Source organism: Diadema antillarum, unplaced genomic scaffold (genome assembly GCF_040938485.1).
Source record: "Diadema antillarum isolate AM-2024a unplaced genomic scaffold, OU_Dant_1.0 scf00000186, whole genome shotgun sequence".
Taxonomy (NCBI): domain Eukaryota; kingdom Metazoa; phylum Echinodermata; class Echinoidea; order Diadematoida; family Diadematidae; genus Diadema; species Diadema antillarum.
In genome coordinates, this window is record NW_027271075.1 from 476,701 (window position 1) to 620,879 (window position 144,179).

Here is a 144,179-nt window from a genome sequence, read left to right on the forward strand (position 1 = left end):
GACAACACATATGCAATTACTATTCATAATTAGGTGATCCGAGTATCCTCTCGGATCACCTTCTGTATCTGTACGGATTCTTTGTTTTTCTTCTTCTTTATTTCTCCTCAAAAGTTGTGCAGAGGTTAGCTCACAAAGTGCATTGCCTCTCAATGTCAGACTTATACAATATATGTATCATGTCGCAAAGACGACAGCGCAAGTAAAATCATAGTGATCAGTCGACCGTGACGTCACTATGACGTCATTATATGAAAACACATTTTCATGAATATCGCATTAATGGAATGGAATATTTCAATGAAATTTACGTCACATATATTTCAAGTCAAGTGGATTCTACTCATATTCTCAAAATTCATTTTTATCTCAAAACGCGCGCGTACGCGCGCGTTGAAATATTTGTATGCTCAAATCGAGCTCAAATTTTTTTTGCACACGTTTCAGACCATTTAGAGCATTTTTTGAAAAATTGAAAAAAATGGACGGACGCGTACGCGCGCGCACATATTCGCACGCACAGCTAATATAAAATAGAAATTTTCCATTTTTTCACACGGATCGGATGTCCAAAATCTCAAGGAATATTTCTACCAAGTTTCAAGTCGATCCGACTCAATATGACGTCATACGGGCCCGTCAAATTCAAAATTCCGCGCGTGCGTCAATGGGGATACACAGTGCAACTATGCTAAAAAACCGCCAATTTTAAATCGGATTTTACTCGTCAGGATGGACGGTGACCCCCCATTTTCTTTACATATTCTGAAAGCTGATGAGTTGTACATGTCATTTCATGGGCTGGCTTTGCTAACAAAATGATTAAAAGATATCAAATTTCTTAATAAAGTTAAAAAAGTATATTTTCAAAATGACGTCATCAAATTTCAAGTTTACTCGAGCCTATCTCACTTATCCTTTCCCAATTTTCTTCCAAATTTCAATATGTTGTAGGTTATGGAATGCTCTTTCATTTATGTAATTACACAATTTTGATTAGATGACGACATTACCTCGAAAAAATGGATTGAAAGTAACCTTGTCAAATTTGACCAGTTTACGTGTAATCTCTATGGGAGTGCAATTTTTATGGAAATGAAAATTGACATGACTATCTTTATCGAGCACTAGCTCACTTATGCTTCGGTGAATTTCTCTAAGATTTTAATATGTTGTAGCTGAGACGTAGAGCTATCGTAAGTGTGCCCTTTGTTTTTTCATACATTGTCGGGATCACGTGAAATTGAGGTTGAAATTAAAGTTTATCTTCAATGTATTGAAATATTTCTTTTTTTTTGCAACTTTATATGCAATAAATCAAGAAAAACATACCCTTTCACCACCATATTTTGCACATCTTTAGTTCATGTCACGAACATTATTTCATAAAATAACAAGTACTTGATCAGACGCCATCTTGGGTATGTAAATTAGGGTCAAAGGTCATAGATGTTTTATCCTGTATCTTGGTGAATACAGGTCCTATCTTTCCCATATTTTGCACTCGTAAAGACCATGTTACAGGGATCATTTCATAAAATAACCACTTTTTGCTCAGATGCATCTTGTCTGTGCAAAGTGGGGTCAAAGGTCATATGTACTTCTTTTTCTATGTTCGCTATGACGTGTAATCTCTATGGGACGGAATTTTTTAGATGTGAAAATTGACATGACTCTCTTTATCGAGCACAATCTTACTAATGCTTCGGTGAATTTCTCTCGGATTTAAATATGTTGTAGCTGAGACTTTGCAGTATCAGGACTCGAATCATTGATTAAAAAAAAAATCGGATCACCTTAATTTGTCAGTGATGACAAATTACAATCTCTAGTTATGTATTGATATGCATGTTAATTAATGTGTTATATAAGACCATACACTAAACGTTTTGTTGTCGTTGTTGTTGGCGGCGGCGGCCGTCCATTTGGGCCACCAAACTCATCACATTTTAGTATCTGGTGGCCAGAAAAAAAGTAAAGAAACGCGAAAATATCAACTAAAACATTGAAATAAAACAATGAACCTTGATGATTATGTGCAAATTGGCAGGTATGATTATTAGGTACTTTTGATACCATGTGCTACGACTAAGCACTAAGAAGGAAAATATTGAGAATGAAATAACTGACATAAATGCTGAAAAAAAAATGACCTTAAACCTTGATATTTATGCAAAACTTGGCTTATAAAAGGTTCCGAATATCAGGTGCTGTAACAAAGTTCCCAACGCCTAACATTATTATTAAATATTTTTGTTTGTTGAATTTTAAACATGATTTTTTCCATGAAAGTACACTTCCATGAAATGATCATATCTAACATAGGGGTGTACCTACTACATGTATTTATTTTATCAAGCACCGAGGCGCAAGTTAGTCTCCATTTTTCTAGAAGAGAAAAATGCATAAAACCCTGTACAAACTCACAAACTTTGGATGGCCCCGATCAGACCACAACTAATTCAATTCAATTTCATTCAAGAGCTTGCTTCCAAAAGGCGCTAAATCCACAATTTTTCAATGGATTTAGCGCCTTTTGGAAATAAGCTCTTCAATTCAATTCAATAGTTTATTTATTTCCATCATCAAAAACGAAAAAGAGGACATGATTCAAAGCGGTATAACTTATATTATCAATTTATGTATACCTACAGATGGATGTATTTTTGTATGTAAAATCTCTGTGCTTGTGTTTAGTTGAAGAGTGTTTACGCATATTAAAATCGAAATCTACAAAGAACACCAATGACCTGTAATATGACATGAAACTGAATTTGACGTACATGTGTCTTTTTCGAAATGAAGTAGGCCTACACTCTTTTATTCTATTTGCTGGCAAGAAAACTGACATTATGCTGCTGTAAAATCTTAACATTTTAAGGAAATCCTTGAGTTGCTTGATGCATGCACGAATCTATCGTATTAAACAGCCTGTCTCCTCTGATTTTCTGGGAATGGAATTCCCATATCTTTTTTTTTTTTATTTTGTCATCCTTTCTAGCTTGAATGCCCTGTATTTTCATATAATTTCAACTTGATGAGTTGCATGCTTAAAACAAACTTAACATTTTTACACACAAGACACAGCCAAACGGGAATGACTTTGCGGAATTTCAAGTTAAACATACAAACTAACGACAATTCCTTGTACGCTTTTCTTTCTCTCTTTTTTTCTTCTTGAAAAGGGGAAAAGGTTTATACCATTGTTTAAAAAATAATGAAAGAAATACTTTGTGTCATTATTTCCACTTACTTTAATGAGAGTGTTGTCGCACGATTTTCGCAGCTTCAAAGTCCGTCTAAAATCTTCTTCAGATTTTTCCCCGGGCTGTCCGGATGGTAAGAAAGAACGGTACCCAATGTTCTGTCCTCCTCCAATCGCAAGCAGCTCTTACTTTGAGCAATGATAACCGCAAAAAAAAAAATGTGCATCGCACGAAAGGCAGCGGCTGACGTATTGGCGATTAATTAGAGAGAGCAAACTCCCAAATTGACTCAGCATTGTTGATGCTCATACATTTGATCGACAGGTTGACAACACGAGTAATGAAATCGATCAAGATCGTCTGTATCGCTCGTCAACGAGCCAATTGTAGTACTACAGTCGGACCGTTGTCTTTGACATAGCCTAACGACAATGACGTCTCTTTTTGACAAGGACATCAAACTTCTCACCAAAAGCAGCTAGGTCTTAAAAAAGAATAGGTCAAATAGAACCCTAGCTTCAACCGAGAAGAAGTAAGAAAAAGAGAGGAGGAGGAGGTCTGGAAAGAAAAACCGTGTAGATCAAGCAGGATAACTACAATTGAGGCAGAGGATGAATTTGAAAGGGTTGGTGTATTTGTCCTCTTTTTAAAGTGTTTTCTTTTTTGCGACGAAATTATTCTTGAATTCCTGTCATTCACAGATTATGGAATTCTGCCCCCCCCCCCCTTTTTGTCGCTTGTGAGAAAATCTGAAGTTACAATGTAAGTTCGAAAATTGTAAGTGAATACGAAAATCAAGTGAATGCAAAAATAACACAACGAAAGAGAGAAACAAACTTTGGCGCAAAGTTATGATGGTCCTCAAAAATAAATAATGCGAATATGCAGATCTAAAAATGAACGAAAAATAAGATATATTTACTGATAGAATACAGCAAGAATAGAATGAAGCTAAGCATTGCTTTTGTTCATTGTCAAGTTTCCCTGTCTCAAATCTTTGCGAAGGACATTGCGAACAACAATCTCTTCTGATTATGTGTAGCTTGTTGGATATCAAAGCGATAGAATTACATGTATCCGGATTTTTTCCCAACCGCCCCTCCAGCACACATACGAACACACAGATATATACACACACAGACATACTCTGCCGCATTTTGACAAGTCCCTATTAATGGTACACACACGGACAGAGATTTCTAACCACTACTACATGTAATTTTTTGTTCTGGTGGTAGTGCACATGAACCCAATTTTTTTTTTGTCTCTTTTCAACTATATCATATCCCATTCAATCGCATGCTGATGTTTGCTGCCGACATTGTATAGCTACAAAATGTCTCCGTAAAACTGGGCCCAGAGTTTATATATATATATATATATATAGGCCTACATGGCATTATTTGGAAAAGGAGCATGAATTGAAAAATTGATCTCCGCCGGGAATCGAACCCTGGTCTTTGGCATGGCTTATAATAAAGCCAGAGATCGATCCTGTCCGAAACGTACGCGGTGTCTCATTGTAAAGCGTATTCTATAATTGTGGAAGAAATCAAGTACATGAGGCGGAAGTTGCTCTCTGCTTTTCTCTTAAACCCGTTGTGTGCTATATCTATTCATTGTCCATATGATAGGTTTGTGTGTAAAATTTATGCACATATTTTGACTCATCGGCATATAAAAGGTTAATCAAGCTTTTGGCCTGTCATGGCCTTCACCAGGATCTACCAATAAAACACACTACAATTATTATTACATTAATTGTCTAGATAGCATAATGTGCTTTGATGTAAAAGTGCAGTATCATACATTGCAATGATGTAGATATGAATCTTCTAAAATCAATCAATCTTCTCAAATCAATCATTTCATATTATGTTTCATGTTTTACTGTGTTTAGAATAGTAGCAAAGTATGATTAGTGGGGCAGAAGTATGGCAATAATTGGTCGAGATGCTCACATCGAACGGAAAGTCTAACATTTTTGGATATAGGGGTATTTTGGGGCGCCGATTTCAAAAATTGCCGGATCCAAGATGTCTAACTACCACCGGGTCGGCCGCCATCTTATATTCAAAATCTCTCTATCATCTATATTCAAAATTCATACTCTCCGCTGGATGTGAGCATCTTTTCACATATCTGCCCCACTAGATTTTGATATTTCGGAAGTATGATACAGGAATTGAACCTATGGTTGTTGCTTTTTTTATTTATACAAAATACATTTCTGCTGACATGGTTGTTGAGATGATTTTAGACAGTTAGATTCATTGCATTTTTTTTTTTTTTTTGCTGTTGCAGTAAATGATTGATTTGTGCAAAGGTAATAATTATTTCAAAAGATTCATATCTTCATTATTGCATTGTATAATACCGCACTTATCACATCAATGCACATTGTGCCATCTAGACAATCATTGTAATGTGTTTTTCTCTTGGTAGATCCTGATGAAGGCCATGACAGGCTGAAAGTTTGATTAAAGGGATATATATATATATATATATATATATATATATATATATATATATCCACCGTGAAGTTGTAAACAACTGAAGAGAGGAACTACAAATGAGAATGTGTGGTTGCCAAAACACAATTATTTTCCCCCAACACTTGCATTATATTTGGAAAGAATGAATTGAATCAGTATACAATATTTGTGCCAGCAAAGATACTAAGATAATATCTAATAATCTACAACCGGATGAGAGGACGGCTCTGCGACAACTTCGCACCAATGGGTATGCCTAATCATCAGACCTGCCGACAGAGGTTCTAATTACCCAATCTAGAAGACAATACCTTTTTGAATGAAGGCAATATATAGGCAGCTGTGCGTACCAGCGAACAAGAGATTACTGTTTATCATGAACAGATAATGGCAAACATGTGTCAATTATTCTGTACTCTTTAACGAACAATTATTCGTTTGAACCGCACTACATTTTGACACACTCACATGAACAAATAATCTATCTATCCCTGTAAACCGCCATCGGACCCCTTTACCCCATGACATCGCACAAATTTCACTAAATAATACATCCAATTTCCCAGTTCATAACTTTATCCCTCCTCATCGCCTCACTGCAGACAGCCACGCCGAAACGACACAAACAGTCATGTCTGTCTAGCATGTAATTACACATACCATAACTGTTGTGTATCTCTGCTTGTTATTACTTCTTCCACTGTATACTGTGAATTAGTATGCTGCGTTCTGTATTACTAAGTAGTAACAAAAGTAGTAGTGCAGTCATATATTAGTAGTAGTAGTAGTAGGAGTATTAGTAGTAGTAGTAGTAGTAATGATGATGATGATGATCATAATGATAATTAATAATTATCAATAACAATAATAGTAATAATAGTAACAATATAATAATAATAATAATAATAATAATAATAATAATAATAATAATAACAATAATAATAACAAAAATGATAACAATGATAACAATACTTACCTATATACATACATACATAAATACATACGTACATACATACATACATAGACCTATTGTATAGGAACATGCAAACGATTTATCGCACCATTTTCCATTCTGATTAAATGCTCAAGGCGCTTTACACCAAAATGAAATCCAGTATGCCAACCATATGAATGTCTACTGACTTGTCCTCCATCCGTTTATATTTCAATAATGTTATGTTCAAATCACGTCCATTCCATGCATTCCATAGCTTATCATTTGAATATAATCATTACGTTCCATTTTTCAATCCCAGACACCTCTGCTTATTTCTATCTCTTTAGTACTCCATCTGTTTGTTAGACAATTAAAGGACAAGTTTTATGACCTTCATAGACATGTGGGTTGAGTGAATGCAGCAATATTAATAGAAAACATCAGTGAGAGATTGAGGAAAGTTTGACAATCCGTTCAAAATTATGAATTTTTGAAATTTCTGCTGACTGAAGGCTGGATGAGACGACTACTAAAGCTTGTGATGTCACATGTGTACAACGATATAAAGAAAATATAAGGAAAATTCAACATATTTTCACTCTTCTCGCTTAACAAAAGGTCCCTTGACTTTCCTCTTGCAGAAGGGGGAATAGTATTACCCATAACATACGTCCGTGACAAGTCGAGGAAATGTACACTTTTCAAAAAGTAAAATTTTGTAAATTTTCTTTTTCTTTTATTTTTATCGTTGTAAGCATATGATATCATAATGTAGTAGTCTTCTCATCCAGCAGTGACTGCGCAGACACTTTAAAAATTCATAACTTTTGAACGGATTATTCCATTTTTCCCAAAAAACATTCATTGATGTGTTCCACTAATATTGCTGCATTATCTCAATCCACATGTCTATGAGGGTGAACTTGTCCTTTAAGCTTGAGGGAGATATAGATGTCGAAAGCTTCGAGGACGTAAGATTCAAAACAGATTGCAAATGTTTCCGTTTATTTCGGGCCACCACATTATATATATATATATATATATATATATATATATATATATATATACATATATATATATATATATATATACATATATATATATATATATATATATATATATATACATATATATATATAGGGACAGCCAAAAATATTATTACAAAGACATTACTAGCCTGAATGGGCAACCGGAGAAAAAAAAAAGTTCAATACAATGTAGTTGCGAACCCTGTAATATATCACTAATATTATCATCGTTGTTAATGTTGTTGTTGTTGTTTCTATTGCTGTTGTTGTTATACATATTACATGTTATATGTTGTTTAAGTAATTACACTGTGTTTCCTGATAACCCGTCTTTGTGACTGAATGGGAGCATTAGCTTGGGATAGTCAAGGATAATGACAGCTTGTCCTGGATATTTTGAGCACGTCCAGACACAGGGCGTTATCAAACGATCAGCTGCATGGACGTAATGAGCCAATTCAGAGTTCCACTTTGCGCATGAGCAGAAAATAGTCATTCGTGCCATCAGGCATGTTGGTTTTTGTATTCACTGAGATAGGCAACTGTCATGCAATTATTATCCACGCAACCCTTATAATTGTTGCTTGCCGACCCATCCACCTGACAGCAAGCCTGATATTTGGCAATATCCATAATATTAATAATAATAATAATAATAATAATAATAATAATAATAATAATAATAATAACAATAATGATAATGATAATAATAATAATAATAATAACAATAATAATAATGATAATAATAATAATAATAATAATAATAATAATGATAATGATAATAATAATGATAATAATAATAATAATAATAATAATAATAATAATAATAATAATAATGATAATAATAATAATAATGATAATAATAATAATAATGATAATAATAATAATAATTAGTAATAATAATAATGTTTTTATCCATTCAGGTACAAATCAATGAAATGGATGAATGCCGAAGTACTGACTGACGAACGATTCTGGTCACATGGTCTATGTGCATGTTCACTCTTTGTTTGAACATGAATTCCAAAACTGTTACCGTCGAGCAAGCTTATGCGTTATGCCGCTTTGAAAGCGGGTGGAGAGCCTAACCAACTGACGGAATGAGAACAAAAAAAAAAAAGGAATGTCATTTTCCGAAATGTGCACGTGAGCTAATCACGAAATGGCTTATTTTTAGCTCTGTCACACAGAAGGTATGATGGATAGATCAACGGGAAGAATAAGAATAGGAGTGTGTACACTCCGATAAGGATTTGGACAGTGAAAAAAAACAAAACAACTTTGGATTGACTCGTCAGTATGATATATCCAGCACTAATACTTATGAAGAGCTTGAGCGCAAACAACTAGATAAGTCCATTAGTGTTACTTTGAGATAATTGCAAGTGAAGCTGCTATTTAAAAAAGCAACAACAAAGAAATGTTTTATAATGAAATATTGGATACTTCTAATCAAGATGACTTCAAGAATATCCACTGTGATGTGACAAATGAGCTATCAGTGGAAAGTCCTTGCTTTGGTCTATACTGATGATGAACTTACATTACAATTTGAAAAAAAAATGGGGCTTATAACCCATTCCAGTGGCGGATCCAGAGCGGGCGCATCGGGCGCGCGCCCCCTCTTTATTTGTTGTTAAAACAAAGAAATAAAAGGAAAAAATAGATGAAACCCGGAGTAGCACCAGAAATATTGTTTGTGCCTCCTCAATGGAATTCTTGGATCCGCCCCTGCATTCTGCGATTAAACTCTTCATGACGTGTTCTTGGGTATGGAGATTTTAATCATAACCTCTTATGAAATGTGAGAGAGCATAATAGAACTCTAAGAGAAATTCAAAGTTTGATGAAAATTTGTTTTGAAATGGTGGACATAATTATCAAACACACTGGTCTTACATATAATGAAAGGTGGGACCCACCTTTTGGTAGGACCATTTCGTTTTACTCTGTTTTTTCGATAAGAATCTCAACCATTCAAAAACCGATTGTCATTAAAAAAAAGACCTTTGGATTCCTCTTAGAATTGTATGCTCTTTCATACTTCATGAGAGGTTTCTCGTTATCTCATGAAAGGTAGAATCCCCATCTCACAACCAAATCTATACATCCCTTTAAAGGACACCGAATCACTTTACAAGAGAGTGTGACAGACGCGTTGTATTTCCTTTTTTGTCTCGTTGGTTTCTGTAGATTGATCACTCCTGTACTTTCTATTGGAAAAAAAATCCTGACCGACTCGCTCGCCGAGAGAGGCACGCAATTGTCTGCACGTATCTGGGACGCGCCAAAGTCACGACCTGCCAGCAGCCACGTACCCCTACAAACCACTCATCCGCGTAGCCATGGAAACGCGTTTTTTTCATTATTGTTTTTTATATCACTGGCCAGCAATCTCTCCCTTTTATCTCTTTCTCTCTTTCTCTCTGCAATGGAAAATATGCCCAGACCTTGGCACAGTTAAAAAATAGAAACTATAGTCGGTTATAAGCAGTAAAATCTCAAAATTTAATAGTATACACTAATCAAAGAGTGTGTGCGCGCGTGCGTGCGTGTGTGTGTGTGTGTGGTGTGTGTGTGTGTGTGGTGGGGGTGGAGGGGGGAGTATGAGTTTGTTATAAATCTGACAAATGATATTCAAGGTGCTTGTATTATCAACTTACAATTTCTACTGCTGTGAAGAAAAAAAAGGTGTATACAGGAAGAATAGAATTACTTTCCTACTTGTGTCCAAATAAAGTTACTTTGTACAGACATACCAGTTTACATATTGCTTGAAATTTGTATTATTTGGATGGGAATGAATAAGTACATGTACATATACCATAAATATTGTGTGTGTGTGTGTGTGTGTGTGTGTGCGTGTGTGTGTGCGCGTGTGTGTGTATGCATGAACCAGCGTGAGTACAAACTAGTCATTCCCACACACACACACACACAAACAAAAGCTATATTGTTTTGTCAGTTTTCGACAATAATCTTATTTTACAGAATTTTATTGCGTTTTACATCCAAACTTTTCCGATCGCAAATGAGATCTAAGACAATATCGCCCCCTGGACAATTACCCCTGACCCTACCCCCTGATCCTAACCCTAACCCTAATCCTGAATGTTAACCTCATAAACTTAACCCTTATCCTGAACGTAACCCTAAACCTAAATCTAAAATTAACCCTAATCCTTACTCTAACCTCACACTACCAGTAATTTTAGCCCAGGGGGTAATTGTTACGATACACACAAATGTTTCTTTGACGAGTGAATCTCAGATACATGCATCCTTCACAATAACTTTCTTTCATTCACCTACTGCTGTTACAGTAATGCCATCAACATTACCACAACTACCCCTACAAGATAGAATGTCCCTAAAGTCACAAGTACAGGCATAGAAATGTGTTCCTTGCTTGCTTATTTCGTGATGGAGGTCTCTCCTATCTTGCTCCTTATTTAATGTTGGTTTTTTTTTTCCAATCACTACTGAATAATAGTACCAGCAGTAGCTTTTGTTTCCAAATCATTGAATAAAATGAGTTCTAGAAATGTATTGATCCGTTTTGTTATAAATATGCTGCCCTATGATTAGTATCATTTTTTTTCAAACAATATGTAGCAGAGTATGTTGGTTAAGTTTGCTTGAACAAACATAATAAAGTATTCAAAATAGTATTTTTTATTTTCACCCACAACCTCAATGTGTGATCTACGCAGGTTGTATTAGGTGAATTGTATGCATAAAACAGACAAACAAACCAACAGCAAGATAACAAACATACACAAAGAAAAAATAAATCAAATCATCTCTTTACACTCACCACCTCCATGAATTACGAATGACAGAGAGATTATACTGCGTTCCATGTGTTTCACTTTATTTTACATTTCAGCCACAAATAGTGATGGGGCATTCGTTTCAAAGAAAAAGAGAAAATAAAGAAACTCATTTGTTTTGTGGTGTTCCTACAACATCAATCCCCACGCACACTCGACTCTCTCTCATACATCCACGTCACTCGCTCGCGCCTCAAATACGTCACTGGGGACAACAAATGAATCGGGGGGTAAAAAGGAGGTGCTTCATCTTCGGTGAGACTGAAGCACAGGAGATGGGACAGAGCGACACACTGACCTAGCTCAATATTCCAGCTACGTAGACTTCACACCCAGCAGCTTACACAGTCGTGCTGATGAAAACACCCCAAGAAGGCGGTGCACATGCTCTACGCAACGGCTTTGGGTGAGGCTATGCCCACAATAGATTACAGTGAAATATACATGATTTCCACAAAATGCTGAACAACACAAAAAGCTGATAAACATAGAAATATAACAATAAAACTCTACAATACAACAATATATCACTTCCACATGACAAGAACTATTTTGAGATTATTTTTTAAAGTCAAGGCCATTCCAATAGATTTTGTTTTTTTCTGTTTTGTTGTTTTAAATCTCTCTTATACAAGTCAATAAACTTCTTCTGGTTTTTCATCAAAAATGCTGTTTCATTTCAACATCATACAAGCCAATAATGTACACAAGTGGCTGCTACATTTAGCAGCCACATTTACACTACAAGTACTATAACACCAACCAAATAGTTCCAGTTTTGTCAATTTTTTTTTCTCTCAAATAAAAATTTCCTTACCACATCATCATAATCACTATTTTTTGTAGCAATCTGTACAAATATACATATATTTACATAACATATGGACACTCAAATCCTACAACTTACTTTGAGATACTTCTTCACATATTTCCACACATTTAGCACTGACAAAGGGCTTCTCGATACGGACAGGTGAAGATTACTCACGTCTTTGCTCAGAAATGGCCCTGGTGAATCAATGAGTCTAGATAACACATAATTACCAGAGTACTTTAAAAAAAAGAAGAAGAATAAGTCATATCTATAAATAGCTCGATCACAATGTCGACTGTGAAGACTCTCAAGCGACAAAGGCGTCTTCGAAACCGCATCATACCACAGCTGTTTTGCAAAACGCCGAGAAGTCTTACTTCTACACAGTAATCATTGACCAGCTGATAACTTCTTGTGTGATTCTCAACCATTGTGTGAAATCAGAAAACAACACAAAATAAACACATGTACATGCAAAATGTCTCCAGTGCAGGTTTTCTAGAATCTGCAAATCAGAAATACTTTTCTCCATGTTCATTAATAACTAGCACCAAACATTTTTTTTTTCTCTCTTACAAGATTCTAAAACATCTAGCCCATGTCAATTAAAACACTTGAATTTCTTTCTTCCTCCCCCTCCATACCTTCTTTTCCTTTTATCTTTTTTGCTCTTGTTTGTTTTTTTCCTCTTTGCTGATGTGGAAACTAAATTCCACGGGACTACAAATGCTGGGTGTTCCTGCTCTATATTAGGCAATTGTCGCAGTGTCGGCTTTCAGAAAATGGGGCTAACGCAACCGACAGCTTTTACACCCCTAATCTTCTATCGGCCTGGATGGTGAGCATCTTACTCTCGTGGTGAAATTCACATGCAACGCTGCCCCCGTAAGACTCTGTTGAGATCTGCCTGCAGGGTACGCGAACGACGTTCTGGAATCAAGTGCCAAACAAGATGGCAAGTCATTCGTTTCCATGTCTAACGAATAAATATTACCAAAACAGCGGGAAGCTTCTCCTTGATTCCCCCGTTCTCGTGCATCAAAGTGCACACCGCATACCCCCCGCCCCCTAACAAATTCAAATGTGAATAGACTGATCACAAATGACTACATCTTACGGGAATTTCTTCTCCCATCGCCCCATCGCCCACCCCCCCCTTCCATATTACACATTCACATGAACTAGTAATGCATGCCATTCAAGTAGACAACTTCATTCCAAACAAGTTTAGAGACATTCTGTAAATTCACATGGCACTCCTTTTATCAGTTTAAAAAAAAAAGGCAAAGAAAATAAACACACCAGGTTTGATTCATACAATGGGGCTTACTCAGTAACACATGTACCCTCACAAACTGTCCATTAAAAAGAGAAGAAACCTTGAGATGTAAAAAAACAACAAACAAACAAACAAACAAACGTGTAGCAATACTGTCCAGAGGTCAACATAAATATATTCACTGTACACCGATGTGGTCAATGAAATCACTGTACATGATCTAGCACAGGAAATTGAACACTTGAGAAAACTACAGTGCCTAAAACCACAAGCATCAAATGCATTTCTCGGATTCTAATTTAGCTACGTTTTCTACACTATTTAAATTGTATCATGTCTTATGTTCAAACTAAAGAGAGATTCATTGTTTCAAGAGAGTCTGACACATGATTATTTTCCAACAAATTTCCCTTACTCCTCTCCACTTTCCTTGTCTGGTACACTAGCCCAACTACAAATGTACGTGTTGACATATATTAATATATATTCATATCCATAATATGTATCTGTACAACATAACAGAAACTACTGTGCTTACGTTACAACATACTGGTCAACATTCAAATATGCAGTGATGAAGTTCAATGAACAAGCACACTCCCTCACATACACAAACACACACACACACACACACACACACACACATCAGCATCTATTGAGTGTATTTCCATAGTCACTTTGTAGCGTGTTCTATTGTTGTGTGTTTGTTTTTTAATGACATGGCTGTCCAGTATGACATATTCTATCTACAGAGACAAAACAGACACGTTATGTGTATCTAGCACTGCAACCTGACTATGCTGTGGTCTGGTCTCTTTCTTCAGTGCTTTCCACTATCTTATCTTCAAGATCAGAATACTTTTCTTGCTTTTTAAGCGGCAGCACCGACATGCCATGCCTCATGACTTCACAAATATGTGCACCCTTCTCTCCCTGAAACAGCTCAAAACATGCCCACAAACAACAACAAAATATTAACGAAAAAAAGATATGAAAAAAACGGGCAAACTCAAGTAGTAAAAGTCGACCAAACCTACTGGCAGTGCGAGCTTCACTACTTGCAAAGGAATATTCTGGATTGTGTCGAAATCTGTCCGAGTTAAACAGTACAAATAGATTGATGCCGATGACATTCAATCTATCAAAGCCTAGCAGAGGTTATTTCTAATTATTGACATAACTTTATGCTCGATGGGACTTTACATTGAATGTGTTCAAGGAGGCTGACGATGTCACTTTGAGCCAGCCACAATCACTGGGTACAGCATTCAACTTTGACAAACAGTAACTCAGTGAGCGCATCACACTCATGCCAATCAAACAAACAAGCACTGTGCTTCGGGTCGCTACAATACGCGTAGCAGGTGAAGCGAAAACACAGCTGCATTGAAGTTTTTGATGTAAAGGTCATCTCACCATTCCCAACTGACTGTGAAAAATTGTGATAATAATTTGATTCTAACATCTGGGGTTTTAACAGACACGATACATAAAGATTGAGAGGTTGATCGCGTGGGTATCTACCTTTCTGGTGGCACAGACAAATACCTCGAGATATTTCTTTTTCTGATAGATATCTGCAGTTTCTATGACATTTGACTTGCTTAAAAAAAAAAAAATGACTGTATGGACACAGCACTGATTGAACAGTTTAAACTTTTGTTTGACAAAAATAACATTTCCATGACTTTGTGTGGTCTTGCCTTGCATTTGGCTACATTTTGAACTTTGCACTCAAGACTTCCTCTATTTTCATCTTGAGGACTGTTGAGACATTCTACTGTTTCAGTTTGAACACAACACAGATAATCAGTCAAATGCCACTAAATTGTCAAAATCAAAACATGCGTCTGAGAGCTGTGGATTGAAAACTCTGGTGAAAACATTTGCCGTGGGGTTCGATACATCTGTTGGCCTGCTCTAAGAGCCTACACGATCTTAATCTGTTTACGAAAGTGTTTCTTGGGCGTCCCAAAACAATGATGACTACAAATTTTGATTGCCACCGCGAACGGTGCGACTGCAGACTATGTAACTGCGAAGAACTTTGAGGAGTTCAACACGAACACGCACATCGGGAGGACAACAATCACGCAACGTCAAACCGACTCATAATTAAAAAATTGGAGGGTACTTTCGCAGTGGATTTCATGTTTGCTTGGCATAAAACTGGACGGCTGGCTAACACCGACAGATCAAACAGGAAATCAACAGAGGAAAGTCATAAATGGTCTCAGTGGTGCATACAAACTTCGAAATTCTTCACATCTCAATATTTACGGGCGTTCTTTTCGACGAGAAGCTGCCGCACAGAGATTGGACGCTTTTTATAAAGCACTCTACGCGAACTTTTATCTCTTCATCTAACAATCTTTATCTCTCTCTATCTCTCCCTCTGTCTCTCTAATTCTCTCTCTCTCTCTCTTTCTCTTATAAAAGTAGACACAATAATGCCTCCGGCACCAATTCGTGGCGGAGGCATAAAAAACGACCGAGTGTCTAATTCGTGGAATGCCATATAACAGTCTCCTCCTAGTCCTACACTGCACTCATCAACCACTTTGCAGTCATTTCAACAGCAGCGACAAAAATACTTCACAAATATCACAATCAATATTTTTTTTTTCCATCTTAGAAAAAAATCTACAAATTCATTGATTCAGCTGTATAAATTAGAAATCCACTTACAGTATCGGACAAAGACGAGAAATTCTCTGTGAATTCAAACATCGACTTGTTACTTTATCACGACAGCACATGCACCGAGTGGAGAGCCCCATGCCAACAATGCGGACAATGTTCAGTTCATACTCTACATTAATGCGGCGATACAAAATGTATACAGATTCTCTTTAAAGCTCATTGTGTTTCACAAACTGCAATCGTTTTGCCTACCTACTAAGAAACAAAAAAAATAAGAGAAGCTTGAAGAAAGTTTCAGTGTCTTTGTAAAACACAGTGAACATCAACTACTTGTATTTCTGTAATAAATAGAAACTGTATGTAACATCAATCAAAACATTTCTTTGTCTGTTTTTTCAAGAAAAGAAATGAAGAAGGCAGATTTAGCAAAATCAGAATTGCTCCAGTTGTTATCTACTTACTTAACCTTAAAAGATTCCAAAATAAAACATCTACAAAATAAAAAAAGGAAAAACAAGCTCTGGAATGAAGTTCATTGCTTCCTAAAGGGAAAAAAAGACAAACAAACAAACATAAAAATCCATAAGAGAAGGAAAAGTATTACACCAAGGTCTAACAATCCATTCCTAAGGAGCATAGCTCCTCCCCACACCCAAGGGAATTGGGGAGGGGGGGGGGGGGGTATGGAGAAATATCTTGTCTCCATCTGTGCATGAGTAGCAGAAAGGTCTACCAATATTGGCTAATAAACAGCAAAGTCAATTCATTTATTTTTTAAGGCGAGTAGTATGTCCTGTCTCAGCTGGAGGACGGGGCCAGTTGGAAACATCAGATGGCTGGAGCTCGCTCTCTCTCTCTCTCCCCACCATGCCGGCTGGGTCGGCATAGCGACGACCCTCTAGATCTGCTGCTCACGGGGGGTCTCTCCATCCATCCCACACCGCTCCGCTTCCAGCTCCCATCCTTTCCCTTCCCCCTGAATTTCGAGATCCGGTGGTACCACTCCCACTGCCAGGGAGACGGCCAAATGCAAGGCACGACTCTGTTCTTGCATCGCCCGGAGACGTTGGCAGCGGGGGAGCAGAGGGGGAAACCCAGAACACCCCCCCAGGACTTCGGGGACTGCGGGATATCTCTGGACGGGTCATCGCCAAGGAAACAAGTGAGGGGCACGGAGGGATCCATCTCTCTATTACCCAATGGTCAAATGGTCTCCAAATTTAAAAGGAACAGAAAAGAAAAAAACTCATACGGAGATATGACACACAGATGTCTTGACCATCTACTGCTCCGGCCATCCTGGCTTCAGCTCCTTTTAAGATGGTGATGCTTCCTCAGCTTCCATTGCACTCTCTTCGATGATATTTGAACTGTTGGGGGAGGAGAACACACCAGGGAAGGATTTTAAAAATCATAAAAATACTACAGAAACCGACTCCTCTTCAATGAAAAGAGCATCTAGTCAGAACACACTTTACATCAGGAATTGTTCTTTGTGCTACTCACTGTTCTTCCAATAATAAAATTCTCTCCTTTTTTTTTCCAGTATAGACCTTTAACTCTACACATGCTCTACTTGTACATGCTTATATTTACATTTATGTCAGATAGATAGAAAGGCAGATAGATTGTGCTTCTGTTACTCTGTTTATTTGCAGCATTTGCTTGTGGAAATCTTGCGAAACACGACTGATCAAAATCACGAGTTAGATAGTATCGACGCAATCCCCAGTCAGTGACTACAGCGGAGAGAATAAATTGGGGCAATGTGACTTGAGGAAGCTTGGGGACGGTCATGGGTGGAGAACTAATGTCTGAACGAATGGATCCATGAACAGGTGGATGGAAGGAGAGATAAAATAATGATTGAATGTACGGAGGAAAAAAAATGAATGAGGTAAATGTAGCGATTGACTAGATTTAAAAATGTACAGCAAAAACACTTGACAACAGAATCAAGAGATTCTGTTGCAAAAGAAAACACCTCCAGCTATCAGCAGTAATCCATTGTAGGGATAATGAAGAAATAATGATTCTAAAATGAGGAAGGGGAAGGGTTAAAGAGTAAGGGGTATGGGGGGTGGGAGAGAGGGTTAGTAACTCACCTTGTGCCCTCCTGCTGCTGTACTGAAAGTGATGCCATCTCGTTCACAGGCACTTCGGACTCGCCCTCCCTCTTGAGGGCCTCCCGCAGCGAGATGCCCACCGCGTCGCCGCGGTTCCGCACCGACGACCAGTACTCCGCTGCATCAAAACACAGAACAGCACATATCGTTACTGAGATTCTAGAATCAACTCTCAAAGTGAGCATCTGCCGTTTCTCTTCTCCCCCCCCCCCCATTAAAATAAATAATAATAATGCTTCAAGAATCAGATCCAACAGACAATGAAATTTATCAGCACATTATGTGTACCCTCATTGCAAATGTTGTCTCCAACTACAAGAAAAGCCTTCACTAGGATTGTCAAAACGTAGCAACATTGGTACAGTTAATCTTCAACAGTGGCAGATGAATACACTTTCTTTATATGAACAGTTCATGTTTATAGACGAGGGGACTACCAATGAAAACATTAAAAGTATTTTTACATCACATTTCAATCACATAATTAACACCTTTTGAATTGTTTATATAAATTTTGCTTGATTTGATTTTCATGATGTTATGCTGTGCCTTCCATTCCTTTCATTCATTGGATATTTCTCTGTGATACCAATGTAATTCTACCATTGACTCACCACTTCAGGTGTCTTACATTTTGTACTCCGAAAAAGTGTGTCTCGTACATAACATCAAATTGTTTCATTAATTTGTAAACACTTGCATTCTAGTGGACAAGCTAAAAAACAGGTGAAAGCTGAGAGCAAGTGCTCTAACTTCCATGAACCAATAAATGAAATAAACCAAAACCTAACCAAACCATACATTCCCTGGTTAAAAAAAGACAGACCGAGAGACATAACTTACATTGGATGCCAATCGTCCTCTGCAAGCATTCGACTGCGTTGGCGTTGGGCACCCCGTCGATGGTCTCCTCCGACAGGGGGGCGGGGTCGTCTCCCAGGAGAGTCTGGGCGCACACCTCGGAGGCGTCGCAGATGGCGGTGAGGTCGTAACCCCCCTCCAGGGCTAGCACCACTCGCCCATTGGCCAGACCCATCAGCTTCCGGGTCATGTAGGCAAAACCTGCAGGACAGGGACGGGCAGAAGGAAAACATGAATAAATTGCTTTTTGTCTTGATTACTTTCCCCCTGCCAAATTCAGCATTTACATAACATTACATGCATTACTACACATTAAAAAAAATACAATAACAGTACCTCTACAAGAACACTAATCACTGGTAAAAAAGATATCATTGTAATTTACTGATGCACAGTTATTTGCCATGGTGCATACAGACACAAATCTAATAAAAGTGGTAATAACAAGGTATGTATTCTCGTAAGGATTGACATCAAAGTGGAAAAAAAACCCCACCCAAAAACATATTTGTTCTGATTTCTCATCATAAGCTCAGAAAGGAGTTTGATTACACAAAAGATACATTCAGGACTACTTCATTCCATCTTCCTCTGTCCACTGTCCACTGTCTTCAAAGTTACCATCATCACTATCATTATCATCATCATCATCATTATCTTTGCTATCATTCTTACACCAAGACCCCCATTTTGTCACACCCCTCTACTCACATGCTGGGGTAACCTTGTATCCGCCGAGAGGGTTGGGATGGCCGTTTGCTGCGTCGAAGCCAGCCGACACTAAGACCACATCAGGGGAGAACTCCTGGGCGATCGGTAGCACCACAGATCTGGACAGACGTGAGGGCAAGTTTGATTATACAAATTTATAAACTATGCCCATCTTTTCAATGTAACAACTAAGAGCATTGTACATGTATGTTGTATGTATGACTGTTAGATACGGAACAGCTTGATTGAAACAAAATTTGGAACACACACTCACATGAGCCGTTACTATGTACTAGTAAATGGAAAATACACAAAAGACACAGAAGAATGTGTATATACATCATCATAATGTTTATAAAACAAAATCATTGCAGTGTCAAACAACTCTTCATCTCTACCCAAAAATAAATGAAAAGATATTATGTGCAACAATGCATAAGGTAGAGAAATCTTTGCCTATGTACTAAAAAAAAAAAAAAAAAAAGAAATTCTACATATTCTGCAGGGACAAGTCAAAAAAAAAAAATGCACATTCAGGCCTCATTCAAACACATACAGATGTACAAAGAAGAAGAAAAAAAAGTTACGCAAACATTACCAACTCTGACAAGCCAATCAAATTGCAGTATAATCAAGATTTCCATTAAAAACTATACCATATATGAAGGCGCTTTTCCAAGAAAAAAAAAAGAGAAAAATCTGAGATTTCGTTAAGTGTTGTAGCAAGGGCCAAGGCCATTGCATATCATGTCGATTTGTAAGGCAACGTGAGGGCGCTCTCACCTGAATGCCGCAATGTACTCCACGTCCCCCATGGGTGGATTCAGTCCGCCGTGGAAGGCGATGTTCACGTTGCTACCAAGGCCAGCTCCACACCCGCACTGTCGTCAAACGTGGGAAGAAAACAGTGAGGTAATAGAGATAAGGCAAGTGGTGGGTGGCTGCCATAATGATCTTAATGCGCTGCTGCGATGAAGAATAGCATTAACTTGCTAACTACATCACATCTTCTATCAGCTAGTACACTGTTATGGACGTATACAGATACAAGTAAAATGTTACAGGCATTAATTTCTCTCTCTGTTTAAGTGGAAACTTGCCTCACGGAAATCCTCCAATGAAGGAACCATTATCTCTCTTGTTTGATTGGAAATCACGTTGCCCAAAATCATGATAAAGTCTGGTGATGAAGGAACAATTTCATCTCTCTCTCTTTTTGTAACAGGAAACTTCCTTCGCCAAAGTCAAATGACAATGCACACTAAAAGTACTACATTCTCTGATATTAATCGATCTCTCGATTTTTTTTTTGGTTTAATTTTACTTTTTATACTTCAACTCTTGAATACGACATCACATTATCAGAGCTATTAACATACGTTCTTGCATAGAGCAAATTCTTTCTGTCTACGAGAATTATGTTAACACAATTTGGTAAGACATATCCTCTTTCCAATGAAAAAAGAAAGAAATAATGATGTCTTTTTTTTAACCCCCCCCCCCCTAAAAAAACACCCCACAAAACAAAACAAAAACCTGTGGCAGCAAAATGTGCTCCTACCTCATCTGGGGCTCCCGTTCCTGGAAAGAAGTTGCCATTGTCATGACGATGCAATGAGATGTACAGTACATGGGGGTCCTCATAGAAAATCTTCTGCGTTGAGTTACCGTGGTGAACATCCTGGTTAGAGACAGAGACAAAGATATATTATTAAAGTGTGATTTGAGATCAGCTTATCTATCAAACACCAATCTGATATCTTTTTTTTTTAAGGTAAGTGATGAGAACAACAGTCAAAACCTTGAATTTTGATGAAACTCTCCATTTTCTATTTGGCCACTGATTTGGAAAAATTGCATACATCCGTTCAAGAGAGCACCATGATCACAAAAAAGTCTTACCCAGTCCACGATGAGGATCTTGTTGAGTTTGAGCTTGAGCCGGAGCTGCTTGGCGGCGATGGCCACTGAGTTGAAGAAGCAGAAGCCCATGGCCTGGGCCACCTCGGCGTGGTGGCCCGGGGGCCGCACGATGGCGAAGCCATTCTTGAGCTCGCCCGTCGCCACGAGGAAAGCCAGCTGTATGACGGCTCCGGCCGCCTGGAGATGGTGACGCGGGCAAGGGGAGAAAAAAGAGGGAGAGTGTCACATTTGCATCGTACTCAATTTCTTTCCATACCAGAGTAGATTTAGGGCACAGAGTATAGCGTACCTCATGTGTTTCCCTGTCTGGCTACAGTTATTTGAATCCCCACTATCATTTCTTTGCCCGTTGCCACACACACTGGAGTCAATTGTTTATAGATACACATAGGCATGATACGAATTAGTCTTCAAAACAAAGAAACGTCTTTGAGTATCACAAGCTACAGCATCAAACACTCATAGAGCAATTGATTATTTATACATAGAGTTCACAATAATGGGCTGCTTTTGATCATGGGAAGATGAATGGGGAGAGGGTCGATATGCAATTGGGCGGGGATATTCCCCAACTAGTGCAGTATGAACAAATCCTATGAAAGTGCAAGCAAAGACTGGAATCCCTTCTCACCATTCTGACTGCTCCCGGTGACTGGATGTCATGCCAAACTGTGTCTGTATCCACTCCGAGGCCTCCACACTGCAGCCAGGTGAAATTCAACTTTGGTATGCACGCTGGAAGACAGAGAACATGCCAAAGATATCAGAAAAGTCATGGGTCTTCTTTACAGACCTGTTTTGGTTTGGTTGCTATGTTAGTGTATATTTCAGCAATAACAGGGGGGGGGGGGGGGGGGGGGGCTTCAGTACCTATAAACAATCATTGATTTATGCACCGATACATAACATTGTACCTGACTCATTTAATAACCCACTGAATCATATTTTTTTCTTTTTTATTGGAACCCCTCCACGTATGGCTGGCATCAATTACAGTGTTTTAAAACCTCATAAGTCTCTAGGGAACAGCTGAGGCATTCACATCCTGTTAATCCACAAGCTTCGTATCCAACATGTGCGGGATAAACTTCAAAACTGCCTGTTTGCCTAATAGGGAGAACAGAAACTAGTGAATATGGACAAACTGCCTCTGACTGGTAAATACACTGACCTAAACAAAAGATACATCCAGCCTCAGAAATCTCACAAAACTCTTATACTCATGTAATACTCGTGTATGGCAAGTCTCAAATAGGTCCAATCCCGCTGTAAGTTGAGAATTAAGTGCAACAAAGTAAATGAAAATGAAACTGGCAGTGAAGGCAGAATGGACCATAACCTTTTGCCATCCTTACTTTAAGTTTTGCTATCAGAAGAGGATGCAGAATGATTTGAAAGTGTCCCAGACATCCATGGATGCATCACAGCATGTACAACGTGAAAACGGTAAAAATGGGCACAGCGGACTCACCCAGTTTGCGACTGTCTAACTTGGACTTGTGAGTGTGGCTCGTACCAAAGAACAACGAGTAACCTTCACTGTTTGGGGAGGATGAGGGTCAAAATGGAAAGAATACATATGATTATTCAAGTGTGTATTATGTACAACAAAAATGTAAATGCTGTGATTCAGACAGGGCTTACTTGAACTCGAAATGACTATATTTAGTCACTTAGCGACTGTAGCAACATCATTCTGGTACAGACACGATTCTATGAAATGTCCTTTGAAAATAAGTCTTGGTCAATCATTCTACTTTTTTGGGGTGACATTTTTCTTAATTGTTGGCAGTTCATACATTTACCTTTGCATGCACAATATCTTTAAAGCAACGCACTTTTAATTTGATATAAAAACACCACTTTCTGTTTCTAATCCTATATACGTCATAGGAACACCAATCCATACATTTGCTAAATAGTACATACGACCATTCTCAAGTGTAATGATATTGTCCTAATGAGTTCGTAGGTTGCAGGAACAATCTGTACTTACCTATGGCAAGATTGAAGCTCATCTAACGTTGCTTTCCTTGTCCGAATACGCTAAAGTGGATGGGAGAAAGGAGTTGGATATCTTGTGTAAGAAACATCTTAAGCAATTTCAATAATTCAATATCATCATCAGGCACACAAGCAGAATATGGCTGCTGGGAATTCATGCCCAAAAAGGTTGGATGAGTAGATGCAAGAGGCTGTTCGGAGGTTCAATGACATTACTGCTGTCATCATCACCATTACCACCAATATAACCATTTGCCATCATCACCACTGACATCATCATCAATATAATCATCACTACATCACCATTTTCCAAATGTCATTACTGCAGTCATCTTTCCTCTTCCATCATCAACTTCAACAGAAACAACCCTAGTTACCACGGCAACCTCAATACTGGGATTTTGCCACACCCGCCTCACATTTTTCCTTCCTCTTTCTTATCATCATAATTGTTACTGTTGATATCATCACCATCATCATTATCAACATCAATATGAATTGCATCAACCTTTTCCAAATGGCAAAGATGCAATGACCTGCCCACTTCATCCATCAACTACTACAGACACAAAATTGGTTGCCACAGCAACCTCAATACCATGTCTTGACCCCACCCATCTCTCTTTCTCCTTCCTCCTCCTCCTCCCTTCTTCCTCTCCACCTGCTCCTTCTCATCCTCCTCCTCCTCTTCCTCTTCTTTCTCATCTTCCTCATAATCCTCCTACTTTTCTTATTTCTCCTCCTCCTTCTCATCATCCTCCTACTTTTCTTCTTCTTCCTCCTCCTCCTCCTCCCCTGTCCACCCCGCCCTCTCACCTCGCATCTATTGACAATGCCCCGTTCGTGCAGCCTGGCCCATATGCTCTGGAGGCGGCCGGGATGCTCTGGATGGTTCTGGTTATTACCGCACAGGCACTGGTGTTTCAACATCAGAGTGTCGTAGGCGAGACCTTTATGAATTTGGAGAAAGGCACAATATACATTAATATTGACCTCACAAATTTGAATTGCAAGCACTGAGTCAAAAGGCGTTTCATACATATACTTGTACAAAATAGTATAAAGGAGCTCACAGCTCGGACATGCGCACATGCAAAACAAAGGTCAAATGAGAATGTTTGTGTATTTGCCACTGACTTTAAAACAACAACAAAAAAAGAATCCTCACGCAAATGAGGATCTGGAATGTTAAGTTATGTGTTTCACACTGGTTTAATAGATAGCACATAGAGGTGACAGTCATTAATCAATAATGTTCAAAAAAAGCTCTCTATGCATTTCATTTTTACATTGATTACAAAGATGCTTCAACAAAGAATGCTTCATCACAAATCCTTTCCATGCTATTTGAAACTCTATGGCGTGGGGGGTCAAATGAAACATGCCCTATTAACTATGAACTCCCAATATTCAAATGCAACTCAATACATATATATTCACAAGCATCGTTCATCGAGAGCGATTCATTCACAAGCATTAAAATGTTTGGGTTCAGAGCGATGACCTCATTCCATTGTCGGCTCATTCGTCACATGCAGTTAAGTGGAAAATGAAACGGCCGAGTTTTGAAATGGTATCAAGAGGGAAATTGCCATCAATTAATCACATCGGAGTTGGCAATTAATTCCAGGTACTCCTAAACCAAAAATCTCCCGGCGATTGTTTTGTTTTTTTCTTTCTTTCCTTCCTCCTCTGTTTCCAGGTACTCCTCTACTTTACCTTCCACCACTCACACTATCCCGTATGCGTCTAGATGTGAAAGTTGACGTACTCAAATCGATGCGCATGATAATTGTGTGTGTTGTGGGTGTACATTGTGTTTGAGTTTTCATTTAATTTTGTTTGAAAACAATGCATCGCAATGTCTGTGTAGTCAAACCTCATCTGACTGGAGTAGATGGCATATTTAGCATACATGTACTCATGCACTAAACATCTCACATTAGCAGGACAAGGAAGCTAAAGGAAGAGGCCTTTTACATCTTATATGTTTTACATGTACCTATTTCTTTCTTCTGTACCACCTCAGATGTTAGTATATGCAGAGAAAACAGAAACTTCAAAGTTATGATGTTGGCATTTCATGCAGCTAATTTTAGCTTACAAAGAAAGGGGGAGAAACCTACATAGCACAAAAAATATTCCAGATTCTAATTCTCAGAAGTTCCCTGGTAAATGGATGTGGATTTTTACAGAGAGAAGTGGACAACCATTTCCTCAATTTTCACTTTTGATTGCTCTTCGCTCCTTAATGACATCACTCTTTCTATCAGCTTTGGCAGGGGTCCATGGCAAATGACCCTGAACTGCATTATGGCATAAGAATGCTGTGAGAGAGTTTATGATTACATTATACTTTGATTAGCCAAGTACAAATGGATCCCTTTTCACTTAATGACACAAGACATGCTTTCAGCATTTGTCACTTGACCTTAGCTACTCCCTCCAAAACTGTACGAGTAACAGTGAATCCTTCCAATTGCGTCAACGACTTTGATACACTGTAAACGTGACACAACAAATCCGTACTTGGTTTGATGACGGACTTTACTATTTACGACATTGCATTTGGGATGTACACAATCTGCTTTAAAATTTCCAACACTCATATTTTAAAACAACACAGATGGCACTGTATGAAAATGGTGATAGATAACTTGCAATTACATAATAGTTACATATTCAAATTGGAAATCAAATTGAGTTGGAAATGAAATGGTTAATATTACATCATTACTACAATGTGTGACTGATTACTTCATTCAGCTGAATATTTGATTAGATTCATCCGAATATTTGATTAGATACCAACGGAATGCGTAAGTTCAAGCGCATGCAGACTCACGGCTTGGTGATATCAAGGAGCATGAAAATATTGCTCCACACATCTCCATTCATATGCACACTTACGGCATGCAGGGGGCGTGGCACTCGTACACACACTTACGGCATGCAGGGGGCGTGGCACTTGTACACACACTTCAATACGGCATGCAGGAGGGAGGAATCTACAAACAAATGAACACTACATGCTGGGCACCACTGCATCACGGACTTCACGACCGAGCTGCTTTTTGCACAGGCAACGATCCGCCTGTCTGGTTTTATATTGACGGCAAATAATGATGGTGAATGAATTGCAAGCATATTGGGACGCAGTGTGTGGGATGTGTTTGATAGATGAAAGAGAAAATAGAAGGCACGATGGGCAAAGGAATTGTTCATGGAAATGAAGAGAGGGGGACATATGATTTGAACTTCATCAGCAACGTTCTAGAAACCACAAAATAAATTGAAGGGAAATATAAGTGCACAGGATGATCTGTTAAAAGACAGGTCACACATACTTGAAAGAAGAGGTGAGTGGTTGGAAAAAAACCCACATTTTGTCTCGAAGGACAGTGGTAGTATTTGAAATCACTGCTTAAAGTTTTGTTGTTGTTTTATGTGGGGGGATGAAGAGATATCAGTGGACAATTTACTAATAGAAAGGAAACAGAAAAACACTCATCATTTTAGAATTTTCACAGGAGCTGTCTAAAGGGATATCTCGCTTCTAGATGCAGCAAATCAGCATCGGAGAACAAAGAGAGGGAGAAAGAGAAAAAAGCCACTTGATCATGATCAAAGAAAAGTCTGTTACGAGTAGTGGCCAACCAAATCTGTAAGCATTTTTAAAATTGTTGTACATGCATGCCCTCACGGCTTCAGATGGTCAAGCGATTTGATCTGGGTTTGAAGGTGTGAGTGTCTCATTCGCCTATGAGATGGGAGGAGGGGGGGGGGGGCACAAAATATCCCCCTCCCCTGCAACCCTACTCCTCCTTTAGAGTCGTACAGGCATAGGACAATAATTATTGCACCTTAAGGCAAGGCCATGTGTTACATGCAGCAGCTGTCTAATGCAGATGAATAGGAAGCATATGAAAAAAAAAAAAAATAATAAAGACAACCGACAGAAAAAAAAAAAAAAAAATCACCAGAGTGTCAATGCACTTTAGAGCTCTGTATGAGACTGGTAACAATGTCCAGTGAGTGTCCAACTTTACAAGGAATCTGGGTTTTATGAGGTCCAGTCACGCATAGAAAGGGAAACCCCCTGATGTCCAGATAACAACCACATAACCATAATTACATTTCACTTTCATTTCACGGGCTCAAGACCAAACTTTATAATGCAATTAAATATTTTATTGACTGCCCAATCCCCAACATTGGCTTGTGATTGTGCATGGATATCTTCACCAAAGTAATGGTCAGCTTTTACAACATGTTTCTATTCCTAATGGACTGCAAACTTCCCCACTTTGACAAATGACTGGATGTCTATGACAAAGTACTTGTGGCAATAAACGCAAAACACTGCGCCAGGTCTTTTAAAAGTTTGTCCAAGTATTAAAGAGAGACCTTGAAGATCACAATAACACACTACCTTTGTTAATGTGATGCCCTGCCTACCCTCCCCCAATGTTTTCTATTCAGCAGATATCGGTGGCATGGCAAAGGAAGAGTGTGTGGCTGTTAACCGAAGCATGCAACAACAGCAACGATGAAACATTTGGTATACATTCTCAAGAGAGCAAGTCATGCAAGGGCTGGCAGACAAAATAGGAAATGCTGAAGCGGGGTAAGGAGTGCATGGAGGGGGTGCATGGGGTGTGGGGAGGGGGGAAAGAGTGCGTATGTATACCGGTGGTGAACTTGTATTTCGTGAGGGTGTGGTCGTTGAGCGCCAAGGAGGGAATGCTGGACGCAGCGGGCGAGCTGCGCACTCGCATCAGTGGACGGTGACCCCCAATGAGCCCTGGAAGAAACACACATGGTGGTCACAATGCAGACAGGTAGGCGAGGTGATGCAGGGAGTATCAAAGGAGGAGGGGGGGGGTGGGGAGAAGAACGAGGAGGAAGAGGACAAGAGATAGAAAACATGGGTGAATGCAACCACACAGATAGTAATGTGTTTGTGTGTAAGTGTGTGTGTGTGTGTATGCATGTGAGAGAGAGATAGAGAGAAATATATATGTGTGGAGACAGAGAGTTAGGTGGGGGGGGGGGGGGGGGAGGGGAGAGAAAGAGATGTACAGATGGAGACACAGATAGAGGAATAGATATATAGATTGAGAGATAGAGATACCAAAGGAGAGAGATAGAGATTTTCAAGAATATAATTACAGACAGACAGCCAAACAGATTAATAAGGGAGATAGCCACAAAAAGAACCCACTACACATCAAAATCCAACACTTCTGCACGAGCGTGCCATCTTAACAGCTACACAATCAACGGATAATCAGTTACAATGACTGTGCGGAAACAATGCCGAGACTGCTTGTCAAAGAATATATGCTATTATACAGGGTTCCATTCACACCACCCACAGACACATCGATACAGACAACGACACACACAGTGGTGTATGACTGACTACACACACAAGCTCTCTGATCACAACAAAGAGAGAATGCCATGCACACATCAATAGACAAGTAGTACACATCTGATCCCATACACTACTGTATATGCAGTCACAGAGATGAAAAGCAAATATGAGTACACACTGATAACACATTTTTCACACAAACAGGGATAATATGCATGATAAAGGATGAAAAATTTGTGGCATTTACACACATATTACACACAATGCTTGAAGAAAAGAAAAGAGGCAAAGGTTCAGCAAATGGCATTTGTATCCCTCTTTAGGGCTGATCTTTCAATAAGAAAGATATAAATATTTGGGACGCTGCAAATTCATGCAGACTTACGCTCTTTTCACCATTCAAATGCAATGCAAAACTGGCTTGACAAACTAGATATCTCACCACATTGTCACATGCCACTGCATTTTGTCAAACATTTGAAGTCCTTGCATATATTACATCTAACTTGTGCTTCGTCATACAGTCACACATGTACCTCCATCAGCCATCTTACATGGTTACCTATAAGCTAGTGTCTGATGATAAAGGACTCCCAAGGACTATCCAGGTTTATAGCCTCTTCAGTGTTGTTACTGTTATACCAGAGGGCCCTGTCATTATCATCACCCCAGTGGTGCCAGGTACCCTTTTTATACACCTTGGTTGAGAAGAAGTGGTGGGTAAAAACATCTTGTCCAAGGACATAAGCACTGAGTGGGAATTAAACTCGGGTCCTTCGATTGGGAGTTGGGAGTGTTATGCACTAAGCAACAGCGCCCCCTCTAAAATAAGACGGGGTTTTGTTAACACTGGCTAGTTCAGTCTTCTACGCTCTGTGTGGAGACATCTTTACTATCCCACCCTCATTCTTAGAATTTGGAATTGACACATGGTTATGGGGCAGGGTAATTCTGATGTGCCTTTGCCTTATCAATGTAAAAAAGATGCACAGACAGACAGACAGACAGACACACACACACACACACACACACACACAAGCACACACAGAGGATGGATACGACAAGACAATGTCATCAAAAATGGCTGCCAACGGCAACATATAAAACCAACAAAGAAATAGAATATAATAATGCACAGTCCCACAGTTTACAAAGCACACTGAAGGAACTAATAATAGTTCAAATATGGTAAACTTGCATACAAATAAGCAAGCTAAATTACATTCAGGAAAAAAAAAGTTTAGTTTTTAATTGGAAACACTTTGCTTTTGATGTATACTTTAATGAAGAAAACACAATAGTTAATACCCAACAGATGCACCACTCAGCAGCACTGATAAAGGCACATGAAGGACAGCATGCCTGAAGTACACATTACCACATTTAACATTTAAAAACAACACACACTAAAAGTAGGTGACTGAATACAGTGTAGATGTGCGCTTAAAATGCACAAGCTTAAAGGAAATAGAATTTTTTCAGTTTTTTTTTAGCATCTCTCACCTGTTTTTGACATTGTTGATGACCTCATGACATCTAAATGGTCCTGCATTTGACAAAGGAGAAATATGTTCAAGGAGAAATTCAATAATAAAAGAGATCAACATTTGTTGAAAAGGAGATATGAAGAAAATATAATGCATAGATACACAAACTGAATTAAACAGACAAAGAGAGGGAAAGAATTACAATATAAGAGTTCATCAACATATTTTGTTCTCTCACAGTCCAGCTATGGCTTTCATGTGTGACAAAGCAAGTTGTATAGATTTCAATTGTCATCAACTACTGACTACTCGAAAATGAGGCAAAGATGGCACTGTCTCCAAATTGCTGGGGGCTCTTGGCATGAATCCAGTGGCAATCCATTCAATGAATAAATGAATGAATGAATGAATGAATGAATGAATGAATGAATGAATGAATGAATGAATGAATGAATGAATGAATGAAAGAATGAAAGAATGAATGAATGAGAATGAATGAATGAATGAATGAATGAATGAATGAATGAACATATGAATGAGTGAATGAAAGAATGAAAGAGAATGAATGAATGAATGAGTGAGTGGTTAAGTGAATGAAAATGAATGAATGAATGAGAATGAATGAATGAGAATGAATGAATGAATGGATGAATGAATGAATGAATGGATGAATAAATGGATGAATGAATGAATGAATGGATGAATGAATGAATGAATGAGTGAGTGGTTAAGTGAATGAATGAATGAATTGAATGAATGAATGAATAAATGAATACATAAATTATAAGTGTTGACCACTTCCCACATCAGACACAGGTTGCAACAGAACTTTAACCGACATCAACAACACACATATCTCCTGTCAGTTTAAGATTACACTCTATCTACTCCAAATTGCACTAGTGCAGGTATTGTCTGGCATTGGATGGTTATGTGTGTGTGTGGGGGGGGGGGGGGGGGAAGGAAGGAGGAATAGGTGAAACAATATGCAGATATTACATAACTTTCACGCAAAAGCATGATTAAGCAGGGCTGTCAACATTCCCAAATCAAATTCAGGGCCTGTGAATAATAATGATAATATGCAATCCAGAATTCAGAGTGGGGATTTCCCCCTTTTTTCCCCCTCTTTGGGATCAGTTACATCACACCTCTTTTGGTTTTCTTCATACAACAGAAAGAACGAAAGGACCAGCAACAATTATCTGTCTGGCATCAAGAAGCTGCTTGTACATTCCATAAACTGGGAGAAAGCTGGGGCAATTTCTATGAGGGTACTGACTCAACAGGCAGCCAATGGCTCACAGTTATGTATCAAATACTGGAAAACAAAAAGAAGAATGAAAATTGTCTCTCTTCCGCGATCACAATCTTTTCTTTCTTATGTGTCTGTGTTTGTGTGTAACAAATCAACATTTCCCTTGTTTATACCCTTGCACATACAGGAAATACCAACAGGTCACTGAATAATGTATACTTTGAAAAAAAAATGAGGTTAACGTCCTAACATGTAATAAAAATTCAATTCTACGTGATAGTTACATTTTTATATATATGAAATTGCCAGATCATAAACACGCAATACACAGAAATCCTGGTACATTGTGTTCTGAAAACTGGATTATTTCATGCTCTCTTTATAATACACACATGGTGCATCGAGTATCTCTTTAGCATTTTCACTTCTCACCACTATACATAGAAATTAGATACATCAAACACTGTGAGTCAAACATCACTAGTTTTTTCGTGTGTGTGTGTTTTTTTTTTTCATTGGTTCGGGTCTTTTTTAATATTCTCTTTGTAACAATATGAGCTAGCGTCCCCACATAAATCAGATATGATTAGATGCCACGCACAGCGTAAGAGAAAGACAGCATACATGTATGTATCAAAGGCTAATGAAAAACAAAAGCCTGGTAAGTTAAAACCTGTGCCTGGGCATTAAAGATGTTGACTTCACCTAAAAGACATATAAGTGGCTTCAATCAATGTAGAAATACAATGTATTAGAAGAGCTCATCGGTGGAGACTGAGGAAAATCAATGTCAAAAAGTTTATGAATATTCATAACCTTAGTCAAATCCATGTGTCATCACTACCTGATAGGAAGACTGCGACCATTTGTGATGTCACAATAGAGGAATATCAAAGAGGAGGTACACACAGAATTCAGCACATATTCAGTTTTCTATTATGATGAAAGAGCACTTGACTTATTTCTTTCAGAAGATTGTGAGAATGATATTGCCCTTAACATACATGCAGAACGTGGCAAAGGAATGTGTACTTTTCATTTAAAAAAAAAAATTAAATTTTGTGGAATTCCATTTACTCTCTATTCATTTGGGGTGACTTCCCCTTTAAAGGGGAATTCCGGACCTAATGAAAGTCAGTCTGAAAAGGAGGAGTGACGTTTTCAAAGCAGATGATAATTTTATGAAAATTGAGGAAGACATGAATTTGGGCCTATTTCAAAGAAACAGTTCTTGAACAGTCAATATGAATATGCAAATGGTGAATGGATAGTGTCATTCCTTCACAACTTGTTACGCAATCAGTAAAATACAATTTTTTTAATTTCTTGCTTTTGTTCAAGGCAATAATGCCCCAGTCTCAAATCCTGTGATCTTCCTGATCCTATTCTGAAGTTATTCAACCAGGAATAACATTATATTTACACTTTTATTGCAGAAAAAATGAATTTTTGTCTTTTTTTGGGGGGTACATGATCGATGGAAACTTGTGAGGTGATGACGTCATCAGCTTACTCGTTTACACATTTGTGTCAACTGTTCAAGAACTGTTATGCCAAAATCAGTGAATCTTTGAAATTTCATAACTTTCTTAGTTTTAATCGCATTCTGACCAAATTGTCACCGTTTTTCAGGTCATATTTTACTCTTTCTTTTCAGACTAACTTGGAACCGGGTATGGAATTCCCCTTTCACGCTCTGCCAAGAGAGAGCTGCTGCCGTGTTTCTGCCCCGCCCGTACCTCCCGACACCTGCCGGTCTCCGCCGCCTCCTCCTCTTCCTCCTCCTCCGTGATGTCGATGGGTTCCTGCTTGATCTGGATGGAGGTCTTCAGGGCCTCCTTGGCCTTGGACGGAGAGGGCCTGCCGGGGGAACCAGCCACCCCCGCCGCCGCTGTGGCCCCCACCTCTGACTCCGACTCCTCCGCCTCCCGCTCCTCCTGGACCCGATCCTCTCTCCTCTCTTCCACCAGCTGAGGACCAAAGGATGCACAAAAGAGGTTGGTATAAATGGCACAATTTGGTATAAATGCATGCTTGGATAAAAAAAAAGATGCTCTAATCTACACAAAGTCCATCTTTGGATAATGATTCCTCCACATGTTGTGAAACTTGAGGAAGGAAATTATCTAAGATTTTATATCGTACGATACCACTTCTCCAGGGGTGGAGGTAAGAGGGAGAACACAAGTTCTAGCAGAGATGAACCTACCCTTCTCTCTCTTACTACTGCATCAGCAGAGGACAGGGATGCGATGAGATCGGTAGAAATGGATGCTTTCATGGCAAAGAGGACAGTATGACATAAAATCGATGACTCCCATCGCTTTTCCTTAGGGCTTGGGTAGATTTACTCGAGTCGGGGGCTCAATTTTCGACTTTCAAGATCACAAAATATGACTAGCAAAGAACGTTGACACATTTTGTTTTAAACGGAGAAGAGATGATAGGCACATCTGATCTGACAAAGATGTAAACTTAAGATCTGCGGCTATCTCACTGGATAATGAGGCAAGTAAGAGGTTTGAGCTCTGCTCTCATATTACAAGGGCAATGGTCCAAGTCCCAGCTGGCACATCGGTGGTGTCTCCGGGCAAACACTTACTGTTGCTAATGTTACTCTCCAACCCACGCATGGAGAAATGAAACGATGTCAGGTTGTCACAGTGCCAACGAAATAACAACCTGCCCAGAAATGCTCTTAAAGAGGGCTTAATTGGGGCATACTCTGTGAAAGGATGTTTAAAGACCCAGCAACGTGGGGACACCATAGAGTGGAATGGCTGGTCCAGCTTGGATATATTCCAGAATGCCCGTCATGAATTATGTACAGCTTTTTCACTGATCTCTTGGGTAGGTACACACACAGAGCCAAAGAATCTCCACTGGAGTTGACGGTTACCAATGAATGTACACTTCAGTGTGCACATTCGCCGACCAATGCTTTTCTTGGTTTTTCGAACGTGCCTCGGTGGGCAGCAAAATGATTTGGGCTATTAATCCCTACGCTGCCAAGTCTTTAACCCATTGAGGACGGGCTGATTTTGCATTTCCAATAGACACTCACCTGAATATACAGTACATGGGACTAGTCTTCAACGGGTAAACTATACTCAATACACTTCAAAGCACAAAACTATGTAGAACTAGAGAAGCACTCTGAGAGCGCAGACCTCCGCTAAGCAGCTAATTTCCACCAATGATCTTGATCTTTTGCAGAGATCAGTGATTTCTACCCATACGTACGCATGCTGAAAATTGCCCGATTTCCCAATATACAATCCTTTGGTATGTCATCAATGCCAGCGCGCGGCACGCCTCGCCCTGGATCAGAAACTGAGAACGCACTTTAGTGCGCGTATGAAAACCTCAAAAATACGCTGCTTGAACTACCAAGTTCATTGATACTACATTGTACCTGCCAAAATACTTAAAGTCCTTCATAAAATCCATAAAAATTGCTGGATCACTACTAAAATTTAATCACCTGTTCCTTGTGTCATTCTTGACCTTTCCTGCAAGTTTCATCGAAATTCGCTCACAACTTTTTGAGTTATTGTGCACACGGACAAACAAACCAACGGTAATGAAAACATAGCCTCCTCCCTTGGCGGAGGTAAAAAGGGGGAAGGGGTGAAAAGTCATGGTACAGAGATCCTCGGATAATGGTCTCACCTTCTGATGAGCAAGGTTGTTGATGAGCTGGTGTTGCTGTAGTAACTGCGAGTGGTGGTGTGAGAGGAGCATGGAGTGGGGGCGCTGCGTCGTTGGCGCCTGCTGGTTGTTTGGCAACGGGGCTGAGTGGGTCCGCACCAGCGGTCTGTGCGTTATCGGTCTGGCGGGACCGAGCGGCACGGAGGAAGAACGAAAGCAAAATCACCATACACACGATATTGAGAAGTGATTAACTTTTGACAGTTTTAGCTGCCACAGCACAAATTGCAACACAAGCTGTCCCATTCTGACAGATCTTTTAAATACAAAAACTTAAGCGCATTCTCCCCAAGTCAATCAATTTCCATCCCACCCTCCAAACAAAAAAAGGAACTAATAAGCACATAGACACAACTGCATCTGTGAAAGTAAAGAGAAATCTACCCCAAATATACATGTGGATTCAGTGAATGCAAAAATCTTTTTAGTGCTCATCAGTGAAGTTTGAGGAAAATCAGACACTACATCTAAATGTAATAAAATGCTAACATTTCAGCTAAATCCATGAGACCTCACTGCTTCATAAGATGACTACGATTCACTATGTCACAGTACAGCGTCGATATAAAGAAAATAGAGAATTTAACATAGTTTCCTACTTCTAGTACAAATGTACATAGGGAGAGTGCATACATTACCTCTTGCAAAAGGGAGGAGTAATAATATTACCCTTCACATATGTCAATAACAAGTTAGGAAGAAGGGGTACTTTCCATTTCAAAAGAAAGATAAAAGTGCAAGTAACTGTGACCCGTTTCTACAAGTAAGAAGTTTGGCGTCATGTTTCATCTTCCAATAGGTGCACAAGAATCCACTGTTAAATGTACAGCATAATCAATGAGGTAAAGTGGGATTTTAGTATAGAGAGCATTAAAAAAAAGAGAAAAAAAAAGAGGATAAGATGATGGCCAGCGTCGCCAAGGAAACAGACCTGATTGGCTTGGGATGGATTCCGACGGATGCAGCTGAGATGGCAGCGGTCTGGGCCTGCTGGTAGTCCTGGAACGTCATGCCAGGCAGTAGGGCTGGGTTGATGCCGGCGAGGGACAGTGAGGCACCTGCTGTGAGATTGGCAGAGAGAGGCATGGTGTCCTTTAATAATAATATTGTGTCTCATTTACAGTCTGTCATCATTATCATTTTATATATCCCCACTCTCTGCATTCTCACGTTTTACCAACTCTCATTCTTGAAGTGTTCTCAAGCTCTCCTCTAATCCATTCTGCACGCACCAGACATATCATGTTACTGGACGTAAAGAATGTAAATGTAATGTGTATATAACATACAAGCGTATGTGAGTTGTTGTGAGGGAATATATCAAGTCACTTGCCGTCTGATCCTACATGGATGCAGTCATGAATCTTGCTCTTTGTAACAGCAGAACGCAAAAGAGGAAGGGGAAGGGAAAGATAGATAGATAGACAGACAGACAGCTACATAGATAGATAGATAGATAGATAGATAGATAGATAGATAAATAGATAGATAGATAAATAGATAGATAGATAGATAGATAGATAGACAAGATAGATAGATAGATAAGATAGACAGATAGATAGACACAGTAGACAGATAGCAAGAGAGAGATCGATAGACAGACACAGAGAGATACAAGAGTAATATGTGTGCTTAATTGTATACGCTATTGTGTGTGTGCATACATACATGTATGTGCAGTAGCAAGACTGAAGAAATGTACGCACATGCTTTTATGTGTATTAACTCTTACAAGCTATAAGCATGTATCATCACTGTTACAAAACAGCTTTCTTCTTGAGAAACCTGTCTCGTTACTCTCTTCTTTTTTTTCCCCTTGCCCTTTTTTTTATTGCTGTATTGCTCTAATGTAGGGGTCCTTCCATCCATTTCGATGAAAATAACATCCAGTTTGTGCCATTCCTCTCTGGAAGTACAGCATAGAATGCAAATGACGGCTACGCACGGATATCTTCAGTACATGTACAATTGTAGCTACCAAGGTACATAGATATTGGATGCATGAAAACGGGAGTGTTGCCAATTCCAAGATTGGGGAGGTGGGGAATACTTGTACTTACCAGGCACTGTAGGAAGGTATGCATTGAGAGGTGCAGCTCCGATCATAGTAGCAGTCGGCAAACAGGGCTTCACGGGACCCTGTATCATAAGGAAAGAGAGACGATTTCAGGTTAGGATGGTGTGTCTGTTTCTCCCATACGCATCCTCCTGAGTCCTCAAATAGATATCTACACCATTTTAAACTCGGTATACAGCCGCAGAAGAGGCAGCACACAATTCAAACTTCACTAATGCTGAACTACAGATCAAGGGATTCAAAGATGTTGCTTGTAACTCCCTTTCCCCTGTATTTAAATGCTTAGGGTATCTACTAGTGTGCCTGATAAAGAAATTGTCACTACCACTGGGTTACTTTCAATTGATGTCCCTTCTTGGATGTTGAGAGGAATATGGAGGATAAATTTCATGCTGCATCCTATCGATCTCTCATCCTCCAAGGGATGGGAGTGTGGGAGGACTGGTACTGAGATCATGACAATCTTGTGAGAACATTATTATGATGCAGAAAACACCTGCAGAAATGATATTGCAACATCCACTCCCGGGATGACTCCATCGCTGCAGAAGTTTATCGTCTTGTCCTGCATCAAATTGGCAACACTAACATTCATTGCACATTTCACACTGGAGAGGGATTGAATTGAGCCTGCTACGTTCAGTCACTGAATATTAAATATCAAGCAGTCATCATATCAAGTGATACCACACACAAATCTATAGATGGTAAAATACATGTGATCAATACACAAAGAAGAGAGAGATGAGAAAAACAGCATATCCGGTACTAAAACGAAGGACGCACTTCGCAACACATTATATGAGATGACATCCTCCTCGTTAACCATACATTATTTCCATCATCATACTTTTTTACGGGTATTCTTGAATGTTCAAAAACAGCCACGATTAGCTTCTACTGGTACAACTATGGAATATATGTATGTATGGGTATGAATATGCACGAATGTATTTTTGTATGTATACATATATATATATATATATATATATATATATATATATATATATATATATACACATATACATATATCTCTGTATACCTGTGGACTGAAACTGCAATATAGGAGAGAGGCAGAGATAGGAGAGATATAGATATATGAGACAGAGAGACAAAGAGATGGGGAATGGGAAGATATGTAAGAGATATATATATATATATATAGGCTATACAAACTAGAAGAGAGATAGATGTACATATGGGAGAGAGATTGATAGATATAGAAATATATTGTAGAATATATATGGGAGAGAGATTGATAGATATAGAAATATATTGTAGAATATAGGAGAGAGATAGAGAGGAGAGATAGAGAAGAGAGAGAGAAAGAAAAGGGGAGAGAGAGAGAGAGACAGATATAGGAGAGAAAGAGATATAGGAGATAGATAAAGATAGGAGAGAAATAGATACAGGAGATAGATAGCTGCAAATATAGGAGAGAAACAGATATTGGACAGAGATACAAGAGAGAGAGAGAGAGAGAGAGATACAAGAGAGAGAGAGGAGAGAAATAGATAGGAGAATGATAGATATAGGACAGAGATAGACATACAATATATAGGTGAGAGAGATATGGGAGAGAGATATAGGAGAGAGATATAGGGCAGAGATAGATATAGGAAAGAGTAAAATAAACATGAGAGAGATAGATTATAGGAAAGAGTAAAATATATATGAGAGAGATAGATTTAGGAGAGAGAGAGATCAATCTGGGGGACAGATAGAGATAGGAGACAAAAGGGGGGGGGAAGAGGTAGGTAGGAATTATATCAAAATGTCATCTTCAGGACAACAAAAGACAGAAAAAAAGGCAATATATCAAATTTTCAGTCTTTCATTTTTCTATGTTATTTATAGTAAACATTTTATTGTTTTACAACACAAAAAATGGTATGAGAGATTCATGGTCAAAATCTCGTTTGATACATTCAGCCTGCATACGAATACCCTTACATTCGTAATCATAAACATATTGTAATAAAAAGAAAATTGCCTGAAGCTATACGTATGAGACAAGACGGGATGTTTTAAAGCATGGAAAACTATCTGTTTCCGCCCAAAGTCAACATCTAGTCACTGACAGATGTTTTTTTCCCTTTCTTCTAAAGCTCAAATGCATAGTTGACATTATACTACGTGCTCCCTTTTACGGCTGTGAAATATGAGAGACTATTTCCAGCCATATTTCCTTGTGGCAATAAAAAGAAAAAGAAAAAGAAATGCACATACTTTGGCCTCCAAAGCATGCTCCCTTTGACAGTATGATGCCAAGTGCCTATAATTGGGAAGTTTACTTTCATTCTCTGTAGGTTTGAAGGTCAGCGCATTAAAAACAAGAAAACGTGACCAGCACATGCACTAGCAATCTAATACGGTGCACTAGCAATCTAATACGGGTATACTTTGCAATGTTTATATTTGACAATGTTTATATTTTTGTGAGTTTCACAAGTCAACTCACCACTATCCAATTGACAACTTGCATAATAATATATATTGCCTTCTGAAACACAAATGCATTGTCTATCCTATATAAGATGGGAGACTGCCAAATCTTTTGAAAGTGTATAAACACACTTCTCTCTTTTTCTTTCAATATGATTCCAGATCGCGAATCCAATCATTCACAAAACTGTCTTTCATGTCCAAACTTGCGAAATATTATGCTCGTAATATTTATGGTATTAAAAAACTTATTTACTAAGACAATATTTACGGTAAGACTCCACTGGTTCCAGGAGATACGTCAATGAATTCTATGGCGAACACGATAAAATGAAAATGAGCCTATATCTTCTAATAGAGAGTAGGGAGCCAAGATCTATTTGTGAGCCATTAAAACACCCCGGCTCCGAGTGCTACTTCTCTTGATAGGGGGGTGACGCGACATTTCGATGCGATGTGACCCCACCACACGACCAGTGTGATTTGCCTTTGATGCTTGAGCTGAACCCATTGTTACCAATGAATTCACTCATTCTCGTACAATCAAAAATCTAAATTTTCCATACCTTGATGAGAAAAGGTTGCATACAGAAACCAGAAAGCTCCACTGAGCAACAATAAATGCATGCAAACTGATTTTAGGGCATTAGTACTCAATTCCCTACTCAAGATTCGGGGGGGGGGGGGGGGGGGGTGGAGAAGGGGAGGGGGGAACTGGCTTTTCTATACTGAGTTTTGAGTGGCAGAATCAACTTTAGAAGTGTTCCCATTATCATGATCATTTAGCATATATGTTGCCAAGTCACAAATCTCTTTATGGTCGAAAAAGTTTGGCAACTAACGCTCCACTCCATTCCGCCCCATCCCATTTTTCCCCTGTATGCCCATCCCCAAATTATCCATATCTAACCCCACCCCCACACACCAAAAAGAGAAATTCAACACACCATGCACTCTGTGTTTATCTTTGTGTGTGTGTGTGTGTGTGTGTGTGTGTGTGTCTTTTCTTCCTTCCTTCCTTTTTTTCTTCACTATTTATTTTCTGGAGGGGAAAGAATTTCGTGAATTACTGGGAAAGTTTTGGAGGGCAGCATGCCAAGGCAATCTATTCTGACATACACAGCTGTGCAGTGCCAATATTTCAGATGAAATACAAACATTGTTCATATTCGACAACACTCAAGAGAATATCTGCCTAGAATTCTCACCACAGATTGCCAAATGCAATCGAGTGAAGACAGGGCATTCCTATTCAAAGAAGGATGAATATTGTTCTGCTCAACACGAAACATATGATTTGGATGTCACGAATAATTGCTAACAGCGCAACATATCAGGCAAGCGACAGTGTATGATGTGTATGATCCAAGGTTGTACATCAAACAGTGCTGTTCAACAGCTTTACAAATAGTACTCTGTCATACTTGCATTTATTGTCAATCAAACCTTGCATTGTAACTGTCATGTGACTTGTCTCATTTTTACAAATGAGTGTGTCCCTGATCACAAGTAAAAGATGTTCTCTTCATCTAGCTCTAGTTACTCTGTGAATCTGGTGTGAAAGTAGCCAGATATTGCATTAAGGTTAGAAATCCAAAATTCTGAGTACACTTCACAGCACAAGACAAAAATCACTGAACTGAATGATGGCTCATATGATAAGATAAAAATATGAAAATAAAGATCTCTACAAACAAAAACAAAATGAAATGAAATAAAACCTAGAAAAGTCTCTGTAGAATGCATATCTTATTTACTTCCTTTGTTTGTTTGTTTTTTACCCACTTGAACATTATGAAATGAGGCAGAATAAAATAACAGTAAAGTCACGACATCAGCCAGGTGAAAAAGGACTTTGAACATCTTTGAACAAACTTCAGGCAACAGATGGAGAGGAGCACTTAGCTTAATAGCGCAAAAGTCAGAGATCAATTACCGAGATCCGCTGTTATTTCGCGCATTTCTCCCCCTCCTTCAAAACTGAGAGCGAATCTGATAAATGAAACCAAATTCTTGGCGAGAGAGGCCTCTGCTTGCACGCCATACCACACTTGGCTGTGCGGGCAGGGGGGTAGCTCTCTCAAAACTTGGCAGCACATCCATGGGGCAAAAACGTGTTGAGACCATCCATGAATGAAGCAATCAGACAACAGGACGTCCCCAAACTGGCGTAGGCCAATTTTGAGGAGGCGAGAAATTGGGGGAGGGCCCAAGGGGGGAAGTATGGAGGAAGAGGGAGGGGGAGGGGTAAGGGGTAGGAGTGTCGTGAAATGACACACTGCAGCATTCTCTGCATCGACGCAGAGCTCTCTGCAGTGATGTCCTATGCCCTCAGTAATCAGTACATATGACCTTTGAACCTACAGTATTTGTGGATATCAAATAAGAGTTCAAAGGGGAGAGCCTTCAGAGTTGAAAGCTGAAGGGGTCTGCCTGTATCAAAATTTGTGAGATTCGATTCAACATCTCATTTGAACATTAGGACTACGAGAAGATGCTCTGCTAATGTGAGTTGAACTGTGATTCAAAAGCAAGTTTTGAGAGAAAGAGAGAGAAAAAAAAAGAAGAGAGAGAGACAGAAATGTGTAAATGAAGATCTTACCAAAGGAGGGGAGTGTTGAGGGTTGTTTGCAGCTGGAATTCCAATGGAAATGTTCGGTAGGGAGGGTGAGGTGTAGAGGTCGCTGGCAGGTCCACTGAAGAGGCGTTGCTTCAGTAGCATCTTAGGGGCACTGCTTGCTTCCTGGAATAGAGGGACAAGTTGATATCAGCACAATTCTCAACAGCTCTAAATTTAGGACCACCACCAGAATAAATAGATGAAACAAGGTTACCATCACAACCAAATGAAGTTTCGACACAATTGTGGCCTAAGTAGTCATTTGCACGCCTTCTAAACCGACATGAAATTTCCTCTGGGTCCGCTATCATGAAGAGGTGGAATCAAATCCCATGTTTGTTCCACGTGGGGTGGAAAGCCACAGAGTTGGATGCAAACTCCATGAAACAATCAAAGACATCCCAATCTTTCCATGCAGAATTCCTGTCCTGGCTTTTTCAATCTGAACAGTATGATTTGAACCGTACCCTAAAGATGCTTGTAGGTGCTGGACAAGCAATGACTGATTAGAGATTTCGATGTCAATCTCAAATTCGCCCACAGCCAACCAACACTTCTCAGTCAGGTCAGCTATCGGTTAGAAAATCACATAATTTCAATGAATAATGCTTGAACTAAATCCCTACAAAAGACTGAGCAATAGCACTCACATGCATGAGCTCAATGAAAAACTACTGAAAACCTGTACATGCTGTTCTTCTTTCACAGAATGGAACAGAAAGGGCATTCATGATCAACTCAGTCCTTTATAAGAGATTTTCAGACTAGCTGATTAAAACCATCTACACAAACACTCGCACACACACAAATCATTTACAGTAGCTGATAAATGTGCATCAATGGTGATTTGAAGAATTCCGAAAAGTTGATTGCGAGTGCTATAATGTACCTCTGGAAGTGCAGCAACCGGTACACCATTGGGACTGTCGGCACCAGCGGCGCCTCCGCTCAGTGGGGAGCTGGGTCCTGATCCAGGAGCGCTATTCGATGATGTGTCTACTGCCAAGAAGAAAAATACCAACAACAACAACAAATGCAGACACATTAACATGATCCTTCCGTAACTATGTAGTAAAGTGTGTGTGCTTCTCATTCAGTTTCATTTAAATTCTACCTGTATGAGCTGGATGCGTAATCTTCGTCAGAGCCGTAACCTCTCAACTCAATTCATAATGGGTGAAATGAACATTTGTGCCCAACGATTATATCAACACACTTTGAAAATTTGCTACAAGAACCTCCTTGCTCCCGATGACCTACATCTGGTGACCCTTACACAGCTGTCACTACAAGACTGACGCAGCTTCCTCTATGACAAACAATGCAAACAGTTCACCTCTTGTTATAATATTCCCTGACAACTTAAACATATACCACTTTAACACCTCTCTCATTCTCTTTTATTAACAACCTCTCACTCCCTCTACCCCCTCCCATCCTCCCCCCTTCCAATTCCCTTCTTGTTCTCTCAGTTAAAAGAAAAGGGGAAGCTTGCCAGAATACTCTAGGATGTAGTGGATTACAGGAGGCTGCAGTTGATTGTAGATCACAAGTGAATTGCTGCCGTGATACTTGGCATGCACAGCCATGCGGGCGAGCATGACACTTATTTCGTGAACTCTGGGGGTGGGGCATGGGGCTGGTAGAGTTATCTGCCATCACTGAGAGCAAATCGATTCCAAACAGTCAACTCACATGGGCTCAATTCAACCCACTATTCTTGGTATCAAAATATCATGGCTCGAGCTGTACAGGCACAAACATTTCAACAGTCAACAAGAGCAGATCGCCACGCTTCTATAGTACCAAACGCTAGCATTTTTGGTTGGTGTCAACGAGTGTTACAACAGCAACAGCAGTGTGGGAGAGCTCTAAAATTCCTCTTAAGACTTGTTGACTAGCAAAAGAAGAATCAAAACTAGGGGGCTATGTTGTTTCTTTCGAATGGAATCAAGCATCCCAACACTATGCAACCTTTTAGGTATAGAGGATGATTGCACAGTCGCACGCCAGTGGCAAGTAAATACTAAATGCAGCACATTGGGGGTTAAACTACGGTGTAGACACCCCTCTGGCATTATGGACAAAATGTCAACAACCTTTTCTGATTCGACAACTGAAATCTTTAAAAAAAATAATAATAATAAAAAAAAAAAATATATATATATATATATATATATATATATATATATATATATATAGTGAGTTGTCTGCGGCTACTTTTTGAAACAAGATTTGCATGCAACCGTGGAAGAACTCATCCATGTCGGTGGACTTACAGTTCAGCTCCCCGCTAAGCGGTTTGCGTTTGAGGGCATTGGGTCCGTCCCTCCGCCTTAGCAGTGGGCTCCCGTGGGTCCGCCGCTCCGTCACTTTCTCCTTCAGCCGCGATCTCACCTTCAGGTTGGAGTCAGATGCTGCATTGAGAGACACGAGACAGAAAGGGAAGGAGAGAAAGTAGCATAAGGTGAGGGAGGTGAGTTCAAAGATGGAGCTTTTCATTTGATTCTTACAACTGCAGTCAAAATAACGGGGCAATCTCAGTACGTTACCCGTATTTAATCCACCTTTGTCACATAAAAGCTGGTGAATATTTCACAATGACTAAAAAGTCTGAACAATAGTTCACACTTTCTGAGACAATTACCCTGGGCGCAGGAAATTACACTAGTACCACATACTGAAGATGAAAATACATGATTCCCAAGAAGCTCTCATTTCCAATCTAAAAGGACAAAAATATATGCAAGAATGTTACTCAATAGTACCACTTGAAAGTCATATGGATGGATTCCCATGAGCTAAGGAGCCCTTCCATTCACGCTAAAAAGCACTTTGTGTGTGCATTTTTTCATGCAAGTATCAGGAACAAATGTGACTCTGCACCTCAAAACAAACAAAAAGTCGCCAGACATGAATTTTTAGTTAAGACCATATTCTGAAAGAGCAGACATTAAGCTTTAAAATGATGTATAACTCAAATCAAATGGACTCTCCTAACCTATCTAAATATTGGAAAGAAAGCACAAACTCAGGAAAAGTGTGAACTGAGAATAGAGGCTCTGAAGTACAGTGTCTATTCAAGCGCTTAATCTTTACCAAACCGTGCTGGCTGTGTGATGAATGGGACAAAAAAACAGGAAGTAAACCACCAGAGTAACAACAATGAAGGGATTATTAGATTAAACTGAAATTAAGCATGCCTCATTAACACATTCTGTCCGTAATTAATGCCAACTTTCAAAGCAGTAGCCCTATCCTTTCAAAAGTTATTAGAGTTGAAAGTGAAGAGTGTGGACAAGGTTTTTCAGAAATGAAAAAGGGATTCTAAAGACACACCTAATCACACTATTCTACCAAAAATGTTCGAGATAAACTGCTAAAAAACACACTTTCCTGCCCGTTTTATGATACCAAATTTTAGCATAATGTAAAAGAAGACCCGCTCTTTCAGAAAATATGAAAAAGTCAAGTTCGGCTAGGTTGACCCATTTCACTTATTTTCAGTCCTCACACAAAATCAGTGTGTGCGACTTTATGTTCGTTTTGAGGTGCACGGTCACAAATACTCTTTTGGGGAACAATGGCAAGAAAAATTAGAAGAATATTAAGAAGTAGATGATGATGACGAAGATAATGATGACGATGATGATGATGACAACGATGATGATGATGATGATGAAAATTAACACATTTTGTGTGCTCATTTTCATGTGAAAATCTTAAACGTGACTACACTCCTTTGGGGAAAAATGCCAAGAGGAAGAATAAGCAGAACATGAAGAAGCAGATGATGATGATGATGATGATGATGATGATGATGATGATGATGATGATGATGATGATGATGATGATGATGATGATGATGATGATGATGATGATGATGTTGAAGAAGAAGAAGAAGAAGTGCAACAACAACAATACCAACTACAAGAATGACAAGAAGAAGAAGAAGAAAGCAGAAGAGAAAGAACGAGAGAAGCACTGCCACTGATGTGTTATAAGTCTTTTCTGGAAAGATTCAGAAGGCAAATCTGACGTAGTCGCCCTGGGCATGGCAACAACTCTATGACACTCATCCACAGACTTTACTACGTCGCTATGGTAACAAGCAATCTCTTTCCCATCCTCCTTACACGCAGAAAGAGGCTGTTGAAAGTGATTACACCTGTCCAAGGGAAATCCCCAGGTTTTCCCTCGCTGCTGAATTGAGCGGGAACAAACGATTACAATCTCAATCAGTTTCTTTGTGAAATGTAAAGTTGATATAACCTACATAATACAAGTGTATATATCTGTTTAAAATTGTCAAGTATTCAGTCATTTCAGCATCACACCCTGATCTCATCTCCTCAAAAATTCCCTATGAATCTTAAAATAGGCTTACGGAAATTAACAGGACAGGTCGAATGACCACTAAACAAAAGGAGGAAATAGTTTTTTGCTGTTGTTCTTTTGCAGAGTCAGAATTAGATCACCAAATCCAATGAAGCCAAAACTACTACATGATGAACTAATTACATTAACCATTTGCAAAGTCCATGATAAAGCCCTCTATTTTTTTCGGACATTCTAATTAACATATGAAGGAATATATACATGCTGAAGATAAGCAAACAGAAGAAATATAAAAGAAACTGACAACTTGCAACTGAAGTGAACATTTAACCCCTTTGAAAAAAAAATATATATATATTATATATATAAAAAAGGCTACAACAAAACACCAAACCATGCACATTCAGCATGCAATTTCAGATCTTCGCTCAACTTAATCCTTTCATCATGACTTTGTATTCCACTGATGACATCACAAAAGTTTTGGTCGATGCAACTGATATAGTGAAAGCGAAAATGGTTGCAACGCTCTAAAACATTGGATGAAATTTGAGTTTGTTTTTTTTTTTCCCCTGGAAAACAGTTACCAAATCTTGACCCCATTATGCATATTTTTCTACAGATGCATTGACAAATATCAGGGAAATGCATTGCATTCTGACTCATTAATGTTAATCTTGCTACATCAATTCCATCCCCCATCCTCTAAATCATTCACTGCAGGTCCTTGTGGGCACAAACAATTTGCCCAGCAAATCACAGAGTCACTGCAAATTTCAGATTTTTTAAGGACAGAAGAAAAAGCTAACCCTGCGTCAAGGTATGACATATATATACATCATCTGAATTTGGAGGTTGGCTGGAGCTGCAGAATGCGGGGACCCAGTTTTTCTCTCTTCTTTCAAGTTCCTTTTGACAATAAGAGGCGAGGGCTGGTTGTAATTTCCTCAGCGCGGAAATTCGTTTGCCACCAACCTTGATTAATTGCCAGACTGCTGAACGCACTTCAGACTCAGAAGGAAGAGAAACTGGAGCGTGCAAGCAGGGAAAAGGTCAGCGTGGGCAAAGGCAGCGCACGGCAACAACAAGAACAACCGGGGCGAGGAAAAGTTGTGTATCGATCAATAATTCAGATCCCGCTCCAGCGGGGCAGCTAAAAATAGCTGAACCCATCAATACATAAAAAAAAGGGAAAAAAGGTAGGAGAAGAGACTAAGTGAGTGAGAGAGATGGGGTGAGAGGGGGGATATGGATATAATATCCTAGAGCAAGGAGTGCAGAAAAATTGACGGGGCAGGAGAGTCCTTTACACTCTTGATATGCACCAGGCATGATAGCCTGGTATCATAGCTGATTGTGTATGCATGACATGAGGGCGTGCAGTTGAGTCTCATCAGATATACTCAGTGGATCGACATTACATACACACACAACATCCTAGTAACCAAACCCTCCTCCACCCCCACATGTAAGATGCTCCCTTATGTAACAAGACAACTTGAATCGAATGCAGCACAATAATGTCACATTTTACAAAAAGTTACAGCTTAATGACAATAGTATTGATAATAACAATAACAACTATCATGACAACAATGACAATAGTAACAATGGGAATAGTAATAAAGAAAGAAAGTTAAATTGTTATGGCCTTTAACAGAAAAGAAGCAAAAGTTTGCTCAAATGGAAATCATCCCTCATGATTGCATTCATACCATATTTCATCTGATGGAGTGACTCCCTAAGTGGGGGAGAAGGAGGTACACATGACGTATTTCAACCTCTTTGGACACCATGTAATATGACCCGGAGCATTGTGTTCCAGGATTTGGGGACAGTCCCTCCTTTTTATGACACTTTAATACTCAAGTGGTATCCCTCCATGTCCAGAGGCAGATCCTGCAGATTTTTCATGCAGTATTCCTTTTTCTGAGCCTGGACAGAAAGTTCGCTTTTGATAACTCTCAATGAAGGACATGCACATTGTTTTGTTGTGTGTGTATTTTTCTTCTTTCCCCAAAACAAGTAGCATTGTATGCTAGTAAGCACGCACCTGACTTTAATATGCAAAACCCTATCAAGTGTACGAAGGAGAAAGGGAGAGCTACATTCACTCAAAGAAGTGATGCAAGTCAAGATTTTACAGAACCTATCAGCCACCATCTTTCTACTGTGGATCTATCTCACCAAAAAAAGAAAGAAAGAAAGAAAAAAACAGAAGGGAGGTTTGCTACAGACAGTCGCTAAGTTCTTGTTTAACATCTGTACATTCTTTATATTGGTTGATTGTGGATACAGTTAGCATGGAAGTTTTGAAAGATGGGTAGGAGGTCCACTTACAAAACTTGTGCAAAGATGAACAGTTCTAATTCTACAGCTCTGTTTTTACATGTACATTGTCACAAATCCTGCAAATTCAGGCATTGGGGCTCCCTAATGGAGGTTTAAAGGGATGATATAGTTAAAGCTGAGATGGGGCACAAGGTTCCCAACTTTTTGTGGGATAATTGAAACCTCTTATGAAATATGACAGAGCATACAATTCTACAAGGAATTCAAAGTTTATTTGATGAAAATCGGTTTTGAAATGGCCGAGACATCCAAAAACAAAGAGGGCCTAAAAAAAGGTGAGACCGATCTTTTTGTAGGACCACTTTGTTTTACTTTGTTTTTGGATATCATAGCCATTTCAAAACCAAATTTTCATCAAATAAACTTTGAATTCGTAAATAAATACTGAATTGATCAGTGTTTTAGTAGTAGCCACGATAAAGAAAAATCATGGGCATACGTCGATGTACGGCAATTTGTCAATTAGTTGTATAAAACCTCTCAACGGAAGAATTTCATGAATTTGAATGACTTTGAATTGCTCTTTTAATAGAATTGTATGCTCTTCCACACATTTGTATTTCTTGGGTAGTTTCTAATTATCTCACAAAAAGTTCAAATTTGAATCCCCCATCTCAACCAAAATTATGCCATCCTTTAAAACACATTTGCTCACTCTCTGCAGATACTGCTGCTATACCGAGAGACGGGAATTAAGAATGCAATGCCATGCACGCATTCATGCTCGCAGCTGCAGTTTGTCTTCTCTCCAAGCTTTTTATATCGATTCAAACGTCGTCTTCGAGACTTCCCCGAAAGAGGAAGCTGCCCTGGGACGGCGCGCGCAATTCACTTCACAAGAACAGGAAACGGGAACACAAAAGCAAAATATCTGGGGAAGTTTGAACGCAACCTATCGCGGAACTATTGTATAAGCTACGAGTACACAGGTTCTAATAATGCTGCAAACACATGCTCCAACTTTTATAGTAGCCTGCAGGTATCGTAATGTGGAATTCTCCAAGCAATTCTCAAAGCAAATCTCACAGGCCTGAATCTTGTTTTGTTGCATCTTTACAAGGGTTTTTGACTTTCAGCTTCCTCTGTCTTTAGATTATGCTCATGAATATATGAATAGCACATGTGTGTCTGAGTGTGTTTGCATGTGTGTGTGAAAAGATTGTACATTTAATGAATGAAAATATGGAGGGTTTGGGTCGCTTTGGACAGTTGAGGTACACAGCTAATTTGAAGGATGGCTAGGTAGAATTGCTTGGGGAAACGGGCTTGACAGTTTCAGGCAAAGCCCGCTACTATTCCTTTGTAATTTTGCTGAACAATTTCAATTTCATTTCTTTGTTACAGATGAAAAATGAAATGTGTATTTAAATCTTTAACTTTTTAAAAGTTTTATTTCCACAGCGCATAAATACCACGTACTAGAGGAACTTCTTTTGTTTTCTGTGATCAGTGATATCTTTTTCTTACATTGTACAGTAATACAAAATTGAATCGCTGTCTTCAGTAATATTTGAATGAGAGGGAATAAATGTTACTGAAAAAGTGAACATTTTATATATATGCTGGTAGTCATGGAACAGGCATGCTACAAGGATATCATCTTCAAGAGTTCACTCAAAATGCTATTTCAACATGTTCATTTTACAGGTATAACCTTGACACTCCAGAATAGAATAATATTTGTGTAACCCCACTATAAAAGCTATTCATTGCACTTGTTTCAGTACCTATCAAAAGCTTCTCTATGTAGGATACATCTTCCTATGATTGTTGCACTTATTATATATTCAACATTCTCCTGTAGCCTTCAAGGGCAGCATTGCTTTTGAATATCCCCCCAAAGAAGAGAGAGAAAAAGGATAAGCCATGAATAAAACAAAAGATTCCTATTTGACTTTTTGATACTGCCAGGTATTTGAGCTGCCTTCAACACAAAATGCCGAGTTCATTCCAAATGCTCAATGAACTGTGCATACGTGCATCAACACTGCATATTTGAAAATACATGAGTCATTCACTGAAGTACTAAACCTTGAGCCCAGGCCAAGCATTAAAAAAGAAGACACAAAAGCTCAAAAGCCACAGTATCGAAGTATTCTATTATGTGACTTAAAAGGCATTCTGTTCACGTTCCCAGGCCATGCGTCTTCATGGGCATTCGGAATACGGAAACCGAAACAGTAAGAGCACTATTGGCTGTCTAAAGATAGCACATCAAGTATGGACACTTTACTAATGAGTTGATTTAGCAGCAGCATATGGCGGTGAGGTCACAACACGGGATGGGCAACCATCTCTATACCCGCCATAAAACCCCTGCATTCGGGAACCTGGGGTGTCCTCGAGAAAGTCTATGGGAATTTGAGCAATTTGCACTAAACGGGTTAAACTTGACTAGCAAATAGAGAACCCTACTAAACAAATTCCAGCAGTAATGCTATGTTTTGCTTTCACATGATGGGATAATATACATCAAAGGCTATGATAAATGTGCATTTCCCCCATATGGAATTGAAGAAAGATATTATACCCAGGCCCCTATATATCACCAAAACTCAAGAGGCATCATTAAAATTTACCTACAAATCATTGTGGCATGCATCACTGCATAAACATGACGAGGTTTCTTCTTCGTCTTTTTGAGGATAGAGTACAGTCCATTATCTTGTGTACTATTGTACCCGTCATGATTGACTGGTACATGTATGTGTGGATTTGGGGAGGACCACCTCACCAGCCTTTACACCCTGCTCTCTCTGATGAATGAATGAATGAATGAATGAAGCGGGATCTGGTACGTGCACGGGTTGTGATTCTCTCTCACACTGGGACCTGTATTTAATGTCCCATCCAGGGTACAGAGTGTTTTACCTCTCACTAGAGAAGAGAACATGATAGCACACAACACTGCTTTATAGCAAGACTCACAAGGCTTTTAAAAACCCAAGCCAATTGATTGCAAGGCAGACATGCTACCACCTAAGCCACCTTGCCACCCTGGCTTGCATTTCACAGAGCGAAAAGAGGCATGAACATACCATCTCATGCTTTCCAACTGTAAATTAAAAACTGTTAAAGAATGCAATATGATGATTTTTTTCAAAGAGACAAAAGTGGATCACTGATTTGTAAAAACTTCCCGAGACTACCACCTCAAAATGCTATTGAACCGTTGAAGATGACATTTTCCCCATTAACTTATAGACACCTGCTAGACTGTACTTATGGGACCAGTCTTCAACAGGTTGACATGCCATGCAAATAAACTGTCAGTGGTGGTGACAGGCTTTAATACCTGCATTGTGCCACCTTTTAAACTAACAGTGTACAGTAGGTTTTAGACTAACCAACAATAACAACAACAAAACAAAGAAAAAAAGTAGCCAGTGCTGGTAAACTGAATCATGGCAACAGTACAGGTCAAATATAACTTCAGCACTGCTTTCAAATGACAATGAAAATGCATGAGGAAGCGCTAAACAATTAGGCATCAAATGCAGCGAAATATACTAAAAATATGCAATGACAGGCCACCTTATTCCTTTTCCTTTTTTTCTCAATTGTTTGTCTCTTCCTGCTCGGGTTTACACTGGCCGCAGCGCTGCAAACCGCACTGTTTGCTCAAGCAGGGCTAAAAATAGTCATGGCTGATCCAGGCACCAAGGATTCTACTGCTGCGCCAAACGATGTATGCTGTTTGCATACCTGACTACGCCATGTTTGATTGGACTCGCTATTATTAGAAAGGGGAAGAGGAAGATTACAAATGCGCAGGAAATGTGTGCAGTGGCGCACTGGACACCTCGATTCCGCTGCAAGGACTCGATTCCACTCATCATTTACGCGCATAAAAAAAAATCCAACACTTCAAGTAATACAATTTACATAATTTGGTTGCCTTCTTATTATATACACGAAAAGCAGAAGAGTGGGTTTACATACCTAGAGTTTGCTATTTACCTTTGCATGCAAGGCACTTCAATAAACCTACATGAGTTCCTTGTGCCTTCTAAATTCTTATCCATAATCATAGTGCATGTCCATATCATACTTAGAGTACCCCCTTTAAGGGTTATGAGACCTTATTGCCAATGGAATTTTTATTTTCACATTCAATTTGGTACAATGAATTTTGTGTGTTTTTAATCTCGCTGACTGTCAACACATTTCACCAGCAAAATGCATGAATGAATTTGCATGGAAAAGACTTAAGCAAGCAAACAAAGCATCATGGCGTGAATGCGTGGGACAAAGTGTGCCGAAAAAAAACAAAAAATAAAATTTCAGCAATTAACCCTAATGGTACTTATCCAGCTTGTGTCCTCAGTTCACAAACAAGTAGCAAGCTCAGTCATTCATGACCTCTAACATACCAAATCATCTAATAGCAATCAACCACTGGAAATTTGCAGATAGGCTACCCTTATAGGGTAGAGACAATTTCAGTTGATATTGTTTGGCATGAAACACAAAGTGTTTTGTTAATAGAACTAAATTAATGCAGAAGAAGGCAGAAGAGAGGGAGAGAGAGAAAAAAATATTGAGCAATGCTGGGGGGGGGGGGCAGTGACATACTGCTGTAAAGTGTCCATCAACAAGTGTGATTATTTTATGTATTGTGTCAAGAACTCCATAAGATAAATTCCTTTCAACGTACAAGCTGGCAAACACAATCTAGAGATTGCATTAGGCGTTTTCATATCAGCCCGATAAAAATCCAAGCTCGAGATATTTTTTCGCGATCGCAAATTAGCGCGCTATTTCATTTCCTATTCACATCAGCCCAAAGAGAATTAGCCCGAAATTTTTTCGAGCTAATTCGACAGCTGAGCATGCGCAAACAGTGTCGGGTATACCAGTATAAGCGCACGCTTTAGCGGGTGACATACGCTAGGCATGATGGGATGCATCGCACTAATTTCTTGAGGCGTTTTCACATTATCAAATAGCGCGCTAGTTCGCAAATTATCCCGCTATTTCAGAAATCTCCTGAGTTGGACTCGAGAAATGTTCCCAATCAGAGCGATACAATTAGCGCGCTAATTTGTGTTCACATTATCAGATAGCGCGCTATTTCGTGATCGGATTAATTTCCCAAGTCAGAAAATAGCGCGCTATTTCGAAACATCGGGCTGATGTGAAAACGCCTGTTGTATGGCTGGACTAGAGGTTGACTACTGATTGGGTTCAAAGCTTTTGTGCAATAGTCCCCCACCCACCCACCCCCCCCCCCCCCAATGCTCTGCAATTCAAATGAGGTCAGCGATAAACTAAAAACAGAAACCTCCCACAAAAAACAAAACAAAACAATACAATACAAAACAAAAATACTTTGACCGATTTGAACTTTAGCACGTTTACTATTTTGGGAGCATTATCGCTGCTAGGACAGCTGCCAAAAATGTTACCCATGCGGAGAAGAGGACAAGTATGAAGGCCTACCGGTTCGCTGAGCTAACCACAGTCAAATCTCTTTCATTTTTGCTATCTCCCTTTTCTCCTTCACCTAGTATATCATCCTCTTTCATCCAATACTGTTTCTCTGTCTCCCACCTCATCTTTCCCCTTCCCCAAACTCTTCCCGCTTCTTTTTCTCCCTACTTTCAAGCTCCTGCTTTTATAACCTTTCATTAAAGTAAGATGAACGCTGAGCAAAATGTCTGCACATTATTCATGTTATATGGGGTTCAGCAAAATATGTACATACCTTTTCAGTAGTGGTGGTGGTGGGGGGGGGGGAACCTAGCACTACAATTGTACTTGCTGTTGTTGTTGGGTTCTTTTTTTCTGCAGAGGGATTATGGGTCAAAATACCTTTTCTATTTCTTTCTTTGTCATCGTACTTGTCCCGCCGAGAAATATATTAGCTGTCATGTTCGCACTCGATCTTTCACCCACACTCGAGCAGCAACATAAATGTCGGAAGCCTTGATTTGCTGAAGCCCTTAAGAGTCCCTGTAAGATTGATATTGATGCCTTCCTCCAGATGTGCAAAGGTCAAGAAGAGAGAAATGGCCCTGGAGTTTACAGACTAGAGAACTCAACTTGATAGAGCATCACTATTATCACTTATGTCTGCTCCATACCCTACCTCTCCCCCCTTAGTCTCACTTGAATTTCTTTTATCTTTATAATTTCAATTATCAAACATTAGTTCAAGTTCACCAAAGAATTGAAGTACAATACCATATAGACTTTGGTGCCTAAATTTTCTCTTGAATACTTGTTTACCCAGCCTACTTCTCAATCTGGATCATGATAAATTTCAGATGGAGGAACTTGACTAAATCTATACAAACTTTACAGGCATGAATGTTTGATAAATAAAAGGATCACTAAAAATGAATACATCCCTTCAGAGGCCACAACATAATAGAGTGAACATAAGGACTGTTTATAAATATGGCCTCATATCACAGATGTTTAATCATACTGCGTTTGGTTCTATGCCTGTGTACATTGAATGTCATCGTTATTACGGACTGTAAAGTAAAAATCACATCAATGTATGATCTCATACCCTTATTTTCATTTGTTTTTTCCTGCACAATTTGTATCAATGGGCTTTTGAACAATGAAGTCAGAGATATGTAACATGCTGCTGTTCACTTGAAGTACACGTTGTATCAAGCAAGCAACAGAGGTGCTACAACTGCGAGCGTTGACCTCCACGACAAGAAAGAAGAGGAAAGAAGACAAACTGCGATAAAGTTCCTGACGATGCCAGATATACCGTGATTGATGGTACTGGACCGGCTTGCACTTTTGAAGACGGCTCCCGGCGACGACAGGTTTAAATTTAGACCAGAGGTTGTCCATTTATCACATGGTATCGGTATCTGAGGCTCACTCCTCCGCTTCCAAACCCCCTCGTTGGATGATATCATATCATATTGAGTAGAGTGGATACTTTATGCAGCGTTCGAAAATTGATATAGGTGTTGGCACGGTTTCTGACGTTGTCACGCTTCAGCGATCCAGGGTGTCACAAAACTATGTCTTGGTCAAAAAGAGCCTTGGAATGACAACGCTCTTCCAGAGGTGGGGTTGCTAGGTTAACATTTTGCGTTTCTAACCCACTGCGGACGAGTCCCGAGTATACTCAGGCAAGAGTCTATGGGAAATGCGCGTCGTAGCAAATTCAGTCTATCCTCAACAGGTTAACATCGATGGGGGGGGGGGGGGGGGGAGGGTAGGGTTGATTAAATAGGAATGTTATAGAATCAATTCTTTTGAAGTGCTGAACTACCATACATGTAGGTCATTCAGACACATAATTGTAGGCTTGTTGGGCAAGTAGTTCATCTGCAATATGATATGCAAAATATAATATTCAAAATGTCTGGCAAGCAAATGCTCGAGCAAAAGTATATCTTAGTTCTTCATCCGATTTTCTGTCCATTAAAGAATTTGTCATTATAACCGAATCATACTAATTTCAAGTGAAGGAAGAAGGCTGTGGACAAAAAAAAAAAAAAAATACATAAATAAAAATAAAGGACAGGTAAACTGACAGAAACAAAACAAGTGACTTAGTTTTTAAACAAACTGGATTAACATGACTAAGCTTTAATAGGAAGGACTGCGCAAAAGAGTTAACAAGTAATCATTATGTTGTTGTTGTTTTTTTTTGTGTGTGTGTGTGTGCTGTTTGTTGAGTGAGTTGAATTCGTAGTATCCTACAAGGTGCATCTGATAAAACAGTTTCATGATACTGTCTAATCTAATGGCTGATAGTGTTATCCGAGCTTACGTTATACCTGCATCGGAAACTGCACAGCAGGTTTGCCGAATGCCATACCGACGATGTATTCAACTAGCTCTGGTTCAGAGCACAGGGAGCTTTATTCGGATGCATACTTTGTTTCTACTCTGAGCGAGGGGGCACATGCTTCGTGTATTTGGCACAGATTCAAATCAGTCCGACTCTTTTGAGACAGATGTCTGATATTGGTGCAATCTATGATGGAAGAAAGAAAACAATTCCCAAGAAGACTTGACCATGCTTCCAGAACGGTCTAAGCAGGGTGGTACAGTTACCAGCATGTTAAAAGATTGATGCATAAAACAAATCAACTGCTTCACCATAAAAGGAAATGAATTGAAATCTAAAATCGACATTATGTTCTGCAAATGCATACAACTATGTACAAATTTCCTGTCCTGTCCGTATAGAGCTGTATATCAATGCTCATAAAATGGGATGAAGGGGGGGGGGGGGGGGGGGGGGGGGGGGAGGAGGGTAGTAGATTTCAGTGAGTCCACAATTGACATTCTGACGACCGAGACATTGAATTTGGTTGGGTAGCTAACGTCATTTTGGGTGCAACCACATCCTTACTGGGTCGTAACCTTGTGAATGGAAACATGTCAGTTCCAGAGAATAGAGTTGTGGCCTTGTATTGTATAGAGGGAGTTAAAGCCTGTCCACTCGGGTACTCAGCATTCACTGCGAATAGTGTAACAGAAGAAACGTGGCTTGAATATTAAGGGCAAATTAGTCACCATGAATGCAAGGGAAAGATTCTACCTATTATAAAAGCTAGGAGCTAATTAAAATCCACAGTAATATCTTTCTATCTCTGTTTTCGTCACCCTCTCTCTTTCTTCCTAAAAACGAGCGCCCTCCACCCCCTCCCCCACAACCTCTCGTCATTTCAACCCCCCCCCCCCCCCCCCCCCCCCCACTACTCCCCTTGCCATCCACGAAGTTATTGAATTAAGTCACACATCCTGCTGGGCTACTTTTTGCGGGCTCAAAAAGTTTGTTGCCCTCTGCACAATCCACACAGGAATGATGTCAAACATGAAAACTTCCCAAACCCATGAGCTCCTTCCCTGAATACCCTCCTATCTTCCTCTTTCTCCTCCTCCTCCTCCTCCTCCTCCCCTTTCCTCCTCCCCCCCCCCCCCCCACTTTGAAGGTCGAAGGGCTCCCTCGCAAGCCTGGAAGGGCTGTACAAGGAATTACGTTGGCACTTGGCATCCGAACGCTGCAGGGGTCAGATCTATAAACGCAACCCTCTCTTGATTTTTGGTAATGGGGAATTGAAAACGCTATCAGAATTTGTACATTCACTCTCTCTCTCTTTCCGAGCGCAACAGGTGCTTCGAGAGAACTTGCAGGCTTCTCCTCTCAATATGACATCACAACATCGAAGAGAGCCACGTGATTAATGATTATCATCTCTCGCTGCGCACACTGTGCCAACTAGAAGAGATACATGTGTACAGAAACTTCTCGTTGACAGAATGGAGCCCGTGACATTCCATTCGTGTGACCCCTCCTCCTCCTCCTCCCCCTCCCCTCCCCCACCCTCCCCCCCCCCCCCCCCCAAAAAAAAAAAAGGGGAAAAAATGTTTGGAAATGGCGTATCTTGTGGGAGCATGGCAGCATAAAAACTCGAACGGGTTTGTCTGATTTTAACTACAGCGACGTAAAGGGAAATTAATTAATTTGGCAAAGTACGGCAAAAAAATAATAATAAAAAAAAAAATAATAGCATACAACAAGGGAGATGAAATGACTCTCTTCAATTCTTCTTACAGACCAGAAAGACTTCAGCCTCGTAAAAGTTCTCAGAGTTTGTGGTCACTTTCACTTATCTTTTGTTTTTCTTTTAATTCAAGCTATACCACAACGGAGATTAAGTGACTGGGAAAGACTCTTTGCCTGGTCCCTCTATCCCTCCATTGAAGGTGCATCAAAATGGAAACACCATTTGTGGGACGTTTTCAATCTGCGTAAAATTCTCATTCCCAACAACTCCCCCGCCTTAGCACTAATCTTTCCAGAAGAGACGATGAGATATACATTTATATGTCAATATATTTTCATCCAATTCCAAACTTGACAATGAGCCGCAAATCCGTCAACCTTTATAGTGCGGGGAGAGATCGGGTATTCCGTGTAAGCTGCGCTCTCAATAAATTTGCATAGAAGTGGGCGAATGCGGACAAAAGTAGAAACATATCAAATCCTTCCGCCGCGCAAGGAGATGATAACCACTCATGCAGGGCATGCAGGGCAAGCCCACGACTCTGTGAAAGATGTGTAACAGGCCACTGTGAATACTCATGGGCAGAATCAGTCCACGTAAAGGTGATGCCCGATTTGGATGCAGAGCGAAGAAAATAGATGCAATGCGCTTGAAAGCAATCAACTCAATAATAGGTGGTTACAAAGGAGGACACAAAAATATCTATGCCATGTTGACACAATAAAGTATGGGAAAACAAAATACCGAGATGATTTTCGCAATGTTGTCCGACTTTCTGGCATACGCTCCAGGTGGACTATTTAGACAAAGCTTTGCCCATTTCAAGTAAAAAAAAAAAAAACACTTTGTGCACATGAGTGACTATTCATGAATTCGTAAACTAATGGGGTATATAACTGCATTTGGAATGACATTTCATCTAACTCCCCCAGTCTGAACAACCCCTTCACTACTATAATTATCGTCTATGGTCGATTTTAATAAATGAAAGCTTTCATCTGCTTTTCAATTTCATCATGTCATTCTGCGTTTTATTCATTCCACTTCCTTCCCCCCCTCCTTGATATTTAGAGGTAAGGTTCGTGGTACAAAAAAAAAAAAAAAAACTGAGAAAATGCACCGTGTGTGCTTAGTCAAACGCCTACCTGTTTTCCGCAGCGGAAAGTTGCTGCTGTCGTACTGGCCAAAGCCCATTGGCTGATGGTGGAACTGGGGCGAAACATTGTGGGGCGGGGAGTGGTGGTCCATGGAACTCGGAGGCGTCCTGCAAATAAAGAATTTGCAGAGCATTTGTCGTAACAAACAATCAAGACGACAAACAAAAACAGCAGCAGCACAGACGCTTAAAACAGAGATGACAGGGAAAGAAAAATGAAATAAAGGAAAAGAAAAACAGAAGGACAAGAATTAAAACAAGAAAAGGGAGAAAAGAAGACAGAAAAAAGATATAACTTTAGAAAAAAAAAGAACAAGAACTTGAAAAACAAGAGAAGGAAAAAAAGAATTGGTAATATAAGCATGAAGGCTTTTGTGATGCTTTAGGGGGTAAGGAGATGGCAAATCCTAAAAATGACTTCCATCCACAAATACTACTTGAACAGGTGAACAAGTTGAAAATTTCCATCCAGCTTACCAGGGTCCAAAAATAGTTAATTACTTACACCTCCTGTATAATTGATTGTTTCCGTCATCGCAAATCTACTGAAGGGGATCATAAGAGACCGAACAAGATTATAAATAGATACAAATAAAATAGATAGCTAAAAGCCCACAAAAGAGAGAGAAAAAAAGTGTCCTCGACATGTCCACACAAAACTGTAACCCGGTAAGAATTTTTCATAAATATTCAAAAATAGCTGGTCAAATTGCAGTAGTGCTGCGCCAAATATAGTCAAGCTGTCAGAGTTTACGGGGCGCCAAAAATAAACGCAGCACGGCCAGGAGCCCGAGACGCTTTGCGGGGAAGAGCAATAAAGATTCCGCAATCACTTGGGGGATGAGGGGCGCACGTTGCCATGGCGAACGGCAGGTCTGCCCCGGCCCTCGCTTGCCGGTTTGCTGTTGTTTTAATTGCGCTGGAGGAGAGTATGAGATTCCGAGGGGGCAGCGTGCTCTGGACGGGTGACGATCGCGTCTCGCTCTCGTCAAGACGACGTCACCCATTTTCCCCAGGTCTCTCCGCCGCAGATGGGAGAAAGGAGAGATGCAGAGAGAGAGACAGACAGACAGATTAACAGACAGAGTATTAGAGAGAGAGAGAAGATGGAGAGAGCGAGAGAGATGACGAGAGAACGCGGATGGCGAGGGAGAAGGCAAGAGAGAAAAGAAGATGGTGAGAGATATACAGTGAGTCCCCAAAAAAAATGAAACCAAGTTTCCTTGCAACTTTTTTGCTGTCATCATCATTAATCTGCTTTACAAGCTGCACATGAATGGAAACAGGCTCTTCTTTCCTTTCATTTGATGCACATCTCATGAACAGAACCAGGCGCTTCTTTTCTTTCATTTGATGCACGACTCAATACTCATATTTCGTGCACAACCAAGTTAGAACAATGGACAGTAATGTTACCACATTTTCATTTGCACATGCATATTGTGACTTTGAGCAAGATTTTCAGACTTTTACTTTTATCTTTTCAAAAGGCAAAGTTCATATCCAAAATATCCATACTTTCTTCTTTCACATGAGACCTTATGTGTAAAATATGAATAATACATGCTCAAGAAAAAGTTGCATGAAGACATGCCTCACTTCTACCTATTCGACAGATAGTTAAAAAACAAGCATTCAGCTTTCCCGATTTAGCACTCGACAATAGACTCAATATCTGCACGAGTGAATTTCCTTTTATCACTCCCCACCCTCATGTTTGTATAAATTCATCAAAGCATAAAGACCATTGTTATTAGCCAAGCCCAGAAAGCTAAAAATTGCTTCTTATCTAACTATCCATCTACCTGGGTAAAATTGAAGCATAGTTTCAAATCAAATTTTCTCTAACAGGCATTAATTTGCTTTTTTTCCCCCTTTTGATGCATGAGCGTCATATGAAAGTTAAAAAAAAAAAATTGTCATTAAGGCTATGATTTCCTTTTCTGCATATAAAAGATTACCGAAAAAGCGTGTAAAACTCACTCAAAGTCACAATTAGAGCTTGGAATCGAAAATCTAGTAGCACCATTGTCCATTGTTCTAACTCAGTCACGATTGAATTATGACACATCGAGTTGTGCATCAAATGAAAGAAGAGAAGCGTATCTTTTCACTCATGTACATCTCTCATAAAGCAAATTTATTACTGTGATCACAAAATGTTACAATACACTTGGTCCCGTTTTTCTGGGATGCACTGTATAGAGAAAAGATGATTAGAGTGGGAGAGAGAGAGAGGGAGAGATATAATGAAGGAGGAAAGATATCACAAGTTGAGGGGAGTGCATCCAGAATCAATACTGTACAACACAAACAAAGGGACTGCATCCAAGCAGGGAGGTGTTACAGAGATGGAGTGGCAACTCTTCGTAATTCATGCAAACACATGTTTGGGTTCAAGGCGTTACAATGGGATGTCTAGCATTCCACTACGCTTTGAAGTCATGCTCGCCACCGCTCTAGTTGCAAGACAAAGTTTGGAGATGAAGAACACATTCCACCTTTCGTTGAATTACAAGCTTTATTTCACCGTAAAATTCTAAATGAAATACTCGAATTGATTTAGAAAAGTTAAGGAAAGAATTCAATATTATAAACATGTATTTCTAGTTTCTTCGTAATGCACAAATCGAAATGAAATGAAAATTAGGCCCTCTTAAAAACCCAATATTTGTCAATAATGCGCACATTTCCGCATGTTAGTTTTCTATCTTTTAATCTGGGATATTTTGATCTTTCAAATAAAGTACTCCGCTAAAGCGTATTCCAGCGTGCTTTAAACTATTTGCTGTTTTGTCAGTTTTACACTGCATTTTGATTCGCTGCTCCAATTAAAGGTACACAAATTTATTGCTGCCATCACATTGAAAGAGAGAGCGAATTGCAGTAGGGGCAAGTATTTCTAGATGTGAGAGCGCTAGTCCCGATTATTGATGCTCTCTTTTGTCAAAGCACATGGGTAACACCTGTAGTTGAACGCATAACTTCTCGGTGGTGCTGCGCATGACTTCAAAGGAGAGCAGTAGTTGTCTCTCCTTCTCTAGCACCTCCCTGATCCAAGCTGGTAGACCCTAAAACTTTCAGAGCCCTTTCATTATTAAAAGCCTAAATTTGATCATCGATGCCTGTATCTTACCAGTGCCTATACGGAGGTGAATGGTTGAGGGCACCGCTGCCACTGACATCGTTGAATTTCTGCTGCCTGTTGAGGAGGAACCGCTGTAGCTTATCCTTCACTTCTGTTGAGGCGACTGCACCTGGAGTTTAACAGGGATGAAAGGAGGAGAGAGAGAAATGTTAAAAAATTGAGTTACTTTAAGGTGACCCATCATATTCGTTGACACAGTTTAGAAGTATTAGTCTCATCATCGTACAAAAATTTGAACTTTTAATGAGCACAGAGGGGACGTTCTTCAAACGGCTGAGGAGTCTGTAGCATCATTCACCACACAAAATTATCTACAGTCCGCCCTATGCTATCTGGCAATGTCGGGACCAGCACCAGTCCCGATATTTCGACGGATATGGCAGAAATTATGTTTATGTACATACGTACATGTAGCTGCCGACCCCCGTGGTAGCTAGGTGGGTAGCTCACACTGCAATGGTGACGTAATCTATGCTAGCCTACTTAAAATCATAGTTCCTTTATTACTGAAATTGCAACATTTTAATAATTTGAATTCATCCCATATTTCTGCTGAGAATATCATTTCATAAGTAAATTGTGTTAAGAGTTTAAATTGAGATTAAAATCACTTGTACATCTCTGGATGAGAGATGGCCTGACAATCGAGGACAGACTGTATACGCCGGGTGTCTTCAACAAACTAGTGTACTCATCTTGTTGCAAGAATTCTTTCAATATGATTTGTACTGGCATCCACAGTATCTTGACATGGAAGTTTTTTGAGATTTGATTTTCACAATCACGCCTGATCTAGAGTTGAGAAGCAGTTTGATATAGGTGATAAAAGCTTCACGTGTTAACGAGGGATCATCTGAAGCACAATACACACATGCAACCTATGACAGAACACAGCCAAACATTTTTATATACGCAACAAAGTATATATTAGCAAACGGCAATTGGGTATCTGACCATATTTTCTTTTCTTTTTTTAGTTTTCCTATGTGGTTCACTGCCAGTGCAAACCTCATTCAACATATATATCTCAAGGGCATTAAATTCCAAATATGAAAATCACGAGGCCGAATGAGTTTATGATGGGAAAGCTGAAAGCAACAAAAATAAATAACAGGAAATACTGATTACAACAGTTACTAAAGAAAAAAAAGTATAACATGACTGTGAACTCAAGCACTTTCCGAGTGATATTATCTTACCGATAATGCCAAATAAACACACACAGTATGCACACACCCTCATCATAGATTACAGTCTCACTATTAAAGATCCTATGATTTTCATACTCGATATGATTAACTCAATATAGAAGCTCTAGAAAATAATATCTTAAATCAAAATATCATTGCTTGACAGTAGAACAAGTAAGAAACTCTACTTTTGTCTTGTCCTTTTATTTTCTTTCTTTCTGATAACAGGGTCTTTGACATCATATGTGAGATCTCCATACATTCCATGCCAAATGGCAGATGAAACAGAGCTTACAAAACAAAAAACAAGAACAAAAACACCACAGTGTGTTATCACAAAGAGATTCCCCACCTCTTTAAAGGACAAGTCCACCTTCATAGACATGTGAGTTGAGTGAATACAGCAATATTAGTAGAACAATTAAATGAGAGTTTGAGGAAAATCAGACATTCTGTTCAAAAGTTATGAATCTTTAAAGTTTCTGCTCAGTCACGGCTGGATGAGAAGACTACTACAGCTTGTGATGTCACATGTGTACAACAATATAAAGAAAGTATAAAGAAAATTCAACATAATTTTACTTTTCTCGCATAACAAAAGAACACTCGACTTCTCCCTTTCAGAAGGCAGGGGGAATAATATCACACTTAACATACATGTACGTCAGTGACAAGTCGAAGAAATGTGCACTTTATTCTAATAAGTAAAGTTTTGTGAAATTCTCTTTTTATTTTCCTTATATCATTCTACACATGTGACATTATACACTATAGCAGACTTCTCATCCAGCAGTGGTTGCACAGATACTTTAACAATTCATAACTTTTGAACGGATTGTCGGATTTTCCCCAAACTTTCACTGATGTGTTCTACTGATATTGTTGCATTCACTCAATCCACATACATCATTGTATATATGAAGGTGGGCTTGTCCTTTAATAGCATATCATTCAAGATAGGGCAGGTGACAAAGAAAATGTTACACCCAAGGAAAACATGATTGTACTTAATTTCACCCCAATATCGATTTGACAAAGAGGAACCAATATCACATATCTTTACCATGGGGGGGGGGGGGGGGGGGGGGAGAAGAAGGTGAGAGAGACAGAAATAAACATGTTCTAATTAATTAATCTCTTCCTAGTTTCTCCATCCTTGAATACTAATATCATTTTCTCTAGACCTATCCTGCCTTACAGCATTATTGCAAGTGTCTCTTTCTTTGCATACACGTACTGTATACGCCAAATATTTCGTGCGGTTTTTATTTTCGCGAATTTCACAAGTCGGGTGCTATTCGCGAAATTAAAAACACACAAAAATATTGACTCTGATCCCGGTGTGGATGTGACATACGTGTGTACATTTCTCCGTTCAGTGCAGGACTCCACGATCGCGAATTTAACCACTCGCGAAATTGTCGGGAATTCCCAATTCGCGAAAATTTAGACTCGCGAAATATATGACGTATACAGTACCCAGACTGCCACTGCAACCAAAAATTCACTACACTAGTGATAACAATGGATATTTGCAAAGATACATGTACATTACATTGTACAATTGTACACGAGAAGGTACTAGGTGAGCTCACCTAGTACCTCCTTGGTGTGTACATACTGTGTATACAACATCTACCATCAGAACATACCCTCACTCACCAAGACAGATTATACAAACAAACAGACACATACAAACATACACACACACATACACACACGCACACACACACACACGCACACAAGTGCGAATATGGACAGACAGACATGTTTGCAGTACTATTTATGCAACTCTCCTTTTAGCCTACAAGAGAACAGTTATCTATGTAGATAATGTACACCATTAAATGACAATCAATAACTCGCACAAGGGCAATCACTGACTTTGTCTGGCTTCAAACAGCGTATCAGTATTAAAGTCAGTGCTTGAAAGTCAGTCAGGCAAAAAGCGATTTGTGACCTTTATTCCTCGATGCTGTGTACATCCAACATACAGGGGACATTAGCAGGCTGTAACACGACATGCATCAGCAAACGTTCATATTTGCACATAAACTGACATCAGCATGTTCCTCAATCGACAGACAATTGGCAGTTGTTAATAACAATGTAAACTGCCCTCAAATGTTTTTTGTTTGGCTAATATTTCCTAAAGTTAACATACATGTACACACTCTGCACATACAATTTGCTCTGTACATCATTTGATTTGCTCTGCATTGGAAAAAAAAAGTCCCATTGCTTTGACTACTAATTAGATTACAAAAACACCTGGAAAAAGAGAGGCCATAATTGTAAACTGTGGAACAAAATCTGAATGCCTTTATACACAGTCATACTTTACAATGGGCGGTTTACATGGCACAGTAAATACCAGTTTTAATTTGCGAAAGGAAAGGGTTCATACTAAGACTGTTTGATGATTGGAGCCTACTTCAGTCACAATTAGAAGATGATCGAAAAGATGTTGCACCTAAAACTTAATTTTAAGGCCCATTGTAATTCTCCAGCTCACTTACGAAGTACAAAGCTCTGATTTTGGGCTTGATTCTTTTCAATTAGATTTCAAACCTACATGTACTTCTAATGCACAGCAGTGACACATTTAAAGGTAGCCCTATCAAACATTTTTCTTTTGTTTTCTTTTCAACATTTGAACATGCTTTTGATAAGAAGGCACCTTTCAATCACCTATACACTGCTGCATCTTTCAATGAATCAATCAACTGAATGTTGCTAGATAGGCAGAAACATTTTGTGCTGTCTACTACAGATGTGATCAGTGGCTCCATACTCTAACCCACCTCATACATGTATGTTTTAAGGCGGCCCACAATACTGCAGGAACGACTTTTGAGACATACACACATATCATTCACCGCATGTCTCACAATCCTTCCAATCATGTGCTGATCAGATCAGCGATATCACGTGGAATGATGCAGAAATAAAAATGTTAAAGAATCTCTGCTAGCGTCAAAGCACACAAGTCTCAGTTTTCTGTTTTGGGTTCAATCTAAATTTCTTTTTAGCTCTTTCATATTTTTTTTTTTTTTATAGCTAAGGGCCTTGTAATGTATTCTCATTATACTGTACATAAATCATGATGAAAAACATTAATATATCACAAGATTTTTGTTTCCAAAAAAAAAAAAGCAAACAAATATCTTTTCACTTAAAGGTAGGGGATACCTTTTACAGACCTCCCAAAATGCAGCAAAACATTAAATATGAACCTCAGGGGACTTGCTTAGGCCACTGCTTAGAAATTTGGAAGTCAACAGTGATCTAAAATTTGAATAATGCACAAAACTCAACTACTCAGTAGTTCTGTGTGTCAGCCACACTTAAGCATTTTGTTGCATTCTTCTGTATTTGTGATCTATAAACACAAATCTAAAACTACAAGAGCTGATGTAATAACATATAGAGTGTTTGGCAAGAATGTACGTATATAGAAATGTTTGTAAGTGTTGATGAACTTTCTTCACAAAATATACATGATGGACACACATGCAGTACATGGGTCTGCAAAGGTAGCCTAGTAATGTACTGGAATTTACGGTGAGCCCCGAAAACAATTCAATTCAAAATCTAACGGTCAAAAAAATGTACTAAATGTTACCTTCCACTTTCAATACTTTATGGGAGTTTCTAAAATGATGCTCTCTTCAACATACCACTGTATTTATACAGCTCTTCATTTAAGGCGTGCAAATGGGATTCCCTACCTTTAAAGGTCCAGTTTACCTTTGGGAGCAATGATTTTAGAAATGTTAAAAATATCACATTTGAAGGATATGTGTAGGTCTGTTGTATCACAAAACATCCTACCATCTACTGTATACGCTATAATTTTCGCATACATAAATTTTCGCAAATTGCCGTTGTCACACATTTTCGCGAGTGGTTAAATTCGCGATTGGGGGACCAGAGAAAATATGAAGTGGCAAAGAAAGTGTGAATTTTCAACTTACTAGCAAATAAGAATGATACTAGTTATACACTGCACGAAAAAGACTTGCCAAACTCTGCGAACTAGTAAGTTAGAATTCAACATTTTTGAAGTGGTTAAGTCCATCGCGCTAGTGAACTGACGAGTGGTCCCCTTGCGATAATGGATTGGCTCTCTACAGAGTATTCGTAAGTAGACGTGGACGTGCGTAAACAAGCTTAGCCAGTATGGTCTGTTCGGTAAGCCGTGACATGGTATACTAGTACTGAAATGTTCGTATAAGGCAAGGGATTCATTTCGGAAGGTAATATTTTTGCATGTTTTTAATTTCGCGAATAGCTCCAGACTCGCGAAATTCGCGAAAATAAAACCCCTGCGAAATATATAGCGTATACAGTATATACCAAAAGAAACTTTGCGTTAATCAACATTAACGTTTCATTAACGCAAGCGGTTTCACCTGAATCGTTAGTAACGCAAAGTAACGATCGGGAAAATTAACGTTTGTAGTAACGATGAGTAACGATGAGTAACGATGAGTAACGATCCCTCACGCAAATTAACGATGTTTCGTTAAAATTAACGATAGGTAACGCAAGAACTCACACGAGATTTTGGTTTTATAACGAGACCTGGTGAAAGGACGACGTAGCCCCTGCCGAGTGTAGCGATTTAGCGGAGTCTTTTCGCGAATCGAATCACGATTTCGCGAATGGTTTATTTGCGACCGGCGTCACCAAAAACGCACGCCGGGCCACCAAAAAAAGCCGGATGTTTGCCTTCAGTTTTGAAAATGAACAGCGGTAACTATCGGCTTCGTAAGCTCAGGCCTCGAATTAACCGACGGCCACCGACGGCCATGGATGTCGGTGCCCCTCTCGTTGGCCGCAATGCCTTTTGTTTTTTGATCAAAGTTACGGCCAAAAAAAAAAATGTGCCCTTTTTCTTGAGGCCGTGGTGCCCTTTTAGAATGAAAGTTATTATTCATGACGTATGATATGCCCTTTCTCAAAGTCTCTTTAATAAGCTTGAACAACTTTCCTGATCTCAAATATCATACCTTCAGTTCACTCGCGTCCCGATGTATCTGATTCAAACTCAAAGTATCTTTCCGAGATGTACGAGACGACGTGTACACATGTACATGTACATGTACGCCCGACCGGCTTTTACCGTCCCGACTGCCTCCGCAGCGCAGCGGCCGCGAGTACGAGTATGTACTAGCTAGGCAGCGCATATTCAGATAGAGTAGAGTGAACTCCAAGTTCACCAAGAAAAAAGTAAAATCCCACGATGCCAAGGGGTGCCAGGACTGGGGAATGGGGAGGGATGGAGAGAGAGAGAGAGAGAGACCAATCAACAGAAGAAACCGCGCGTACTGGCGCATTCTTGGAGGTCATGAACTGTCTGTCACAGACTAATCATAGCAATCTACACGCGCACGCAAATTCCTTTGCCTTGTGGTTTTGCCAGCCAGCTGTCGGAATGTGCTTTGAAGTTTCATGGCAGCCTGGCCTGGCTGGCCTGAAAGGGTGTCGAGTTTCAATCAATACCTACTGTTGTTTTATTCCTGTTTTAAAAAATGTTGTTTCACCTGATAGAAACGCGGAGATCGGGAATGTGTTACAGCTGTAGGGAAGAGGTTTTTGTTGTGTGTTGCACTTTGTGTGTGTGTGTGTGTTTGTTTTTCTCGGTTTGTTTTTCTTCTTTCTTTTTTCATAAACACCAAACATGCCCTTTCCAATGTGGCCTTGGTGCCCCTCTGACTGTCCTCTTGGAAAAAGTGCCCTTTTCTAAATGGCCTTGCCCCTCCAAAATCCTATTTCGAGGCCTGTAAAGCTGCTAGATTAAATGTCAGATGTTTGCTCTTAATTTTGGAAATGAATAACGGTAATATTCCACTCCGTATTATACAAAAATAAATGTCGGATGTTTGCTCATACACTTTTACTTTTGGAAATGAATAATGGTAAGATTCAGCTCCGTACGGTGCTGAAATTAATGTCAGATATTTGATTTTGCGTTCGGAAATGAATAGGGATAAAATACGGCTCCGGAAGATGCTGAAATAAATGTCGAATGTTTGCTTTGACGGTCGGATATAAATGATAATGAATTTCAACTCCGTATACGATGATAAAATAAATGCCGGAAGTTTACTTTTACGTTCGAAAGTAAATAATAATAATATTTAGCTCTGGAATATGCTAAAGTAAATGTCGAATTATCCCTTTGGCGTTCGGAAATGAATAACAATAATAACAAACTTCGTACAACGACGAGATAAATGTTGGATGTTTGCTTTTACTTTCGAAAGTGAATAGCAATAACATTCGGCTCCAGAAAATGCTGAAATAAATGTCAGATGATTGTTTTTACGTTCGGAAGTGAATAACAGTAATATTTTGCTCCATACGATGCTAAATAACTGTCGGATGTTTGCTTTTAAATTTCGAAATGAATAACAGTAACATTTAAATGCGTTTAATGGTGAAGTTAATGTTTGCTTTGACGTTCGGAAATGAATAACAATAGTATTCAACTCCGTCCGATGATAAATAAATGTCTGATGTTTACTTTTATGTTCGAAAGTAAATAGCAATAACAATCAGCTCCGGAAGATGCTAAAATAAATGTTGAATGTTTGCTTTGGCGTTCGGAAATGAATAACAATAGTATTCAACTCAGTACGATGATGAAATAATTGCTGGATCTTCGCTTTTACGTTCAAAAGTAAATGGCAATAACATTCAGCTCCGGAAGATACTAAAATATATGTCGAATGATCCCTTTGACGTTCGGAAATGAATAACAGTGATATTCAGCTCCGTACGACGATGAAATGCCGAATGTTCGCTTTTACGTTCGAAAGTAAATAGTGCTCAATAACATTCGGCTTCGGAAGATGCCAAAATAAATGTCAGATGATTGCTTGAACGTTCGGAAGTGACAAGCAGTAACATTCTGCTCCATAATTAAGATGCTAAAATAAATATCAGACATTTGCTATAAATTTAACATTTCGAAATGAATAACAATAACATTCAGTTGCGTTTGATGGTAAATGTAATGTCGGATGACGTTTGAATGTGAAAAACAGTATAACATTCGGCTCCGTACGATGCTGAAATATGTCAGATGATTCATTTCACTTTCGGAAGTGGACAGCAGTAACATTCGGCTCCTTCGATCATAAAGTAAATGTCGGGTGTTTGCTTTTGAATTTGGAGATGAATAACGGTAATATTCTGCTCCGTACGATGCTAAAATAAGTAACAGATTGTTGCTTGTACATTATGGAAATTATAAACGGTATCAATCGGCTCAGTTAGATGATAAAATAAAGAGCGGATGTTTGCTTTCACGTTCGGAAATGAATAAGGATGATATTCAGGTCCGTAAGATGATAGAATGAATGTCGGTTGCTTGGTTTTACATTCCGGAAGGTGTTAAAATACTTATAAATGTTGAATGATTGCTTGAATTTCCACCAGAAATAAATAACGGTAATTTTTTGGCTCTTTACGGCGCTAAAACAAATGTCAGATGTTTACAATGTCTGCAAATGCTCCCACTTTCTCATTTCAAACGTAAATTTTGACCAATTTAATAGGCATCAACTTTCATAATAATCTATAAGCCTATTTGCGAAATCTTAGAACTCAGAATAACGGTATAAGATGATTAAATTTTCTCCTTATTTTAGACGTGGGTACCTGTATCACTTCAGTAATACTTGATATTTATTTTTCTATGTTTAGTAGGACCGATAGTTTTGCTTGTTTTTTTTTTCTTTTCGGGCCACCAAAAAATAAAAATCAATCATTTTGGTGGCCCGATCGGGCCACCGAAATAAAAGTTAGTGTGGAGCCCTGGCCTTTTGTGGATAAAGTGTCTTGCTTAAAGGCAAATATCGGGCTTCGAGGGGATTGAAACCGCAAACCCGTACCATGGCTAATTGATTCAGATTTTACTTAAGTACATGTACTTGAAGGTCAACTTTAGATAGACTTTTTTTTTTGCGATACAGCTGGGGCTCCATGCGCATTCATTTACAACAACAGTATAATCGGAAGACGAGCAGAAAGAATGTCAGCACCAGGAGTAATCGCACCGGGCCGAAAGGGGAAAAGGAAAAGTATATCCTGAATCTATACCCCCCACATCGACAAGAAGACAAACGAAAAAAAAAAAGAAAGAAAATGAATGGACCCACATGACGCATAATTTGGGTAAATCTGCGGGATATTCGTTATTTCATTTTGCTGTGTTCAAACTATACACCAGTATAGCTTTTCGAGTGTGATCTTAATGCGTATGAATGTTCTATGGACTTTAAGTTTATAATGCGAAAGAGGGTAACTATATAACAATCAACGACATTGATAACGCCAAACAATAGGAAATTTCAGAGTGCGAGAAAAATAAGACGTCCCGGAAGTACGCCAGACATCATAATTGCTTTTTTTGTTCCTTTCTAGCTCCACAGCATCACCTAGGAAATCGATTTGACCAAGAACAAAAGCGCGTCCCTCTTTTCTTCCTGGGCAATTACCCCGGACCCTTCCCCTGGCCCTAATCCTAACCATAACCATGGAGCTACTAAGTAGCTCCATGCCATAACCCAAACTCCTCACCCTAAACCTAACCCTAATCTTTACTCTAACCTTACCATTAACCAGTATTTAGCGGGGAGGGGGGGGGGGGGGGGGGTAATTGCCCTCTGGGGTTAATTGCCCGGATTAGGTTGCAACACACAACAAAAACCTCTTCCCTGGCCCTACACCTTCCCGATCTCCGTGTGTTGTCAGGTGAAACGACATGTTCAAATACAAGAATAAAACAACAGTAGGTATTGATTGAAACTCGACACCCATTCATGCCAGCCAGGCCAGGCTGAAATGTAACTTCAAAGCACATTCCGACAGCTGGCTGGCAAAACCACATGGCAAAGGAATTTGCGCGCGCGTGTGGATTGCTCAATAAAATTGGAGGGCCTGGGAGCGGGAAAACAAGGGTGATTACTGAGTACTAGTAGTCTGTGAGTTATCAAAAGCAGACCTTTCGAACAATTGCAAACGTCATGATACTATTTTGTCTTCCTTTTGGACTGAAGAAAAAAATCACAAAGACGAGTTGAGTACACGTTGTATCACAATTTTTTACATAGCCATGCAAAACGATTACTACACTCATGTTATGACAAGAAGAATCAATATTCCAAGACAAATATACAAAGCAGCCTCGGGTACTGACGGTGACAAGAAACGCCACGCATTCACAATGCACGTTGGGGAGCAACAGGGAGGTGGGAAGAGACTCGTCCCGCCTCCCTGGGAGCAACATGGAGTTGGCAGGGAGGGGTGATCCTGGAGTTTGTGAGAACTTCCCGATACTCCGTGACAACAGGGAGGTGGAAGAGAGATACTCCACCTCCCTGGTGACAACACGATTGTGACGATCTCAAAGCATGGACCCTACCACGCCCAGCAAATCTGCGTGCTACTTCTCAAAAATTTGAAGGAACTTTGTCTCTGATCTGTTGAGTTGTTTTTGCTGAATATCAGGAGCTTTTCATGCCTGACGTTCAAATGGATGGTTGCCAAAAATTTCATAATCTATAAATCTCTCAGTAATTTATTTTAGGCTGTTGATGCTGCCGTAAAAACATTAGAAATTTCATAGGAACTAGTCAGGATAAAGACAAAAAAAAATCTCCGCACAAAACAAATACAAGTATCTTTTATTGTCATTGGTAGTCAAATTTGTGTTATACAGATACATTGTATGATTAAAGCAATAGGCATAGTATTAACTATTGTATTACACGTAGTAACACTTTCATGGTAAGTTTGACGTTTTAAAAATCGCAGGAGAGTTTTTTTTTTTTTTTTTTTAAGGAGTGCAACCATTTCTAAACGTGAAGGCATGATAAATGAAAGGAGAAAAAAAAAAGAATCAACGTTTGTAATCCTGGGTCTTCGACTTGAGCTATCTTTAATTAAACATTCCTTCTCTGTTCATCTCCAAGACCCCAGACTGTTCATGACCTCCGAGAATGCGCCAGTACGCGCGGTTTCTTCTGTTGATTGGTATCTCTCTCTCTCTCCACCCCTCCCCATTCCCCACTCTGGCACCTTGGCATCGTGGGATTTTTCATGTTTCTGGGTAAACTTTCATGTGAAGCGTGCCTATCAAGTCACCACTTGACTCACCTGCTGGCAGTGTAATAATGCGAGCAGAAAGTGGTAGACATTTTCTTCTGCTGCAGCTACTTTTACTGCCGAAATACTCGGCTTTGTCACCACACACTACCACCAGTTATTCGGCGAGACACACGTTGTGTATTGGAATATAAATGGACTTTTGCACCTTCCTGAATTGAGTAAGTGTCTGACCGTTGTTGAAATCGTGACATCGCTAACGTTAGACAGTCGGCGTTAGTTTTAGGCTTGCGTATGCGTGATTTCATGGGTTCAATGTTCGATGGAATATGTTGGCTGTGGGGAAAAATGTGGCTTCGAAATTTTTGCTTGCCCGATTCCATTGACTGCGCCCATGAGTACAAATTTGACGACCATGACAATACGACATTGCCAGGGGAGTTCTGCTCAACTACAAAATCTTTTCGGTATTTGATATCGCTATTTAAATGCCTTCCGCCGGCAGGAAATTGTCCGTAGTAAATATTACGAACGACAGTTACTTAACCGAGGCATCTCCGAGTCTCGCAATTTCCGAGATTTCTTGCCAGTTCACATGACAAGTCCGCTAACGCAAGATCTAAAAATTAACGCACAGTAACGATCTGTAACGCACAGTAACGATCTGTAACGATCTGTAACGATCATTCACGCACGGTGATCGTTAATTTTGTAACGCAGAAAGATTAACGCAGTACCGATCGGCGCTTGCGTTACACGTAAATTTAACGCAAAGTTTATTTTGGTATATACTGTACAGTATATATGAATTTTTTGCAACAAAGCCTAAAATATAAGGAGATATCAGTATTTTTCTAAATAAACCATAACTGTAGACGGTTTAGTCTGGAACCATTCTTATCATAACTATTGTTCACATTTTGTGTATTTAACAATATTACTGAACATCGATTATACGGATTCAAATTTTTACATTGGTTGTTTCAATCCCTATCTCACATTTTAGAACTATTTTGAAGCACTAACTGGGTTTTTGTTTCATCTGCAAATGGTAAATCATGCCTTTTCCATTATCCACTCATAATACACTTCATACTGTGATTCTAAGTGTTTGGTCTTCTTGCGCATTGCTAAGAACAATTGGAATACATAACTTCCTCTCAGACACCCAGAATGAGCTATTCCTAAACTACGTCTTCTCACCTCACTATCTAGCTGGAAAGGAGATAACGACACACATGAATGTTGCCATCCGGCCTTAAGATACAAACATGTACTTAAAGACCAGAATGGAGGACAACACACAGAAATATCTGCATGCCTCATGATGCACAGTGGTACAAGTATCTTCTTTTTTTTCTTCAATGATTCACTCAAATAAACCATGCTTTTTAGATTAAATTCAGGTAATTATTTTCTATTGTTTGATATCAATTGATTTGTATCTAAAGTGTGAAATAAAAGTATTATGTTGAACGCAAAGCACATTGTGAGTACTGTCAGATCTGAAATGCGTTCTGTAAAAATCTACGATTATTCTTATTCATTGCAGTTCACAGAAAAATCTCCCTTATCATAAACTGGGTAAGGGAGACGCGTAGATGGCATCAGAGACGCTCGCAATAATAGTACAATTGTTTAATGGTCATAAGATACAGACTACAATTGTAACAAAAATATTTTTGATGAACAGCGGGTGCTGTTATACAGGGAGGAAGTATGGGGAAAAAAACTGACACCATGAATATAAAACAGAACAAAGCAAAGAACCAATTGAATGATTCCACGCTATGCGCTCCTTCGACATACCAGCATTCATGTCACCACAGCGCCTGTCATTTCTCACGGCGATTCCGCGACAGACAGTAAATGCTGGTGATACAGATGAATGTACCACTCGCATCTGGAGCCCGCCGCTTGTTGCCACGGTCACTCGATATTTTCCAGCGTATTTTTAGATCAGAGGACGGCTCAGGGCCGGCGGAGGGCTCTTGCTCTCTTACGGGCAATCAACGTCAATCTGAAATATTTCAAGGATGTATGTTCCTTTTGCGGGGTGGAAGAGCGTCGTAAGTGCGTGCATTCACTCGGCACTGAATTGTGGGGCTTCAGTGCTATTCAAATCATGCCCGCCAATAACAGAATATCCTTGAAACCATTATACAAGATGAACATGCGGAATTCACTATCCAGCAGGCCACATACATCATAGCTAGTATTATAAAGAAATAGGAAGAGACATTTCATAATTCTCACATGCTAAGCATACACCGATGCTTTTAAACCTTTGATCGAGTGGCAAAGGAAGGAAAGGAAACAGATTTGATCTACATTCACCTGCACTTTCGATTACGTCACACACTCAGGCACATAAAAAAAGAGGAACGGAAACAGAAAATCTCAGTAAACACAGTGCGCAAACCTAAAATATGACAATAGAATTCACTCTCTCCGAACAAATCCCACTGCTGCTATCTTAAGATGTTCTATTTTTGTCCCACGCTTTCTATTTCTGCGCCTCGCCACCCCCCCCCCACTCTTACTCCCCGTTGCCAGACGGATATCAGACTTCAATGGCGATCCGTATAAGGCAACGACAGGATCAATCTCGCCCAAAATAGCAGCCGCAGCGCTGCAAACGACGTCACTCGTTGTGTTTGCTCGGCTGGACTGGATGGACAAAAATTGCGCACCGGGGGGACGCACAAATACACACAAATACACACAGGCAGTCCTGATGCATCGCTGCCGCGCTGGCGGTGGATTCGGTTTCTCGCTGTTTTGCCCAAAACACTTTCGCTATCCTTTCTCCTCTCTCTCTCTCCTCTATACTCGTGCACTGTAAAGAAGAACTATTTATATCATGCATTTTTGGTTCTGCTCATCTTCCACTGGTCATGCTCTATATTTATCTATCCCTGTTAACACTTGGAATGTGTTCACTGAAAGATTCCTCTTTCTTCCTGATGACATTTCATAAGCGACACAGCTCAAATCTTTTTTTTTTTAATGGTGCACATGTGGTATACACGAACAGCTCATCTATTAAAAATCGCCAGGTACATTTGTAAATGTATCCTTTTTTCCTAGCTCCCTCCCTCCCCCCCCCCCCCCCCCCTTTATGCTTCATTGCATTGTCTGTAGCACCTATTCCACTGAATCCGTTGGAGTCTCCAAAACCGGTGGGGTACAGGCATGCACATTGTGTATGCCTGTTAATACAGTGTATCATCTTTCTGATTGATAAGGATTGGCTCAGATTTCAGTCCCCACCCCCCCCCCCCCACCCCAACACACACCACCACCATCAAGAGCTGCATTTCATATTCCATCTTTTAAAATGCTTTTTAACCACATCATCTCTGTAACATCATCACTATGCAACAGACTCTGTGATGAAAAGTAAACCACTGTGCAAAAGAATATATGGAGGGGAAACTTGATGATACCTCTCAATAATTTACATCTACAAATTCAGTTTCAATTCAGACACCAACTCAATATCAACTAGCCACGCTACAATAAAAAAAGACCAACACTAGTGAACTTTTCTCTGACTCTTTCTCTCATAAAGGGTTAAAACCACCTTCTCTTGGTAGATGTCATTCTAAATATTCTTGAAGGCACACTGCACTGCATTTCTTTTTATGTTGGAATTGTACTTTGCTACATGTGATTGGAAAAAAAAAAAACAACCACCAGATGAATGAATCTTGGTGTAAACCTTTGTGCATCATTTTCTTAGGTTTCATATCTTTCTTACATTTTTCCCTTTTATTTTTTACCATGGCCCAAAACACAGACCTCAAGAGTTGATTCATACAACATGATTTGTAGTTGACCCATTAATACAATACCCTAACACACTTATCCCTAATTACTTTGGGGAAACTGATATTACATTGCATGTTGTCCTCATGTATTTCACATGAGGGTCCCAAGACAGATTTGGAACTTAAACCAATCATGTCCCAAGACGCTCTGTTGGTTACTTTTCTTTCGGTGGTTCGTCATGCAAAATTAAATTACATGGACTTAAAAAAATACATAGACTTTTGATAAATCCACCACAAACCAGCAAAAAGACAAATTTATAGACCAAGCTACAAAGACCAATAATGAGACAATTGACAAGATTTCCCAAGAGCTCATTCTGTGTTGGGACTCATATTTACACATGTAGTGAGTGATTGAGGTTCTGTACTAGGCTACTAATGCATTCAAAATTTGTGCTAATTGTCCCATGATGACCATGAAATCAAAAGCTTAATTGATGACTCTTTACACTAAAAACATTTCAATATTTGCAGTTCAGTTTGCAATGCATGAATTGTCACCATGTCAGTCAAGCTGTGAGGGAAAGCTTTCGGGGCGTCAGTTTAACAACACCCTCTACAAAGGATGCATTAAATTTGAATATGTGAGGAAGAGCGGTCATTGCTGCTGCGGCTATAACCATCCAACATCATGAATATTCAAGAGCTCCTCGCGTTGTCGCACCGGGGCGCACCATCGAAAGTGTTCGGTGACGCGCCACAAACACAGGGCAGAAGTTGAATGGGGATATTAAGCCTCTGCCTACAGAATGATCGCCTCGCAGAGAGTTCTCCGTAATGAGGTCACGGAGGCAGCCCTCACAGGAAGTCCACCCATAGAGTGGATCCCATCCTCATCCCGATGTTTTGTATCGCTCCCCTGGTGGGTGATTCAGTATCATCTGAGGCCGGCATGCATCCATTCAACGTCATCTCCGCCAATCCTTTTCAAAATCACGGCAAACGATCCAAACTTTCCCACAGCTCAAATCTCTCTCTCTCTCTCTACACACAACCGATCAGGAAGATGCTTTCTTCTTTTCCTTTCATCCTTTCCCGTCTCATTTTTTTTCCTCCTTTGCATCGTTTCCATCACCCCTCCCCCTCTCCCATCTCGATTTTCACATGCTTGCTCGGATAGTTAAAAATAGCCAAACCTTCAAGGGAGGGAGAAAGGATGAGAGATGGAGAGAGAGAGATGGAGAGAAAGAGAGAGAGAGGAAGAGAGGGAGGGGGGAATATATGGAAAACCAAACTGCTTGCCAAAAAAAGGTCTCCCTCAGAATCGGACAGTGAAAACATCATCGCTGCAACAACACGATCCTACGTCACAGCTCCGGAGCGGCGCATAATTGTATTTCCATGAATCGTGTCTAAAAGACGCCACTTTTAGACGCGAGGATACGGCGATGGAAATAGCAAGAGGTAAACAGACCTGCTGACGCACGGCAGATAAATGCTGGAATAAGGCTGCGGGAGAAAAGAGAGCGGGAGACAACACTCTCGGACCAGGTTTCCTTATCGGGCACAAAATCATTGATTTTATTGAACTCCTCGACAAATTTAACTCTGAAATTTTATTTACATGAGTTAAAAGGGATTTGAGTGCTTCAGCCATCGCAGCCCTCGACTGCGCCGAGCTCTTAACTTCCACACCACCTCTCGACTCTCCGCTTTGTGCTCGACCCGGCGAACGCTTGTAAAGATCTAGAGCAAAACTGCGTGCCTTTATACATGTCATCGAAAAGTGACGATGCACACTACACTGACTCGCCATTCAAACTTGGCAATGCTTTCTACTCTCCTGATACCAGTTCCAGCTGCACTCCAGATCTTTTGCTATGAGACTCCTTCAATCCTTGCCAAAATTTAGCCAATAAATGTATTTGGTTTAGAATTCCTGTGAATACTTTCATCTGTAGTCATTCTCCTAAAGCCTGAAATAGAATTTATACTGAGAATTAACCTCTCATTTTAACTGCGTGTCTAGAAACAGCACAAACTGAGTATTGCAACACTTATTTCAAGGCATTTCTAATTTCAAGTTGGAATGTACTATATACACATTCTTTTTTCTCTCTCTCTTAATGATCTTATGTTTTCTATGTAAATGTGATATCCTATACATGTACAATAAACTTGTGCACTTTTTTAGCATGTGAAACGAATGAATTGAATAGAATTGAACTGAACTGAAAAGTTGAACTGAATGTTGTTACCAGGTATTAGTTGTTGTTATGTCAGGCAAGGTCTCTGGGCAAGCTTTCTACTTAGAAATAATCTAACTGAACTGAAAAGTTGAACTGAATGTTGTTACCAGGTATTAGTAACTGTTATGTCAGGCAAGGTCTCTGGGCAAGCTTTCTACTTTAGAAATAATCTGCCACATAAAATTTGATGGCGTGAGTGACTCGGTCCCTTTTCCTACCACATTGAAATGATGTTTTGTCCCTGTAGTACCAAAAACTCTCAACCATCAACTGCACACTTAGTTATGGCTATACTCTCTTAAACAGTGCTAGCATGCTAGTTCCTCCTCACCTCAAATCTACATCGCATCTCGCTATCTGCGCTCACATCGTCAAAATATTCATCTCAACTGGGGAAATATCCAGAAATGCAAATCAATGCCATCTAAGGATTTCCGAATTTTCAGTTCGGACTACACTGCGTGTAAGAATCCACAAGAAGCAAAAAGCAGCTAGCAAATCCATGAAAATGAGTTCATATCTACAGCCGAAGGCCCTCCTTGAAATACTCTTCTAGGCTTCCTTTTTCTATTGCATATTTTCTTCTCTCCATCTCTCCCTCTCCCTTTCCTTCCCCCCCCCCCCCCTCAAATCATCCTCTCTAGCTTATAAGTTCTGACCTAATTGAGTATATTTATTTGAGAAAAAAAAACCCCACTACAAACATCTATTCTTGTCCATTATTCATTTCCCCCCCCCCCCACCAAAATAAGTCTTTTTGTTATTGTTTCTATTTGTTCATCTGTACTTTGTATCTACATATCCACTCTATCTACTTTATTCAACTATTTCATGTAAAGTATTGTATACATAAACAGATATGCACACAAACATAAAACAGCTAAACACACACACACACACAAACACACACACATTAGCTTGTTACCTACTCTTAAGTCTGATCTTATTCTGTCACTTTCCTTTTCAATCTTAGGCATCTCGCCCTCTCAAATATAGCACCACACCTGGTTTCACTGATACTCCACATCACCTCAACATTCCAGTCTAATCATCTCTTCTGAGTTTTTCTCTCTCTCTTCCTCTTGTCTTTCTCTTTCTCCCTTCCATTTTTTCTCTATCTCCTTAGTATCTCTTTCTCTCCTAGATGGTATCCTTTGGTTCTTCTCCCATACTCGATCGTACAAAAATGGAGGATACAGAGAGCCTTGCAAACCGTCCGTTAAAAATAGCACAGCTACAACAGATGCAGCGTTCATCGTCATCCTACGTCCTCAAGAACACCTCCCCTCCCCCACATCCTCAAGAACATCTCCACCTCCCCGCCCCCCCCCCCCCCCCCGCTCATGACCACTACACACTTACACAAACACTCACATGCATACACATGCACACAAATATGCACACATAAAACATACACACACACATACACATTTGCCTCTTTCCCATGCAAAAGTGAAGCATCTCAAAAAGAAGTGCCACCATAATTCATTCTCAGAGGAAACCTGCACACACGGCACACACACACACACACACACACACACACACACACACACACACACACACACACACGGCACATAAACAAAGCGGTGGAGTAGGTTACGTGGGCGAATATTCGTGTGAGCACCGCTGAGGCATCTCTCATCCGCGGCGCATCTTAAAAATAGCCTCTTCCGCACCGGCAGGAGGCCGGCCAGTGGCGACAGAAATAGATGCGGCTAAATTTGACGCACTATTTGCCGAGTTTGCGAGACAATTTTAGCAAAACCTCATATGGGAGCGGGTATTTTGTTTCCCCATTTAGCCAAAATGAGCATGGGATAAAAGAAATACAGTTATCGGTGCAATATTGCAAATCATACCTTAATCTTCCTGGTGCAAAGTAAATGCACCTATTTACTTGCCATGGAAGTTCAGAGTCATTTTGCTACTTTATTTATAGGAAATCACTGCTGAACTGAATTAGTAAACCATTGTTAACTACAGAAATCACAAAGCAAATTACATGTTGACTTTCTGACAACTTTGGTAACAAGATATAGACATCTTTAATCTTCTACATCCAAGAGCTAGTCTCAACAGTTAAATACTATGGCAACAAAACTAATCAAATACTTGCTGCATATTCAAAAAGAAAAAAATAAAGACAAATGCTATTTCAGGATGTCATTTTCTATAACAGAAACATTACAAATTCATACAAAATTGGCATTATGTACCAAATTTGTAAGATTCACCAAAACATATCATCAACACGTGCTATTTACATTCGAGCAGTTGAACAATATTGTAAACATAGACCTACAGAATACAATGTGCCCTAGTAGTAGTACATAACAGGAGACAAACACGGCTAGGAAAACACACGCACACAGCTGGGAATAGCACTTGTGATGTCAATTGCAATTAATAGATCATACGTTTTTAACACGCAAATATGACGATCCTTGACTATACATTTTCATATACTGCTGAACAAAGCTAGTAAAAACCCTGCATACTGGCTTCTGCTCAATCTATTCCTGGCCAGCTCCATTCTTCCTTTAATAGTGATGACATCAGATAAAAGACTGTATTGTGAGGCTTATTTGAGCGGCATATCGGCAGCCCACTTTCTGTTGCCATGGAGACGATATAGAATAATGCTTCTCACAAATACACTAGTTTATAGAAACCGTTAAAGTTCATCTCAGAGAAAGAGAGATTAAACGTTCTTTCATACAAATTTATGCCCTCCTTTCATCTGAGAAAACTGAGTAGGGAACATGTAGGTAGGATTCTACATAGCATGAACTGATATTGGCTCTCCCACACAGCATTCAGAAGGCACCTTTTCAGAGTTGACATAAACTAAATCCACCATCTGTCTGAAAACATGGTTTCACTCCCAATTCAGCAGAGTATAAATGTGTGTGTGTGTGTGTGGGGGGGGGGGGGGGGGGGGGGGGAGGGGGGGAATGAGAGATGAAGGCAAATCTTTATACAAACCCCTTTTGTGTACCAAATCTTATCCCTACAGAGAATGCGCAGTTTACAAGGTCCCACTGCACCTGACTACTTACATACAACAAATACTGGAGAAATGCAAACACATACAATGTACAAACACAAACACACACACACACACACACACACACACACACACACACACACACACACACACACACACAAATACAGAGATAATTTTCACAAACAACTACAATTGTACAAACACAAACACACAAAATTCCATACTGTTCACACACAGGCATTTAAAGGGATGGTATAGCATTGGTTGAGATAAGGACTGAGCTTTTAACCTTTTAGGAGATACTAAGAAACAGCTTGTAATGTTTCAGCGCATATAATTCTAAGAGGAACGAAAAGTTTATTTCATGAAAATTAATTTTGAAATGGCCGACATATCAAAAATAAAGTGAAATAAAGAAATGCTAATAAAAGGTGGGTCCTACCGTTTATTAGGATCGCGCCGTTTTGGATATCCCAGCCATTTCAAAACCAATTTTCATCACATAAATTTTGAATTCCTCTTACAATTACATGCTTTTTCATATTTTCTAAGTTTCTCACTAGCTAAAAAAAAAATCATTAAAAGAGAAGTTAGGAAACCTAAAGCCTCATATCAACCGAAACTGTACCATCCCTTTAACTTAAAGGGGCACAACAGTTGTAGGTGCATGTAATCTCCACTTACTGGGCTTGCCCTTCTTGGCCAGAAACTGCTCGAGATGCTGCTGCTCCTGCTGCTGCTGTTGCTGCTGATGCTGCTCCCGCTGGTGGACCTCCATCTGCCGCTTCTGCTGCTCGAGGAGTTGCTCGCGCTGCAGCTGCTGCTGAGATGTGCAAAGAGAAAATGGCACAGAGAGAGAAAAAGGGACAGAAGTCAGTGGTGAGTTGTAACAGCATGGCAAAGCAAGACTTCCAGTGAATACCGTATACGCCATATATTTAGTGAGTCTAAATTTTCGCGAATCGGGACTTCCCGACGATTTCGCGAGTGGTTTGAATTCGCGATCGTGGAGAACATTACTGTACAGAGAAATGCATGTGCCTCACATTCACATCTTAATCAGAGTCATTATTTTCGCATGTCTTTAATTTTGCGAATAGCATCTGACTTGCAAAATTTGCGATAATAAAAACCTCGCGAAATATTCGGCGTATACAGTCACTTCCTCAGAGAACTCCCCCATCCCCCGCCGCATAAAAACATAGATGAACCAATAAAAAAAGTATTAATACATAAAGACAGATGAATGTGCTAACATTTCAAGAAAAAATAGGACAAATGTTCACATGATACATTTTGCTACCATTTCAACCCATCGAGGATGAGTTGATTTTGCTAATAACATTGCCTTTCTCTTTGACACCTGCCTGAGTATACTTGGGACTAGTCTTCAACAGGTTAAAATAGTTATTACTGCCACACAAAATCTTTTACAGTATAATCATGTTTATGCTTGACAGCTGATTTGAAGCATTTTTCTTTTGTTTTTGCAGTAGTTAAATATGCAACTAATGAATCCTCACTGCTATGAAACCTATTGGCAAAATGTGTGCAAATCCATCTCATCTTTGATATCTGTGACTTCATGTAACTGTGCTGTTGTTATTGTTGTTGCTGATGCTGCTGCTGCTGTTGTTGTCGTTGATGTTGTTGTTTGGGATAATATGCCAGTTCACAGCTTGTCCTTTCTCATCATCTCCCCCCCCCCCTTGTTCTTTTTTTTTTTACTGTTTTGTTTATGGGATGTTAACACTCTACTTGATTTGGCAGTTCATCAGTATCACAAGGACTAATAAATTCATAGTAACTACATACAATCGTCCTATCACAGGATACAAAACTTAGATCTAGCCCGACTGTTATTGACAATTTGATATTGATGCCGCATTGATAGTTATCATTTGGTGAGTAGAACTGCCAAGTAATCTGCTGTTTGAGGGCCTATGTGGCTGCTCCAGAGATCATACAATAAAAACAAGGCTGATAATCGTATACACAATGACCACTATACAAGGGCAGCTTCAGTCACTGTCATATCATGATCAAGTTCTCGTGCCAGATCGCCCCGTGAAAGGACAGTGTGCCACTCTAGATATAGACAAACATTGGAGGTACTAAGGCCATTCGACAATGAAAAGATGATGACAAATTGTACCCGTGCACTATGTATACTTAGTATCAATTCAATCATACCAGAGTATTAAAATGGGTACACTTAAGACTCCAATTGCAATATAATTCAACAACCCCATACAACAATAATTACTAGCAACAAGCAGTCACTCGGCCTTCAGCCTGTGGTCATGATACCTGGCTATCTGTTTACAACTTACGTATCATTATGAAAGAGGTTTCTAAACGCTTGTTATTGTTGTTGTTGTTGTTGTTAGCTTTTTGTTCTTGTTTTTTCATAGTGTGACAGAAAAGCCTGTACATGCACAACAACTCCTATGTGATATTTTCTAGCTATCATGGCAAGAATTGGTCATTCACTATAGGTATAGTCGTCTATATGCAAACACATAGTGCATATTATCTAGTACAGCCAAAGTGTAGTCTGTCCTACAAAAGACATAATGTGCAAAATATCTTCTTTTTTGTGGAGGGGGAGGGGGTAAACAGTGGTTGAAATAATCACATGTTGCTCTATCTAATTCTTGACATGATAAAGTAATGCACATCAAATATTTCATTTCTGGAATGACTCACCAGCTACATCAATATCTTTGCAGCTAAACCAAATATATTCCTACATGTCATGTGACTCGCACAAATTTGCTGAAAACCAGAGTAGCCAAAAGCAAGTTTGTTTGTTTTTTAAATCCCCATGCTTAAAGAAATTAAATAGATACTAGAACGCAATATCCTTACAAGGATATTCCTCACAGCCTGAAACCTGTTGACACGTTGACCTCGACAATTATACTTTGATACACATTTTGGAAGAAATTTGGCAGGCATATATACATCTATATGCATGATTTCCTTGTCATAATTTCCTGTAGGAGATAGTGTGTCAAAAACTGCTTCACAGCTTTCAAGCTCGTTTTCACAGGAGAACGGGTTCCTTTTCATTTGGCATCTACATGGGAGAAAACCTCGCAATGTGTGTTCACCAAATCATGTCTGTCAAGCGTTTTGTCAAGGAACGAAAACTCCGTCGGATGAATAATGAAACGATCAATTAGCAATTCCAAGGTCTTCGCTCAACACCTCATCAGCCGAACACACACATACACATACGCAGGAGGCAGAGCGGGCCGATAATGCAATTGGCAGCGCCACGCTCCCTTGTAGATGACGGCATGAAAAATCATTTATGGTGGCAAGCAAATATTAGCCTGGTTCTTACAAAATGATTCACAGCACAAACTGATCCTCTCCCCCACCCCCTCCTTCCTTCAAAAAGAGAGGAAAAAAGGGGGTGGGAGGAGGGGTGTGAAAGTGATACATTACACTACACACATGTTACACACACACAAGCATGTGTTGCTGTTACATTATATACAGCAGGATCACTAGCAATCCCAGGTCTTTCATATGATTTTCACATTCCCATCAATTTGAGCCATGTGTGAATTCAATTTGCAATGAAGCCGCGCATCCGTCGTACCACGGGACCTTTTCGTGTCAGTCAGTCAGTCAGTCAGTCAGTCAGTCAGCGCACTGTTTGCACAGACTGTGTTAAGCTGCGCTAAAGCAAATCCATTACCATACGTTGTGTAGATTCGATAATCCATGGCCCGATGACGTATGCCTATATGCACTCCCACAAGTTTCAGTTTCTAGGGATCGGGCGGTGCATTCAGGAATTTCATAGTGACATATAGCATTTCACAGATTTCTTTGTTTTATTTTTCTTTTCCTGCAATCAAGCTTTCTATTCCCTGATATATAAACAGCATTCCTAACTTAGTTTTGTTTTGGTTTTTTTGTCTTTTTTTTTGAAAATTTTAATAGGACCGAAAGGTTGCTTTTCTTTCCAAGGAGAATGAGCTAGCTAATGACCAAGATGGTATTTGGGTCAACAATATGCACAAATCATTTCAAGCTCAAATGATTTTGATTCATTCAATACATGTACCTGCAAAATCTCAAACCAGTCCTTCAAGATCTCTCAAATGACTTCAAAAACTTAGATAATTTCTAAATCAGCATCACAAGCCATGTCAAGAGGTGATATGATACCTTGTAGGCATCATTTGGTTACGGATTTTAAAGGGATGGTATAGTCTGGGTTGAGGTAGGGATTCAGATTTGAATTTTTGTGAGATAATTAGAAACCACTTATGAAATATTCAAGAATATATTACAATCCTAAGAGAAATTCATACAAGTAGTTTATTCAATAAAAATTGGTGTGGAAATGGCTGAGAGATCCAATAACAAAGAGGTCAGAATGAAAGGTGGGACCCACCTTTTATTTGGACCTTTTTTTTTTCTTGTTTTACCTTGTTTTTGATATCTCAGTCATTTCAAAACTGATTTTTATCAAATAACTTTCAATTCCTCTTAAAATTCTATGTTCTTTAATATTTTGCACGTGGTTTTCACCTTTCTCAGAAAAAGTTAATGATATCTGAATCCCACTCTCAACCAAAACTACTCCATCCCTTTAAAGGTCCTGTTTGAAATTTTCAAGATGATATTTAATGCATGTGTAGGTCTGTTGTACCACAAAACATCCTACCATATAAAATTTTCACCATAAAGATTAAAATATAAGGTGATATCTGTATTTTTCTCAATAAACTGTAACTGTAGACAGTTCAGTCTGGAAACATTTTTATTATAACTATTGTTTACATTTTGTATATTAAACAATACTTTAAAACATCAATTCTACCGATTAAAATTTTTTCAGTGGTTGTTTCTATCCCTAACTCACATTCTAGAACTATTAAAGAACTTATGCTGAGTTTTTGTTTCATCTGCAAATGGTAAGTTATAAATACCTTTAAGGTAAGAATATCTCCCTCTCTCCCAAACAAATCATTTTCATTTGGACCATTGGTGCTGCACTTGGCGCAGCATGCATACATCACCGCAGCATTCCAAAATATATCCCTGTCATGACTCCCCCCCCCCCCCCCAATGTCGAGTGCAACCAAACTTGCCTTCAGCGCATGAATGTAACTTGGTGGATGTGTCACTTCACTTTACTGTGACGATGATGGTGGTGTGCCTCAAAGAAAAGTGTACCTTTCCATGGAAATAGTATGTACTGTAATCTAGGGAGCAAGTTAAGGCGACTGTAAAACGAGGAATTTTCGCGTGCATTTCCATTTCGCGAATTTCGCGAGCGGCAAGATTCGCGAAATTAAAATGCACGCGAAAGTTCTTTTCTACACTATATGCATTGCATGCCAGTGGCAGTTCGCGAAAATTTCATGCCGCAAAAAAGGCCATCAGCTCCAATTCGCGAAAAATTCATGCCGCGAATATATCATGTTTTACAGTATACTTGACGTACAGTGAGCCCAAGAACATTGTGATTGGGGATCATCATTCAGACTTTGCAAGAAAATTCTAGGAGAAATAAGGTTACTGATATAGCAGGAAAGAGTTTTCTAATAAAGCATAATCTATGTCAATAAGCATTCAAAACTGATTTTGATGCAAAATTTCTAATCACACTTGTTTTGTTGTTGTTTGTTTGTTTTTTAATCTGAGTTATGGAAAGAGACCATGCGGACAGACTTTTCAATCACATACAGTACAGGGATCATTAAGTTATGCAAGACCCAGCAAATTACAGAACTGATACCCAATATTCACTCTAAACCAAATGCTGTATAACAGAGTTCAACACTAGCTTTTTTTGTCTAGTGGTCCACTTGGGCCAATAAAATCTCTGAATCTGCCATTTTGATGGCCTGATAAAGCTATGTTCAGTGGCCCAAAATAGAAGCAAAAGTACATTGTAACAATCCTGAATCTTAGTTACCCAATAGGGCCACTAAAAGATAAATTTGGTGGCCCAAGATCAATTTTTAGTGGTCCTTAACCATCAGGCCACTGCTACTGTCGAGCCCTGCATAACCATCTCTAGAGCACAAAATTCCATGAAATGAGTTTGTCATAATCTGCTTCCCCCTTCCCCCTCCCCCCACAAATACACACAAAGGCCAAGTAGCACAATGATAGAATAGTCTGAAACAGATTCTAAATAAACAGGGATTTTACAATAATACCTAGAACTGTCCTATACTCTGGAATAAGTCATGCACAGGTTTCTTTGGTTCTCACAGTCAGTGTACATGTACATGTACTAAAACTCTTTGCTTCCTCAATCCTCCTTTGTGGTAAACTTCTCACAGTTGTTGAGCCCTTTGCACCACTAAAGTATATATTATAATACAATACAGTACTATGGTGTCAGTTTCAAGTTCACTGTACTTTTCAACATTTATGTCAGTCGAGGGGTTGAGCTTCCTTGTCCATCTATTTTGACATCGCAGCCAATTCAAACAGCACACGTCCATGGGACTACACGCTCCAACTGTTCAAGTAGGTGCCCTCTCCCTAAATATCTTGTGATTCAAACAATCTAGAGCAGTTTGTCATGCTGCTAAGTTTGCGCTTTCATATATTTAGTAACTCCTTGTACTTCACGTTTTAACTGCACATGTCCACAGAAGATAGAAATGAAAGTATGATTTTGTACCAAATGGTATACTGGATATTTGCTTTAGTAATTCTCTCTAACATGCACACACACACACACTTAAGTGTAACAATGATTGTGAAAACTTGATCATGCACAAGTATATCCATGGATAAGACAGGTCATGAATTCAAGAATACTAGCTAAAATTTAATCATATTGTCAACCCTTTGCAACAGCTAAAGATTATCGGCAGCACCTCTTACAACAAAAATGAAAATGGAAATGTCATAAATATGCATTTTTGTTATATATTATATCATATGTATCACTTTAATATGTTTCAAGGAGGACATGTACAGGCATATTCATACAATTTTTATGTAGACATCACCTGTTGGTTTTCTCTCTTGGGTCTTTTCCTCTTTTGCACTCTCCTTCTTCTCTTAAAACCCTTTGCAACAGTCTGTCCAAACAATGTCAGATCTGGATTGCAGTTATCGCAGTCATATCACAGGAAATATGACGACTTCCTCCTAAGTTTTTGTTCACGCGGTAATTAACATCCAAATTCCTCGAAAGGGAGTTAGGGGAATTCTACTCGAGGCACTGTTTACACGACACATAAAACCCAGGTCCCCATGCCTTGAAACTGGGAAAAACGGTAACCACGAGCTGACTTCAAACAACACAACGATGACTTCCATTCTCCGAAAGGCCAGTCAACAAAACTAAATCCACTTGAGATGAGAGCAAATATGATGCCCGGTAGAGAAATAAGGAAGCCCAGAAACACACTGAACCGCAGGGTGCATGGCTGAAATCTGTTCTTGAAGCCTTTATTGATGTTCTTGAGACCTTTGATGTTCCACAAAGAATTCTTTCACGCAATCATGTTTCTTGAAATATATTTTGTCAGTGTCCCTTTTCATGGGGAATTCCAGTGCAGTTAAAAGTTAGTCAAAAAAGAAGGGAGTAGAAATCTTCTCAGCACTACATGAAAATTTTATGAAAAATGGGATGAAAAATAAAGAAATTATGACATTTTGATATTTCATTAATTTTTCAGCAAATAGTTCTTGAACAGTCAATATGAATATATGCAAATGGTATAAAAGTAATGATGTCATCCCCTCACAACTCGTCATATTGCAAAGTTTGTGCATGAAATTGTGAAATTTTAAGTTTTTCATTCAAATGTAATTATGTCTCAGTCTCAAATCCTGATTCATTATATCTAACTGATTATCATTCTTAAGTTATTCAGCCAGGACTAACATCATGTTTCACACTTCAATAAAAGAAACATTGAAATAGTGTCATTTTTTGTCGTACACAATCAACAGAAAATTGTGAGGTGAGGACATTATCAGCTCAATCATTCGCATAAGTATTCATATCAACTGTACGAGAACTGATCAGCACAAAACTTCATATTTTCACAACTTCCCTACCTTTTATCCCATTTTGATCAAATTCTCACTGTTATACCCATAAGATTTTTACTCATCAGACTAACTTATAACTGGACTGGAATTTCTCTTTCAATGTGCCACGTACGTGCTATTAGCACATCGACACAAACCTTTCCTGTTGACTGAAAACTGCAAATGATATTCGATATAAAAGCTGCATTACAAACATTGTGGCTTGTCAATCAAGCATACGCTTGCACTGAGAGTAAATTTGAATTGATTTGCTCTGCCCGATACGGAAGAACCAAGTACTCGTAAGCACGCAACCCCAGGATTGACAGCTTAAAGTCTTCCTATGGCAGTCTAGGGAATAAGAATGAAGTGTCTTGCCCGAGGGCACAACCGAACCTGTGTCCAGCCAAGGGACTTGAACCACAGACCTCCTGATTGACGGGCTGTGGTCTTATCCACCAATCCACAGAGCCACCACAGCTTCTTTAGGGCTACTCTATATATATACAGTGTAACTAGTCTAATTTATATGCATGCACCACATAAAGGAGTGATGGGGACAGAATTAAGTTTACAGTATGCCTCCTTTAATACCTGTGACGATGAATTCAAACTTTTCAAATTTCAAATGCATTGTAGAATCAAGAACCTACAGGGACCTCAGTTGGCCAGACATAAATTGTGAAATCTGAACAATCTGCAATGGGATTTCCAAGACATTGACCTGATTGGCTAAAACACGATTAGAAACATGCTTACAATTTATCAGATATTTCACTTAAGGGTGACATCAATTGCTATCAAATCAAAGCACACCACCAAAACTTTTCACTTTTCAGCTTTTCACTGGTTGATGATACAACATTTGACAGAAAACCTTGTCCCTAAAAGAGTTTGCAGTCATCTACATAAAGCAAAATTACATAATAAAGTCTACCTTACTATTCAGTCGAACCAAAACCTCTAACAACTTGTAGGTACTTCATTTTCTGTACATCAAAGTATTATATTGCCTGATTTAATGCTAATCATACCATTACTAACTATTCAGTATAAATGACATCAACTATTTTACCCACAACTAATACTGACTATCAGTTCTACAGGAAATCACAGTTGACGGCTTATGAAGTCCATGTACACTGTAAGCTCATATAGCAGAAACTGCAATACCTGTAATATGCACTCTGTTGACCTCTCATATTAAAGTGAACTTAAGGAAACTATCAGACTGTACTAAAAAATATATGTATTTGTCACAACATAAACATGGGTATATACAATGTATGGGAATGAGAGACAAAACTACAATGAGTCTTCACTCACATCAATTATACTGATGCTCTTTGGTGACTGAATTCTTGTGTTTGAAGAACATGACATCACCTCAGTATGCAGGGTGAGGTTGTTTTTTCACATTAAAATGATGGGGGGGGGGAGGGTGGAATATATCATACATTTCTATCATGACTTGGGTAGTAGCTTCATAAACTAAACCTCTTTTATACAGTGCTGTAAAAATTATTTCAGGATCAGAATCTGTGCTATTAACATCAGGCACTGTCATCTGTTCAAAGCAGAACTGTGAGGTATTTAAATCACCACATCTTCAGTATCAGTTTTAAACCCATGCAGGACTTTGGGATGTCTGTTTTCTCTTAAACTAGTGTGCCCATAGCTGTGACCATCACCGGAGCTGAACTAACAATTAATCCTTGCATATTTTTTATAAAATATCTTTCCTTTATTAATGCCCGATTTACCTCAAGTAGCATTCAAGATACCGAAAGTGTGTGTCTACGGCTTTGGTGAGAACAGAAGTTCATTGTCACAAAAGGCGCAGTCAGACTGGCAAGAGATCGAGAAGTTTAAGATCGCGATCTTTAAGATCTCGAAGTCTTGCCAGTGCGACTGCAAACTTCCCGCGAAACTTCCCACGAAACTTCTCGATCTCTTTGGGGGCGGTGTCTCCGAAGCACGAGGCCATTGTCATGTACAGGTGCATTGTTACGTCACAATCACTAGCCATCGGAAGGAGCACTGTACTGTTGCTTGCGCGCGTACCAATGGCCCAAACTTCGCGATCTTAAACTTCTCGATCTATTGCCAGTCTGACCGCGCCTAAAATGCAAGTAACCTGGACGAGCCAATATTACTACTGTGATGTGCATCTTGCAAAAGTTTCAAATCCAAGATGTGAACTTAGCACAGTGTAGACAACAATGAACTTTCTAGCAAGCATACATGCATTCTACCAGCCCAATTTCGGTCCAAATTTTTAAGCTTTGAATAGAGATATGACCATGATTATGCCCCCAACAGAAACAGAATCTTTTATACTACTGTCAAGAATAAAAAATGATAAAAACATTGGTGGCACACTCAGGATTATACAATAAACACTTAGGTATACATCCAAAGCAGAAATACCCCTTGAGAGGAATATAGACAAGGGAAGATCTCAGTTGTGAGCGAAAAATCCCTTAGAACGACGAGTTAATTTGACGCTTCCTAGAAATCTTGTTGGCAGCGCGCTAACCGCAGGCGAGGCAGGTGTGCCCGAGGAGCGTGACAGCTAGGCGAAAGCGGTAATTGAGCTGATGCGGCTCCTAAAAATAACCCAGTGGAGAAGGAGAAAGAAAAAGAAGAAGGGCCGGCAACAGATCACTCCACTTCGGACCCACTTAAATACAGCTGGAGCACGAACCATGGCAATGTTTTTCACGTGGCACAAAACGCTTCCTCTCCCCCATGAATCCTACTTGATTGGCTATGTCTGCAGACAGTCAACGCAGTGCAGGGCAGGTAAGATTTCAGACCCGCTGTAACTTATAAAAAAAAACATTAACCATGCCTACCCATCTATGAACTGTACCACAAATCCCTTTTTTATCAGGTAACAACCCAAGGGACAACGCTTGAAAGGTTACGACCCCATTGCCACAAGCTGCTATGAGCAAGCCCTCCCGACTGCTGTAAAAACAATACAGACAAAATTTGAAAAAACTGAAATATGTAGCATGGCATAACCAATATCTCATCTTATAGGCGCTACATACAACAAATCCAGCAGTCAACAGCACTGTTAAACTAAAACTGATTCACTTTCTTTTCAGGATACACAACATCTAACCTTGCAGTCATCCTAAGATAAACAGGGTCAACTTCGTTCATCTGAAAAACATGCCGTAGCACTACAAGTTCAGTACATGTATTACGAAGTATGTTCATTACAGTATAATTATTGGGCTGTCACTATAAGCTACAGTGGCATGACAGCTGTGAAACATTTTTTTTTTTTTTTTTCAGTAGAGAGGTAAGTGGCACACTGAATAGGACCGTTTACTAATAGACAAACACCTATTTTATTTCAGCTTTTGCAGCCCTCACATTTGAGAAGCCAAAAGAGGCCAGGAGAAAAGTGATCATGCACCAGGAATATTTGACACAACGACTACCACACTTATCAAATTCGCAACCCTGCTGTAGCATTCAGACTGTAAAGTCATATCCTGTTTATCCTCACTACTCAAAGCACATAGATTGGAGTAGGTCCTATATTTGAAAGGCATAACATAATTTTGATTTTCTTTCTCTGCTTTATAATCCACAGATGATTTGAGCATGATTTGGTTGCACGAAACAAGCAAATATCAAATATGATTATCAAATAATATTTTGGAGATTTAAGACAAAGCTATACAAAGACTTTAAGCTTTTGCATAGAAAAAACAACAATAACACAAACAAACATTAGAAATCTACACAACGAAGTTAACGCAGAACATAGCAGGTTGCAAATGTTCCTACACAAGAAGGCATCCACCCCTGCATTACCATGGTGACCCATGCAGATTGGCATCCGGTCTCTACTGACCACACGTTGTTGATCAATTCTAAATACATCCTACGCAAGACGTACTTTGAAATCAAAGGGGGGTGGAGAGGGAGAGCATGAGAGGGATTGCAAGAAAGAAGAGAATTTGTAAAAATTTTAGCTAGCCTGTCCTTTGGAAGCACTGACTTCCTGCTGAATGCATGGTAATGATGCTCGGTTGTATCATACACACTAATAGCGCATCACCTCTTGACACGAACCCGCAGCACTTACTAAGGTATCCAGCAGGCATTTTGTCATTCCCATTAAAAATTACACCGCACAATCTGTAACAGGCGGCACCATTGCTGCCATATTCTGTTGAGGGTTGACGCCTCGTACAGCAAACGGGCTGTGTGGCAGAGGAGCAACTGGTGAAAAGAGGGTTACCTCCGTAAATAGAGGGTAACTCCTGCTTTTCACATCGTGACAAATATTCAATCTACTGTAAAAGTGGATATTTTCACGTGATTAATTTTTCGCGTTCGGCGGGGTAAGAAGAGTTTTGCATGTTTTTAATTCCACGGAATCAAGACATCAACTACTGGAACATGTGGCAAGCAAAAATATTCGCGTGCTTTTATTTTCACGCTAGTTTCGGGTTGCGCGAAAGGCGCGAAAATTTCTCACATTGCAAGGTGGGTGGCTCACTAGCTTTGCTTCTTTTTAAAAATTAAAACCACAAGGGTACTATGTCACCCTATATTTGGAAAGGTGCTTATAAATTTATCCACTTTTGATTTGATAAACTTTATACTTCATGAAAATTAATTGTTTCGTTTTCATTTACTCTCAAATCTTAGAACGTGATAGCAACCTTCTGACTCTCAGCTGAAGATATGAACTTTTCTGCTTCTTCTCTTCACCTCTTCTTTCATGCAAAAACAAAAACAAAAACAAAAACAAAACAAAACAAAACAAACTAAAACATGCCCAAAAAATATGTACCCATATTCACAGCATAGAATGAGAACAGAATGTGCAGATCCCGCATCACATCTAATTTATGAAACTGACATACAGTTGTAGATGCACATTTGATTCATATACCACTTTAGAGAGAGGAAGATTTTTAAGGGACTGTACAGTACTGGTTGAGGTGGGGATTCACGGGGGCATTTCATGGAGCATTTTGTCAGATATTTCGTCTGACAAAATATTAAAAGCTACTGAAATCCTTGCATCTGATTGGTTGAGAGCAAATTTGTCTGACAAGTTGTCGGACAAAAATACTTCATGAAATGCCCCCTGGTTTATATCATTCCTAAGTGAGATAAGGAGAAACCTCTTATAAAATATGAAAGAGCATGTAATTTTAAAAAAGGATTCAACGTTTATTTGATGAAAATTGGTTTTCAAATTGCAGAGATATAAAAAAAAAGGTGATAATAATAAAAGGCGACAGACCGCGCCTTTTATTAGGATCTCTTTGTTTCACCTTGTTTTAGGATATCGCAGCCATTTCAAAACCGATTTTCATCAAATAAACTTTTGATACCCCTTACAATTGCATGCTCTTTGACATCTCATAGAGTGGTTTCTGAATATCTCGCGAAATGTTTAAAGCTAAATCCTCACCTCAACCAGAACTGTACACACCCTTTAAAGTAGGAGCTTGAAACAAAATGCTCCAAAATACTTTCATGGCTGCCTTTTAAAGTGGGTTGGTATTGTCTCAAACTTAAACTGCCGAGTTCTGAAGATAAATGGTTACGTATACATGTTTATCCATGCGTCATATAGCATAGAAGGATAGAACCTTGGAGATTATCACAAGGGCACAGAAATTCTTCTCCAATAGAAATGAGAACGAACGTGTTGCGTTCACTGGCCTAATCAATAATAGAAACGTAAGCAAGGGCTCAAAACACAGAGAACATCTTTAATAGGTCTTCATATTAACCTTCACGATCCACAGAGCAATGGAAATGGAATCATTTGCATGACACTTGCAGCTTTGCATTTCATTGTTTTGTTTGGTCACAAGCGGATAAATTTGTCCCTGCTGCCAGTACCCCTCTGATATTAAAGCTGATGCTAATGGCTCGTACAGTATGAACACTTAGGATTTGACGAATGGTAAAGGTGCACAAATTGCAAAGTTATTGCCAGTACTGGCTGTTGCATTTCTTCATTCATTTGTGTGTGTGTGTCTGTGTGTGGGTGTGCAGAAGGCAAACATGTAGGTTTCACACCTGTAAATCAACTGGTCCTGTTTCTTTCCAGGCCCTTTCACACCAGCTCTACGAAAATATTTACATCAATCACGGAAAAAATCAATACCAAATATGGGATGCCAACAGCTTTAGTTATTGTACAAACATGCCAGCTGGTAAATAGCAGAAAGAGCTTTATAGGTCTACTTGATGAAGGTGAGTTCTTCAACAAAGTCCCTTTGATTTACAGACTGGACACCCATTCATTGAAATTTAGGACTGTATTTGCTTCCATGCAGCTCCGCAAAATTCAAAGCAAAGTCAAGTGGAGAACACAAAGCACTATATGTCATGTTAGCAAGTCTAAATTTTCGCAAATTGGGACTTCCCGACGGGTTCACGAGTGGTCAAATTCGCGATCATGGAGTTGGAGTAAAGTGATGACTGGAGAAATGCATAATTATGTGCACATCACATCCATATTGGGAGGAGAATCAATACTTTCTAGTGTCTTCAAATTTGCAAATAGCACCTGACTCGCGAAATTCACAAAAATAAAAACCTCATGAAATATTTGGCGTATACAGTACCATATGTCTTAAATAGCACTTGCATGGCTTTTGAGAAGGACTGAAAAAAGGACTATATTCCCTTAGAATTGACAGAATTGAAGTGAAGCAAGAAGGTTCCATATGACAGCAAAAACGTAGCTGTTTGAACGTTTAATGCTCATTTATATGTTTTGTTTGGGTTGCTCTCAGGTACGAGTCTCTATGGAAAATTTATTCACAGGTGTGGTAGCCGAAACATGTGCCGCGGTGCAGCCGAATTGCTTTTACCTTCCGGTAGAGGTCATCCCAGTGATAACCTACCATGATGAGCTCCTGCTGCTGCTTCTGGTGCTGCTGGGCCAGCTGCGTCTGCCGCTCCTTGAACTGGGCGAACAGCATGTGCTGCTGCAGCTGCTGCTGCTGCTGCAGCGCCATCCACTCCTGGGGCAGGGCCCGCGGGTCGCTGGCCACGTGGTCCGTCGGCACCTGGCTGCCCAGCTGAACCTGGCTCGAGGCAACATCACCTGGGGTGGTAGTAGTGGTGGTGGAGGTGGTGGTGGTAATTGTAGGAGTGGTGGGGGTGGTAGTAATGGTGGTGGAGGTGGTGGTGGTAATTGTACGAGTGGTGGGGGTGGTAGTAATGGTGGTGGAGGTGGTGGTAGTAATTGTAGGAGTGGTGGGGGTGGTAGTGGTGGTGGAGGTGGTGGTGGTAATTGTAGGAGTGGTGGGGGTGGTAGTAATGGTGGTGGAGGTGGTGGTGGTAATTGTAGGAGTGGTGGGGTGGTAGTAGTGGTGGTGAAGGTGGTGGTGGTAATTGTAGGAGTGGTGGGGGTGGTAGTAATGGTGGTGGAGGTGGTGGTGGTAATTGTACGAGTGGTGGGGGTGGTAGTAATGGTGGTGGAGGTGGTGGTAGTAATTGTAGGAGTGGTGGGGGGTGGTAGTGGTGGTGGAGGTGGTGGTGGTAATTGTAGGAATGGTGGGAGAGTTGGGGCAGTCCACACAGAAGTGGTAGTAGTAGTATTCGGTGTATCAGTGATGGAGGCGGAGGTGGTGATGGAAATAATGGTGGTAGTGGTGGTGGTGGTTATGGTGGTTGCATGAATGGTTTCATCGTGTATGTGGTTGTCCAAATGTTGGTGATAATGTTGGTTGTTGAGATGAAGGTGGCAGTAGTAGTGTTTGAAAAGGTTGTAGTAGCAGCCGTTGAAGCATTGTTTTGGGAGGAGAGGGAGTTGGTTAGGGTAGTGGTAGAGGCAGTGGCATGATGATAGTGGGAGGGGCAAGGGAAGACGGGAGAAGAAAGATAGAAAAGACAAGAAAGGTTGAAGGATGCTGCAACAAGATTGATACATAATTCTACTTTCATGTTTCTTACAATGACATTCATCATTCCAGAGTCCTTTGTGTCGCAAACTTTGAAACGCACACCAGCAACTGCCATCAACACCTAACGTTGAATTCATATCACTCACTTTATTACCTTGGAAAAAGAAGCTTTCTTTTGTTGGTTCATGCACTTTGGTTTCATTGGGGGAAAAAAATAAAATGTTAATCAAACAAATGCTACTGGAAATACTCCTTGACTCCATAAAAACCTGACACAACTTCCGTCAAGGATTTGAACAGTTTACTGACTAACAACAACTGCAACAAGAAAAAGATACCGTAGTCTACATTTATAACTCAGCAAGATATCACACATTATATGTAAATACCATAAAAGCACACACCTCCGGTCCATTCATTCTTTTCTGGGGTTATGGTCGATTTGACTTGGCGCGCTGTCAGGAAACTTTGGTCTTATCAATTGTTTACTTCAACACAAGGTAAATTCTTCCCACTTTATATATAGTTCATTGCCTAGCCCCCACAGTAGCAAAGCCTTGTCAGCAGCACACTGCCAAACAAATGGGTGTAAGACGAGCATTTGGCTGCCCCTGGCCTACAGCCTACAAGTAGAACTGAGGGGACATGATCTACTTCCATTCAAATACCTCTTACTGAAATTAGATCAATAGCACGCCAGAGGTAAAAGACAACACACAGGCAGGTTTACTGCTGCTTCTAAAATATACCCAGGCCTTAAAGGGATCGTATAGTTTTGTTTGAGATCTAATTTCAGGTTTCTAACAATTTTTGGTCAGATAATGAGAAACCAAATATGAAATAAAAAAGAGCACGTAATTCCATGAGGAATTCAACGTTTATTTGATGAAAATTGGTTTTGAAATGGCTGAGATATCCAAAACAGAGCCATTCTAATAAAGTGTGGGACCCACACTTTTTTATGATCGCTTTGTTTTACTTTGTTTTTGGATGTTTCAGTCACTCTAAACCCGATTTTCATCAAATAAACTTTGAATTCCTCTTAGAATGGTATGCTCTGTACTATTTCATAAGTGTTTTCTTGGTGTGTTGCAAAAAGTTAAAAGCCCAATTCTCATATCCACCAATACTGTACTATCCCTTTAAGATGTTCACAATTGTCGCACTTGAGCCAATCTGATTCAGAGACACAAAATTTTGTATGTCCACACTTAAAAATGTTCAGTCACAAGCCTACAAAACGCAAGCTTTTAAACAGCAGGTGATGCTGAAAATAATACTGGTGGGTGGTGTTCCCGCCACAGCAAAACGTATGGAAGTTGAGTGCGTTCTGCACACCTTCCATTACGACTTCAGCATCAAGTTCTACAGAGTGTTACATGGACTACAATCTCCTGCGCAGCAAAAGGGCCCTCAGATGCGCAGGTTTGGAAAATCACAAACAATTATGATTGCACCATGCAAAAGAACTTTCAAAACTCTGTCAAATGTCACATAGAAAATTTGTTACATATACTATATCATAACTTGTTCACTGTTAGCATAAATTGTAAGTGTGTCATTACCTGCCATGTGTCCAGAAAAGGACAATGGACCTGATATATCATGTTACACTAACATGTTCTTTATTTTGTTCTTGTCTACCAATAAAGACATTGATGATTACAACACATGATTTTCAGAAGAAAGTTTACGCTAAGGCCCTTCTGCTGGACAGGCAATGGATTCACAAATCTCATATGTTCACACACTGACATAATCGTAGAGCAATGCTCTGGCGTGCCAGACATGTAAACTGGAATGACTTTTAGGGGTAGCATCATATTTCCTGCTGGCTACTAAATCCAAGCTCTGGAAAAACAGAAGAAGAAGGAACTCTAGTAGCTGTATAATATTACGGCAGCAATAAAACCAATGACTCGCATTCTTATTTGGACCTTGTGAAGAGCATCACTTGTTTGAACGCATTAAAAGGTGGTGGTGGCTTCTTTTATTCCGTTGAGGTGCTATGACTTTTAAACCTACACAACAACAAAACATTGACCTGCTATGAACATTGAACATTAATTACATGACTTTGTTCTTACAGTTTTGTGATGTATATAATGAACAGCCAGCATGTATTCCTAGTCGGGAATTAATAGGCTGCAGCAGGTTATGAATATATTCGCAGGAAGAGGCACAAAAGCAACATAAAATCTGCAAATTCCTCAGCATACCTGACACAAAGTTGCTGAAACTTTAAAGTGTATCTTTGCCCAAAAAATTATTTTTGATATGTGAAAGAGACACATTTTAGGAGTCCATTGCACCAACTTTCAGAGAAAATGGGTCATTAATTGGTGAAATAATGCATCTGAAAGTTTCTAAACTACAAAATAGCAGAAAGAGATTTAGAGGTCTAGTTGATGAAGGTGATGGGTCTGGGAGGCAAGACTACAGCAAACCCTATTGTTTGCACTGGATTACAGAACCACAGCGGTTCCTGAATCTCCCAGACACAGTGTGTTTGGAAACTTTGAGATGCATCATTTCACTAATTAATGACCCATTTTCTCTGAAAGATGGTGCAATGGATTACTGAAATGTGTCTCTTTCACATATCCAAAAATATTTTTTTTTGGCCAAAGATACACTTTAAGTCTTTAATATTACGCTCAAGAAGCATATTAAAAGATCTGACTACCTGTTCCCATTTCATCTTCAAAAATAAAACTTTAAAGAAATATTATATTTAACATGTTTAGGTTGTTTGAATACTGCAAAACAAATAATTCTTTCATCAAAATTCTGTTGAAATTTAAGAACAAAAACAAGACATTCTCTCCTGGCTAAAGGTATGCACCTAGACTCACCACATTTTTAATATCATATCAAGTAATATGATTTTCTATTCATATTTTTGCCAATGTCGAAATACCAAAGAAATACTACTACTACTACTACTACTGATAATAACATGAAATCTATACAAAATATCTTAGTTGCTCAAAGTATCCATGACAACTTTGCAGGAATATAATGCCAATGACATGGTAAAGACAGCATATATTATCTTGCTCTTATTTGACTGCTTTTCATAAAAGGAAAATCTTCTTCAATTCAAACTGTACATTTCTGCACAAGTAACTTTATCAATTCAAGGAAATATAATAGGTAAGTGTACTCTGATGTGACATGTTGCATAGAAACACTGGGCGATATCTCAGTTGTGAAGTCATAGCATTGCACTGATGTCAGTGTAAACAACATATCTTTTCCCTCATACATGTATATCTCTGAGAAATATATGAGCGAACATTGTCACTTGCTTTTCAAAAAAAAAAAAAAGAAGCACAGTCTGTGTTTCATGATATTACATCTATGCAGCATATAATTGCTATTAATACAAATTTTGTCATTCTCGCTTTGATAATTTATGTGAGATCCTGCTCATGCGCATACGCAGATGTCATTACATCCAGTGCATTGAAAGTCAAGTGATACATGAGGAGAATTTCAGCCAGAAAATTGTCTTTTCGGTTCTATATTAGGAATTTTCGACTCAGAATTTCACTTTTCAATCTTCATGTAATTACTTTGTGATTAGTCTTGGACAAAAATCATTCGGGACTCATTATGAGCGAGAATGCAAATTTACAGACAACAATTTTTCACCGTTCTCATCAAGTACCAGCGTTTCAAAAAAAAAGAAAAAAGAAACAAACGATAAAGACGAAAGAATACCTTTGAGATGCATGTTGCTGATCTGGCTTGCGATGTTGACCGCTTCAGAATTTGGGCCTAAGGCTGCTTCTGGAGTGGATACCACACAGACAGGATAGAGAAAGAGGGAGGGAGAAGCAAAAACAAAGATAAAATAACTGAGATAGTCTTGTCTTGTGCTTTCAATTAATAATACAGCAATGACACACAAAAGGCTGAAACCAACACTGAGATAATGTAAACATATAAATACTGTATATTATATATATATGTATATTAATATATTATATTAATATATATATAAACACAAAAAGAATAACCACAACAACAACCCTGCATCAGTCAGCTTTGCATAACTCAAGATACTCTGTACCTGGGACCCCTTCATAAAACTTGTCATCAGTGACAAGTTGTCATAGATGTGACAAGCTACTGAAATCCTTGCATCTGATTGGCTGAGAGCAAATCTTTCATAGAAATGTGGCAGTTGTCACTAATGACAAGTTTTATGAAACGGGCCCCTGGTCTATACACTTAACAAATAGGCCTGACTGTTCATGGAAATCAATGTCTGACTATTAAAAGGACCAGTGCAGCAAGTCGAGCAATGTGAAAATCTCTTCTTACGCTACAAAACATTCACACTATCACAGATTTTTAATGAGCTAGATGAATACCGCAATCTCTGTATGTGTAGCACCGCATGACTTAATTTTGGAAAAGTACGGATTCGGCAGTCTCTCTATTTTTACCCCCCCCCCCCCCCCCCCCACAAACACATACAATGCGTTGTTCCTGAATACTGAAGAAGCTTGTCTGGAGAAGTACAAATCTAAACAATGCATCATACACAGGTCAGTGCAGTGTGTAGGATTCAACACTGTAAAGCAAGAAATATTCGCAGCATGAAATTTTCGCGAATTGGAACCGTTGGTCTTTTTCGCCGCATCGGTTTTTCACAAATTGCCTCTGGCATCCAAATATATTACAATTGTATAGCGTATATAGACACAAACTTTCGCATGCATTTTACTTTCGCAAATCTTGGCTCTTGCGAAATTAAAATACATAGCAAACATTTCTGATGTTAAGTACCCTGTGTTAATTTTTCATATGCTCTGATCGTGTCTCTGTGTTCAAACTGCACTTCCAGCTCAAATTTCCCATTTGGTTTCAATCATGTGGTCATTATCCATATAGTATTTATTATGAAGGCAGAAGCTCGCAAGGAAAGGAGCTTGTGTAGGGAAAGAAACAAAGTTCCGAGTCATTATCATTAGATACTTTCACAAAGACATGGAAACAGCTATTGGCAGACACTCTATTATATCATGAACTGCTCATTCCTGAAGGAAACCAAAAGAAACATGACTATACAACTACCACGATCATCGCATGAGCGGAAGAAACTAATTGATTCAGAACTCCCATTAATTTCCTAGAAATGATAATGACCAAAACAAGCCTGCTGCCTTCCCGTGTGCGTGTTTAATACCAGGAAATTTACATCAGGTGCCCATTTCATTTGCGATTGCTTGAATGCTGCTATAATTGCGGTAATGAATACCATGGTAGTGACTCGAATCCTACATCTGATTGGTTGCTGCATGAATGCTGCCATGACAACTGCAATCATTGTAACTTGCACTCGTGGTAAAGAGCTTTTGTTTAATGACATCATAGCATCAAGAGCAATTCTTGTTTGTTAAACAAGATGTTTACTACCACGGCAAGTGTCACGCAATCTCATACGTACACTGGCACTACCATTCACCGAAATACACATTGCTGTTGCTAGGCAACACTTCACACTGACTGACAGAACACAAATACTTCCAGTTGGGAAATCCCACCCCCACTATCTTTCCTTTTCTTTTTGACTTCCGGACAGGTGGACTTATCCGTGCTTTTGGAGCAGGTGACCCATATTCTACAAGCGTGGTTTTCCAATACATCCATATTTCATTCAGATCACAGAGATATATCGCGTACACAAACAAACACAAACACACATATGCACATACCGATACTCAATTTTCCTCCAAACACACTTTAAAACAGGGCCCTGATCATGCTCTGAATACTACACAGGCTATTGCTCCTTCTTCCCACTGAATAGCATCTGACATTTCAGATAATGCAGCATGACTTTGTTACAAACCGCACATAAAATCTTATATCTTGATAGTCCTTTGTTCAAACAATCATGCATTCTAGGTAAGGTGGACCCCCCCCAAAAAAAAAAAAAAATAATAATAATACTAATAAAAAAATAAATAAATAAATAACAGTAACACACTTGTTTATAAACATCAAAACCAAATAGCTAGACACTTGAGGTGCTGGAGATTCTCAAGATGGATACTGGTATAAAAAAAGATATGATAATTTCCATTTCTCCACTAATTGAGAGTGCAAATGAATTCATAGACCTTTCCTTCTCAAGAAGCATGCAAGACTCCAATCATGAATGCTATTTTGAAACAACAAGAAGTTGAGAAATCACAATAGACATGCACATTATTGTTGTGCCCAGGCCTCTGTTCACATATGATGTGCAACTTCTCCAGAGAAATATAGTGGCTGCAGAAGATGATGAGGATGACATAGAAAAAAGAAGAAGAAGAAGAAGAAGAAGAAGAAGAAGAAGAAGAAGAAGAAGAAAAGGAAAATGATAGGGAATAATTCCAAGACTTTGATTGGCCCTGGGTATTAAGTGCTACAAGATCAAAATTTGATTACATTCCTCCTAAGCCAATTTTCCCTGTGGCAATTCAGACAACAATGATCTCTGTTGTTTCAGGCTAAAACAAAGGATTCAAAAAGTACAAAAAATGACTTTTACCCTAGCCCTACAACCAAGCCCCTCCCTCCCCCCCCCCCCCCAAAAAAAAAAAAAAATGAACAACATCAAGCTGGGTACACCACAAAAGAAAACATTTTTCATCATGTACTTAACACAGAACATAGGTCTCATAGGTGACTGGATCTATGGCGCATGACAAAAAACATGCTGCTGCTCATAATTTAAGTAGGAAGGTCGGTGACGTCAATGCCTTGTTGCCTCAAGAGGGGCATAGGACAGAGTGAGAGAGAGAGGGAGAAGTTAGCCTGGTCTGTTAGGTTTGTTACTGATCGGTATTATGTCCTATTTATCAACACATAATGTACACACACTGGAAGTGGAGCAATGTACACCTTGGGAGACAATAGTCGCAAAACGTCTGAGCACAGGATCCATACAACAAACCTCAGTCAGGAGGTTCTCAACACAAACCCTGCCGCACTCCCTCCCTCCCTCCCGCGACTGCACGGGCAGGCCAGATGCAATAGCAATCGAATGTGCTGAACAACATTAGTCCAACCCGTTCCCCCTTCACACGACATCATCATAAAGATTCTGACACCCTTTTAATGGGCCAACTCGTTTGAATAGTCCTTACATCTAAAGGTCAGTTTATGCACAAGAGTGGTAACGGTGCCGTGAAAATGACTACCGTGGGGTAACCGACTCCCATCACGCAGTCACCAATTCTTAAACTCGATAACATACTGACATTGGTATTGCAACTGACAAGTTGATGTTAGCAACTGACATGTTGATGTACACAGCTGGATAGCAAGATATACATGTAGTCTTATTTCCAGACATCAATCAAAGTCAGGCATACCTATCCAAGTGATGTTACGGATCTTTGTGTAGTACTGTCTCCGCGATCATTCCCACAGGGCATGTACCTGCAGTAAGCTTTGAATTCATCTTGGCATTTGATCATATATCACCTGTCCAGTTTGGTTAATATCAGGAGCATCAAGATGAAAAGTAATGCCCAGCCTACAGTTTATACGTCTAGAAACATGGAATAGCCATCGAGTGTGTCAAAGCATGGCCAACACCATTTTCTGTCTAGAAAAGTGACTGTCAAAGCAACACTTGCATTTTTACATGGCCAGGTGTTCCTTTCATGGAAGCATTTGCGATTATTGAAAAATGTAGCAGTTGCAGTTACCACGGAAATGATCTGATTGGTTGCTGCTTGTGTGCTGCCATAGAAACTGTAATTATCATTGCTTAGAATTGTTGTAACTTTAGGAGCTTTATAAAATGATGCACACAGCCCACATTTATCATGAATAGAGAGAGAAAAGTACTGTATGACGATGTAAATTGTGACCCCAATGTCATGAAACCTGTTTGCTTTCTAGCCATGAAGAGCCAGCAAAAGCAGACGTCATCACACATACATTTTGCGGATTCAGCAATTGCGGCAGCATTCATCACCACCGCTGCGTGATTCCTATCACGAAGCACACCATCATTTATAATAAATAGCACACTAATTCATCTTCAAGTATGCAAGCTCGTGTGATACATCGGTTTTGGCATTACTGTAAAAGTGGAAATTTTCGCGGTGTTGAAATTTTCGCGCATTTCGCGCAACCAGAAACCAGCGCGAAAATTACTGCACGCGAATATTTTTGCTTGCCATATGTTCCTGTGCGTGACGTCTGGATTCCGCGGAATTAAAAACACGCGAAACTCTTCTTACCCGGCCAAGCGCGAAAAATTACTCGCGCGAAAATATCCACTTTTTCAGTATGTCATATGTAACAAGTCTGTAACTCCTATTCGATAGAAACATCACACAGCAATATATAACCAGTAGCATGAGCTACGTGTAGGACACAATTTGTCCTTGGATTTGATATGGCTCTGACACTCACTTGTCATACTTCATGATGATGGGATGGGGTATAACTAGCACCTGTATGCATAAAGTGAGCAGCAGTTTTGTTTCCTTTTGATCCCGAACACACACCAGATGCATCCACTGTATACTGTATATAGGCATTACGTTTTGAATTTGTGCACTAATTTCTAGAGCCATGGACACAACCAGTCAAACTATGTGACATTGCAAATACTGCAGGCCTGAAATACTGTGATCAATACAAAGTGTGTATAAATTTCAGTGACAGCTCCAACTTTTTCTCAACATTCTTGCAGCACAGTCAAGGGGAAAACACAAACACTCTGACTTATTTTGTTATATTTTATTTCACAGCCATCTGACTCTGAAGGGGTGTACATGCACATGAGGCACAACTTTGTACATTGTAGGCCTACCACTTCTGATTCAGAGGATTGCCGGTAAAACATTCTATGCCCAAGCTCAGAAAAAGCTTGCCAGCCATAAGCTTCAATGGCGCTGGGGAGCAAGGATTCCGCTTTCGCTACATGACACTTTGACAGACACATTGCTCATATTTATAACATACAATTGTACCTCCATGTAGGACCTATATTACAACCATTTAGCCATCGATGCAATTGATGCAACATAGAGCAATATATTGCTGGCCCATGCATGCCTGATAGAAGAGCTCATCTAATCTCAATTACACCTACTTCATAATGGGCATATAAGCAGCTGATGCTATTACTGATACAGTGGACTTGATCATTTTAGAGTAGTACAGCATTGAACGTAGTAGCCTACACAATTGCTAGGAATAATAAGCACCTGTATGGCACACAAATAAAACAGAAAAAAAAACAACACTGCCCTGGATTTCATTAACAATCCAACTTCTTTTTCAAGTGCCGTGTAGTGTACATTGCACTAAAGAGAAAAGTAAGTCTCGCGCTACTTAATGACAAGCTTCTGAATTGCTAAGTACACATCAAGAAACTGGTTGTTTGCAAAGCCTCAAAAGAAAGAGAGCTGAAGTGAAAATAGTTCTTTGTGGATGGTCAGAGTGCATTATCTTGTGCACCCTTTAATTTTCCCTGAAGAGGATTTTTTTTTTTCCCCATGACACAGCATGATGAAAATCAAGCAATGCTGGTAACTGCCATCATAGAGATGGCAAGTATTTCAAACACTATGCAAGCTTTTCACCGGCATAGAGCCCTCTTTTACAAGATGGCATCTGATGAGCATGAAAAGCACATACCTGGCAAGCCGGGTCCCCAGGGCACCGGTTTGAACTTGCTCATGGGGGAAAACTGCACCGCGGATTTCGTCGCCATTTCCGAGAGCTCCGCCTGAGTGGAATTTAGTTCCGTATCCGTTGGCATGCCAAAGGGTCCGGGCAATTGCGGGGACAGGGCATTCACGGGACGTCTCAATCTCGGTGTGGTCGCTCACCGACAGATGATGATGATCAGAGCTGTGCTGGTGATAGAGCGGTCGGATTTTTCCTTGCAGAGTTGCTGGCATGGACAGAATCTGCTGTTCTGCTTGCAATGCCAGTGAGTGTGAGGTGGACGCACACTCACACGCACCAACAAATACTCACGACAGTTATCGACTATGCCTGCCGAATGTCACCAGCACATTGTCGCATGGCATGGAACCAGTTCTGAGAAATCTGTTGAAGGCGCATCCGAAGGTTTGATACACAGCTCCTCCGCTCAAAGGAGAAAATAACATGCGGTTTATCCACTCTGAGTGCATTTAGAAAGTGGCGGCGGGATTGACAAGCTATGTGGCGATCATGTGCTTGAGAGTAGAAAAATCAATATGCAACGACAATGGACAGTGAGGTTTCACGGAGAGGAACAAGGTCATATCAGTATTCACGGGAGTCCTGGGGGGTGATTAGTTCCACAAGTGAGGGACAATAGGACCAAAACAGCAGTGTACTCTGATCCCACTTCGCTGAAAGACGGCAGACACATTCAACAAAACAGTGGATTCGGGGAACTGCGAGTCTACACTTCAGTGAGCAAGGGAAGGTATTTAAAAAAAAGGGGGGGCAGGAGGGGGGCCAGGAGAGAAGGCCAAACTTGCCAAGTCAGAGGAAGCAACCTGTCAACAAAGCTGGCACACAACTCTCACTGCCTGCAACTCGTCCAAGATCCTGCAACCTGATGCATGTTTTCCCTGCCGAAACACAACAGAAAACAGCACCACCGACTGGCGGCTTGTGGCCTATCGGGTGGCACAAGACGTTCACACAGTTGTAGTGTTCACATTCAGAGCAACACTGTAAAAGTCCATCTGGTAATCCAATTTCTGCCTTGCGGGGCCAGGCAAGAACTTCCAAGTAAAAACTTACAAACACTCAAAGGGAAACTTGTTTGTACACAGACGCCCAGCTTCGTAGTAGATGCTACGCTACATGTAGTGCGCACAAGTGGGCTTACAGTTGGAAAACAAACCAAAGCGAGAGACACGACGCTTGCCCTGGCGCTCGCTCAGACAGTCAGCCGAAGAATGCAGGGGAAAGCGAGTGACGTTGATATTTTGCACCGCTGAATGGGGAGAGAGAGAGCAACAGAGGAGGAGAGAGAGAAATCAAGAGGGAGCACGCACCGCACACACACACATACATGTACACACACTGATGCACTGATGGTCGTTTCTGTGGCTCACCAATATAGTGAAGCACTGCTAGTGGCTGCTGTAATGCCAAGCACCGCTGCATATTGTGTGCATGCAGCCATAGTAAACAAATATGAGAAGGTATTTTTAAGTCATCTTGAATCTTCCTGTCTACTACCCCCTTTATATATCATATCTTTTGTCTGTTTATATATCTCTCTCTCTCTCTTTCCCTCTCTTTCTTTCTTTTTGTACCTTCATCAAACTACTCGTCAATAAGTCATGTAGATACTATTCTACTTTTCTTCAATCTCTGTACTTCTGTAACTATGATCTATGTTTACATCTTTCCTAATACATACTCTGATAATTTGAGTTCTGCTCTCGAGAATATCACTGTTGTATTCTTTTTACAGTTACCCATTGCATCTTTTAATAAGATAGACTTATCTAGCGCTTTGTCCATCAACTCAAAAAGGATCCCAAGTCTTAGCTCAGAGGTTGCACCTAATCTTAATACAATGTATGTGAAGTGTGCTCGTGGGCTGGAAAAGTTTTGAACCTAACACTGCTCTGTATCATGTATAGTATTCAACAGTTTTGACTCAACTGCCACCATTTTTCAAGCCATTTTGGGAAGCTGCTCATTTCTACATAAATGTACAAGTAGCTCTGCGGGAGAAAACAACTGGAGCATTTCCTATGCACAACGCAACCTTCAAGTTGCGACTGACGTCAGAATAAGGCAAAACAGAAAACATTCCAAAGTTCGCCGGAACACAAACAATGGATTCCTGTGCACACTTGGGATGAGAAAGCGCCGGAAAGTTCAAGAAACTGTGTGTGGGTAGAATGCGCTCTAGATAATGTTCAAGAAGTCAGCATTGAGTGTTGTTCTGATGAACTATAAACAGCTTTAACCCTGTCTGTGCCAGGGACATTGGACAGTGTATGCAATGCTGTGGGGTTTTCTGTGCCAATCAGCACTCAAAGCACACACGGGGTTTTAAGTGAGAATGTAAAAAATACAGCATGAAATTTTCACTTTGTGGAATACAGGACTACACAAACACACACATGCTTAATGGGTATGCATGTAGATGATCGCCATGCACTACTCGTACAACTCTTCAGAATATTGCTGGCCAATAAACCACTGTGAAGAGTGCAAAGACTTGCACATGTATACAGGGTGGTCAACTAACACACTAGTCAACTGGATGTTAAAGGACAAGTCCACCTTCACATACATGTGGATTGAGTGAATGCAGCAATATTAGTAGAACACATCAGTGAAAGTTTGGGGAAAATTGGACGATCCGTTCAAAAGTTATGAATTTTTAAATTATCTGCGTAGTCACTGGTGGATGAGAAGACTACTATAGTGTATGATGTCATATGCGTACAACCATATAAAGGAAATAAAAAGAGAATTTCACAAAACTTTACTTTTTGAATTAAGTGCACATTTCTTTGACTTGTTACTGACATATGTTAAGGGTAATATTATTCCCCCTGCCTTCTGAAAGAGAGAAGTCAAGTATTCTTTTGTTATGCGAGAAAAGTGAGAATATGTTGAATTTTCTTTATTCTTTCTTTATATCGTTGTACTCATGTGACATCACAAGCTATAGAAGTCTTCTCATCCAGCCTTGAGTGAGCAGAAACTTCAAAAATTCATAACTTTTGAATGGATTGTCCGATTTTCCTCAAACTCTCAATGATGTGCTCTTGCTGCATTCACTCAACCCACATGTCTATGAAGGTGAACTTGTCCTTTAATGTTCTTTACTGATGCACTACGTTCAACAGTCTACCTAGTCCACTACCTGGACTGTTTTTTTTTTTTTTTTTTTTTTTTTTTTTTTTTTTTTTTTTTTGGGGGGGGGGGGGGGGGGGGGGGTCAATAGTTTTTAGTTGAAGCGTGCCATACTGCATACACAAACTATTACAGCCCCTATACATTCGCCCGGCGCGCCATACTGTGGGCACTCACTATACAGCCGCAATACGTCCATCCACACTAATTCTCTACTACAATGTACTAACTTTTCGCCGGGCGTACAGATTCACTGGGCGGACAGGTTCACCTCGCAAACATAATGCACAGACATATGACTGCATGCATCACACACGAAAGGGAGAAATGAGTAATAAAATCAAGCTGAATCTGTCTAGATACAGTCTACCTATCTCATAACCAAACATATGCTATAAAGGATAGGACATCAAAAACCAAATAAACAATGACGCACTGAAGTACATAAATTTGTACCATGCATTTTGTACATACAAAACAAGGTAAAAATTTATGTACTTTCGTGCGTACAATTTATGTGCTTCAGTGCATGCAATTTATTTACTTCTGTAAGTACTAAACATACACCGTCACAAACTCATATAATTGGTGCATGATGGCCAATAACGGAACAGTTGTGCAAACATTGGCAAAAACAAACTTCGTAGTTGTTCACCATGGGGAAGGGTGAGGGGGAAAAAGGAGCTTCTCTTGGCAAGGAGCCACTCTACCCTATTTCCATCCCTTCCTCTCGGCAAAATTTGAGAAATTCTCAGGAACTGGCTAATTCTAGGGTTTACATCAACAAGTTCCACGTACTCGGAAAGAATGTGACACATCGCAAGACATGACATCATGCCCGTAACAGGATACAGGGTATGATGGGGTGTGCGCTGTTCTGTCAATCAAATATTTGCTCTTTCTAGCCATTGGGCATGTGCTCTCCTGTCCCACTGCCCTTTTATTTTTATTTTTTTAGCTTTTTGTATGTTATACAGAATGATCTCTTTACAGCAGACTTAAACAGAATTAATTAAATATAAATCAGAACATGTTTTACAATATGTTTGATGATAAAAACCGCACAAGACCATTTTTGATGTGGCCTCATTCAAGTTTTCTACACTGCTACCATTACCACTGTGTAAACATTGCGTGAGTGTGTGTGTGTGTGTGTGTGTGTGTGTGAGTAGATATGTGCGTATGGATATAATTTTAGATAATTAGATAATTAGCACAATGTGAACATATCAGAATGCTTGCATATTTAATGTTTCATTTTTGTCATTACTATTGGTGACCTGATCATACACAGCTTTCTACACAGAACTTCTGAGATGGTGATCCTCAGCGGCTTCGACATTAGCCATTTGACATGAATAATGAATGAGCACTGAGAGGTTTAATTAGTCATTTCAAGTGACTAATGCACAACACTGAAGCAATAGCATGTGTATGGAGAATTTGAAACAGCATCTATTGATAGATTATTGTGCTTCCTCCCATAACACCACAGATAATCTCCGACACTGATGATGTCCCCGTTTAGTCCACCCACTAAGGTCACGCCAGGCCGGTCAAAGATCAGTGATAATGCATCCACTCATGAAAGACGAGCTGTCACTTGGTCAGAGCATAAAACCCAAGTCTATAAATACCGAGCATAAGGATCGCGCAAGTCAGTTTGGATGATGGGTGTCAAGTTCGTCACTAATAGACCACGCACACTTTCAAAGATGCACTAGAGTGGGGATACCATGAAGTGGAATGGCTGGCCCAGCTATAAAGACATAGTTGAAAATCCCCGTAACGAATTGTGCACAGCTTCATCACTGATCTCTGTGTAAGGTGCTATGGCACAACATTTGCTCCTACAATAATTGCTCCGATGTTATTTTCTCAAATGACATATCGTCGCTGGGGTGACAAGACCTTGTATCTGCAATTTTGGTGAAAATGACTTTTTTTTCATTAATGGTCAAATAATTGGTTAAGTGATGTCCAGTCCAAATCCTAACTGTCTTACCCAAAAAATGAAGCCACCACGGCATGTCCAAGGAAAGGCTATCCCGTTCGCTATAGTGCTTTGGCCGCCATGTTTTTTGGCTCTCGTGAACATTTGACATTTTGTAGATACGAGGTCTTGTCGCCCCAGCGACGATATAAAGGTTAGGGTTCTAACAGGGTTTTAGGTTTCTTAAAACTTGATGTGAGGAGATCAGGGTTAGGAGTACACTTGTATGTTTGTGGGTAGAATTTATGTTTGGCTTGCGAGCAGATATTTCATGGGAACAATTGTCGCAGGAGCAAATGTCGTGGAACCATAAAGTACACACCCAGATGAAGAATCTAGACTGATGTCAAGATGACTGTGCGTAGAATTTGATGCTCATGTTTGCTGCCCGGTGCTATTACTAGTATTAAGGGCTTTTTACACTTGTAAATTTTTTGCTTAGTCCCATACCAACAGTGGGGTTAGGGGGGGGGGGGGGGGGGGCCTTAGCCCCAACGTTGGTACGGGAGTATCCTTAGCCCACTTTCTGCTTACACTCGTTTTTGCCAAAGTGGGCTAGCCCCACCGATAGTCCGGTACTATCTGGCCCTGCAAAATAGCAGGGTTAGCACCGCAATTGCGGTGCCAAGCAAGTGAGTGTAAACAGAACGAAAAAATAATCCTGGGCTAAGCGACGGAGACGAAGTCCGACCCTCACTGACCAATCAGAAACGAGGTAATCAAGTGCTGCCGGTGCGTGCATGTACGTGTACAGTACACAGCGTAATCATAAATATTCATGTGGTTTGGAAAGTCCGGGGCTAAGAAATATGAGTGTAAAAAGGTCAGTTTTCTCCTTAGCCCCGGACAAGAGATAGTACGGGACTAATTGGCGAGTGTAAAAAGCTGAAAAAATTGGTACGAGACTAGCGATAGTCCTGGGTCAGAGAAAGTCTGGGGTTAAGAAACACAAGTGTAAAAAGGGCTAAAGTGGTTTTTTCAACGTACTCAGGTGAGCAGCCAATGCTTTGGGCCGCCCACCCATTCCCACGCTACCTATTTTTTAACTGTAATTGCCTGACACTGTCGTGTTTACGTATCAGAAGAGTACATCATGTCATCAGTAGTAAAAGGAAATTTGCAGTTGGCATTGACACCTCATTATCACTGAAAGCATGGACAGGACCTAATAATGAGCAGGGGTTAAGATTGATACCTTTGCCCATGCACTTTCTCACAATCGAATGCTGTTTGAAAATGACAAACAAATTGCACATTGTATAAATTTTAGCATGAAAAGCTTGTATTCACGTCAAGCGCATTTTCTTGTGAAGGCAGCGTAAATGATGCTACTTGCACTTGTGTTGATTTCAAAGTTGCGAAGCTACACAGCAACAGCCATCATTCCTGATGGATGGGGAGGGGAGGATCGAAAAACGAGTGTAACACAAGGATAATGATGCTGAAGTAACTATACATATCTGCGTGTTACAGCAATTCGATCATGGTCGCAGTATACTTTAACCGTACAATTTCACGTTTTGTCTCACGACTCAAAAAGACATCTCACGCAAATCTCCTCACACAAATCGGAATTGTGAAATAGTTGCCAGCTGTACATCGTATCGTGCTACGTTGTACGTGAATTTGAGCCGCCATTTCAAAATACCAGAAGCTGCTCCATGCATCAGAAGAAAACTCAGGCAAAAAATTGGGAAAATTTGATTGCACAGTATTTCTGTTTTCACTGTAAAAATTTCAAAATTGGGTCGTGATCAGGATCGCAACCCCCCAAAAAATGCATTACTTTGAGTGCAACGAGAACGGTACACAAGTCCTTCTTCTCCACATTTTCTGTTACAATCATTTCCCATTAACCCTCTACTTACAATACAAGGTTTTCCCCGTGTTTACACTATGAGGACTTGTGAATCAAATCTCAGTGCTGGCAGCGGCTTACCCCCTGTTCAGACGCAAGCCAGTTTATGCCAAAACTCGATAAAGTAATGACGTATAAAGAATCATCATATACAGTAGCCTACAGACCGTTCAGATGCTAATCTCAACCGTTCTGGAAAACGTTGTATAGATGTGCAGTTTCCCACTGCGCATGCTGTTATGGTCATGAGTGACAGCCATGGGGTCATCATTTGTGCGCGCTCCCATTAAGCCCCGCCCAGTTATGCCATTCTATGGCCGCCATACGTTCAGACGCACATTTAGACACGATGGAATGCCGATTCGTTATCATATTCCAGTTCGAAACGATGCTCTGACCATTGTTTCGCTATACGTCGTTACGTTATACGTCGTTTCGTTCAGTCAGCATTCAGATGTATAAATTCATCATATTGCTACACCGTTTTTGTAGCTATACCGTTCTAGTACAAATTTTTTTGCATCTGAACACCCTGTTAGAATCACTAGTTAGGGCATTTTAGAAAATTTCTGGACCATCTGTGAAAAAATTGTTTACCAATAGCTTTCTTCACCAATGTGTTCACTAAGGTGTCTACTAACACCTCTCAATTAGTTCCAACCCAAATCCATGTGGAAAATTCTGGGGAGCCAATCAAAATCGAGCACCCGGAGGGGGGCGGGGCAGAAATGGAAAAATATATATGTTTTCCAATATAAGCGAGTGAGATGTCTAACTAGGGGTTTTGGGGGGTGCAGAATCGATTCCCACAATTAGTTTTGAGTACAAACAACTCTCTGACCGTGAAATAGGCCACGCCTCCTTTTTGCCCCCGCCGAAATACGTAAATATTGGTATTTTTATACTTATCTCATTAGGTTTATATAATGGGTTTTTAGGGTGCACTGAAAACACTTGTGTGCGATGGGAAGTAGTCGTTACCATTTCTCTTATATCCATAACACCAAATATAATCATATTACTGCTGTGTATACTTATTAAATGATTGATTCTCAATAGTTTTGAACCAACATCCTCGTGGAAAAAAAAAACCAACAACAACTGTGGAGCCAGTTAAATCTACGCAACAGAATGGGAGGGGTTGTCAAACAATGGGAAGATTTTTTTTTTTTTTTTGCCAGTATTATCGTGTGAGATGTCCAATTAGGGGTTTCTGGGGGTACTAAATGGATTCGAAACATTAGTTTTGAGTTAAAACTACTACCTGATCATTAAAATAGGCCACACCTACTTTTTGCACCCGCTGAATCATGTATTATTGGTATTTTAATTTATACGCATCTCGGTGGGTTTATGTAGTGAGTTGGTTAGAATGCTGCATTGAGTTCTATCATCACTTAATTTGAGCTACACCTTCTCTAAAAACAGTTGGCAAAACACTGAAACATAAGTGTGCAAAATAACAAAAGTAGTTGTTCCCTCTTCTTTTACTTCCATTATGCCCATTTAAATCCAACAGAAATGTATCTCAATATTGAAACCTTGGTACATTATCCTACTCACAGACATCTCCCTCACTGCTCCCATCAGCTGTTTGGTCGATGTTCTGGCAACAGCTATCACGACATTTGCCGCAAAAAGAAATACACTTGACTCCTTACTTTTTATCATACAACTTGCTTTTTACAACTGAGGGCCGGCGACTAGCTGTGTGCTACAGTCCCCCTCACAGTTACAGCTGAAAAACTTCAGAAAATAGTCCTTTGCGATGGGTCTGTTGATGGGACCGGTGCGTAACCTTGGTCCTCAAGCTTCCATCCATACTCCAAGACATCCAATGATGGAGTTTGCAACATTAGCCAATCTCTGGTTTGGAGATAAGTTTGTAGAGAATGCTGCTCTGCAGCTTATGTTGTCGGGGACATGTAATTTCTCAGTTTTTGATGCTCCCAGCAGCAGCCCGCTTGCTGAAGACGTCAAATCTCAAGTCTTCAAAGTCTGTTGGGTGGTCTTCCATGGAACATGAGCTTGAATAATTCACAGCTGACTTTAATGATAGCATCTCTCTTGCCTCGGATGTCCAGAGACGCATCCATGGCCTGTTTCGCCTTGTCAGTCTCGCAGAGCTTGTTTACCAAAGTTGATTTGCTGAACCCAGAAATTGCTGACACTGTATCGCAGCCGGAAAAGCTGTGCAAGAATTCAAGATCAAACACTTCCGGTATCTCTCTGGGAGGGCCTCCCTTATCTTTGGGATTATAATCATAAGATGTTTCCTTGGCGCTTGTTAGGAAGATAGAGTGAATCAGCAAAAAGATGATGTCGGTGTCCCCAGCCCTCACCTCAACAGTAGAATCTTTTGCCTCATCTAGAGTTGCCCGGACCATAGCAGTGTCTGTATCATCATGGTATTGCTGTGCACTGATCCCATTTCTACTGAATGTCTCAGCAAGCAGCAGAATAAAATGGGCCTTGCTGCTCTTGCTTTTCTCTTGGAACGTGGTTTTTGATGTCAGAATCAGAATGTCACATCAAGCATTCTTTGTTCATCTCCGGTGATCAAGGCCTTTAGTGGTGCTGCCGTATCCGTCAGAGACCACATTGATTTGGAGAAACTGGCCCCCCATGGACTTAAAAAATAGAGGTATCTCTTGGCAATTAATGCCCTTAGCAGGTGAGGTTAGCTTCCCATTTGACGTTGCGCAAGAGCCATCCACCATCCGTCACCAGACTCGTGCAGGGGTTTATTCTACGGGTTCCACAGAAGTCTTGCTAGGGTGCATGGTTTCCATACACAGTGAATTTGGTAAGCTCTTACCAAATTCACTTTGTATGGAAACCATGCAGTCAGCTTCTCAGATCATGAGCGGTCAGGTACATGGACTAAAATCACGATAGAAACCACACTCATGGGTGAGGCCAAATCCTCAAACAGTCTTAACAGAGGACGCTTCCGGAATGAATCTCCTCACAGGTGTTGGGTCAAGACGCTAAACCACTTCTCATGCATTCACAAGGAACTTGAACAAGGTATGAACAAGCGTGAGGTACCTGACCACACGCACGTCACAAGAGCCCAGATGAAGAATGACGAAGATGCTGTCAACGCCATTTTCGGATGGTTGGAGGAGATCGACCTCTTCGATGCAACATGGGACAAGAAGACCCTAGTATCCTTTATAACAGGATTCAGCAGCACTCCAGAGGACCCAGTCAACGCTGATCAGGCAGAGGAGGTTGGCAGAGCCATGCTGGCCAAGATGAATGGACGAACGGTTCTGGATTCAATTGAAACTAAAGCAAAAGGTGAAGTCATTAGAGAGCCTTAGAAGTGGACCCAAAGTCAATGGAAAGAAGCTGGTTATTGACTCACTCAAGCTCTTCAACCGTCTAATCATCATCAGTTTGCGTGAAGTCAAGACCGAAGGTCTGTGATTTGAGTTGACGCCAACACCAATGTCTCTATTTGACGAAGACTAGAAGTTGCGAAATCCAGACAATGCTGCCCAAGCAAGATTTCTGAAAGCATTTGTGGAAAGCGTTGAACGAACCCCCTGCATGAGTCTGTTTATTGATGGTGGATGACTATACTGCACAACGTCAAGCGGGAGGCTGACCTATCCTGGACGGGCATTTCCGAGAGCTACCTTCAGTTTTTGAAGTCCATGGGGAGCCAGTTTCTCCAAATCACTGTAGTCTTTGGTAGATACGGCAGCTCTGCTAAGGACAATGATCACCTGAGACGAACAAAGAATGCACGATGTGACATTCCCTTTCGCCCAGACATTAAAGCCTCGTTCCAAGAGAAAAGTTCATCCACAACAAGAGCAACATGCCCCGGCTCATTCTGTTGCTTGCTGAGAAATTCAGTAGAAATGGGATCAGTGTACGGCAATGCCACGATGATGCAGACACTGCTATAGTCCGGGCATATATCTAGATTAGGCAAAATATTCTCCTGTTGAGGAAAGGGCGGAGGACACCGATATCATGGTTTTGCTGATTCACCCCATCTTCCTCACAAGAGCAAAAGAAACATCTTGTAGTATCGCAAAGATCAGGGAGGCCCTCCCAGAGAGATACCGAAAGTGTTTGATCTTGAACTCTTGCACAGCTTCTCTGGCTGCAATACAGTGTCAGCGATTTCTGGGTTCGCAAATCAACTTTGGTAAACAAGCTCTGAGAGACTGACAAGGCGGAAAGGGCCATGGATGTGTTTCTGGACATCCGAGGCAAGAAAGATGATATCATTAAAACCGGGTGTGTATTATTTAAGCTCATGTTCCATGGAAAACCACCCGAAAGACTTGGAGGCTTGAGATTTGACATCTTCACCAAGCGGGCTGCTGATGAGCGCATCAAACCTGACAACAGAAGCTGCAGCGGAGCATCCTCTACGAGCTAATCTCCAAACCAGAGGTTGGCTAATGTTGCAAACTCCATCATTGGATGTCTTGGAGTATGGATGGAAGCTTGAGGACCAAGGTTACGCACCGGTCCCTTCAACAAACCCCATCGCAAAGGACTATTTTCTGAAGTTTGTTAGCTGCAAACTGTGAAGGGACTGTAGCGCACTGAAGCGCAGTTGTAAAAGCAAGGAGTTATGCATTTCTGTTTGCGGCAAATGGCATGGTAACTCTTGTCAGAACATCAACCAAACAGCTGATGGGAGCAGTAAGGGAGATGTTGGGGAGTAGGATAAAGTACCAAGGTTTCAATACAGTTCTGTTGTGCCAGATTTAAATGTGGCATAATGGAAGTAAGAGAAGTGGATTGCACAGTTAACGGTATATGTTGCAGTATTTTTTGCTCACTGTTTTAAGAGTTGATACAGCTCAAATTCAATAATAGAACTCAATTCAGTGTTCTAAAAAACTCACTGAATAACCCACTGATGTACGTATGAAATGCCAATAATACATGATTCAGCGGGTGCAAAAAATAGGCGTGGCCTATTTTAATGGTCAGGTAGTATTTTTTCCGCAAAACTTATGTTTCGAATCCTTTCAGCACCCCTAGTTGCTTTAATAGGTTTAACTGGCTCCACAGTTTTGGGTTCCCCCCCCCCCGGCAAGGATGTTGGTTCGAAATTATTGAGAATCAAACATTTGATAAGTAAGGCCTATTTACAATAATATGATAATATTTGGTGTTATGGATATAAGGGAAATGGGAACAATTACTTCCCATCGCACACAAATATTTTCAGTGCACCTTAAAAACCTACTATATAAACCCAATAAGATACGTATGAAAATACCAACATTTACGTATTTCGGCGGGGGCAAAAAGGAGGCGTGGCCTATTTCACGGTCAGAGAGTTGTTTGTACTCAAAACTAATTGTGGGAATCGATTCTGCACCCCCAGAAACCCCTAATTAGACATCTCACACGCTTATATTGGAAAAAATATATATTTTTCCATTTCTGCCCCGCCCCCCTCCGGGTGCTCGATTTTGATTGGCTCCCCAGAATTTTCCACAAGGATTTGGGTTGGAACTAATTGAGAGGTGTTAGTAGACACCTTAGTGAACACATTGGTGAAGAAAGCTATTGGTAAGCAATTTTTTCACAGATGGTCCAGAAATTCTCTAAAATGCCCTAACTACACTATCAAGTTAGTGCTAAACAGTTGAGATACTGTACTATTCCACTATTAGCAACATCATGGACATTTTATGAGTCAATCGATGCACACTAACATCACTGCTCAATTATGCAAGCAACATTGCTCTGTGGAAAGGCCTTTTTTAAAGATAATTTGCACAGTGTTGACTTTCCTCAATTTTTGTTTCTCTTTTGTTGAGAAGTACAAAATTTTTCCTGACAAGGTACACAAGTGAACATATGAATAGATATGAACAGTGCTTCTTTATGGTTATTATAATTACAAATATCATCATCATCATCATCATCATCATCATCATCATCATTATTATTACTATTACCATTACCATTACATATAATCTTGTAGCTGCTTGAAGCAATCCAACATTTAACTTAAAGCAAATTCTTGCACAGGATGAAGAAAGAGGAAATCCTTTTCCCCCATCCCTTCAGAGTGGTAACAGCATCCTATCCCACCCCCATATTATACATCGCTTTTCTCAAGGGCTATACACTGATGAAGTGCTATGTGATATACCGGTACTCAAAAGTAATGGCTCTAATTCATACAAATACATAGGCAATCCAAGGCACGTTTATACACACTGTAAGAGAAAAAGGGACTAATGACATTGTCAGATTGCATGCATAACACAAACTGGCACATTAAATGCATGCGCTGGGCCATGACTACTATTCCAGATATGGGCTCCCCATCATCAAACATGATCAAGCAGAAATGGTACTGTGAAAGTGGAAATTTTCGCGGCATTGAAATTTTCGTGCATTTCGCGCACCCAGAAGCTAGCACGAAAATAAGGGCAGGAGAATATTTTTGCCTGCCATACTGTTCTAGTAGTTAAGTCTTGATTCCGCTGAATTAAAAACTCTTCTCAACCGGCCGAGCGCGAAAAATTAGTCACACAAAAATATCCACTTTTACAGCATATGATCGCTGAAGAAAGGGCTGCCTTCATTCCGAGGCACATAATTGCAGAGACTGTACAGGAATGATTTGCCGGTAAACTCTTGGGGTAGAATTCCCTAGCATGATTTTGTTATGGTTTCGATCACAATATCTGTACAGTAGTATATCAATCATACACTAAGTTTGTGGCTCATGTAGATTCAGTTAATGATTTTTTTTTTCAATATCTCCTGCTTTCCCCCCCCCCCCCCGTAACATTTTGAGGATTACACTACGAGATCTCACTGAACAAAAGATAGAAAACTACTTCAAAAAACATTTATCATGCATGAATGAGTATTAAAAATAGGAAGTTAGGCCGATAACCTATCGATACCACATAGTGTGTTCTAAATTCATACAAAATCACTTGCAGGAAATCAAAATTTCTATGTCAGCAAATTCTCCTCATTTCACTACCTTTCTATAATTTCCCTCATCACAACCATTTTTTAAAAAAGAATGGCACTTCCTACAATATATTGAAGACAATAATTTCTCATATCCCATAACACAAGACACAAACAAACATGTTAGGCCTACATTTCAGGTCTATCACTGCGTTCGCATTGGTTCCTACCACAAGGGGTAAGTCCCGCACTGTAACTGATAGCGCCCAGCTGTATTCATCAAATGTGCGCATGCACAAAGTCTGGGTTCAAGTGGCAGGGCTTGGGGACAGTCGAGATACCAGTGTGGAAGGCCAGTCACAAAAAACATTAAAAAAATAAGATCTCTGGCGACTGTCCCTGCAACGTGGGGGCAATTGTGAATGCGCGGTATGTTGTGAATATGAGACAAATAACTGCGCTTCGTAAAAGATCTAATGCAGCACCATACAAAAGTACATAACAAGCAACGGCATAATATGCGATCTTGCATTTCTCCTCCACACGCTATCGAAAGTGGATCATCCAGCATAAAGAGGAATGCAGGATTTCACACGGTCAGCTATGGGCATTTAATAGCAACACTCATCTGTCCCTTGCAACTGATATAAAACTCTTGGTGCCAGTTTACAAACACATCAACTGCATTTGAATTGGCACGGTTTTGAAAACGACATCCAGATACTTTCTAAAGAGACAATTTCTAACTATTAAAAATGGAGAATTTGTAGAAGAAAAAAAAATTACCTCAGGTTTGGTTTTACCGTGATCTCTCTCACAGCAAGATGGGCAACGAGACGTCTTGCAATCTTTCAGTCCTCTGCTATTATATTGCCACAGGGAAACGATCCAACCACACAAGCAGAGTAATGGTCAATTGGCAACTGCGAGGGGAGACAGCAATACAGATCAGTGCGGACGCTCCCAATCTTTTTTTAGCATTGCTGATAACTTGCCGTTATGGGTCACTAACTACATAAGCAAGCCATCTGTTGACGATGTGTCCAATGTATAGAACATTTTGCACAAAAGCAACCATTTCCCTCCCCCCCCCCCCTTAAAAAATTTGCCTTTTTAATGCCTGTTGCTTCCAGACAATCACACACAAATAGCCCATTATCAGACGGAAGGGGGATAATAGCTGCTAAAAATAGACCAGGCAAATAATGACAAAGTTGCGAAGAACTTCAGCAACACAATGCCCTGGAGTGGCTAATCCTGAACTCGCATTTCTGTGGGATGACCTCGCACCTCACAACTTAAAATGGGGTTGCATTCGTCACCAGACAAAGTACACTGAGAAATAGCATGCAAAAAAACCTGGCTTCATTCTTCCTCCTAATCTCTCTTTGTCACTTCCTTTCTTTCATGATATTTGCAGTTTTCTCCCCTTTGAGCACTGTTATATGGAAAGCTCCTCTTGTGCAAGGACATACAGAAAAGGGGGAGAAAAAGGTGGGATTACAGTATTTATAGCTTTCCAGGAAATTTAGTAAATCCCAAATTGTTGCTATTAAAGGTGAAATGTGGGTCATTTCTCACTGGCAAATTTTGTGATTAATGCAAAACACTGCAAAATTTCAGGTGTTTGTTCACACTGGAAAGAAACTTTGCAAAATTATGCACCAGAAGAATGACTAGCGAAATTTTGCAATGAACTTCACATGCGTGAAGGATGATCCCACCATGACACTTCGGTTTGGCACAGGTTCAACTCCCGCGAAACTCTGTAAGTTGTACAGTACAATTACATACATGTATGTACAAGTAATAACCGCGACTATGCGATTGTTATATGTGTATTGCAATACACCTTACCTCTAGGCCCCCTACTCCGCACACACTCTAAAATTTCTTCCTCAAATCTGTCGTCTGATGAAGACAGGCCTATAGAGGCTCAGTTTGATCCAGTTGACAAGTAGGCCTAGGCATATAGGCCCTATGTACTTGTCCGTTACACCGGTATCGACCATGACTTTTGTGCAAGAGCATATTAAAAGGACAGTTATTCATTACGGTCATTGAATAAAAGGTTTGAACATCTTGAGATCAATGGCTTCGTTGGGACGTACAAAACAATCGGCTTTTTAAACATGGGGGGGGGGGGTGCTTGGAGCAAGACTAACCACTATTCAGTTCCAGCAAGGATCTATGTGGAAATACAATGAGAGATGTCCTGCAAGGAAGAGCAAAGTGTCCTCCTTGTTATAGAGATTAGGCTACAATGGAGTCAGCCAGCCGTGCTTCTCAAGGAGCTGTTCAGACAGGCTCTGTGTTACACACGTTCACACACACACACACACACACACATACATACACACACACATACACACACAGGCACAGCTTTTATTCCTGTGTCATTATTGATTAGGTCAGAGGGTACTATTACAATCTCATTGTTAACTTCAAGTCCTGAAAGTGGTCTTGCAGGAACAAAAGCTACCACATGTGGTGTTATTGGTCTTCTTTTTATGAAGGCTACACCAGAGTACAAAGCCCTACACATGAGGCCTGCTTTTTACGTGGCAGGGCCCGAGGCCAACCTGAGGCCACGTTGTGGACCGTTTACACACCAGCATCACGGCCAGCTCCAGCAAAGACGCTCCTCATAGATCCTGTTTATACATGGGCCGGCCTCACGTCCCCTTTACCTACTGTGCCGTAGGAGCACCCTTTTTTAAAGTAAACAAACATTTCACTTGGTTAGATTTAGTTTTGATACTCTACCATGCTCTCGCCCCTGCCAAAGGTCATGTGACCAGTCATCTGCAGCTCCGAAAGTTAGCCTCGGGCCCGCGCGGTACCATTTACACATAGCTATGGCCAGCCTGAGGCCACCTCCAGAGGTTATCTTAAGTGGAGTCGGCCTGAGGATGGCCCGAGTTTTGTGTGACTGTCTACACATACGAGAAAGCTGACTTGAGGCCGGCCTGAGTCCAGCCTCAGGCCAGCTATCTCGTATGTGTATCAGGGGTCTTTGATCAGCATCACTCCTCGGCATCTCAAGACCACATCTTTCCTCCTGGTTTTTTCCCATCACATTCTTTCGCATTTTCAATCTGGTATTCCAGCATACCAGTACAAAAAAAAAAAAAAAACCTTATTGAATGAGTGGGAAAATCCCCACTCTAAATTTGACTTTAAGCAGAACAAATACAACAATTTCAGAAACTGTTATACATCGCATCTAACAATATGTTCTGAAATTTTGACATAATCCATGTTTTCACATTTAACTGAGATATCACAATCACAGAAATATGCAAATCTGACAATAAACTTTTCACTTCAATTGTATTCTTATCATCAAGAGCCACTTGAACATGAACCATTTAGGTCTTTAAACAAAAAAATTTTCTGCTCTGTGGACTACTGACTATGAAGAAAGGTTTTTTCGCGGCATGAAATCTTCCACAAATTGGAGCAGACAGCCTTTTTTGCGGCATGAAATTTCAACAAACTTGCCACTGGCATTCAATGCATATATCCATAACGTACACGTGAACTTTCATTACATGCATTTTAATTTCACGAATCTTGGCTCTCATGAAATTCACAACTTTAAAATGCACTTTATCAGTGAAAAATGAGCAAAGAAAATGGGATTCCATCGGGATTCGAACCCCAGACCTCCGGATTGCTAGCCCGGTGCTCTACAGACTGAGCTATAAAATGCATGCAAACATTCTGGGCCCTGTTGCATAAAACCCTTACCGCTGGACTTACCGCTCCTTTCTAGCGGTAAGTCTCCAAATTAGCGGTAAATTTTATCATCCTTGATGATGATTGGCTGTGACGCCTAATTTTGACGGTAGCTACCATTGAAATTCAACGGTAAGTTTTATGCAACGGGCCACTGGTTTTACAGTATACAAAAATTTGTACTTGAAGAGTATGGCTGTTATATAATTATGAGTGTGTGTATGGTAGAGGATGCACTGGGGTATCAGATACTCCCTATTTTGACTGAATTTGGTGGGGGGGGGGGGGACTTCAGACACTCTGGGATTTTTGGAATCATTCCCATCAAACAAACCTCAATTGTGTATTTACCAGGACAGGAAGATGCGTTACCATAAAGTCACTCCGTATCAAACACATCCTCTCTGTTGAGCAAACGTTGCATGAATCATATCAAAACAGAAAGAACCACGGTCCAACCCTTGTACAGCGTCTGATAGAAACCACATAGGCCTACTTGGCAGACAGTGTGGAACAGGAACTCCGACTCTCCCCTATCCTTACCTGTGAGAGACCAACGTCCGTGGTATGCACCCATTCTCAATCATGCTTAAATTCTTTCTGTTTTTTTTACCCAGTCTGGTGTAAAGTCAGATAAGCAGTATCAGAACCGACAGAAGAGAGTTTCCATGCTGGGGTATCCATGGACCGGTTTAGCATGTTGCTGAATGCAAGCGTTCCCGGAATTTTCCGTAAGACAAGGATTACATTTGTACGTCAGGACTTCAAGATGCCTTTTCAACATCATGTAACAACGCGCCGAACAGCGAGGAGTTTCTCTCTCGCATCTCTCCCTCTCTATGCCTTCATCACTTGGGTAAGGTGGCATTATTTGGAGTGAAATATTGCAAGATATGTTTATTAGATGAGTTGACAGCTCAGTGTTACAAAGGGTCTGTGTCTCTTGGGGCCCTAAATCCCAGCCGACCTCTTCCTCCCCATCAAAGTAAACAAACAAACAAACAAAAATAGTAACACACATGCAACAACACCACTAAATACCTGTGCATCCCCTTCCCTCTGTCCTACATGTTGTATGTCATGGGTAATCCTGATCTTTATGAAAGAACAAAATCAGTGGTGGAAATGAGCTGCTTGGCGGAGGTCTGCGCTCTCAGAGTGCTTCTCTAGTTTTCAAATATTTGTGTGTGTTGCAGCGCACACAAAAGAGCTCCCCTCACATTGGTTCAAACTTACAAACACCCTGCGCCTTCCCAAACCTTACAAATACCCTGTGTGTTCCCGAACCAAATGCGCAATGACTTCAAGCTACAGGGTACTCACGTACCTCGGAATCAACAGGTTTAATCAAAGTCTGTTTTGTGCGAAGAAGAGAGTTGGGAATGACATCTATAAATATATGTATTATGCTCTGCTAATAACGGCCTCACTTTTGATAAATAGCGAGAAAGACGGCCAGAGAGAAAGGGAAAGACAGACAGACAGACATACGGACAGACATATTTGGAATGAGCTAAAATTAGACCCATCCTCATTTCCCATGGTACTCGACAGAGCGACATGCGCGAGAATTGAAAACATATCATTGCCTCTGCTGATCCTTACAAGCTGCTCAATGGGCAAATAACCACAGCAGGTTGCGCAGTAAATTTAGAAACAGAGCTACGCAGCGAAACACAGTCATACCCCGAAAAACAGGAAGCCTCTCATTTCACGTTTCTCTTCTGCGCATCGGGCCCGTTGGACGTCTCTCCCTAAAATTCCATCTACTGCCCTGGAATTGTTCCAAGTTCACAATCTCTCTATGAGTAGTGACTTTCAGATTTGTTTTGTGTTTGTTGCACATTTTTTTTTTTTAGTTTTTTTATTTGTTGTCTTTTTGTAGTTATACTATTTCTGGACATCTATCTCAATCTTCATTCTTACTCACCCATGTATAACATGTTGCAATGCATCAACCACACATTTGTGCCATATTGGTATTTTCATCACTTCCCATACAATCCACTCCTCGTTTGAAATTGCCTTCCTCTTACGAAAAGTTTCAAAGGGATATGGAAAAGTTTCAAAGGGATATGGAAAAGTTTCAAAGGGATATGGAAAAGTTTCAAAGGGATATGGAAAAGTTTCAAAGGGATATGGAGAACAAAGATCAGTGATTGCCTCGCACTGACAAAATCCAAAAGAAATATTTCAAATTTGTTCTAAATGTGGTTACTTCTGTCGATTTCATTTCCAATACATTCTTGACCACCAAAAACTGGACAAAAAGGTTTACAGAGAATATGCTGAAAATGCAACAATTTGGTGTAAAAACCTACCTCTAAAGGTATTTTATGTGCCATAATTTGTAATAAGCACATTTACCATGTGCATTATTTTCTAGAAAATACCGATACAAAGTCACATGTAGAAATTATACAGATGACAAACCACGGAAATGGGTTCATGGTGATTATTTATTTTGTTAATGATAACTGGATAGTTCTGATTGGCCAGAGATAAATCTCTCCATACATGTACATGCCCTTATCAACATTTGTAATAAATGATATTTACTTTCGAAATCATTAAAAGTTGTGAAAAAAAAATGTTGAGGGTTGGTCTGTGGTGGTTTTCAAAATTTAAATCGACTTACAACACAATGGTCCTTGTTTTCTTAAGACAAAAAGATATCAAAAATTCCCAAAGCCTGAAACAGGTCAAGTCTATTATCCTCTTGGCATGACCCCCCCCCCCCCCCCCCAAAAAAAAAAAGAGCCATTAGCTATCCTTTCCCATGATGTGGTTCAATTGTCAATACTAGTGTAACTTTACATGATTTTTCAGCTTGTTGGTATACTTATCAGCACTTAAAAATGGCATTGTCAGAATGTTGTCTCTAGGAAACACTGTGGGTGGTTGTTGTTTTTGTGTTGTTTTTTTTTTTTTGGGGGGGGGGGGGTTGGTTTGTTTTGTTGGGGTTTTTTTGGTTCTTTTTTGGGGGCGTGGGGGGAGGGGAAGGGGGGAGTCTCACTGCTCTCCATCATCATCTGAAAAAAACAGAAAAAAACAAACAAACACACACACACACATGATGACATTGCTGCCTTCATCAAATTCATGATCACATTGACTTTTAGAAAAAGGTTTGGGTATAAAAGTCTGATGCTAAGTACATTGACCTCGCAGCAAAAAGCAGAGTCCCATGCAGTGCCTTGGAATTCACATAAATGGAAATGCCCAATCACGTTTTGGCAGCCTTTTTGACATGAATGGCAGCTGAAACGTCAAGTGTTAATGAGAACTACCATGTTGCCACCACCACGAACCTAGCAGGCCTAGTCCATGCCACTACTATGCACACCCTAAACAAAACAAAAACAAAATATGATATAAAAAAAGAATGTCTCACGTTCAATTTCTTATCAAAACTCTCGAGCATGCACAAAAGTGTTTTACACTGAGCAGTAATCCTTGATTTAATCATTCCATTCACTTGCAATTTGCTGACTTCTTTCAGTCTTTTGCTACAATAGTGAATCATAGGCTGCCTTTGATATCAGTTTTACCTTCATTAAACTTACATAAATTTACAACATCCATACAATAAAATGATCTGTTCTTGTACAATTTAAATTCTATTGAAACAAAGCCTGAATAATTCATATCCTTGTCTTTTTTAATTGAAAAGTAGTATACAACCCCTACCCCCCCCCCAAAAAAAAAAACCCAAAAAACACAACAACAAAGCTTTGAATGGATTCACTAAAATCCTCATTTAGTTAAAACTATAAAAACAAGTATAATCATAGAAAAATTATGTTTTGATTCTGCTGAACATTATGTTATGCTATTTCTGGGAATCCTTGTAATGGAACAACTTTCAGCAACATTCTTCGGTGAGAATGTTGTCTGATTTTTTAATGTATGTCAAGAAAAGAAAGAATTTATATATTAAATGTCTCTACACAACCTGTAACATGGACATTGCTTATTGTTTCAATGCAGTCATGCGACATAAAAGCTAATCTCCTTGGGTGTAATCTCCTCTGCGACAATCATTGTCCTCCGCTCAGATCGATCTCGGACTCTGGGGTGAGTGCCCAGAAACAAATAAGTCCTACAGGGCAATCGGCTTCGCCACTGCAATGTATTTAAAATCGGCACTTTAGCCGCACAAAGGAAATGCAGTGCGGGCATGCAATCAATACCCGGTGTCGCCAAATATGGATGCACCGATTCAAGAGGATTTTAATGGTATTCTGTACGGATGGGCACATTTGATGTAGGTCAGAGTGATCTGTTTTTGTCTGTGAGCAGAAATAGCATGTATACCATCCTTCTCTGATGGCAAAATGACACACTTATCAGCTTTTCAGGGAGACTTCACCTCTGACAGACAGAGGCTAAATTATATAAAAGGGGGGGGGGGGGGGGGGAGGGGGGAGTATTGGGGGAACAGTGACCATGACAAGGTAGTGCTGAAGTTGTACATGTAGCTCATCTGTTCTCTGTTTTGTTTTGTGAGTCTGTATGATTATCATGTAAGTCAAAGATAAAGAATACAATGCTGATGAGTTGTTACAAAACAAATTGAAATCACAAAGCTCAATTATGATGGAAATTAAACAGTAAGACATCGAAGTTACACCATGAAGTACTGGAAAGTAAATAACCAAAAAATACATAAATCATATGAGGTGCACTGAATTGACGGCGTGTTCATTGACCTCTTAGAGCATGACATCTCTCGGCATCATTTCATTGTGATCTAAATCTAGATCATGGTTGCCAGGGTTATGAATAGACTTGACACTCAGGACAAAAACTACACCCTTTACCAGGTGGCATGTTGACCTTGGAACGGAACACACAGACACACACACAAACACAAGGTGACATTTTGTAGGTCCATCCACCTCTTGCTACACACAGCCGCAGCATTTATAGCTTTTCCACTCAGGTTTAAACAGGGATCATTTGACTGTGAGTAATCACTTTTTTCTCCCCATCCCTGTCACCCCCCCTCCTCTCCCCCCCCCCCCCCCCCCCCCCGGGAAAAAAAAAAAAAGAATAAAAACTTACACATTGGCACGTCATCATATAAATAGAGAAATGACAGGCAACCGGAAGCCTCTGTCCTACCACATTGTCAATTTTAATAATCTGATGGTAATGAAATGTTCCGGCTTCGGTAATGAAGTTGCACCATGCGCTAATCTACCCAGATATCAGTGATATTTGTGTGCTGGTATAAAAGTGGAAGAATTGTTCCATACTGTGAAGTATGATAATCATGGAGGAGATAGCATGACAATCAATAAGGAAATCACACACAGATCATTTGGATCTCATAATGTCCTCGTTTGGGTTGATAAAATCCATCTACTTTAATATTCTATATCATCCTATGAAACGTTGGAATCTCTATACATCGTAGGGTCAACAGAAAAATTAACCATATGTCCAGTCTGCATAATCACTTATAGAATACTGTATTCACCAAATATTTCATGAGGTTTTAATTTTTGTAAATTTTGTGAGTTGGGTGCTCTTCGTGAATTTAAAAACAAGCGAAATCATTAACTCTAATCCCCCATTTGAAAGAACTTGCAGGCATACATTTCGCTGTTCAGTACTGTACTTCATGAGCTCAAATTTAACTACATGCAAAATTGTTGTTAAGTCCAGATTCGTAAAATATTAGACTCACTAAAATTATGGCGTATACAGTACTAATAAAAATCTTTGATATCAAACCACTATAAGAACATAACTTCAAACTTTAACTCACACAAGAAGCATTGCAACGTATTTACGTACAAATACGCAACTGCGGCATTTTCCACGAAACCAGGAGTAGAACTGCAAGTCACCTTGGCAATCTACGGCACATGGGGTACACAGAAGTGACCTACGCATCACAACACTTCTTCGTTATATGTCAATGACATACTAATGCCGTAAAATGGACAAATATGAATTTGATCGACAGACCTATTGCACACCAAGAGGCAAATTCCCACGCAAATTTGGCAATCTCGCATTTCCCCAAGTCCACCTTCATTCTTGCACTCTAAAGCGGCCCTTCAACTACAAACCATTATCTATAAAAAGCCTATGATCTCACAAAGGATGCGGCATTCCATATTCGTCCATAGCCTCAGCGAGTGACAGGCAAGCGTTGACAGAATAAAACTGAACAATAACAAGAACAAAAGACAAATCATTTCATAGAGTGCACTGCCACTGGACTCCTGCCAACTCACAAGTCCACCTAGGAGGTGAGGGATTAGGTTTTCATGCTAGCAAGACGGTGGTAACCATAGAACCATGAAGTGTGCTTTTATCTTTGTTTCCTGACTTTTTTTCCTTCTGTTTTGTGAATCTGACGTATGAAGTTGGTTTAGTAATTGTGAATATTTCCTGCCAAGTACCTGAATACTTACATGTCAGGACATCATCACAGAGTAAAACAGCTTATTCAAGATCATGCCAGATTCAGATATTGTATAATACTTTTAATAGCAACTGTTCATTCTTCCCTCTACAAAGCCCCTAACTCACCAAACAATACCATACTTTCTTCTGCAATATGTCCCACACTACAGCCAGGACTCTTAAAAGATTTTGTTTTGTGTTTTTTAAAAGATTAAAAAAAAAATCCCCTTCTTTCTACAGAACGATTTTAGTGGCAGTGAAATTGGTGGTCTTCACAGATGTACAATGCATAAGATTTGAGACTCTGAAGCATGAAACTGCTTGCAATGTTGATAGTGAAGTCTTTACAGTTCAAACTTAATTTTAAGTTCACGGAAAGGGGGGGGGGGGTACACAATCCAGTTTTTTAGTCTTAAAGACCATCACAGTGCTCTGTATCTTGTTCTCAAATTTGAACCTCTACCCTAAATATTCTTTCTAGGTCCTCCAGCTCTGATTTGGACCAAATTTGATAGATTGGGAAAAATATCCAGTATAATACATGTATGTCCAGGACAGTGTGTAAAAGACAAAAATACTTGCCATTTTCAAAAGAGGAAAAACGTCGCTACACTAGAGAGCATAAATTATCACGCTACATGTATTTCAGTGCTGCCAGCACTGGAGATTTTAATGTAATCACAAGTGTTTTGACTCCTTCAGTCCATGCAACATGTTGGTCTACTATACTAATCCATCATCACTCTTATGCTACAAATGTATCATCCAAATCCCAAACCATGACCCTAATCACAATACCAAACCCTTCTCTTTCACCCAGAATCAAAATCCCATGTACTTCTACATCCTGACTAGTTGCAAAGTTCTACAAGGGCTGAGCAGAATGAGACTTGAAGATTGATTCACAATATTCCTTTTCATAATTTATAGGGATTAATCACAACTCCACTATCACTCAACAAATTTCTCACTTTCTCAAGAACTATACATTGTTTATAATAAGAAACAAATTTAGCTGTACTGGCCTCGAGCAATGTATTTATAGGCATAAAACTACACTGTGATTTGCAGTGTAAACATGATACAATAACCAACAGGTTTCAATTTCAACGTGCATAAACAATGGTACAGCAAATCATCGGCAGTAGATAGTAAAGTAGTGTGGGATACAAGGCCACATATTATAAAAATATAGACCCTTGGCTCACTGCCCGAAATCATTGCCATTATCCAATTTTTTTTTTTTAATAATAATTTATGCCAAAGTCAATGTCTATGTTTTGTTCTATATTTAGGTACACCAGGCTTCTTGAGAAAGGTAAATATTTGTTTTCATCACTGCCAGGGTTTATCTGTCTTTGAATTTTAGATATCATTCTCTGTGATTGTTTAACCTTCAGGTGCTCAATCTAAGACACTCAGCTTTAATGTAACTGGCCCAGCTTTTTCATTAGCATTCAGTAACCCCCCTAAACTTGACCCAGTTAATAGATTAACAAGTCCATTCAGGCATAGCAATGTGCCTCCGTCTGGGTCAAGAAGGCTGTGGTAACACTATAGGCAGAGCTGCCAACCTTTGGAAGCACAAATCCAGACTCAGCAGCTCCAAAATCCGTATTTTTCCACCAGAATCCGTAATTTCTCCATCTCCCTCTTTTTGCTATTTTGAATTAAACTCGTCGACATATGAGGCCTACAGGCTCTAAACAAAACATTACGACACATGCCGAAGTATCGAGCTGGACACCAGCACGATAAAGAATCCAAACTACGCAATACTAGTATTCAGCGTTGATTGATTGCTTTCTCGCGCAATGCACATGTGTACAAGTGCATGTATGTACATTTTGTACCTCCAGAAACTTGCTGGGCTGGTTATGGAAGCTTCCACTATCTAGCAGGGGAGGGGGATGCTTTCATCTTCTCAAGAAAGCTTCTGTGTGAGTGAATGCAAAACTCTCTTCGGTGTTTCCAACTATTGTTTACTATAAAACATAATCATGCGTTGTTTTCAGGCTTTTTCATTTTACTGGATTTTAAACATCAGTATTTTCCGAAGTATTCCAATTTCTTTTACCCTGACTGGAATCGGAAACTCTGCTAAAGATGATCGCAAAAATGCCGCGCTGTGTGTGGTTGCGCCAATGTGCAAACACGTGGTTTCACTTTCAAGTTTAAAGGAAAGACCCAGAATGTGCTCCTGCCTAAGAGGTTACTGCAAGTTCGATGGATCGAATGCGCCATAGCTGAGCTGAATGGCTTGTTTACGGTAAACATGGAGTTTAAATTCGATACGAAAAAGTCATTACGTCTTTCACAAGGAAAAACATACAAAACAAACAAACAAAAAACACCTACGAACGAATGTTGATAGCCAAAACTTTGAAAAGTAATAAGCAGTTATGATGAGCGTGAAGTGAAATTGTCATGATTTTGCTGTCTAACCAGGTGATGACTGCATCTCATTGGACCTAATCGTAGTGAATTTGTCTGGGCATACGAGACCTTCTAAGTATTTCTGTGATTGCATTTTTAATTGACTGATTAATCGATCCTTATTTATTGTTCAGGGAACATAAGATATTCGATTAAGTACAATATATTCGACTGTTTGATGTTTCCTACTATGTGCCAAAAGAAAGGATATAGAATCACGATATCTTTGCAATGATTCCTTTAATTCAACTAATGAGCTGGTTCTTCGATCGATATTTCCAGGATATTAACACGCTGTTTATTCCAGTGCGCGCATTCTTTCGTCTGGCACGCACCTGGGTGTGGCACCTGTTTTTGTGGAAATTTCCACAAGGGGAGAGGCCGGGTGGGTGTCAAGTTTCTTCGAGCCGAAGAGCATGTATTCAGTATTTCACAATCTCTTCGCTCTGATTTATTGTCATTCGTGCTTTCCCTTTATTCTTTGCTGATATTGAACATTTAGATTTAACTTTACGAAGGTTGGTAGATCGTGGATCTTTTTGTTGTGAGGTGTATGTAATTTCTTTTTTTATCATTCTTTGGAGGGGAAAGAAGAGTAAGGGGGAAAGAAGAATAAGAGGGAAAGTGAAATAAAACGAACGGCACGTACGCTCAGCATTCACAGTAAGACGTCTTTTTGTACCAGCATACCGTTTTCATCATCACCATCAGACATCACTCATATCATTTTAGCCTTTTCCTATTAACATTAAGAAACACGCATAGTCCCTCGAGATAAACACCGAGGAAAATAAATAAGTATAACAAATACAAAGTATCAACACCTCCCAACAACACAAATATTTAGAAAAGACAACAAACGTCGCGTCGCTTCGATTCGAAAAAGTATTGCACGAAAGCGGAGAAATCGCCGTTACGAAAATAACAGTGCGAGACACTTGAAAGAATTACGTTTAAATATTTCAAAGCATAAAGAGAACGGATAAAGTGATATAAAATGGAAGAAATCGTACCAAACGAGGTGTGAGAAACAACAGAAATAGAACGATAAGTTTTGTAGTAAGATTAGGCCCTAGCAAAAGTTTGCAGCACCGAAAGCTACGCGAAAATCAAATAGATCTACACATTGGAAATTCGGTATTACGACGAGATCCTTGAGATCGTCAATAAACGATACAAAACAAGGGAAATTAATTCACTTTGACCTGAAAATAGTTTGTTATAAGTATTCTGTTACATGAGATCTCCTTTTATAGGCCTAGAAATACATCGAGTTTCCACGACGCTCGAGAAAGAAAGTTCGAACGCTTTTCACCTGCACATACTGCAGTGCACATCATCAGTACACGAACAGAAACTCACCTCTTCCTTGCAGAAAAATGATGCAATAACGTTACAAAAAACACACACAACACTCTAAAAATCATTTCGTACTTGGGAGGCAAGGGAAAAACGGAAGAAGTAGAGAAAGAGAAGCAGACATTGCACAACGGAGCGCTTCTACCCCGACTCAAAATGAAATAGGGTACTGTCTATAGTGGCAGCTGGCTACAGTGTGTAGCTAAGCTACTACATGTACTCACGCTCCTGTCCCCAGCCGGCCGGCCACACATGGGGATCCCATGGCGATCGATGGAAACATCCAGGGTCCGTAGGCGACAGGGATTCACGCGCGCGAATTTCCGTTCGGTGTACACAGTACGCAAGCAGCGAATTGCGTGTGCGCACACTTTTCTATAATGGAAGCTACGAACACACACGTCGAGTACACAGACACCGACACACACAAATGCGGGCAACCAGGCAACGCGGGCCGGCTGGAGAATGAAACATGTACAGTGTGTAGTCTGCTAGTGTGCAATTGCTGCATAGGCGATAGGGCATTATCGGAATTTCCAAAAACCGTAATTTTGAGGCGACATTCCGTACTCCCGTAATCGTGATCATTTCCCGTAACAATTACGGGAAATCCGTAATAGTTGGCAGCTCTGTATAGGGATTAGGGGGATTAGTTAATCTCTCCTCCTTGACAATTAGTTTCCAAACATCAGTGCCAATTGGGGGAGGGGGAACAAAGCACACCCACATGCATGCCCATTAGTGAAACAAAAGCGCAGCAAAGGGGTCATTGGAAAAATGTGTGAAGACAATGTGTCTGTATCTGAATAAACAGCTAGGTGCTGTGCAAAGGTCATCTCTGCTGGGAAAAAAAAAATAGCATTGTAGGCCTGTGCCCACACAAATTTTTCATACCTTTGGCTGAAAGTACAAGCACTCATACAACTCACGTTATAGATTAAGTACTCCCAGCACAAAGTGCTCATTGCACTATTACATGACTCATTTTATTACACGACAACTTGTCATCTAGTTTGCTTGCAACAGTCAAAACACTTTCAGTAAAAGTACTAATATTACATTGCTCAATGCATGTCCTCCCCCTCCCCCCCCCCCCCCCACACACGAAAGTTTGTCTGAGTGAGGAATATACCAGAATCTTGACAAGTTGAAATTTGACATAATTTTTCAGTTCGTTTTTGTTGTTAAATTCCAGGGAAAATAATTCACTTGCACAATATGCATGCCTTTGTCACTCAGTGATGTTCACAACTAGTACCTGCTATATTTGATACAACTGCCATACTTTTTAGTACAATTTGTACTTTGCAAGGGAAACTTTAATAGAACCAAGGAGCTATTAGCTCCTTGATCGAACTTACGGACTGTATTGCGTGATCCTTAAAAGCTTTCTACCCTTTTATAACTTTAAAGATGACAGAAAATAGTCTGATTTCTATCATACTGAAAGTGGCAATACAGCATAAATTCTTATCAAAATCTAGTGACGGTGACAATCAATGTTTTCAGCACTGTCAAGATAAATCTCTAAGCAATGGTTCATTTAAGATGAGTATCCTGCAGTCATACATGGATGTCTTCTAAAGGGCTGCTCTTCTTTCCAGATAGAGTTTTACAAGCACCACACACAGTTTTGGCTTGAACATTTGGGGGGAAAAATGCAGAATGTTATCTAGCTCCGAGCACAGACTGAAATTTCGACAGAATTCCACCGACCTCGAACAAATTTCTTTAACACAGAGACAATGTTTCCAGAAAAGGTCTCTTAACCTCGCATTTCATGATATTCCTTGAATAACAGTCAGAGTTTCTGCCCACCAATATGAAAAATCACATATGTGCATTTCAGTCTTCAAATGACAATAACTATGTTCCTGCTCACCAAAATGAAAATTTTCATATGTAGGCTTCAGTCTTTGTACCAAGATATTATAATAACAAACTTACCTCTCTTTGTCTCTATTGATTTGTAATGTCCAGATGTAAAACACCAATCTCGAAGCAAAAAAACAAAAAAACAGGAGATGACAAAGTAAAATATAAAATGGTCCTCCAAGAAACCAAGTCAAATATGTTTGTAGTCTTTCATAAGCAGGAGGCACCCAATCAAGAACGAGTCAACCGACTACTTCAATTGAGAAACGAAGGCACAAATGCACGTATGAGCTGGGACATGTACCCAGTACAAGGTGTATGTTCCAAGAGGTTGGCAAGTGTCCACGAGTGGAACTGTGATTTGGTAAAGGTATCCAAGCTCTGATGTGTCGTTTTCCGCCCCTCAGTCAAGTATCAGACTGCAAGAACAGCTGCTCCGCATCACTTCAAAAGGATTGAGAAAATATAAAGATTGTTCACAGTCCCTTTACACAAAGTGTGAATGGATTAAAAGACGAGTTCATTCATTGTTGCAATTCGGGCTCCAAAGTTCTGCAACTGGTGAGAAAAAGTTGGGCGTTGTGTACAGTTTTGGTTGGTATGATTTCTTCCTTCTTCTTGCAGATAGTGTGTTGTAAAGTTGGGACTCCAGGCCTGGCAAAAAGAAATGGCTCGCAAATATTTCCTGCTCTTTCAGAACTGCTATCAGTCGGTGACTAAACCACCCTTCGTCTCGGGCAGGAGGGTATATCACAGATACCCACGCACACACAAACACACACACCCACACACACATACTTTGCACACACGTTTTACAGACTTTGCTCAAATGTTCATTCGTCAGACGCATAGCGGCGATCCATAGCAAGGCAGCTGACGAGGACAGGCACACGCACAAAGTGACCCTCTTCCCCTCCCCCCCCCCCCCCCCCTTTGCTAAATTTAACCCAAGCGGTAAAGGATGTCCTCTGGTTTGTAAAATAAAGGTTACCCACTGCATCTTGCGAAAGCAGGCAGGAAGGAGCGGCTTTGCTCCCCGTGCAAAGTATTTTTAGCCCTGACAGGACTGGAACAAACCAATGTACCGTGAAGAAGGGGGGACCAAAAGTCTCTGCCTATAGAGGGATCTTCCCACGTCAAAAAAAAAAAAAAAAAAAAGACACACAAAAAAAATAGAAGACAATTCCAGTAAGGGTTTAAACAAATAATAAAACAAGAAAAGATCATCAATCAATCACAATAGAGTACGGGGGATGATTTCCGCACGCAGGGGAAAAACAATTCCTCTTTGTTTCTGTCTCTCTCAAAACAAAATGTAATGATTAAGCAAGAAACAAACAAACACAAAATTCAAACAAAAATGTATTCCTTTCAACACATACCCTGCACATACTTCACACCATTGTTTTGAGTTCTGCTGTATCAACAGGAATACCGCTCCCACCCACATTGCCCCACTATTTTTAGAAATGTATATTTAGTTTGGCTTGTAACACTCATAATCTCCAGTAACAATTCTTTGGTGCTTTTATTTGAGGGGGAAAATAAACTTGGGAGATTTTCATTCCAAGACTGCACTGAAATAAAAGCAAATCTAAGTAAAATATTATTTGTGACCGTGCACCTCAAAACGAACATAAAGTCGCACACACTGATTTTGCGTGAGGACTAAAAATAAGTGAAATGGGTCAACCTAGCCGAACTTGACTTTTTCATATTTTCTGAAAGAGCGGGTCTTCTTTTACATTATGCTAAAATTTGGTATCATAAAACGGGCAGGAAAGTGTGCTTTTTTAGCAGTTTATCTCGAACGTTTTTGGTAGAATAGTGTGGTTATGTGTGTCTTTAGAATCCTTTTTTATTTCTGAAAACCCTTGTCCACACTCTTCACTTTCAACTCTAGTAACTTTTGAAAGAATAGTGCTACTGCTTTGAAAGTTGGCATTGATTATAGACAGAATGTGTTAATGAGGCATGCTCAATTTCAGTTCAATCTGATAATCCCTTCATTGTTGTTACTCTGGTGGTTTACTTCCTGTTTTTGTCCCATTCATCGCACAGCCAGCACGGTTTAGTAAAGATTAAGCGCTTGAATAGACACTGCACTTCAGAGCCTCTTTTCTCAGTTCACACTTTTCCTGAGTTTGTGCTTTCTTTCAAATATTTAGATAGGTTAGGAGAGTCCATTTGATTTGAGTTATACATCATTTTAAAGCTTAAAGTCTGCTCTTTCAGAATATGGACTTAACTAAAAATTCATGTCTGGCGACTTTTTGTTTGTTTTGAGGTGCACTGTCACATTTAAAATGGATGACATTAAAAGTTATCAGGAAAGCTATGACCATCTGAAGTTGGGATGATACACTGTATTTTACAAAAGCCTTGTTTCGACAGACCTTACCACGACAACGTCTGGACAACATCAAGAGAATAAAATTCCTTGCATCGGGCAATAAAATCCGCAGGAGAGAGCGAGGGGTACCGTTTTGAGTAACAGACACACACTGAAAACTTTCTCTGGGTACATTTCCATAACAATCTCCCCGTTCACCCACGTAGGGGGTGTGGTTACAATCCATGCACACGATTGGCCAGCAGTGTCTCATTCTGCTATTGTGCATGCATGTTGAATGTATCAAAGAAATGTTACTGTGAGAGCGTTTAATGGAACACAGTTGTCTGGGTGTTGTCAGGGTAATGTCGGGGAAATTACCCTGGTTAGCTTGGGTAGAAGTTACTGCGTCCATTCTTCATTTGCTACGATCAAACATGCGAGCGCCTGCATAGGAGTTTTGTTCTTTGTTTACGTGTATCCTTCTGACCTCCTTTCACATGAACCAAACAGCCTGTTCAGATTGGATGAAAGAGTACACTGGGCATGCTCAGTTCTTCCAGAAACTTTACTCTTGGTCGGTACTTAAATACATGACAAGTTTTTGGAGTAAAGAGGACACGTAGTGCAAATTGTTAAATCCTTATGTCACACCTTTTTATGAGAATGGCCCTGGTGAAACACATCTTTTCCAATCTGCTTTTCTCAATTAAAATGTTTTCTCCCCACAGTGATCTCCTCCCATGGTATTAAAACCAGCAGCACACAATGTCAACCATATCGAGAGCAAGTGGTTTATGAACAGATAAATATCATCAATGACACCAGGGGTCCGTTTCCTGAAAGTCTTGAATAGGAGAGACTTTTTGCTTTACATAAGACACACTTATGAGAGACTTCACGAAGTGGATTTGGATACGAGAACTGCACAAGAGGGGGCAAAATGCAGAGAGATCGCAAACACATATCAAAATTGGTATGCACAGCAGCATAAATTGCATCTCCAGCAATAATATATATACTGTAAGTACTGACTGTACAAGGTACAACGTATGGTAGACACTCATCTTGGTGGCATATTTAAAGGACAAGTTCACCTTCATAAACATAAGGATTGAGAATATGTAGCAATATTAGTAGAACACATCATTGAAAGTTTGAGGAAAATCAGACAATCCGTTCAAAAGTTATGAATTTTTGAAGTTTTTGTGCAGTAACCGCTGGATGAGAAGACTACTGCAGTGTATGAATAAATAGATGTCACATGCGTACAACAATATAAAGGAAAATATAAAGAGAATTTCACAAAATGCCATCTTTTGAAAAAAGTACACATTCCCCTGACTCGTTACCGACATATGTTATGGGTAATATTATTCCCCCTGCCTTTAAAAAGAGGCAAGTCAAGAGCTCTTTTATTATGCAAAAAAAGTGAAAATATGTTGAATTTTCTTTTACATTTTCTTTATACTGTTGTACGCATATGACTCACAAGCTGTAGTAGTCTCCTCATCCAGCGGTTCCAACACAAACATTTTAAAAATTCATAACTTTTGCATCGATTGTCCAATTTTCCTCAAACTTTCACTGATGTGTTCTACTAATATTGTTGCATTCTCTCAATCCTTATGTTTATGAAGGTGAACTTGTCCTTTAAGTCCCCAAGCACTGGAATCAGTTCTTCAGACAGGACTATGTTCTATGTGTACCAACAGAGGAGATGCTGTAATTACCTCCAGATTTTCCAAAAATTAGTTTTGCATATATTTCAGGATGGATGACTTATATAAGATGCACCCAGCCATACATGTACAATTGTCTGATAATCTGTGAATATACTCTGTTCTAAGATTGTCAGATTTGTATGCAGCATAGTGCATTATGTAAAACTGAGAGTTGTAAAAAAGATGAATAAATCTAGTAGATAAAAAATTAATAGGGTGAATGACGATGGTCTGGATGAATCTCTTGCATGTATCTGTCCATCATAAGTTTGCTCCCACACAACCTCATATGCAACAAATGCAGTGAGTCAGTCCGCTCTCGATGCAAAATTGATGGCCAGGTATTATAATGCACTGAGCAAGGATATCAAAGTCTAGCCCCTATATCTACACTACAGGATGACATTCATGATTGGGCAGGCATAGACTGTGGCGTGTGAATTAGTTAAATGGCATGCAGGCAAACAGCTATGTGAGCAGCCCCGGGGTTTAGCTGGAGGGGGCGTCTATTTTCGAATGCCACCGTCTTCGCTTGTAAGCTTTAATAAACCCCCGCGCTATTTTTAGCAGCTGATTATTTAGGAGCTCGTGCATTAACGCATCCAGGGGCACGAGCCGATCCGAGGAGAAGACAGCCGAAGGAGAGACGGAGAGAACGGCAAATGAAAAGAGTGCAACTGCTATCGGAGCTAGAGAGAGAGGGGGGGGGATAAGGAGGTAGATAGAGAAAGGGAGAGGGGGAGGGAGAGAGAGAGAAGGAGACACTTGGGTAGCGGAAAGGGAGAGAGCATTGGGGGGGGGGGGGGGGAGGGAAATGAGCGAAGTGATGCCTCTTGCCGACTCCAGCCCAGTAGATGCAAATGAAGAGACTCGGTTCCCTGGGCAGAGGGGGATCATTGTGGGACGCCATCACATTTCGCCCGGCGGCAGGCGTGCACACACACGCACAGCCTTGACGATGTCGTCGAGGAGTACAACAATCGGCTGTCATGTTCCTCTGTTGCGGTGTGTCAGTGTCAATCACCAGGACCATTTCATCTCT

At 39.9% G+C, this 144,179-nt stretch overlaps 1 protein-coding gene across 1 annotated transcript; it reads right to left on the bottom strand.

Moving 5' to 3' along the window:
* Positions 1-16,911: 16,911 nt before the first annotated feature.
* Positions 16,912-109,804, bottom strand: LOC139723326 (histone deacetylase 4-like). The gene is made up of 26 exons (XM_071634588.1): positions 109,281-109,804; positions 103,344-103,412; positions 98,580-98,815; positions 84,358-84,496; positions 63,321-63,441; positions 60,174-60,292; positions 45,118-45,255; positions 43,728-43,837; positions 42,821-42,961; positions 37,757-37,835; positions 36,628-36,757; positions 35,658-35,817; positions 33,725-33,955; positions 30,744-30,786; positions 28,551-28,664; positions 24,677-24,810; positions 23,853-23,902; positions 23,328-23,395; positions 22,488-22,591; positions 21,836-22,033; positions 21,495-21,614; positions 20,717-20,814; positions 19,934-20,052; positions 19,205-19,423; positions 18,341-18,479; positions 16,912-17,605 (listed from the first exon to the last, which is right to left on the bottom strand). Exons 1-26 carry the CDS (start codon positions 109,402-109,404, stop codon positions 17,551-17,553), a joined length of 3,258 nt encoding a protein of 1,085 aa, XP_071490689.1. The 5' UTR covers positions 109,405-109,804; the 3' UTR covers positions 16,912-17,550.
* Between the last annotated feature and the right edge of the window lie 34,375 nt (positions 109,805-144,179).

Bases quoted from the DNA above. Each gene is read 5' to 3' on its own strand.
- LOC139723326 (XM_071634588.1), bottom strand. From the start codon at position 109,404: ATGCCAACGGATACGGAACTAAATTCCACTCAGGCGGAGCTCTCGGAA. The intron at 35,818-36,627 runs GTCTGTTTCCTT...CGGTCCCGCCAG, and splicing joins ATCCATCCCAAGCCAATCAG to ACCGATAACGCACAGACCGC. The intron at 33,956-35,657 runs GTGAGACCATTA...TTTGGTCCTCAG, and splicing joins ACAACCTTGCTCATCAGAAG to CTGGTGGAAGAGAGGAGAGA.